The sequence below is a fragment of the Peromyscus maniculatus genome, chromosome 12 (assembly GCF_049852395.1).
Source record: "Peromyscus maniculatus bairdii isolate BWxNUB_F1_BW_parent chromosome 12, HU_Pman_BW_mat_3.1, whole genome shotgun sequence".
NCBI lineage: Eukaryota > Metazoa > Chordata > Mammalia > Rodentia > Cricetidae > Peromyscus > Peromyscus maniculatus.
The window spans coordinates 9339062-9465396 of NC_134863.1; the positions used below are offsets into that span (position 1 = coordinate 9339062).

The window sequence follows — 126335 nt, forward strand, 5'->3', positions numbered from 1 at the left end:
TCTCAGGAGAACTTTAAGACTGTTATTAGAACTAATTTTTCGCAAACTTCAGCAGTGAAACAGTTCTGAGTTCACCTACAGTGTTAAGTATGGTAACTCACGATTCACGTACTGTCTGGTTGGAAGAAAATGTAAATAGTTCTGTTAAGAGATCTCTTTTAGATATTTGCTAAAATTTGTAAAGTAGTCCTATAGAGAGTTTGCTTTTGGATGTAAGAATTGTAAATATGTGTAGTAATTGTCATACTAGTTGTAAATATGTATAGTAATATTCATAGTAGGATTATGTCAATCTGTTGATATTAATGAACCATGGTTTGTTGAAGCTAAGGAATTCTTTAAGTTTGATGCAGTTACATCAGGAGTTTATTGATTTATCTGATGCATTTGCATCAAGAGTTCATTGATTTAAAAAAGATCTTGGCACAGCTAAGGCTGTTATAGACATCTTAGACCCATTCAAAAAGGACATTCCACCTTGGTCATCCTCTACTCCTTTACTGGTGGGTGTGGCAGCCCTAGGGATTGCTGTGGTTGTTCCAACGACTTGCAAGCTCTTAGTAGGGACCTGAGTCAGAGTTGAGTTAAGCTCTGTACTTCCACCTGCCAGAGGCTGATAGTCAGGGATGGGCAATGTTCTTGCTAGCTTCCAACCTAATACAGAGTACACTTGGCGGAAAGTGTATCTCAAATATGGGTAAGGCTTGTCCAGCTGAAGGAGACGACCTAAGGCAGACACAGTCTATCTGAGGGGCCTTTTCATATATTAAGAAGGGGGAGCTGTGAAGGCCCACAGAAGGTTCCTAGTGAGATCTGGGCTTGCTTTACCCAGCTGGGCTGCATGGGGTAATGATTGGACCACAGGCGTGGTTACCAGGTGTTTAGAAGGGTCTGCACTTGGCTGTGTGGTGTGCTTTGATCTAGCAAGGGGGAGGCCTTTTGCCCCACCCCCTGGCATTGTTATGAAAAGTCCTTTTGAAGAGGCAGAGGGGCCGGTGGATTTTGATCCAGGTCCTCCCGAAGTTATCCTGTGTTTCTGTCTGTCTCTTCTCCACTATCTTTCTATCTACAAGTTTCTTATTCCTCTCTCCTCCTCATAGGAACCCTGTAAAAGGTGGGAGCTGGCCTCCCACAGATGGTGCTCCAGCATCCAGGATCCAGGAACCAAGAGAGCCAGTGCATCCGGATTGCGGGTCTTCAGGGTCCTCTCTTGGCCCCGCCTTGTAGGTGTGACAGTTACTGAAACCTCAATGGGGGTTGGAACTTCCAGATCAAAGCTGGAATGGCTACCCACTACAAATAGATTATGGATATTTGTCATTGTTTAGGGTAGTTGGTTAAAAGTTGTTATTGGTATATAATCAGGAAAAAAGCTAAACAAAGGAGATTAGATTCAGGATTCTTGTCTGGAAAAAAAAGAAGAAATACAGATATGACAGGGGAAAAAGGTAGATGATTGCATCTACTCTGGGAAAAAAAGATATTTGAGGGCTGGAGAGATGGCTCAGTGGCTAAGAGCACTGGCTGCTCTTCCAGAGGACCTGAGTTCAATTCCCAGCATCTACATGGAGGCTCAACCCTGTCTGTAGTTCTAGTTCCAGGAGTTCCTAGGCTTCTGGCTTCCTAGGGTACTGTGCTCATGCATGAGTGTACTCCCACATACATATGCTCATGTATGCATACTCCCACATAGATAACATACACATACACAAATTTAAAAAAAAAGTAAATCTTTTAAAAAAAGATATTGAAATGACAGGATAAAAAGGTAGATTATTGAATCTACTTTTTAAAAGCAACTACTAGTTTTAAATATTTTACATTGGATTGGACTTTTGCATATTGTATACAAAATTTTATATATTGACAAAAACTTGAGATTATTTTTGTTAGAACTTACTGTTTCTAATCTTGTTCAAGGTATTGTACCTATACAACTCATTTAACAATGTAATGCGAATTGCTAGTCCTTGAAAGTTATTATTAGAAACTATTTAGGATAAGTAAATGCAGGTTAGTAATTAGTCACCTATTACAATTGAACCTGTAGTCATATTAGGTATGTTTTCAAGGTCAAACAGAAATATATTTTAGACAGGTCATCTTTAAACACTTCAGAGATCTACAGAATATGGCATTTAAGATGTTTTAATAACATAGGTTCTTTTTTTTTTATGACAATAAAATATGTCTGCTCCTGGCAGCACCAATCTACTTCAGAGAAGATGGTGGGCATTGCAGAAACTTCATATGGAGTTTGCTTTCTTAGTTGCAAAAGTTGGCCATTGGGAAGAAAGTGCCCTTGCATTGACTGCTGACAGTATTCTGTCCAAATGGACAAGCAGGACACAAAAGAAAGGACTGCTGAACTTTGCCAAGACAAGTTAGGACAGCCTTTCAGAAAATCCTGCTTCACAGAAAGTCTGTCAGGGATGCTAGGCCTATAGGCTGAAGATGGATTCCCAACATTACAGAGGAATCTTGGGTGACTACCTAGGCAGCCAGCTGTTTCTGTCATTTCTCACATTTTTTGGAAGTTGCTTGTTTGCACTTCCTGTTTACTCAGTTAGTATTATTTCCCTATTGGGTCTCTGATGGAGTTGAAGACTAGATAGTTATAGTTTTCCTTGTTAACAAATTCTGAAAAGAAACTCAATAAAGAGGTATAAAGTGTATAAGGTGCCAGGCAGTGGTGGCTCAAGACTTTAATCCCAGCACTCAGGAGGCAGAGGTGGGTGGATCTCTGTCAGTTGGAGGCCAGCCTGGTCTACAAAGTGAGTTCCAGGATAGCCAGGACTGTTACACAGAGAAACCTTGTCTCAAAAAAAAGAAAGAAAGAAAGAAAGAAACAAAGAAAGAAAGAAAGAAAAAAGAAAGAAGAGATAGTTTTGGTAATGCAAATTGGAAAAGAAGGTGAATTAGGTACAACATTTTGGACTCACCAAGATAGAATAGATAATGGAGTATTTTCTCTGAATTTATCAAATGCAAATAGACTAGACATTGTTAATGTAATTCTTGACTATATATATTGTATATAGTTTTTCTTACATTAGTTATAACCTTCTTTTATTATTTTAGACAAAAAAGAGAAAATGTGGTGATATTTTGTTTGTATTCTAACAAATAAAATTTGCCTGAAGATCAGTGGACAGAGTCAGCCATTAGATTAAATATAGAGGCCAGGCAGTGGTAGCACATATCTTTAATCCTAGCATTTGGGAGGCAGAGATCTGTCTGGATCTCTGCGAGTCCAAAGCCACCCTGGACTAGATGAGATTAATCCAGTTTAAAAGAGAATAGGAGCCAGGCAGTGTTGGCACACACCTTTAATCACAGCACTTGAGATCTCATGGCTTTGCTCCCAGTATTTGGGAAGCACACACCCCTTTAATCCCAGCACTAGGAGTTTGAGACAGGAAGTGATATGACTGGGCAGAGAAAGGCATATAAGCGGGGAGGAGACAGGAACTCAGCCCCCTTTCCAGCTGAGGACTCAGGGGCATTCAGTCTGAGGATTCATGGAGACGGGATCTTCCCTTTCGCCTGAGGAGCTGGTGAGGTGAGAAGTGGCTGTGGCTTGTTTCCTCTGATCTTTCACAATCTACCCCAATATCTGGCTCTGGGTTTTTATTATAAGACCAATTAGGAATCATGCAACAAAAAACAACCACTGTTTTCCACAATCATTTCTTCAAGGTCTAAGTACTTCTAAAAAACAACTATTTCATTCTAATGTTTACCCTAGAAAGAATGACTCTACTAATTTTTCCTCTACACAATGCCACAATTTCTCCAAGCTCACACTCAAGAATATTCCACTAAGCAGTTACTTTTGGAATCATAAGCCACTGGAAATGCAGGTAAGATAATCTAGATGAACTGGAAACAGGTGAAAACCCGGTTGGAAGGCCCATTGGGAAAGTTCCTCCTGTAGTGTCTCAAAAGGAATGGACTTGACCTTCTCTGATTTCATTGCACTGTTTAGTCATGTCTCCTCACCTTTGAAAATTAAGCTCCAACTTAAAAAAACGTGAAAAATAAATTTTCTAATATAAAACTTGATATTCTAACCATTTTTAGCCTACAATTCAGTAGCATTAAGAACACTCATCTTGCTGGGCGGTGATGGCACATGCCTATAATCCCAGCACTTGGGAGTCAGATGTAGGTGGGTCTCTGTGAGTTCAAGGCTAGCCTGGTCTATGGATCGAGTTCCAGGACAGCCAGGGCTACATAGAGAAACACTGTCTGGGGAAACAAAAAACAAAAAACTAAAAAACCCACTCGTTTATTGTCAACCACCACCACGCATTGCTACAACACTATACTTGCCAAATTGAAACTCTAACCTGTTAAACAATAACTTCCTATTCTTCCTCCTGAGTCCTGGACAACCACCGCTGTGATTTTTGACTATTCTAAGTATCTCATATGAGGGAATCATACACTTTCCATCTTTCGTGCTGCTGTATTTCACTCTGCATAATGTCCTTAAGGCTGTTTATGGTGGAAGGTGTATCCCAATTATCTTCCTTTTAAAGGCTGAGTAATGGTCCATTGCATGCATACATATGTGTGCATACATATTGTATGGAGAGGTAGATATACACCCACAATTTGTCTATCTAGTTACCTGTCTGTTATCTGCTGAGTTGCTCGCATTCCCCACCCCCCAGAGAGGCATACTCTTTAGCCCAGGCTAGCTCCAAATTCAGGTGCTAGGATTACAGATATTTGCTTCCAAGCTCATTTGCTGCCATGTTTAACTCTTTTTGAATAATTCTGCTACGAACATCAATGTTCAGCATCTCTTTGATGGCCTTTTTGAGACAGGGTCTCTATGTAGTCTTGGTTGTCCTGGTTTGTGCTATGTAGACCAGGCTGGCTTCAAACTCACAGAGATTGTCCTGCCTCTGCCTCCCGAGTGCTTGGATTAAAGGTGCACTGGCCTATTCAGCCTAAATTATTAATTTATTTTATGTGTAGGGGCATTTTGACTGTGTAGGTATGGCCTGCTTGTAGGTCCATGTACCACATGTATGCAGTGTCCCAGAGGTTAGAAGATGATGTCTGATCCTGAGACTGAGCCTCCATGTGGGTGCTGGGAGTTGAACTCAGGTTCTCTCGAAGAACAGTCTTAACTCTTATCGGCTGAATCATCTCTCCAGCCCCTTAGTTCTTTTGCGTATATAATTAGTGTTAATGTTGTGAAATCTTGTGGAAAGCTTTGGCGGGTTTGAACCAAGGTGCCCTGTGGTGTGACGCTGTGGAAAGTCACTCACACAGCAGACATGACATCCACATGGAAAGTTTTATTAAAGGGAGATGAGAGAGAGAGAGAGAGAGAGAGAGAGAGAGAGAGAGGAGAGAGAGAGAGGTGGCAGGCTACCTTTGGTGAGGTGGGGGGGGCAAAGGGAGAGGAGTTTTTTCTTTTTCTTTTTTTGTTTTTTGAGACAGGTTTTCTCTGTGTAACTTTGGTACCTGTCCTGCTTCTCGCTCTGTAGACCAGGCTGGCCTCAAACTCGTAGAGATCCACCTGGCTCTGCCTCCCAAGTGCTGAAATTATAGGTGTGCTCCATTACTGCTGCCTAGCAGAAGAGATTTTTCTTAAAGGAGACTTTACTTAAGATGACATTCAGGGGGCTGGAGAGATGGCTCAGAGGTTAAGAGCACTGACTGCTCTTCCAGAGGTGCTGAGTTCAATTCCCAGCAACCACATGGTAGCTCACAACCATCTATAAGAGATCTGGTGCCCTCTTCTAGTGTGCAAGCATACACACAGAACACTGTATACATAGTAAATAAAATATTGAAAAAAAAAAAGATGACGTCTGGACACTGGGTGGGTCCCCAAGGGGTGTTTCAGAATACTAAAACTAAAAATGAAATTAGTGAGATAGATGGCAATCTTATTTTTAAATTTTTTTTGAGACTTTGTCTTGCTATGTAGACCAGGCTGGCCTTGAATTTGCAGCAATCTTCTTTCCTCCATTTCCTGAACGCTGGGATTTTAGGAAGAAGCCACCACACCCAGCTTGTTTTTGGCTTTCTGAAGAACTGCCAAATTCTTTTATACAATATCTGCAGCCTTTACCTTTGCAGCAACAGCACACTTGAGCACCAGCTTCTCTTCAACGTCACCAATACTTGTTATTTGTGGGCGGGGCCTTTCTTTTCTCTTTTTGAAACATGGCCCAGGTAGCTGTCAAGCACACACTCTTCCTGCTTTTGCTGGGGTTGTAGGTGTGCACCGCACCCCAGCTTTTGTGTCTTGAAACAGCTGCCATCTTAGAAAAGATGATAAATGGCGCTGTTTGCGGCACTGGATACTGCGTGGAAAGGTCACTGTCACGACAGAACCCAGTGTTAGTTTTCAGAGCTTTATTAGGAGGGAAAGGCGAGGGGGGCGGAGAGGATCTAGGCCTAGAATGTGAGGGGAGAGTAGAGCAGAGCAGAGGGCAGAGAGAGAGGATGGGGTCTGCGCCCGTCTTTTTAAGGCGCATACATAGTCACCAGCACACACTGATGACGCAAGACTCAAGACCGGGAACTGCGTATGTGCAGGAGTGAGGGCAGGATTCTAACATCCCAGAGTTTTTGCTTATTATAAAACAGTGAGTGAATAGGAATAGGGGTGTCTGACAGGATACTGGTGAGACAGAAAAAGCCTGAAGTAGATCTGATCTGTCCAGATGGATTTAAGCTGGTTTCTGGAGCTTGGGAAAATTTTTGAACATGTTAAGAAGCAGCCATGAGAAAATTAGTGACCATTGTAGTGTTTAGTACTCTGCTTGTATTGGTTAGTGTTAATGATAGAGACAGAGAGATTGGAACTTGTTTTTAAGCTTTTATCAGAGACAGATTGTTTAAGGCACCTGTTTCCTTTACTATTTTAGCATCCAGGAGACAGGTGACCAATTATTGAGAGCATTTAACAGTAATAAATGGTTATATTAAAGTCTGTTTATGCAGAGCCCAGACACTTTTGGGTCTGGGGGTGTAAACACCTTTTAGCTGTTAGTTTCTTACATGATGATCTCTGGACTCCAGTCCTGTGATGATCCTGTACGATCAGCTGAGCAGTTAATTAGAAGAGGTAACTGGGAAGAGAAAAGCTTGTGGTGCATGAGAACTTATTTCTGTGGAATTAGGGACAAGGCAGAGATCAGGGTCCTGTCTGTGTCCCTGTGCATGAGGAGGAGAAGTACAGGCAGGTGGGTCTGGCGTGAGGCACATGGAGGGAGCAATGAAATGAAAGCCCCTGCCTTAGCTGGAAAACCTTTTCCCATGAAGTAACCCTGAAAGGACAATTAAGTCTGGGGATGGGGGTAAGGCTGTCCTCCCTACCCCAACAATGGGGAAACGAGGAGAGGTGAGACTCCAAAACTCCCAGGACTGGGTTAGTGGCTCTGATGTCCAGAAAGAAAGAAATGGATCACTTCCATGCTGCATTTTGGGTTCCCTGCAAGCGAGCCTGTGGCTAAGCCTAGGTCTGCTGGAGGTCTTTTTCTGTCTGCCTGCCCCTTGGTGCCTGAGTGCAGTCAGCTGACTGATTGTCTTTCTAGGCAACACTTTGAACAAGGCCTGCTCCCCCGCCCCCCACTTAAAACAGGGACCCAGCAGCTTTCAGAGCCAGTGTGTGGCAGCACTTGGCAATTCTGTTCTCAGGCTTTTTTCATCTCTGCCCTGGTACACCTTAAATGCCACAGCTAAAACTTCTGCCTGTGGGGTCAGGAGACTTGCTCTCTAGATGCTTAAGTTTCAGCCCTATGTCAGGGAGGTCTGGGGGATAAAAGATGGATGTTTTTTAATGTCTGCTGGCTTGGGGATAACTTTAGGAAGACCTGCCAGGAGGCAGGCTAGAAACTGATCTCTGGCTAAAGAGCCATCCTGATTACTGTAAACTTATTTGCATGCATCCTAGCCTGCTTTCAGCTCCCTCTGTGCTTCTCAGGGCAGCTTGAGAATGAGTGGGAGGAGCTAAGCTGGGAGCCTGATACTGGAGAGCCTGCCCAATACCGGAGAGTGGAAAGCAGAGCACAGAGGGGTGAACAGAAAAGATAAGGTTCTTTAGAGTCAGAGACTCCTTAGGTTTAGAAATGCACGTGGTCAGGGGAAAGAGAGAGAGAGTCAGAAAGTGAGGGGCTTTAGAGCTTGGGTAAAAGTGTGGGGATAAGGTAACTGTTTTCATTTGCCCATTTGCTGGCAGAAGTTAGATAATTCCCGTGAAATGTCGGGGTTGAAACAGCCAAATTTACTGGTATCCACCCCATGTCCCATGGCTCCAGCGCTGAGAGAGAAAAATAAAAAAATTAAAATAACAAATGGGATCCCAGGCTCCTATTTGAAGCGTCTTTGAGAATAGGCAGTCTGTGGACCGGCATTAACAGTGGAAATTACCTGAACCGTTGTCATGATAAGGGTAAGGGCTGGGGCCTATGTACCAGAGGACCCCCAGGGGCCCAGACAGCATCCAATACTTCATCAAGATTGAATGTGTCGTGGTACACAGCCGAGGACTGCCCCCAGGGGTCTGGTGTGAGGAACATAGCTCAGGCTGCAGCCACGGGAAATGGCAGGGGTCGGAAAGGGGAAAAACTCACCAGTTTGGTTGGCAGGTGTGGTGTGCGGGTCCAGCGGCTGGGCAAATGAGAAAGCGGATCACGCAGTTGCAGGTCCTTGGTATAGGTTTCCAGCAATGCTCAGCCCCAGACGCTGAGTGAGCAGAATTTCTTATCTGAGTCACGGCACCAATGAAAGGATGATAAACGGCGCTCGTGGCAGGTGCTGGTTAGGTCACGGTTATGACAGAACCCAGTGTTAGTTTTCAGAGCTTTATTAGAAGGGAGAGGGGAGCCAGGCCTGGAGAGAGAAAAAGATGGTGGGGGGGGGGCGGGAGGGAGCAGAGCAGAGAGCAGAGAGAGGATGGGGTCTGGTCCCACTTTTTAAGGCGAGTAGTAGTCACCAGCGCACACTGATGACGCAAGACGCACGAACTGCGTATGTGCAGGAGTGAGCGCAGGGTCCTAGCAGTCTTGATGGGTGTTGTGGTTTCGATCTGCATTTCCTTGCTGAGTGGTGTACCTCTCACCACTGCAGTGCTGGTTCGGGACTCCCGACTCCCAGGGTACAGGCGGAATGAGGGAGATGTTGGTGTGAACGGGAATGGTGTAGGTGCTGATTGTGTGGAAGGTGTTTCTCCAAACTCTGCGTGGCTGTTCTGTCAAGCAGACTGGTAACTGCTCCCCGGGCGCCTCAGCCTGAAAGCTAATGGGGAAAGTGGCGCCCTCCCTGTACGGGCAGGGACCTTACAAAGGGGTGCCAGACCTGGGACTCCGGGCGTGTTACTACACAGAGAGCGAGCCAGGGAGGGGATGTAGTGGGAAAAGCACAGCTGTTTTACATTCCTGGGTCAAGGACAAGGGACCTGGGCTGAGGGTGAGGGTGGGGCTGAGGCGGATAGAAAATGAGCTGAGTCAGGGATTTGCCTTCAATTCTTTGTCCCAGGCCAAACTTTCCCATGTGTGTCTGCGAACCCAGCCCTGCCTGCTCTGCTCCAGCGACCTGAAACATTTTCAGCCTGACCACAAACCTCTACGCCTGCACCAAATGTCCCTGAACTATCTTGGTGATGTCATATTTCTTCTCTTCCCAGTATTACTAAGGTGCAGGTAGTTACAAATGATCGATAGAGGAAGTAACCAGGTAGTTATATATGGGATCTTAGGGAAGCGACTCGAGTCTTCAAATTAAAGGCATGCTTGCTATGTGCACATCTGTACTGCAGTTCTCTTCCCACACTGGTGCGTGCATAGGGAATTACGGGGCACTTGTGCTGGCAGTCTCCTTCTGTTAGCTTGCAGTATCCTTCGTTGCCTTTTCTATGATGTAAAAGAAAAATACCCTGGACTGCCTGGGAAGGTTCCCTCTTCTGTGACAGGAGACCCCACCCCCACCCCTGCCCTGGCTCTTCTCCCTTAGCATCTTGTGTGGTACATTTTGAGAGCACACAATGAAGAATTTCCTTTTCCTTAACGTCAGTCTATGCTCAGAATAACAGGGGTGGATTATTTTCTGGAAAGCAAAGAACACAGGGAAGGAGAGGAAGTCGCCGAGTTGTGGGGATTGGGGAAGCAGCTAGAAGGACCCCTAAGTAATTGTTAGGGTTCTAGGAAGAGGGTCCCCTCTTGAAGCAGTGGGTGCAGGATGAAGTAGAGAGCAGAGCGAGCCTCCATGGAGCCAGCCTTTTTCCATCTCCTCCCTTTACCCCCCCCCCTCCTCTGGGGACTCTTGAGGATGCTTAGCACAGCTTCACTTCTGTTGTGTGGTAAACACAAACACCCTTCCCAGAAGCAGCTTAGGAGACGAAAGGGCTTATGTGGCTCACAATTCCAGGATACAGTCCATTATTTCTGGCAAACTGAGGCAGGAGGAGGGAACCTAAAGCACCAGGTCCACAGTCAGGAGCAGAGGGAGACACTGTCGCTGCCTGCCTTCTCAATCAGCTTCCTTTATCATACTCAGCTCAGGGCCCAGCCCAGGAAATGGTTCTGTCCACATGCGTGATGGGTCCTTCTATATCAATTACCAGTGAAGACAGTTCTCCACAGATCCGCCCTTAGGCCAACACAATCCTGAACTAGACAATTCCCCAAGTGATGCCTTCTTCCCAGGTGACTCTAAATTGTGCCAGGTTGACAAGACTAACCAACACATCAGCCTTACAAGGCTGCACGCAACACACTGAGAGATACGGATGACAGGCAGCATTAGCTAACGTCCCAGCAAGCATGCTTGGCAGCTAGAGACTGTCCCAGTGGAACAATCCGAACTCTGATCTTACTGGGTGGCAATGTCACCTCCAAAAGTAACAGACAAATCAATCTGGAGAGCAGGCAGAACTGGTAGGTGTCTTAAAGGCATGGAGCAGCTGCCATGCTCTCAAGTGGCAGTTACTTTAACCCCTTTTCACTTTTGAAAATAAAGTGGGGGGGATATATTCTCTCATTTATTCACTTACTTATTCATTCGTGTGTATGTGGTGGGTTGGGATGTGTACCACAGCGTATGTGGGAAGAACAGAGGACAACTTGGATAAGTTGGTCCCTTCCTCCAGTGCAGGTGCTGGGAATTGAACTCAGGTTGTCAGGTTTGATAGCAAGTGCCTTTATCCCCTGAGCTGTCTTGTAGGCCCATGGGGGATTGTTGTTGTTGCTGCTTTTCGAGACAGGGTTACTCTGTGTAACAGTCCTGACTGTCCTAGAACTCACTCTGTAGACCAGGCGGGCCTCAAACTCATAGAGATCCACCAGCCTCTGCCTCCCCAGTGCTGGGATTAAAGGCGTGTGCTACCACTGCCCAGCTGTAGTCACTATTCTTGACCTGTGTGTGTGTGTGTGTGTGTGTGTGTGTGTGTGTGTGTGTTTCTGAGTGTGTATATGCAACCATGTGTGTGTGGAGGCCAGAAGTGAAAGACCTCCACAGTGAAAATTTCAAAACACTAAAGGAGGAACTAAAGAAGACACTAGAAGATGAAAAACTTCCCATGCTCATGATCAGAAGAATTAATTTTGTGAAAATGACTCTTACTAAAAGCAACCTTTAGCTTCCATACAATCTTCATAAAAGCTGGGCGGTGGTGATGCATGCCTTTAATCCCAGCACTTGGGAGTCAGAGGCAGGTGGATCTTTGGGAGTTCAAGGCCAGCCTGGTCTACAAAGCAAGTTCCAGGACAGCCAGGATTTAGATTTAGTTAACACAGAGACACTCTGTCTTGAAAAACAAAAACAAAACAAACAAACAAATAAACAAAAAATCTTCATAAAAATTCCAATGCCATTCATCATAGAAAAAAAAAAAAAAAGCCAGGCATGGTGACACTCAAATTTAATCCCAGTACTGGGGAATCAGAGGCAGGCAGATCTCTGAGTTTAAGGCCAGCCTGGTCTGCAGAGAGAGAGAGAGAGAGAGAGAGAGAGAGAGAGAGAGAGATCCAGGACAGCCAGAGCTACACAGAGAAACCCTGTTTCAAAAACACAAACAAACAAGAGAAACAGAAAAAAAACCTAAAAATTCACGTGGAAGCACAAAAGACCTAAACTAGCCAAAGCAATTCTAAGCAAAAGGAATCATTGCTGGAGATATCACTATACCCGATTTCAACTTATACAACAGGGCCCTAGTAACAGAAATGCAATATATAGGCACAAAAACACATAGACCAATCAAACAGAATAGAGGACCCACATATAATCCTGCAACTATAGTCATTTGATTTTTGACAGAGGCCAAAACTACAGATTGGTGAAAACAGCCTCTTCAAATGGTGTAGGAAAAACCGGATACGCACCCGCGCAATGGTGAAACTGATCCCCAGATCTCATACTGTACTGTTTCCGCTGTCAGATGAATGAATGATGGCGATAATGAGCTGACTCTTAAAAAAGAGGTTTTGTTTACTCGTCTTGTTTGGCTTTTTGAGACACAGTCTTATTGTGTAGCCCTGGCTGGCCAGGAACTCACTTAGTAGATGAACTCGACTCAAACTTGAGTGACCCTCTTGCCTCTGCACGAACCACAGGAGTCTATACCAGCTGAAAATCCCCAGCTCAAAATCAACCTCATTCCACAAAAAGGCCTTTCGTTACAAGGTTTAGCGGCACCACTTTAGTGCTTGTGGCTGGCAGGAGCGCAGAGCAGAGGATGGGTGAGGGTACATGAGGACTTTCAGGGCTTCGCAAGAGAGCGCTCCTGTCAACAAACAGGTCACTGTCAAGACGTTTCACATCCACGAATTAGGGTGCTGCCACCAGCCTCCTCTTCCCAACCCATCGACAAGTTCCATGGTTTGAGCTCCAGTCGTCCGTCACCTTTTCCCGATCCCGTTCTCCCAGCTGGATTCTTCTCTTTTATTCTGGCTCCTCCTCCAGTCTTCCAGACACAGACAAGCTTTCTAAACTTTAATTTTTCAGTCCCCAAATACTAATCAAGCTTTATTTTTATAACTTTAAGAAAGTTTTCAAGAGTTTTATTTTTATGTGTAGGGGTGTATGCCATGTGGATGCAGTGCCCTTGGTGGCCAGAAGAGGATGTCAGATCCCCAGAACTGGAGTTATAGACAGCTGTGAGGGACCCTGTTGGTTCTGGGAATCAAACTTGGTTCCTCTTGAAGAGAAGGCAGAGCTCTTTAATATTTATTTATTTACTCATTTACTCATTTACTTATTTATTTATTTATTATGTATACCGTGTTCTGCCTGCATGTTTGCCTACATGACAGAAGAGGGCGCCAGATCTCATTATAGATGGCTGTGAGCCACCATGTGGTTGCTGGGAATTGAACTCAGGACCTCTACAGCCAGTGCTCTTAACAGCTGAGCCATCTCTCCAGCCCCAAGGCAGAACTCCTAGCTGAGGAGCCATCTCCCCGCCCATACTTTATTATCATTTTACGCATACCCGTGTATGGGTGTGCACAGGCCATATCAGACCAGCGGAAGTCAACTCTGCGGAGTTGGTTCTCACCTTTCCATAGACATGAGATAGTTAATTCCAGCCCTCGGGCTTATATGGTGAGTGCCTTGATCTGTTGAGCCATCTTGCCTGCCCCACCGGCGGCCACCTTTGAAATGGTTGTCTTTCGTCATTGCACGGAGTTGTAGTGTAGTCTAACACACCACTGGGGCTTTGTTAGTTCTCTGCCTGTCTCCAAAGTCCCTGCCTTGCTAGCTCTCATTGTGTCTTGGAGGGAGCAGATACCTTTGTTCCTTTTTTTTTTTCAATTATTTATTTTTATGTTACGTGTTTGGATGTTTTGCTTGCATGTATGTCTGTGCACCATACATGCATGCAGTGCTCAAGAGTGCCAGAAGAGGGCATCAGATGCCCTGGAAAATGGAGATGCTATGTGGGTCCTTCTTCCTCTGGAAGAGCAGTCAGTGCTCTTAATGGCTGAGCCATCTCTCCAGCTCAAACAGGCCCAGATTTTTATGTAGGTACTAAGGATCTGAGCTCAGGTTCTCAAGCATTTTTTTTTTTTTTTTTTTTTTTTATGGACTGAAGAATCTCCATAGTCCCCATGTTTTTTTAAATTTTTATTTGATTTTATTTTTTAGAAAGGGTTTCACTAGGTAGCCTTGGATAGCCTGGAACTTGCGTATCTCTATGTAGACGAGACTGGCCTTGAACTCACAGATATCATCTACCTCTGCCTTCCAAGTGCTCAGGACTAAAGGCGTGCACCAGCATGTCTGTCCTCATACACAATTTTAAGAGAAAGGATAACCGATATATTTGAAGTATTTCAGGGAAATTTTAGGAGCTTTGCATTTCCTATGAAGGTAGGGGATTTGCAGCTTTTGTGTCCTACGGTATTTAAGGCATTTGTGGAGCTACGAGCATGCTTTAGTGAGATGAGTTCTCACTGGTATTTTAACCTTTGTTTGATTAGTGGGCCTGGGTGTCTTTTCAAATTTGAGTGACTATTGTCTTTGCTGTGAACTAGTTACGTTATTTTCCTTTTCTTATTTGGTCATAGAAATTTGCATTAAAATTTTCACTCACAAGGACACACACAGATCAGATGGTAGAGTGCTTGCCTATTACTCACTAAGCCCTGGGCTCAGTCCCAGCACTGTGTAAAATGAGTCATAATGGTACAGTCATAAACCACGAGATGTGGCCATCATCTGTAATTCCAGTAAGAGGCAGATAGAGACAGGAGGACCAAAAGGTCCTGGTTACCTTACCTACATAGCAAGTTCAGCCTCTGAGATCCCTGAGACCCTGCCTCAATAAAACAAAAAACAAACAAAAACCAGTTATAACTGTGGCTTATCTTTTCACTTAATAACATCATGTATATATCTTAATTTTAACCGTAAAAAAATGACCAGCTTTTTGTTATTGTGACAAATACCTGAGAAAATGTCAATTTAAAGGAGGAAATATTTATTTTGGCTCAGGTTTTAGTCCATGGTGGGCTGGTTTCATTACTGTGGGCTGGCACAAGGCTGATCATCTTGGAGGGATCATTTGAGACAGGAAGTGGACAGGGACAACATACCTCCCTCAAAGGCATGCCTACAGTGATCTGCTCCCTCTAACAAGGCTCCAAGTCCTAACATGTCACCAGCCCCAACAATGCCATGGAACTGTGGATCCATCAATAAAGTCAGAGTCCTCATGATCCCACTTCCTCAAAGCCCCCCTCTGAACACTACCTAGCATCATGAGCCTTTGGGGGGTACTTAGCATCCCTACACAATGCCCATCTCTATCTCTCCCTTTTGTTTATTTTAAGAGGTTCTCCCCTCTTCACAAGTTCATAAAGGTATTTCATGTTTTCTCCAAAAGTGTTAAAATTTAAAACTAATTTAAGGTTTTCTTCACATTTAGGTATTTGATCTGCCTGAAACCTGGTATTGAGCAGAATTTTTCTTCACTATGGGTAATCAGTCGCCCCAGTATTCACTTCCTCAGGGCTGGCATGGCAGAAGGTTGCCAGTATACCATGCTGTTTCTGCCTTACAATTTTATTTGTGTGTATATGTGTATATTTGTGTGAGTGCCCACCCACACCCGGAAGTTAGAGGACAGCTTTGGGTGTCCTGTTGGCTCACTCTCTGTCCTGTTCTCTTATGCCAGGCTCTCTCACTGAATGTGTCACCGGCCTGGTAGCTAGCAAGTCGAAGCAGTCCTCCTGCCTCTGCTCCACAGTCCTGGGGGCACAGTGACTGCCCGGCCACACTTGGCTTGTTCCGTGGGTGAGGAGGATTTGAACTGACATCTGCAAGCACTCTTACCACTGAGCCAGCTCCCCAGCTCCCAGGCTATTAATTCCCTAGAACTGGTCTATTATTCCTTCTGTGCGTCAAGTATACCCTGGCAATTACTCCAGCTTTATGACATCCTTAGCCTTTTTTTTTTTTTTTTTTTTTTTAAATTTCTCTTTTGGTTTTTCAAGACAGGTTTTCTCTGTTTAACAGTCTTGACTGTCCTGGAATATTTGCTTTGCTGGCCTCGAACTCACTGAGATCCGCCTGCCTCTGCCTCCCACATGCTGTGTGATTAAAGGCACACGCCACCACCAACAGGCTAAGTTTCTTAAATAGATAACCATAAACAAGCCCCAGGTACTTTAAAGGCAGGGAGGGACTCAACAGAGCAGTTTTTACATTAGGATTCTGAAATAGATAAAGAAGAAAAATAAAATGACACATGCCTCGGGGACCTCAATTTCATTTATAAGAACAGATCGATAGTTAGCATATCTACATCCCTTGTCACTTTGGAAATTGTGATCCTGGCATTTTATTACTTAGAAGCCAGGCAGCTGTGATGGACCGGTGAGAGAGGAGATCGAAAGATACCATCCATGTAGAATACAGTGGACTCATGCACCAGCAAATGTGGAATGATGAGTGACACCCCCGCTGATAGTTGCGGCTGGACAGAAGCAGGCTACAGTGACCTTCACGATGTTTTCTGGCACGTGGAACGGCCGCGGATATTTGGAAGTGCCTTACTTTGAATTTCCGGCTGCCCGGGACCACATCGCCACCGGCCTTCCTGAACTGCCCGCCCAGCCCCCGGTACTCAGGACTTCGGAGAAGATTCCAGACCGGGTATCAGAAGCCGCGGAGGGATGGGGGCAGCACGGGATGCGCACGGGGACGGTGCTAGCCTGCACCCCATCCCGGGCACCAGCGGTGCTTCTGGGAAACGTAGTCCTTTGCGGTATGCAGCGCCGGGGGCTGTCGGATAAGGGACTACGATTCCCTTCGGTCCTGCGCAAGCTTTGTGCAGCGCGCTTGCGCGGTGTGGGGGACGATGCCGCTATAGAGGCTTGTTTTGCTCTGGGTCCGATGTTGGCGAGCGTGCCCGGGCGGTCTGCTCTCCCTTGGGGAGGCTGGGGTGCAGGTAGGTGACGGCTCTCGCCTTCCCCACGCCGCGTCCGCGCTGTCACGGCCTCACTCCCTTGGGCTTCCCGGGGCGTGATGGGCGGTGGGAAGCCACGGGCCGGAGGAGCGGGGCCTGCGTCGCCCCGGTGTCGCGCGGTCCCCGGCTTGGGTGGCGACCTCGCGGGCTGTGCCGGGGGCCCCGGTGTTCGGAGGCGGGAGGGGAGGTCCGAGGGGCGGCCGCGGCCGGCTCTGCTCTCGGCGCGGCCACCAGGGGGAGCTGCGTTCGCTCTGGGTGGGTCGTGGCGCCTGTGCTCGCCAGGCCCGGGCTGGCGTGGGAACGCCCTAGGGCCAGGGTGGTGGAGCTGGGCAGAGAGGAGCCCCAACACCCCCCGGGACTGGAGGCCCGACTGCCAGCCACCTACGATGTAAGTCATTATCTTCGCTTCTTTCTTTTCTTTTTCTTTCTTGTTTTTTTGCGAACTGGAATGTGGATGTTCGTGACATCAGCACGCACCGCGGATCCGTGGCAGAGCCGGGATGGGAGCCCGGGTCTCCTGTCATCGGTGCCCTTTTCGCTGCTGGCACGCAGAGCTGTTAGTGGGTCTGTGCTGGTCACATCTGGGTCGTGCGTTTTCGCACAGATGTGGAGGTCTCGGTGCGGAGGGGCGCAGGGAGGATCGGGGAAGTTTTGAGTTCCGGAGGGAGAAATGGATAGGTTTCCCTGAGGGAGTGAACGGTGAGGGAGCTGGGAGGCACAGGTGGGTTCTGGGGGGGCGTGGTAAGTGTAGCTACTGGGCCTGAAGGAGCTTCCTGGGGCGCTGGAAACCTTCGGATGGATGTGGTGATAACAGGGCTTGGGAACACCAGCCTGGCTGGTTCCAGCTCTCCAGTCCTACGCAACGCCCCTCCCCCCTGCAGAATCGCCGCATCCTTATGCAGGGCCAATGGCTACCCCGTTATCACTGGGAAGGGAATTTTTAAAAGGCAGACCAGGTGACCCCAACCCTGTCAGTTTTGAGTTGGGGCACTGATGTGCGAGTCCCCGCTTCATTTATTCTCTTTTATCCCTTTATACAGCGCTGGCTTAGACTGAAACATACCGTAGGTCGGTTTTCCTAGTCCTCTGATACTTGGGGCCGTAGCTTTGGTTTTGACTTTGCTGGACACTGAACAGAACCTCTCTGGTTTATATGCTTTATCACTGAGCTCAAGTTAGCATTAATTTAAAAAAAAAAAAAAGACTTCCGGTCAACTGCAAGGGAAAAGTCAGAAAATGAGGAAGTGAAAAGTGTGTTAGGCCGGACGGGGAGCCTGGTGTAGCCATCCTTCCTTAGTTGCTTGCTTCATACCCAGGCCTCTCTTTCCCAGACCTGTCAGTCACCTTCCGACGGCGCCGCCGGCTCCCATGCCTCGTGCTTGTCAGATCCCAGACACACGGAAGATGGTGTCCTCCTTGTGTGACTTTACGGCTGCTCAGGTGTCTGCATACTCTCAGAGCGGTGTTTTTTTTGTTTTTTAAGTAAGGCAATGAAGTGTTCAAGATAACGGGGCACTGTTCCCCATACCCTTCGTTATAGAAACTGACTTTGGAAGGATAGGCGAGTCAGGATAGGTCACTACGGTCCCTGTTTTATCTCACCAACCACTCGGAAAACAGTCGTTTTTGTCACAACAGGGTCATTGCTACCACAGTCTTTGTATACACTCTGCAGGTTCTGCTTCATAATCTATGGCGGAGAAATCTGCCTCATATAGGTTCTCAGAGGTGGGAGACGCTTGGCCTGTTCTCCTTGGTGTGTTTGGTGTTGTGAATGGGTTCCCTTGGCCTCCTCCCTCTCCACCTCCCCTAACCCCTCCTGCCTATTTTTAAAGTGTCACTCATCTTCCTCTTCCAGATGCCAGGTCTGTTTATAGCTTAGCCTTCCTGAGGCCTCTGGGACACCGCCACTGTTTCTGCTTAGTAAACTGGTTTTGTTTATAGTGTATGTCGTCATTGACTAGGTGCTGTCCCCCGCCACCCCCAGACAGGGTTTCTCTGTGTAGCCCTGGCTGTCCTGAACTCCAGCTATAGACCGGGCTGACCTCGAACTCACAGAGATCCGCCTGCTCTGCCTCTCGAGTGCTGGGATTAAAGGCGTGCGCCACTATGCCTGGCTAGGTAATTCTTCTTGATGCTAGAATACTGTCCTTTTTCCTTTAAAAAGCGAAGTGATATTTAGAGTCACTTATGGCTGCAGTGGTAAGAAAGTGTCACTACTCTGTCCCTTCTTCCTGTTGTAAAGGACTTTGGCATCTGCTTAAGCATGATTAGGAAATCATGTCTGCTTTTGTAAATTTTTAATTTCAGAAATTCTGAAGTGAATGGAAGAGGCTGAGCTCTGGTACCCCACTTGGTGAAGATGAAGGATATTGACATGGGAAAGGAGTACATCATCCCCAGTCCTGGGTACAGAAGTGTCAGGGAGAGAAACAGTGGACCTGGACCACTCAGAGACCGCGAGGAATCCAGGTTCCAGAGATCAAGACCGGTTAGTGCCTCCCTCCCCACAGTCCGTTTCTTACCTGCCTGTTGGACCGTGTCTCCCTTTTTACATATGATACATATTTTATAATTTTATTTTTCTGAATTAGCTTGAGGCCAGTGTTCAAAATTTATGATTCCTTAGACCCGGAGTGTAGCTCAGTGGTAGAGGGTGTGCTTAGCATGCCTGAGGCCCTGGGTTCGGTCCCCAGCACCGTAAGAAAGGGCTGGTTCAGTTAACGGAATGAGAAGTTTGTCTCGTGCCACTCATCCGTCCGTTTCTTCCCGTGTGTGTGTGTGTGTGTGTGTGTGTGTGTGTGTGTGTGTGTGTGAAAGAGAGAAAGAGAGAGAGAGAGACAGACAGACAGACAGACAGGGTCACACTGTGCAGCCTGGCTAGCCTGGAACTCTCTATGTAGACCCTCTGTAGAGATCTGCCGTCTTCTGTATCACCATGCCTGCCTCCCCTCTTTTTCATTGACTCCATTTTCATACCTGTTGAAAATCCCTTGATTAAGAAGCGGCGTGGGGATGTAGCTCAGTGGTGGAGCTCTTGCCTTCGAGTAGAAATCCCTGGCTGGGTCCAGCCCCCATTACTGAAAGAAGGAAGAGACACATAGGTTGGTGTAGGGAGGGTAAAGCCGAGGACAGTGGGAATATGAGCCATCTCGCTGCTTTCGTGGGCTTCGGTTTGTTTCTCTTCCTGTTTTTGTGTTTTGTGCTTAAAATAGGATTGTTTTGGCCAGGCATGGCGTCGAATGCCTTCAATCCCAGCACTCGGAGGTAGAGCATGAGGCTCTCAGAAGTTTGAGACCAGCCTGGTCTACATGGCAAGTTTCAGGCCAGCCGGGGCTACAGGGAGAGAGATCCTGTGTCCTAGTTAGGGTGACTCTTGCTGGGATGAAACACCATGACCAAAGCAGGTTGGGGAGGAAACTGTGTTTTCTGGAGTTGCAGAAGCCAGGAGAGTGGAAGGTGTCTTGGTTTAGGAAGATTAGGTTTCTGTTCAGGCCTTTGCCAGGTGAACACTTGGGGCTGTGGCCTTTGGAGCTGACACTGGTGTCTCATTAGCCTGAAATGGTTTGGCTCTTCTGTGGATGAAGATGAAGACTGTTGTTTACTCATCAGTGTTTTCTTGCTGATGGGTCTTCTCTGTCCCCACTGTGGTATAGAATGCCTTATCATTCAGTACCAGTGTTTCTTGAGACCATTTTTTTTTTTTTTTTTGGTTTTTCGAGATAGGGTTTCTCTATGTAGTTTGGTGCTTGTCAGGAATCTTGCTCTGTAGACCAGGCTGGCCTCGAACTCATAGAGATCTGCCTGGCTCTGCCTCCCGAGTGCTGGGTTTAAAAGTGTGCGCCACCGCCGCCCGGCTCTTGATGCTAGTTTTATAACTGTGACCTTATTATCTACAGCAGTGGTTCTCAGCCTTCCTAATGCTGCGACCCTGTGATACAAGTTCCTCATGTGGTAGTGACCCCAACCATAAAATTATGTTTTTGGAGGTAGAGGTTTGCCCAAGGGCTCCAGGTCCACACATTGAGAATTGATCCAGGTCTTGTGTTAACAAAACATTTATGGAATGTATGTCTAGTACTTGATAGTCTAGTAGTTAAATGTGGAAAAGTTTTAAGGGTACATTGGAGCAGAGCTTTGAGAGATGATGGGGGTTAGGCAATAGAGAGAAAGGTCTGGAGGTGTAGGAAAAGGGCCTGGCACGTTGGACGGACTGTGAGTGACCTGCCTGTGTCATTGTCCCTTAGGTATAGTAGGGTTAAGTGAGGTAGTACACATGATACTTAGGAGTGGTCCCTGGTATGGTCAGTGCTCAATACAGAGTCTGCCCTTAGATTAGTTGTCTATGGTATGGGATGTATAAAGGCATGTGGTGGGGACATTTCTGTATGCCATACTAAGAAGTCTTTTCTTATGGGCATAAGGAAACCATTGCAAATTAATGAGATTTTAAAAGTCACTAATTTTGAGATCACTGAATTTATGTGCAATTATAAAAAGTAATAATGAATACCACTACACGATTGGTAATGAGCCCGTCCACTGATTTTATGAAAAGTTCAGCAGTTTGGGTTGGAGAGATGAGATGTCAATCCTGTTGTGGTACTGGACTACAGTTATGCAAGATGTTAGTGCCTGGGGAGCCCAAAAAAGCATGTCAAGGATTTTATGGTGTTGTTTTTCTGTAATTGCATGTAAATAAATGAATAAAGTAGAGAGAATAGAGGTCAAGACCCAAAGTTGACCTCTGGCTTTTATACCCTCAGGTACAGGTAAGTTCAGAGTGCGCCCACGCACACAAACACACACACACACACACACACACACACACACACACACACACACACACAAAACGTTGCTGTGCTCTCTCCCGGCATGGTGTATCACTGTATAGAAGCAGTCATCCTGTTTTTCCCATGTGTTTTTGATTTTTTGAGACAGGGTTTCTCTGTGTAGCTTTGGTCCCTTTCCAGGAACTCACTCTATAGCTTAGGTTTGAAACTCAGAGATCCGCCTGCCTCTGCCTCCCGAGTGCTGGGATTAAAGGCGTGCGCCACCACCGCCCGGCCTTTCCCAGCCTTTCCTTGTGTTCTTACCCATATTGGGGGTGGTGGTTGTTTTCATGGTGGCCAGTCTGATAGGCGCTTCTGATACCTCATTGTGGTTTTCATTTGCATTTCCCTAATGGCTACTGGCCTTGAACTAAAACAGAGATTTTAAAGCCTCATTTTGTTTTGACTCTAGCACTGAGGATTGACCGTAGTTTTCTTGTATGCCAGGCTGTTTCTTCAGCCTCCACTTGCTCTGTCGTTCAGGCAGACTTTGAACTTACCTCCCAGGGGTCTGGCCAGTGCTACCAGGCCTTATTGTCTTATCTGTCCACCTGACTGCATCCAACTTTTGATCTTCCTGCCTTAGCCTCCTGAAGAATGGAGTTAGAGGTGTGTGACACCACCTTGCTCTGACAGTTCACTTTTATTCTCCTTTTTGTTTTTTGAGAGAGGGTCTCATGTAGCCAAGGCCAGCCTTGAACTCACACTATAGCTGAGGCTGGTCTTTAAACTCCTGATACTCCTGCCTCTGTTTCCTTAGTGCTAGGAGTTCAGACGTGTGGCCAACACACCAGGCTGAAGAGAGATTTGGGCAGCGTGCATTTTCTGGGTACAACGTCATGTGCATCAGGTCTGCATCGGTCTTTTTTTTTTTTTTTTTTTTGGTTTTTCGAGACAGGGTTTCTCTGTGTAGCTTTGTGCTTTCCTGGAACTCACTTGGTAGCCCAGGCTGGCCTCGAACTCACAGAGATCCACCTGGCTCTGCCTCCCGAGTGCTGGGATTAAAGGCATGCGCCACCACCGCCCGGCTCTGCATCAGTCTTTAGAGAGCAGATCTGGGTATGAGCTCTTAGATGCTGGTCTGTCTGCACTCATCAGAAACGAGAAACAGTCTCTGCACAGCAAAAGACAGGTGGATTTTGTTTTCTTAATTTGAAAAGAAGGCATTATTGGCCACTGCTGACTTTCCATCTCCAGTTAATGTGTAATCATCCCACAGTGCTAAACATGTGTCAGAAGCAAAAGGACCTAAAACGTCCTTTCTAATATACTTTTGCACAGTTCTTGGTATTGTGTGTGATCAGATTTTTTTTTAATAGTCTGGGAAAATTATGTTAATTAGTTACATTTAAATATCTATAGTTTATTACAAATGCTTCGAGATTATGAGGGTAGAAATACCACATTTGTGCCCTTTAGAACTACAGAGGTAGTCCTGTTTGCCACCCACAACCTGAGGTTTAACAGACATCCTCTACTGTCAAGTGCCAGTGGTGTCTGCTGTGACTGTTAGCCCCTTGAGTCTAGAATGAGTGTTGTGGGCATCATTTGAGCTTAGCTGTAGACTTCTCTCTGGACCAATGCTTGAACGTTGTCACCAGGCTGAAGCTCGGTTCTTCCAGCACAACCTTTTTTTTTTTTTTGCCTTGTGTTCATATATGTATGTGGAGAGCAGTGTGAGTAAGTCCAGGAGCTCTGAAGAGTTGTGGTTTTGGTGGTGTTGGTGTTTGGCCTGTGGCACTGCACACATTAGGCAAGCACTCTACACCTCCTTCGTCCCGACTTTTAAATATTTTTTATTTTATCATGTGATGTTTTATTTAGCAAGCTTGGTGATTTGAACGAGAACGGCCCCCATAGGCTCATATATTTAATACTTGGTCTCCAGTTGGTGGAACTGTTTGGGAAGGATTGGAAGGTATTGTTGGAGGAGGTGTGTCCCTGGGGTGGGCCAGTTAGGGCTTTCTCATTCTGCCTGTGGTTGTTGTCTCAAGGTGTAAGCTCTCAGCAACTGCTCCAGCATCGTGCAGTCTGCTGCCATGGAGACAGAGGAGTTAGTTCCAAGTAGCCGCACCCAGGTCCTGGATATCATTGCACATTTGACCTGAGCGAGATGAAGCTTTGCTGAACTTTGGTTGTGTGGTGGCTCTTCTTGTGGTCACAGATTAAAGTTCTGTTGACTTGTTTTTCACAAGCTCATTGAACTTGGAAAGATAAGAATGGAAAATAACCACAAATCAGCTAGTGTCTGTATGCCATTATGATTGCACTGTCTTTTCTCATTGGTGGAACTGTCCGCCAAGCCAGAGTAGTCTACATTATCTAGGAAGGTAACAAAGTCAGGATTCTGAAAATCCAGGGCTCTTCATTTAGCACCAAGGCAGATCTTCACATTGGCTATAGTTTTCATAGTTAGCTGTTCAGGGTAATTTTGGTGAGTTCAAGTTGTATTTTAGGGACTGAGGATATAAATCTAATTTCTTATAAAAATTATTTTGACATATTATTAGGAAGGAAGTAGGGGCTCATTGTAGACATGTGTGAAGTGTGTAGGATTATCTATCTATCTATCTATCTATCTATCTATCTATCTATCTATCTATCTATCTATCTATCTATCTATCTATCTATCTATCTATCTCCTCTCTACCCAGAGACAATAGAAAAGGTTCATATATTACAGTTGTAGAGAATTTGACCCTGAAAGCTTTTACAGATGAAGGGCATATGATGTTGTTTCTGCTTTTGTGTTCTCAGAGTGGAGGACACTGCCTGTGAGTTAGCTCAGTTTAGGAAGGACAGCAGGATACATGTCTCTGCATTCTTTTTCTCTGATCTGGTCCTCTGGAACTTAGTGCACTTTCTAGAATGTGAGAACCTGCCCCTACCCTCTTTCCTCCCGGTAAGCTCTGTAAGGCTCAGGGCTTGCTGGGAATGAATGACGCAGTACCTGGCCTCTGCATCAGAGACCGCTGTCAGTGCTGGCCCCAGCCTCCCCAGGGCAGATGGCCACAGGGCTGCTGTTGCTGCTGCTGCTGGTGGTGAGGGCTGCTGCTGCTGCTGCTGGTGAGGGCTGCTGCTGCTGGTGAGGGCTGCTGCTGCTGCTGCTGTTGCTGCTGCTGGTGAGGCCCCTTGGGAGTTGGTTGTGTCTACAGCCACAGCTCACTGATTCCCACAGGAAAAGAAAACTGTTGGAAGGAGCTTGCTGTAGTTCTTGTTGTTTCTTTTCTCTTCCTTTTTTTAAGAACAGGGTCTCACTATGTAAGCCTAGATGGCCTGGAACTTGCTCTGTAGACCAGACTGCCCTTGACCTCGGGGAGAGGTGGCCTGTGCCTCCAGAGTGCTGGGAGTGAAAGGTGTGTGCCACCACACTGGCATAGCTTCCGTTTTGAAAGTAGTTTTAAGCGCCAGTGTCTACTAAGGTAACTTGGAAATTACAACTGGCCAGTGGACTTTTTCAATAAAGTCTTGGTTCTGTGTTAGGTAGCTGCTGCTGATGCAGCCTTCCGTTTGATCACAAATGAACAGGTCAGTTGTAAGATAAATGGTGTCTGGAAGTCTCTGCAGTGTCTGATGCTGTGGTTTTAAACACAGTGGCGTGCAGTTCTTTTGGTACACTGAAGTCCACTCATAGTAGAATTGGCCTTGTCTGACCCTTCCTTCCTCCCTTTTGAAAGACGGAGTTAGCTACTTAGCTGTTACCAGGCTTTCATTATTCAAGACTCTTTTTTGGCTGGGCATGGGCCTCTGATCCTCACACTTGGAAGGTTGAGGTAGAAGGATAATCCCAAATTTGAGGCCAGCCTGCACTGTGTAGTGAAAACATACTTCAAACACCAATTGTTTTCCGCATTTGTCATTCAAAGAATCAACTTGATCTTGGCAGAAATGATAGAAAAACCCGATTGCCTAAAGCAAGACTGATTTACAGATGTGTGTACTTTACAAGGTACACAGTGTAAAGGCCAGACTCCTTCCTGTGGGTGTGGCTCACCAGGATTTATCAGCAGACCTGAGGAGGGTGGTGTGGTCTTCTCCATGTTGTATTTCTGGAGTTGGATGATTCAGACCAGAGCTGTCAGCTTCTCTGACTTTAGTTTCACCTGCCTACTGTTTTGGTCCAGTGTGTGGGTCCTTTGAAGGAGCCTGGAACAGTCAGCCAAAGCCAACAGTATTGACCATGGTATGTAACCTTGGCCTTAAGATATGTTTGTTTCTGGAGCAAATATTGCAAAAGGGTTTGTATGCTGTTCTGTGTCAGAGACATACTTATATTTGGTTTTGATAAGTAGGTAGGCAATCTGGATGCCGATAAAAAGCTGAAGTCATGTGACCATTAAGAAGTCCATGAACTGGTGGCTGGGGCAATAGTTATTTGGGTAAAGTGCTTGCCCTGCAAGTGTCTCAGAACCCATGTGAAAAGTCAGGTGCATCAACAGCAAGGGAGACAGGTTGGGGGATCCCTGGAGCTGATTGTTAAATCCCAGATCCCAGTGAGAGACCCTATCTCAAAAAATAAAATAATGGGTCCTAAGGTACCTGGGATTGACCCCTGGCTTCTATATGAAGGAAGTTCTTTTTTAGTGTTGTTGCTGTTTTCCAAAGCCCAAAACTGAAAACTTGAGGGAGTTTTCATCAAGACCAACATTTACAAGTTTTAGTATCTCAGTCAGTAGTTTTCAAGTCAGCTACATATTAAAGTCACTTGCGTGTTCAAGTAATAGGGCCCTATTCTAGATACAGCAACCAGTCTCTGCAGCATGTGGGTGCTGGTGGAGTTTTAAAGCTTCCAGGTGTAGCCGCACTGGGAACCCCCAAACCTCATGGAGTAAATAAGGGCAGTTCTCCACCCTTATGTTATCATAAGGGTTATCAACCTGTAGGTTGTGACCCCTTTCACAGGGGTCGCATATCAGATATTATGTTATCATGAGCATTACAGTTCATAACAGGAGCAAAATTACAGTTGTGAAGTAGCAACGGAAATAATTTTGTGGTTGGCTGGGGGTCACCGCCACACGAGGAACTGTGTTAAAGGGCTGCGGCCTTTGAAGGTTGAGAGCGGCGGCCTTAAGCATTGAGCCCCAAGTGGTTCCTCATCCTGTGATTCATTTTCAGTTTAATCATTTGACACTTAATCATGGCATTAACGAAGTTAAACTCAGACCTCCTAGTGTGATAGGAACTTCAAATGAATTGCTTTGAATCAAGCTCATGCAACAACTTAAGTTCTTCCTCATTATGGGGTAATACTTGGTAACAGCCTGCAGAAAAATACCTATTTTACCACGTGGATCCCATGCTTCATCCTTGGGCTTCACGTATTCGCCCTTACTTATGACTTGCACTGATAGGGGAGCGTGGGGGTGTGAGCTGACGTGGTTTCGTTTGCCCAGTGTGGCGTGCCTGTCAGGAAAGTATTAGATTGTTCAAGGGGGGACCGATTTCTGGTCATTTGTAGGGCAAGCACATTGTTCCTCTGTCGGAAAATTGGCAGCCTAAAGTGAGATGGGCAGCCCAGATAAGCTGTGGCCGTGCACGTGATTGCATGTGATAGGCGCATGGATTATTACAAACCTAAGACGGCATTGATGCCCACACGGGGGAGACGTCTTCTGTGCCAGAGGCTCTGCGTGCGTGCTGTGGATCGACTGCTTCTCATTCTTTTCCATTCAGGCACAGGAGTACAGCTCTCTGACCTTTGGCGACATTTTGGCAGAATCCAGACTGAGACTCTTGTCCCTTTTTAGCACGACAGTGTCTCTACTCCCTCATCACCGTTGCCTCAGTAAAAGGATGTTCAGTGTATGCAAGTTGTAGAGCAGAAACAACCAGCAGCAGCCTCTCCTGGTCCAGTCTTAGGCACCTCCATGACGGAGCAGCACCTTGTCCCCTCTGGAGAAGTCACTGCTCCATTGCCTGCCCGTGCCGTTGGGCATCTGGCCACTGAGAACCAGGAAAAACCTTAAAAAGTTACTTTAGAAGCTGAAGATGTGTTCAGTTGCTAGACTGCTTATGTACGTGTGAAGTCCTGAGCTCTGTTCTCAGCACTGCATAAACCCAGGTGTGGTGGTCATGCTTTCAATCCTAGCACAGGAGGCAGACACAGGAGGATCAGAGGTCAAGGTCATACCTGGCTACATATAGTCAAGGCCATCCTTGGATACCTGAGACCCCATTTAAAAAAAATTATGCTGGGTGGTGGAGCACATACCTTTAATCCCAGCACTTGGGAGGCAGAGGCAGGTGGATCTCTGTGAGTTTGAGGCCAGCCTGGTCTACAGAGCAAGTTCCAGGACAGCCAGAGCTATGCAATGAAACCCTGTCATGAAAAACAAACACAAAACAAGACGAAACAAAAAAAAAATTACTTCTTTTTTTATTACTAAATTAAATTACTAAAGCATAGTTGTAGATGTAACAGTCTTATTAAATAAGAAACACAGAGCCAAATGTAGAGTTAAAAGTTCAAGAGGTCAGAGCAGTAGCTGAGAGCTGATACTAAAAACTCTATCTTACCCTTCCTGCCACTGTCGTCCTTCCCCTCAGAAAGAGACCTACTTCCTGTGTATCTGTCTTTTTATTGACTGTCTGTTCTGCCTTCTCATTGGTTGTAAACCTAACCACATGATTGCTTCATCACTGCCTGTCTATACAGACCTCCAGGTCTCTGTGGTTGGTAATGAGATTAAAGGCGTGTGTCTCCATGCTGGCTGTATCCTTGACCACACAGAAATCTGTCTGTCATGTGATCGGGATTAAAGGCGTGCGCCGCCGCCACCGCCGCCGCCGCCGCCGCCGCCGCCGCCACCACCACCACCACCACCACCCGGCTTCTGCTATGGCTTGCTATTAGCTCTGACCCCCAGACAACTTTATTTTTAACATACAAATAAAATCACATTTCAGCACAAATAAACTATCACCATACGTCGTGATACCTTCCCTTCAATCAGTGTGTGCTGTGGACTTGGCTAGTTGTGTAGCAATCCACAGTTACCTTAGTGCTGCTAGGAGTGTGGCCTGAGGAGTTTTTACCGTGGGGCCGCCCTGTGCAGCATAGGATGCCCATCAACTTCCCTGGCCCTCTGTCCAGTACAGCTAGCAGCACTCTTTACTGGTGACAGCTACCTATGTCTCCAAATATCCTCTGGCAAAACAAAACAAAAACCAATAAAACAAAACAACAGCAACAATCAAAACCAAACCTCCACCACAAAACACCCCCACTTGAGAACCGTTTTATTGCCCAGTGTAGTAGCCACTTGTCACTTGTGGCCTTTGAGCATTGGAAACATTTCCAGTCTAAGCTGAGCTATGCCCTGTGAATAAAATACCAAACTGAAACCACAAAACAGGAATACCTCATTAAAAAAATTCCTGATAATTTTTATAGTGATCCTATGTTAAAAAGATGATACTGTTCATGTTGTATTAAGTAAAACGTATTAAAATGTTACCTTTATTTTAAAGATGGTGAGAATTTTGAATTGCATGGGCATTTGCACACTGTGGCTTGGGTTGCGTCTGACGGCACTGAGCCTCAGTGATGGATGATGTGCTGCAAACTTAGCTGTTATTCTTGCATCACGTCCTTTAAACTGTTGGGTTAAGTGATTTTTTTTTTTCCTGGCTGGGTGTGGTGGTAGCATACGCCTTTAATCCCAGCACGCAGGAGGCAGAGGCAGGGGGATTTCCGTGAGTTCAGGGCCAGCCTGGTCTACAGAGTGAGTTCCAGGACAGCCAGGGCTACACAGAGGAACTCTGTTTGGGCAGGGTGGGCTTGCGGGTGGTGGCGGTTTCCTCTGGAAATGTTTCTCTATACAGTGAAATTGTGGAGACCTCCGGAAGATGCTAACTGTTTTCAATATTCTTCCAAAGGCATCGAACACTTACTTGTTCTCACAGTGTATTCTTGTTTATATCTCCCCCCTTCTGGTATTGGATCTCTTTCCCTTTATGAAGGCAGGTAGTAATATCTTACAGTTTGATTTAATGGTTCTTGATGTGACAGTGTGTCTGTTTCTTCTCCTGTACCTGAGTCCTAGGATGCTGCTTGTAGGTAGTAGGCCTCATTAGCCTCCTGAATGAGTAGATTAGAGAGTACTGATTTAGATATTATATTAGTTATCTACTTCTCTCTCTAACTTTATACTTAGTGCTTCCTTCCTTTAGTGCTAATGTTAATTTAATAAGATTTTCTTTTTATATCTAAGCCCATCCATCTTACCTTTGATAAGTTTTTGACTTTTGGTGTTCAGTGGAAGCTATTCCCGTCCAGCGTAAGCTGCTACTTAATTTTCTCCCATTTATCTAATCATTTAAATGTAACTTTTTGTGCTCAATTCCAAATGGATTAATGTCCTGTGTGAAACCTTTTAATTCACCCTCACTTGAGTGTTGACTGTCCCTGCAGAACTCACTGGCTCACACTTCACTACCCTGCCACGTTGTTTATGCTTTCATAGAGTAGGCACATTGCTTGAATTAGTGAGTCTTTTCTCTTGCTTCATTTCTGTTTCAGTCCATTCAACTTTAGACTGTAGAGAATTCACCACAGCTAACGAGTCTTCTTCTGTAGTAACAGTAGATACATGTCTAAATCTTTAGTTATGAAGTTGACAGATGTGTGTAGTGGAGAGCTGTTCTGTCTATGACCGTGAAGCTCTCCCCCTAGAGGGTGGGTAGCAGGTAACTGCTTCACCTGCCTATGACCTTGAAGTTCATGGCCCTGTGGTGTGGTCTCTTGGTAATCCTTAAGATTTGAGATGCTCCGGGTGGTGGTGGTGGTGCACGTCTTTAATCCCAGCACTCGGGAGGCAGAGCCAGGCAGATCTCTGTGAGTTCGAGGCCAGCCTGGTCTACAGAGCAGGATCCAGGACAGGCACTAAAACAACACAGAGAAACCCTGTCTCAACTCTCCCCTTCCCCCCAAAAAAGACTTGAGATGCACGTGGGCATCACTCTCTTTGCTCCCTCATGGAAATTGGAAGCGGGACTGATCCAGGTGGCCGGAACAGCATTCCAGAACCTGTGTTAATTCTGCTCTGTACAGTGAGTTTTTCCCCTTAATAAATTCTTTTGCCCATTAAACAGGCTCCATGGATTTCTCTTTACAGGTGTGTGAATGTTAGGGCTCCACTCCTTAGTCTGGCAGTCCTACTGATGGAGTGTATCCTATGTAATCAAGAAAGAGAAAAATGTATAATTGTTTATTACACTGTCTTCTTGGTTTGGGCTTCTATTGCCATGCTTCAAAAAGACCACCATGACCAAAATCAGCTTGGGGAGGAAAGGATTTATTTCACTTTGCCACTTGTAGTTGATCATCCAGGGAAGTCAGGGCAGGATGCAGAGGCCGTGACAGAGTGCTGCTGACAGGCTCGCTCAGCCTGCTTTCTTCGACCATCGAGGACCACCAGCCCAGCGGTGGCACCACCTGCTGTGGGCTGGGTCCACCACATCAGTCATCAGTCAAGAAAATGTTCCACAGGCTTACTCACAGCGCAGTCCGGTGGAGGCTTTTTCTCATTTGAAATGACTTCCAGAATGACTCTAGTCTGTGTCAAGTTGACATAAAAGCTAGCCAGCACAACCGTTGATCATAAGCAACACATTAAGAGGCTCTAAGCAGGTCTTGTTAGTAAACGTGAGTTTTGCAACTCTGTGGATTCGGTGTCCCGGGTTTCGGCACCAAAAATGTAGGTAAATTGCACATTTTACAACTCTGTGGGTTTGGTGTCCTGGGTTTCGGCACCAAAAATGTAAGTCAATTGGTTGCAAAACATGAGTGTTAACAACTCTGGGGAAAGGTGTCCTGACTACCTAGGGAGTCAGGCAACACCTTGAGCTGCTTAGGACAGCTGTGACAGCTGGAACTGCAAAAAAGCAGTACAGCCCTGGAGGGCGATGTATCCCCGACACCTCAAGCTGCTCAGAACAACAGCTCTGCCCTGAAGGTGTCCCGGACACCTGGAGCTGTGTAGCACAGCTCTGATGGCGAGCTGCAAGGAGACAGTTCAGCCCTGGAGGGCGAGGTATCCTGGACACCTTGAGGTGCTCAGAACAACAGCTCTACCCTGAAGGTGTCCTGGACACCTTATTAGCTCTCTCTCTCTCTGTCTCTCTGTCTCTCTCTCTCTCTTTCCACCCCACCACCACTGAGATCTCAGCAAAGATCTTCTGTTCAGCTTCTCCTTGCTCTGATGTTTCAGCTCTCCTTATTTTGTCCACTGGGGGACGTCTCAGCAAGGATCTTCTCTACACTAGTGAATGAAGATCTTCACACCCAAAAAACTTTTGAGAAAGAGATTTATTTGGGAAGGAGGAGTCCAGGAGAGTAGCTGCCTCTACCAGGGTGGAGAGAACAGCCCTTTTTTCTAACTGACTAGGCAGAGTGGTTTACACAGGAAGTCTTGGGGATAGAGTCAACCCTGGGCCCAGGGTTCTACTATCCTGCTCTGTGATTGGTTGTTTTCACAAGTCAGTTGGCCAGGGGCAGAGATAGCTCTGATCTGACTGAGCCAAATTGTGTTTCTTTCTACTCTGATCTGAGCCATCTTTCCATAGTTCTGGGCTCCAGAGTCAGGGTGGGTTTCTTTAGCTGGCCCCTTTTCCTTCTGTTCCCCCTTTTTTGTTTAGTAATAAGCAGCTGGGGGTAGGAAAGGGAAATAAGCAGCTGAGGTTTGAAAAGGGTAATAAGCAGCTGGGGATTGGAAAGGGGGTGAAGTTATTGTTAGACCGCTTCCTGCTGAATTAGGGCATCAAGGTTCTTGGGACAATCTTGATCTTCTTCCTCAGGATGTAACCAGGTTCTACAGATCTCTGGCTTTGTCGATAGGGGCTGGTAATCCTGTAATATTAACTGGTTCAGAGTTTGGTTAGACATATTTTGGATCTGTTGTTGAAGAAATCTAACCAAGAAGTTTATGGGGCAGGATGCAATTAGTAGGGCTAGGAAAAGAAAGAAAAGAGGGGATAAGGAAGGTAGCATGCAGAGATTCACAGCCAAGCCCCAGGTGGAACTCCAGGAGTCCAATCAGTGAGAGAGAGGAGGGATTATATGAGCAAGAGATATGGAGACCATGATTGGAAAAAGCACAGGGACATATAGCCAAACAAGTGGAAACACATGAACTGTGAACCAATAGCTGAGGAGCCCCCATGGAACTGGATCAGGCCCTCTGGATAAGTGAGACAGTTGATTAGCTTGGACTGTTTAGGAGGCCCCCAGGCAGTGGAACCGGGACCTGTCCTTGGTGTATGAGCTGGCTTTTTGGAACCTAGGGCCTATGCTAAGACACTTTGCTCAGCCTTGGTGTAGGGAAGAGGGGACTGGACCTGCCTCAACTGAATCCACCAGGCTGGGCTGACTCCCCAGGGGAGACCTTGCCTTGGAGGAGGTGGGATTCAGGGAGAAAGTTGAGGGGTGGGAGGAGGGAAGACAGGGAAATCCGTGGCTGACATGTAAAATTAAATTAATTATAAAATAAAAATATTTAAAAAAAAAAAAAGAAAAGTAGCATCCATTTCCATATCTGATTATTAGTGCTCTACTCTCTGGGAGCATTAAGCTGTTTCTGAGTTTGAAGATCCATTTGGAGTTGTTGGATCTTATCTTTCATTAACCCTGATTGATTGACATAAAAGCATTGCCATGTAGCATTGGATGATGACCATGCTGTTTGTGAGGCCACTTTTGACATTTCAATAACAGGTGCCAAATTCTGTGTGCCAACTCGAATATCCAGGTAGCCTTCCAGGCACTGTTACTAGAAGCGCCCTGTGTTACACATACGGTGGTGAAGGTAGTGTAGATGCAAAGGGTATTCTGGGTGATCGAGGGGCCAAAGGTGATAACCTAAAGGAAGGAGGAAATAGTTGAGGTAATGATTTGCTAAGTATTTTTATAACCTTAATTGCTTTCAACATTGTGCAATAGGTTCACATACAAGTAAACATGAGTACTGGAGCTCACACTGTAGCCAGTAATGTGCTGAGGGCTGGTGGCATAATCAGCATTCAGTCAATATCTATCTTCTAAAATGTGTTCAAAGTCTCTGCACTGTACTGTAACTTGAATCTTAAAAGGTCCTATAATAAAAAAAAAACAAAACAAACCCAGAGCTAGATGTTGGGATGGGAGCTGAAAGATCAGAGAAGCAGAACAGCCAGGCATTAACTTACCTCTACAAAATCCTCAGCCTCAAGAGAGCAAGTTCCTGATTCCTCATACCTTATATACCTTTCTGTGTCCTGCCATATGACTTCCTGGGATTAAAGGTGTGTGTCACCACTGCCTGCTTCTGTTTCTCTCATGTAGCCCAGTGTGGCCTTGAACTCACAGAGATCCAGACGGATCTCTGCCTCCTGAGAGATTAAAGGTGTGTGCCACTACTGCCTGACCTCTGTGTCTAATTTAGTGGCTGTCTCTGTCCTCTGATCCCCAGGTAAGCTTCATTGGGATACACAATGTATCACCACACTTTACCCTGGCCTCCAGTTATGGAAAAGTCCTTTAAATCCACAAAGGAAAATGGTTTATTATAGTAAGGAAACTCTATTCTCTGAATGTTTTGTTATTTTTCTTTTCTTTCTTTCTTTCTTTCTTTCTTTCTTTCTTTCTTTCTTTCTTTCTTTCTTTCTTTCTTTCTTTCTTTCTTTCTTTCCTTTCTTCCTTCCTTCCTTCCTTCCTTCCTTCCTTCCTTCCTTCCTTCCTTCCTTCCTCCCTCCCTCCCTCCCTCCCTCCCTCCCTCCCTCCCTCCCTCCCTCCCTCCCTCTCTCTCTCTCTCTCTCTCTCTCTCTCATGTTAGCATTCCAAAGTTCCTGCTAGAATCTAAACATCTGGTGCTTCTTGTTTGGAAATCTACCCCTAAATTCCAGGTGTCTGGTACAACAGGAGCGTGTGTCCTTCACAAGAGTGGATCTTGTACCACATTCTCAATCCCCAACACAGGCAGCGCGCAATAACCCAACAGGGCCGGCCCTTTGGAAACCTATTTATGAAAGAGTAGCAAATGGGGTAACAGCGGCAAATTTTGATTTTTAGATTAAAAAAATCTTTTGTATTCCTTTACTATGGGACTCCCTATTCATGTTTTGTTATTACATAGGATATTGAGGATCAGTGTCATCTCAGCCAGTGTATGGTGTCATGCCTTTGTCAGCACAGGGCTGTGTGGTGTGTACATTCTAAAATCCTAGCCATCTTCTCGGGACTCGTGCCATTATGACACTTAGAAAACCTGCAGGGACAGCCTTGCCTGCCAACTCTCACTTGAATTTTTCTAAGTTTCTTTGAGTTTAGTATCTGCCTGTACAGGAAATAACATATCTCTGGAAGAAATGGAACATCATCATTAAATGTGATCCAAGAAGCAAGGCCCATGCAATCAGCATTGTTTTTTAATTGTTGGGTCCTTTGATTTTCTATTAATAGGTTAAGAAGTTTTTTTTAGGCATTTACACTTAATCTTAATTTTTTTTTGAGATGAAGAAAATTAAATTAATGGGTTGTACGTATCAGAATTGTCATGTTTTCTTCCCATCATCTGGAACAGTCTCAAACATCAGAGATGCTCAGGAACTTGTAGTTACAAGAATGAGGTAAAAGATGCGGTGGCTCCAGTTTTTCCTTAGTACTGCTGGATGATATACTGTGCTAATAGTTTTATGTCAACAAGCTAGAGTCATTTTGGAAGAGGGAGCCTGAACTGAGAAAATGCCTCCACCAGATTGTTCTTTGGGCAAGCCTATGGACCATTTTCTCGATTAATGATGGATGTGGGAGTGCCCAGCTCACAGAGGGCAGTGCCCTGACTGTGTTGGTTGGTCCTGGGTGTTTACAAAAGCAGGCTGAGCAAATCATGAGGAGCAAGGCCGTAAGCAGCAGTTTTTGCCTCCAGGTTTCTGTCTTGAGTTCCTGTCATGACTTCCCTAGATGACAGACCACAAGCTTTGTGGTAGTTTGAATGAGGATGGCCCCATAGGCTTATACATTTGAATGTTTGGCTCCCAGTTGGTGGACTGTTTAGGAAAGATTAGAAGGTATGGCCTTATTAGAAGAGGTGTGTGGTGGTTTGAAAGAAAATGGTTTTGAGTGGGTGTGGTTTTGTTGGAGGAAGTTTGTCAGTGGGGGTGGGCTTTGAGGTCTCATGTGTTCAAACCAGGCCCAGGGGCTCTCTCTTCCTGCTGCCTGCGGATCTGGATATAGAACTCTGAGCTCCTTCTCCAGCACCATGCCTGTCTGCCTGTGTGCTACCATGCTTCACGCCATGTTGATAATGGACTAAACTTCTGAACTGTAAGCCAACCCCAATTAAATATATTCCCTTTTAAGAGTTGCCACTGTGGTCATGGTATTTCTTCACAGCAATAGAAATCCTGACTACGACAAGCTGTATCACTGTGGATGGACTTTGAGGTTTCAAAATCTCTACAGCCAGTTTCACTCTCTCTGCCTCCTGTCTGTGGATCAGGGTGTGAGTTCTCAGCTACTACCCCAGCGCCGTGTCTGCCTGCTGTCTGTGGATCAGGGTGTGAGTTCTCAGCTACTGCCCCAGCTCTGTGTCTGCCTGCTGTCTGTAGATCAGGGTGTGAGTTCTCAGCTACTACCCCAGCTCTGTGTCTGCCTGCTGTCTGTGGATCAGGGTGTGAGTTCTCAGCTACTGCCCCAGCGCCGTGTCTGCCTGCTTGCTGCCATGTTCTTTGTCATGATGATAATGGACTCACTCTTTGAACCTCTAAGCCATCCCCCAATTAAATGCTTTCTTTCATAAGCTGCCTTGGTCATGGTGTCTTTTCACAGCAGTAGAACAGTGACTGAGACAAGCTGTAAACTGAAATAAACCTGTTTCTCTCCAGCCTTCTTTTGATCAATATTATAACACAGCAATAGAAACCCTAAGTAAGACAGAATTTGGTACCAGAAATGGACTATTGCTGTGACGCACTGACCATATTGTTTTGGGGAAGGATTATGGAAGAACTTTGGAACTTCGGGCTGGGAAAGCCTTTGAGTGCTCAGAGCTCAGTGGGTTGTTCTGTGGAAGTTCGGAAGATAATGTTGAGAGCAATGCAGGCAATGGAGGTCTGGCTTGTGAAGCTTTAGAGGAACATTTGAGAATCCCTTAGAGACTCTGTTGAAGCCATAGTATGCTTTGAGTTTTCAGAGTCTGTGGTTCTGGTCAGCTGGGGCTAAAGAATCTGCTGTGATTAATGAGACCAAAACCATTAAAATGAAATTCTTGCTTTGCTGGGACAGTCAGTTCTGGTCAGCTGGAGCTGATAAATTAGTGGTGAATAGAAGAGCCCAGCATCATTGAGGTGAGATCTGGGATTCTTTCCTCAAGGTCAGTACACAGGAGGCGTGGTTCAGAGGGGGCCAAGGCTGCATCTTATGCTGGAAGCAAAATTTGGTAATATATAGAGTCACCTGGGTGGTCCTGGTTTCGAAGGCATGGAGGGGTCATGGAGAGCAGCTGATGCTTGGCACTGTGTGGCCCTAAAGAGAGTTTGGGAGAGGCAGTTGGTGAAGGTATGGCCTCAGTTGAGTAGAAGACCCAGGACTGAAAGGGTCGTGGAGACTTGGCACCATGTGACAGAGTCAGAGTCCCAGAGAACAGCCCAGAGAGGCCATTGGTGAAGGTGTTGCCCAGTCACATCAGGAGACCCCAGCAGTTTGGAGATGCCAGTACTGTGGGATGACCACCAAGGACATCAGCAGCTGAGGGGTGGAGCCCAGAAGATCATGAGACCCAGACGTCTGACCCTGAGCTTCACGGTGCTGGACTTGGGTTCTGCTTGGCTGTGGTTGTGACTGTTCCTGGCTCCTCCCTCTTGGAATAAGAAAACATGTACCTTACTTTTGATTTTAAAGCGGCTCACAGTTGCGAGACTTTAGCTATTTTAAAGAGACTGAATTTTTGGAGTGTTTGAATTTGTAAAGATTGGGACCTTTAAAGTTTGGAATATGTTTTATATTGTGATATTGATATTTATATGACGTCTTGGACAACAAGAAAAGAGCAGTTATGGTTTGACAGTGATGTGTATGTCAGATTGACAGGGGTCAGTTGTGCTGGCTAGTTTCATGTAAACTTGACATAAACTCGAGTCATTTGGGAAGAGGGAACCTCAACTGAGTAAATCCCCTTGGGGCAGGACTGTGGACAAGCTCATGGGTCACCCTATGGGGGCATTTCCTTGATTAATGGTTGATGTGGGAGGGCCCATATCACTGTGGGTGGTGCCAGGCCTGGGCTGGTGGTCCTGGATGCTATAAGAAAGCCAGCTGAGCAAGCTATGGGGAGCAAGCCAGTGATCGGCACCCTCCATGGCCTCTGCTTCAGTTCCTGTCCTGACTTCCCTGGATGATGGTCTACAAGCTGTAAGCTGAAATAGACCCTTTTCTCCTCAGTTTGCTTTTGGGTAGTGTTTAATCACAGCAACAGAAACCCTGACTAAGACACACAAAGTCTCCCTTTCTGATGCTGTACTGTCAAAGGATGTTTATAAAACTTACTGAGTCTGGCACTGAGTTTCCCAGCAAAGGCAAAAAAACAGAATAGCTAAAACTATTCTGAAAAAGTGAGAGCTGTTGCATTATCCAACCTGTATGTGTACATGCTTATGTGTGTCTGCACTTTTGGTGCAGGGTGCACAGGTGTACATGTGTAGCACGAATCCTAATTGGTCTTTATAATAAAAACCCTGAGCCAGATATCAGGGTAAAGGCTGAAAGATCAGAGGAAACAAGCCACAGCCACTTCTCACCTCGACAACTCCTCAACCAAAAGGGGGAAATCCTGTCTCCACGAATCCTCAGACTGAATGCCCCTGAGTCCTCAGCCAAAAGGGAGCCAAACTCCTGTCTCCTCCCACCTTATATTCCGTTCTCCACCCAGCTATACCACTTCTGTCTCAACCTTCCTAGTGCTGGGATTAAAGGCACATGACTCCCAAGTACTGGGATTAAAGGCCTGGCTCTGTTTCTCTTTCAGACTGGATTAATTTTATATAATCCAGGGTGGCCTTGAACTCACAGAGATCTGTCTGCCTCTGCCTCCCAAGTGCTAGGATCACAGGTGTGTGCCACCACTGCCTGGCCTGTATGGCTAACTCTGTGGCTGCCTCTGCCCTGTGATCTTCAGACAAGCTTTATTTGTTAGCGTATATACAAAATATCACCATATACATGTGTGTGTGTGGAGGCCAGGGATCAAAACTGACTGTCTTCCTTAGTTACTTTTCACTTTATGTCTTGAGACAGTCTTTCACTGGGACCTGGGGCTTGCTGATTTGCTGGTTGATTGCCCAGCAAGCTTCCAAGTATCTGCCCGTCTTTGCCTCCCCAGCCTGAGAACACAACACATCCATCACCAAACCTGAATGTTTATGTAGATGCAGGGGATCAGCCTCAGATGTTCCTGCTTTCATGGCTAGCATTTTACCAACTGAGCTACAGCCTCAATCTCTAAAATATCCATTTAACAGTTTCCAAATGGAAATGTGACTTGGATGACAAAGGGCAAATGTCAAGAGAAAAATGCAGCAGTTCTCCAACATCTTCTGAGATAGGAATGTGAAAAATTAAAATCACATACTCATAAATGGAAAGATACTTGAGAAAAAAGTCTCTAGCAGTAATAGTGATTTGTGATCAATTGCTAGAAAAGAGAAAACCTTTTAAAACTCCAGATAGGAGAAATGTGACTTTGCCATAAAGTGAACCAGTTTTTCTCATGAGTAGATGTGTGTTGCAAAGAACACGTGCCTGGCATGCTTGAGCGTTGGGCTCAGTCCCTAGCACCTCGTAAACCAGGCCCAGTGGATCGATCACTCCTGTAATCCCAGCACTGGGGAGGTGGAGGCAGGAGGATCAAAAGTTCAAGTCATGCTCAGCTATATAGAGGCTTCAAGGCCAACTTGGGATACACAAGACCTCATTTCAAAAGGAAAGAAAAAAATGCACAAAGCAGCAGAAGGAAAGAATACTGATATTATAACCCAAATTTTACCAGTCAACATTTTGTAGAAATTGGTTTTCTTTCATATGTAGAGATACCTACATAAGTGTCCTTGACTTTTGTCTCTTGGTTCCACAAAGTCTAAACTATTTTTTCTCTGGTTCTTTGCAGAAAATCAGCCCCTACCTTAGAACAAAGTCTTAGAGCAGTCCCAAGTCCAGTCCCAAGTCCAGTGTGTGCGATTCTTTAGCTGTAGCCCATACATTTGGATGTATTGCAAATCCTTATCATTTAGCTCAGAATGTTTTCAGTTTCCAGTTGATAATGTCTCACTTAACTCATTGTTTGGAGATGTGTCACTTCTGAGTGTGTGGGGATTTTCTTGTAGTCTTTGTTCAAACTCTAAATTACAATGTGATAAAGACTGATAGGAAAGGAGGTTCCTGGTCTTACTGCAAGTCGATATGCTGTGGCCGGCTGATGTGCATGGGAGGCCTGCCCTTTCCTGAAGAGAAAGGAGGAGGCGTGGATGTGGGGGGAGAGGCTTGGAAGAGAGGAGAGGGAGGGGAACTGTGATTGGGCTGGCAAAAATTAATTAATTAATTACTCAATAAAAAAAGACTGCACACACTGTATGATGCCAGACTTTAATAATGTTAAGGCTTGTTTTATGGACCATGTGACATTACTCAGTATGCCTGTGAAGTGCTGTTCTAATGCCCTTTGTCTCCTGCCGTGTCTCTGCCTGTGACTTTGTATCCCTCCTGTGCAGAGTCCCAGGCATGCCGGGAGTCCTAGAGTAGCTTTCTGCGTTCTGAACCTCTTAGCCTTTTGTGGTTTTTCCTTCCCTGTGGTTATATGCAGCTTGAAAGACCCTTTATCACACCTGCCTCCAGCCCTCCTCTTTCCATTGTCCCACATTTTTAGGCTCTGACCACTAAATTGTTTATGAAGATTTCATGTAAGATTGGACTGTTGACTCTTTTGCCGTTGTGTGCTATTATTTTCTTGAAATCTAGCCTACCTTCCCAGAACGTGTAGTTTCCTGATGCTGAACATTTAACCAACTGAAGTAGATAATTAGTCTATGAATTAAAGCTCTTAGATTTGATCAGCTCAGGCTTCCAAGTTACTCCTATGCACAAAACATTTTCAGTTCTAATATTTGAGCTGCCTCTGTGTTTTTCTGAAAAGAGGCGGCATACACTCAGAGACTGCTTTGTACGAGGCATGGTGTGCTAGGTTCTATACCACTTTGTCCTGATTGGGGATCTGTTATTTGTCGCTGTCTTATAATTGCTGGAGATACTCATGCTAGTGTAAGTTTCACCACTCAGAGAGAAAAAGAAAACAAGCTTCTACAAGGAAAGCGTAAACTCTGCCCAGTGGAGGAGTGAGAGCAGATGTGTCAGCTGATGTTTGTTGGTTAGCAGCTGTGCGTGAATCTACTGATATTCCAAGTATTGTCTGCTGCCCCACGGCCCCTCAGTCAGTGCCCTGCTGGTCACTCAGGCCATGGCCTGGCAAGGCTCCCAGTCCCACGGTCCCAGCTCTGCCACAGCCGCGATATGTAGGTTTAAATTAAGTCTCTATCATTCTACTTATCAATAAGACTCAGATGTCAAAGGCTGGGGTGAAAACCTGCTAGCTCAGAGAGGCTGAGTAGCAACCAGCTGACCTTGCTTTTGGGCCAGAAGATACCAGAACCAAGAGAGCTCAAACTCTAGTCCCCACCCTTTCCTTCCTGTGCGCCTTCTCTGGTCAGCTAATCACTGGCTCCGCCCCCTGATTCAAGGTATAACGTTATTGGGCAGCCTCAGGAGTGTCAGTGCAATCAAAATATCCCACAACATCAGCCTTTTGGTCCATCCTCCCTCCCTGTCACCGTCCCACCTTGAATGAAGCAAGCTTTTGTTAGTGTAATTAGCGAGCACATAGAAGCTGTGTAGTTGGTACGTGTGGCTATATCAGTTGGGTTTTTGTAAAGGAGCAGAACTGACAGAGAAAGAGAGAGAGAGAGAGAGAGAGAGAGAGAGAGAGAGAGAGAGAGAGAGAGAGAGAGAGAGAGAGAGAATGTAGAGAGAAAGTATGTATGTTAAAGGGGATTTATTGAGAGTGGCTTATAGCCTGTCATCTCCTTGGTCCAACAATGTCTGTCTCTCAATGGAAAGACCAAGGATCCAGTAGTTCAGGCCATCAGACTGGATGACTTAGCTGATCCTCAGTCTGCCTTAGGATGCTGAAGAAGTAGATTCTGATATCGGAAGGAAGGCCTCAGCAACAGGATGCTGAACTTAACAGTGAGAGTGAGAGCAAGCAGGCAAACAGCAGGCCTTTTATGAGGGCTGCCGCTAGAAGGTGTGGCCCAGGTTTAGGGTGGGTCTGCCCATCTTAAATGATCCAGTCAAGAAAATCCTTCGTGATGTGCCCAGATAATTGGGTTCATTTCAAATATAGTCAGGTTGACAGTCACATCCTCCCGAGTGCATTAGCCATCACAGTGACTGTATATTTAGGACTGAGACTATTGGAATTTCTTGGCTGGGCAACCAGCTGCACACCTATGCCGTGCTCTCCTGTTGCTGATGGGAGAGGGAAACAGGACATCCTGGCTCTTAGGCTTAATTGGGACAGACTTTGAAATTTTGGAGTAGAAAATTTGCAATACAATTTGCAGTTATTGATGAAAGGATTGACTCTCAGTGTATGTTGGTAAACATATCAAAGATTGGATTTTTAAAAATCATTTATTTTATGTGTGGTGTTAGGAAATTATTTGGGGCCTTTTGTGTTCTAGCCCCCCACACCCACCCCATGCTAGGGATCAAACCCAGGGTCTCATGTATTCTAGGGAAGCATTCTACCATGAACTACATCCCTAGCCCATGATAAGAGATATGAATGATAAAAATAGAAAATCTTCAGTGTATAAAAGAATGAACCAAATGTAACGTGGATTTCAGTTAATGTACCAGCGTCTGCTTGTCATTGGAACAATTGCACCATCTAATGGAAGATGTTGATACAGGAGGGGATGGAGGGGATGGGAGACACGTGCAATCTATACTTTGTGCTCACGTCTACAGACCTAAGAATACTCAAAAACTGTGCATGTGCCTGTGCGTGTGCGTGTGATTGAATGCTCTTTAATGAGTTCTTAGCATGCAGAGTTAGTTACTAACCCATGTTCTGGGGGTTTCCAGTGCTGATGGAGTGATTGGCTGCTGGTGTATTCTGAGCTGTCGTCAGCTGGATTTGCGTCCTTCTGTATATACTAATTTTCATTAACTGTTCTGCCCACCTACAGTTGGAATGCCAAGATGCCCTGGAAACAGCAGCCCGCGTTGAGGGCCTTTCTCTGGACGTCTCTGTGCATTCTCACCTCCGAATTCTGGACGAGGAGCATGCCAAGGGAAAATACCACCATGGCTTGAGTGCCCTGAAGCCCTTCCGGACCACTTCCAAGTAAGGCCTTGGTGACAAATGATCCATCCACAGAGCACTGAAAGCGGTTCTGAAATCGGGGGCTAACGTGAGGACAGCTGGGGAGGCCTAATATTTGTCAGGAGCTGTTTACCAAAGAATGTCTGTCACACATGCTCAGCCTCTCAGTATCTGCTGACACCTTGTGGTCGGATTTTTCTCTCTTTAGGCACCAGCACCCAGTGGACAATGCTGGACTTTTCTCCTACATGACTTTTTCCTGGCTCTCTCCTCTGGCCCGTGTGGTTCACAAGAAGGGGGAGCTATTAATGGAGGATGTGTGGTCTTTGTCCAAGTATGAGTCTTCTGATGTGAACTGCAGAAGGTAGGCGTCTCTGGTCCACCCTGTCTGCTGGATGCTAGGCCTGAGCTAGGTGGGTGGGCCAGCAAGTGGAGTCAAGCGCCATGCCCTTTAAGGCACCCAGCCAAGGGTGGGTAGCCTGTGGACTCTCTTCCCTTTGCCGTATCTCTGTTTCCCTCTAATTGTGCCTTAACCAAGGGCTTCCTCTCTCTCTCAGCCCCGCTTCTCCTCCTGAGCCTGCAGGGAGATTTTGTTGCTGCCTTGTGACAGAGTACATTTTTTGGTGGTAGTCTGATGAAAACCTAGTTCGTAGCATTGCATTTTATCCCAGGATCCTTCAGAAAGGGTTGGGATCCCTTGAAAGAGGAAGTTTCTATCCATGCACTTTATGCAGGGAGAGACCTTTGCGCAGTGGCGGGAAAGGCTCCTGCTCTCCTTGTTTCTATACTTCAGATCCTCCCTGTTGGGAGTGAATAGACACAGGCCAGGAGGGAGTTGTTCCTCTGCAAGATGGAGGCCATATGCATAACTGTAGAGAAGAGATTTGTGTATGCACCGACTGAGCCTGTGGTGGCAGGAGGGGGTCTGGGGTGTGTTCTTTCCCCCGGGGAGACGTGTAACACAGGACCTGTGCCCTTGTTAAGACTGGAGAGGCTGTGGCAAGAAGAGCTGAATGACGCTGGGCCGGAAGCCGCCTCCCTGCGCAGGGTTGTGTGGATCTTTTGTCGCACCAGGCTCATCCTGTCCATCATGTGCCTGATGATCACGCAGTTGGCTGGCTTCAGTGGACCAGTAAGTTCTAACTATTCTTTCTGAACCTCTCCAGGGGCCCGGCCATGGCCAGCGCTAACCCTGCTCTGTGGCAGAGGTTATGACTGTCTTGGGGCTAGTGAGCAGCCTTAGAGACACTTCTGGGGCTACTCTGAAGAGGGTCAGTGGATCTGGGAGTGAATGGTGGCCTGTCAGCTAGGAGGATGAGGACACAGTGCTGCAGGAGAAGAAACCACTGGCTTGTTTTCCTGGGGCTGGGTGAATCGGAGCTGGTCTGGTCCTGCACGGGACCTGCTTGTTGGTTCTGAGCTGACATGAAGCAACAGTCTCGGATAGGACAGAGATGTCTTGTCAGTGCTGTGGGTGAGCGAGTGAGCTGAGTGTTTTGTGGCATGGGCTAGCAAGTCTGTGTTGGTGACATGCCAGATGCCTGTGTTTAATGACTAATGGATGATCCTGAAGAAGCTAGGAACCTGTCGGGGGTTTTCAAAGTCAGTTCCGGTTTTGCATAGAGCATTGACTATGGCAAGCACCGGGTGGCAGCTGGGGTTTCCCTGGCCGATGTGGAGGCAGAGTAGTGGCGAGGGGGGCTTTGGACAGGAGTTTTCAGGGCACCGTTTCTTCAGTCTGCTGTACTGCCTGACACTTGAGATTCTGACTGAACTCATTCTCTGCATATTTGCCTTGAGGCATCGGAGCAGTAGTACTGTTTAGACTGTGCGTGCGTTTTCCGGGTGTGGGTAAGCTGGAGGTGCATGGTGGGGTAAGTATGTGTCTAAAAGGCATGGTGACTAGGTAAAACTAATTTACACTTTTGAGGTATTTTGTTCTTTTGTTGTTGTTCTTCTTCTTTTTTAATGTATGATCCTTTAAAAAATAAAAATGTTGGTATTAGGTTTGTTAATTGACCGACTAACACTGTATGTAAGTTTTAAACCAGAGAGACCATGTAACTGAAATGTCATGTTCTTAGTCAGATTGGCGAATGTTTCATAGAACTAGCGCCCCCCCAAGAAGAGCTTCTGTCATTGTCTCCCTACAGGGCTGGTGGCTGCTCTGACCCATCACAGAGTTCTCTCATCTAGGTAGAAGAGTATGCAGCATTTCTCAATAAAAATCATAATGGGCTTTCTGAATTCCCCTTTTCTTGAACAAATGCCATGGATTTCAGGGATTAAATTTTTACTCCAAAAAAAGTGATTACAGAATGCATGGTCACTGCCTCGAGCGTCTGTTAACATCTTCATCTCTCACTTCTGGTGCAGCACACTGGGGTGCTGACCTAGAGAACTCTTCTAGAAGGCCATGGAAAGCTGAATGCCTTTCATAATAGGAACACATGGACACCGCACTCAGCCCCTTTGGGAGGAGCCTCTGAAGGTCAATGGGCCTGAGAAGCTGTGGGCTTGTCCATTGTCTCTTTGTGTGAAAATGATGAAAAAGTGTAAACAATATAGACTTCATTTTTGGAACCCTAATTTTGATAAGTTCTTTTTTGACTGGAAATTGGAGGATCAGGCTGGTTTTGAACAATGGAATTCGTAGCAGTGGTGAGCAAACCTCCTGTAAGTGGACATGGGTCCTTTTGAGGAATAGCCCATGCTAGAGTTTTGCACATTTTCTCATTGAGCATGATTTTCAGATTGGCTTGTTCCCTCCTTACCAAAATCTTACCCTAAATTATAGGCTCCAAACATGGAACATCCTCTTAGGTCTCATTGAGCCTTGGTAGTCATATGCAGAACAAATGAAACACAATCAAGTTGTGTTTGTGTGTGTGTGTTTTGAAACCTGGTCAGTTGATGCTGACCTCAAAACAGCTCTGTGTAGGGTGCCTCAGGATGGTGATAATGTTAGCACACTACCAGACTTTCTAAGGGTACAGGCTTTACTAGAAATGAAGAACCAAATCACTACATTTACAGAGATCCTTCTTAGACTAAGATAGTTCTAAGAGGCCAGGCCTGACCTAGGGTTTGTGTCCAATGAGTTAGCACTCGCCCTAGACTTCTGAGAGAAGGCCGCCCTGTGCAGTCCATCTCTCAGTGCTAGTTCTGCTCCAGGCCTTGTGGGAGAGGTAAGTTCCCACCCTCCAGCCTCTCCAGCCGCAGCTCGCTCCACTCGATGCTGTCAGGGTCTGGCCTTGGGGGGCGTGTCTCTGTAGTGGGACCAGTGACAGAAGCTGTTCTTTAGAATTTTCAGGATGGCTGTATTCTGCGGTCAGAATGAGAGAGTCAAGCTGGGCGGAATCTCTCGCCAAGAGCTCAGGTAAGGTAATGTTTATTCACTGGGAATGCTTTCCACAGCAAGACAGCTATGCTGAGAATTTCCAGTTTCCTTCCAGTAAACTTAGACTTAAATGATAAACTTCCGACTATTTTAAAAACACTGAGTTTGTTTGGATTTCTCATCAGAGCCCGCTTTTCTTTCTCCCATAGAAGCTCATTTGAAATGCCATTGCTTTTTAAACCCTGTGTTGGACGTTTCTTTGCCCTTCTCTCTTCCCCTTGAAAGTTTTGCATAGTGTAAATATGCCTATGTCTTTCCACGTCCCCTTCCCTCTCCCTCCTGGGAGGGGCTGACTGCTTATCCAGTGCTGAAAAGGGGCACCTAAAGGTGTAGGGAGGGAGGAGTCCTTCCAGACCACACCCGCTGGCCTTCCCTGGAGACCTCCACACTGCCTCTGTGTGGGGGAAAGTCCTTCATGGCAGGCGCCCGCTGAGTTCCTTCACCAGAGGAGGAGGGGCTTTGGCCTTGTGACCCAGTTCCACATTTTGGATGCGTACTGGAAAAGAAGCCAATCTTCCTGCTATTAAATCTGTGCAGTGAGGACCAAACATTGAACCTCAGAGTTCTGAGGGAGGTAGAGGTGGATTACAGCAGTTCTCAGAACCTGAAACCCCCTTTCCGATCAGGTTGTTTATTTACTGGGGCTTGACATGAACCTAACTGTGGGGCTCTCCTAGGACCTAGTAGACCATTTGGTATTAAGTTACTTTCAGGAAAACTGAAAGGATGAACTCCCCCAGAATCTGGGTTCTGGAATTCAGTTTTAGGTACTTCAGGATGATATATCTGGCGTCTGTCCTGTGTCATTTAGTAGTTTACAGCCCAGCCAGGACTCCTTGCTGTAGGAACCGGGGTAGAGGGGTGCATGGGTTTAATTTCTTTCTTTCTTTCTTTTTTTTTTTCCTTTAGGGTGGGCATTGGTTTGTCTTTCTTTTGTTATAGTTTGGTTTGATTTTTGCCAACATCAGTTTTAGCTAGCGGGACTTGAAAAGACTCCGAAGGATGTCAACACCCCTGCCCCAGCCGACCTAGAATTTCGCGCTCCGTCTGGAGCAGCGGGGTGCCTCACAGCTTAGCATGCCAGCAGCACCTGCAGTTTTACGCAGGGTACCTCGCTAGGGAATTTTTAGTTGTGTGTTTTTTTCTTAATCTTCTTTCTTTAGCAGCAAGGTCTTTATTGCTAGAGAATCTACTTGATTGCAGCTTCAGGAGTCCCACCTGATGAACGCTGCCAGCCTGATGTACTCCTTCCGACTCTGGATGCACATGTGGCTCTGTTGTGTATTTCTACCGTGTATAGTCACAAGTTGGAGGCCAGGCGGCCCGCGTGACGGCTCTCCCTGTATGACTCTGTATGTTCCCACTCTGTGTTCCTCATGCCCCCACTACTGTACAGTGTTTGTGAGATGCTCTTTAAAGATGGTATCTTTATATATATATTTCATTTTCAATAAAAGTACGTTGCTTCCCACTTCTGGTATTTACTGCTGTTGCTGAATGTGCTTGTGTGAGTGTGTGCTCCGGCGTTGCAGGACCTCAGAGCTGGAGGTGGCACTCGTGGTTCTTGGGGGCTGGCTGTCTTCCCTCCCTGCAGGTGGTGTTAGACATGTGCTACCTGAGGTAACATGTTTTCGTTTTTGAGAGGAGGGTGTGGGCGTGGGGCGGGCTGGAGGGAGGGTCCTGGAGTTGGCTTTCTTTGCTCTCTTCTGTCCTATTAAACTGCCCATGTTTGTTTTCAGGGATGTTTTGCACTTCCCTCTCTTCCCCGTACGACTGTAGGTACACTGTTCCTTCTTACCAAATAAGCACGTGTGTAAGGATACAGAGAAAGGTCTTGAGTTCCTTTAAAGAAATGTAGCCATGTGTGAAGACTCTGGAGCAAGGTCAATATATACCTTTGGATGACCGTGTGTCTAGAATGAATTTCGGCTCATGAACAGGTTTATGTTACATTAGAAAGAGTAATGGTCACGAAGGCGCCTTCAGGAGAAAAGCAAACGGCCCCTCTGTCCTGCACCTGTGGCGGGTTGCCGGTGTCATCCGGTCCAAGAACACAGTTCTTTCCTGGCTTACACGCTGACCACTGTGCCGCCGCCGTGGATCAGCCTGCTCTTTCTAACCTAACATAGCACTGTGGCATCGTGTGAGGTCGCCGTGGGGGACGTTGACAGTGGCCTATGTTTCTCCCTGTAGGCCTTCATGGTGAAACAGCTCTTGGAGTACACCCAGGCAACAGAGTCTAACCTGCAGTACAGCTTGCTGTTAGTCCTAGGCCTCTTTCTGACAGAAGTTGTACGCTCCTGGTCCCTGGCGCTGACCTGGGCATTGAACTATCGAACTGGTGTCCGATTGCGCGGGGCTATCCTGACCATGGCATTCAAGAAGATCCTGAAGTTAAAGAACATTAAAGAAAAGTCCCTGGGTGAGGTGAGTTCAGAACCTGTGCCTTGTGCCCAGAGCAAGCTCTCAGCTGGAGATCTTTTCCTTGGTCCCCGCTCTGCCCTTGACCTTTCGCCTGGATACGGTGACCTGTGTCCTACAGGGTGCCTCACTGTTGGTCATCTCTTCCAGCTCATCAATATCTGCTCCAATGATGGGCAGAGGATGTTTGAGGCAGCCGCTGTGGGCAGCTTGCTGGCCGGAGGACCTGTTGTTGCCATCTTGGGCATGATTTATAACGTAATCATCCTAGGACCAACAGCCTTCCTGGGATCGGCTGTTTTTATCCTCTTTTACCCGGCGATGGTGAGTGAGCCTCTCTCACCTGGGACTTGGTCGCTTCCTCACGGGGGACAAAGTACTTGTACTGAGTTACAGAAAGCACATCCTCCGGGACTTTTCTCAGGGAAGGCACCACGTGGGAGAAGTCCCGTGCTCGATAGTGCTCAGTTCCTCTAGGCAGGATTTTGGCTGGAGAGGAAATAGGTGTCATTTACACAAAAGGCAGGCATTGTGTGCAAGCAGAGAGAGTTTAGGTGAAGCAGAAGGTTCCAGGTGAACCTGGCCTGTTCTTCGAATCTTAGATGATCTTTTAATAAAAAAAAACCCAGAGCCGGATATCAGGGGGAAAGCTGAAAGATCAGAGAAGCAGAGCAGCCGGCCACTAGTTCTTACCTCTATGACATCCTCAGCCTGAAGACAATGAGTTCGTTTCCTCACGCCTTATATACCTTTCTCTGCCCTGCCATATTTCTTCCTGGGATTAAAGGCGTGTGTGTTTCCCAAGCAAAGGCATGAGATCTCAAGTGTTAGGATTAAAGATGTGTACCACTATGTCTAATCTAGTGGCTGGCTCTGCCCTCTGGTCCTCAGGCAAGTTTATTAGGGTACACAATATATCACCATACTGGCTCTAGGTAACACAGGAGCCATCAAATTGATTTACTCCGGTCCAGCTGATGCTGACGTGACTGTCCTGACTCCACCACCGTGGCACTCGGTATCTGTGAGATCAGATTGTTAATTGCCTTCATCGCCCTACAAGGAGATGAGAATTAAATATTTTGTAACCCAGAAGTCCCTTTAATTAAAAAACAGCACAATTGTGTGAAATCTGGTCTTTCCCAGGAGCAGGATTATCTGCCTGTCAGCTTAGGCTGTGGTGAGGCAGAGCCAGCCTCTGCTTCAGGTGGGGCAGGTGCCGCCTGTTTGACAGATGCTGCTTTTCCTTCCAGATGTTTGTGTCACGGCTTACTGCGTATTTCAGGAGAAAGTGTGTAGCTGCCACAGACGACCGTGTCCAGAAGATGAACGAAGTTCTCACCTACATTAAATTTATTAAAATGTATGCCTGGGTCAAAGCATTTTCTCAGAGTGTTCAAAGTGAGTGTAAAGATCTCCTCGTGCATATAGTAGACGGGTTTTGGATTCTGTGGGTCTGCTCACTCATGTACTTTGAACTTCCTGAGCACATTAGAAACTAGACTTCTGATGTCTAGTATCTTCATGTAGAATCTTCTATGTTTAAAGAGATCTTAGGGATTTGAGCCTGGGAAACTGATCTTTGCCCAGGCTGCCGTGGCCAGCTAGGATACTAGGCACCAATCTAGCTGTAGTAATCCTTCTCTTACGCAGTTCTTGATGGTTGGCCTGGCTGAGAAGCTGATGCAGAGCCAGCGCCACGACGATTGCCCAGAGCCCTGCTCTTAAGGCTTCTCTGTTCTGTGGTGCAGAGGTGCCAGAGTTGTGTGACCCCGAGGGGTGACCTGGGCTTCAAGATGCCTGGGCTCTGTGCCTGCCGCTGTTACTTACTAGGGGCTTGTTTTGTTAGCTTTTTTTTTTTTTTTTTTTTTTTTTTTTTTTGGTTTTTCGAGACAGGGTCTCTCTGTGTAGCTTTGTGCCTTTCCTGGAACTCACTTGGTAGCCCAGGCTGGCCTCAAACTCACAGAGATCCGCTTGGCTCTGCCTCCCGAGTGCTGGGATTAAAGGCGTGCACCACCACCGCCCGGCTGTTTTGTTAGCTTTTAAAACGATTGATACAGTTACAAGGTTCTTGGTGCCAGCTCCACTCACATGTTTAAGTCCAGGACAGGCATGGCATGTGCAGGATGTGCACAGTACAAGCCTGTCGAGATAACTCGCATGACACTGGCATTCAAACACGTCTGCACACGAGTGGGAAGGCTGGGCCTTAGAAAGGGTGGTATTTAAGAAGAAGAAGAAGCTTAAAGTCACCTCAGACTTTAAAAAAAAAAGAACATATATAACTTTAATTTCAGTAAAAGAAAATAAAGGACTATTAATGGTCTTAATGACATAGTAACTGACTATAAGTACTGTAACCAGTTAATAGCTTTTTGTTGTTTGTTTGAGACAACGTTTCTCCATGTAGTTTTGGTGCCTGTCCTGGATCTCTCTCTGTAGACCAGGCTGGCCTCGAATTCACCGAGGTCCTCCTGACTCTGCCTCCCAAGTGCTGGGATTAAAGTCGAGAGTTAAGCTGGGCAGTGGTGGCGCACGCCTTTAATCCCAGCACTCAGGAGGCAGAGGCAGGTGGATCTCTGTGAGTTCGAGGCTAGCCTGGTCTCCAAAGTGAGTTCCAGGAGAGGTGGAAAGCTACACAGAGAAACCCTGTCTCAAAAAACATCAACAACAACAAAAGGCGCGTGTTACCGCCACCCAGCTCTAGTTAATAACATTTTAAGTAGAATAAAAAATAGCCTGTAACACCAAGGCAGCTGGTTTGGTTTCACTGATTAAACTTCCAGGAGCTTTTCTGGACTCTGATTTTGTAAGGTTGTTAAGCATCCCAGAGCAAATAGTCAGTAGTAACCAGGTAAGCCAAGAAAACTGCCGGTTGTAGATGCAAGTCAAGAGTTTGTTTCATGGAGACCCAGTGGGCTGAGATGACCAGAGGGCAGTGGACCAGTGTGCTAATGGAGCTGCTTTCCTTTAGACCCCTTCTGTGACTCAGTCCCTTCACCCCTCAGCTGTAGTGACGGAATGTACAGTCCACTGTTGGGGCTGTGCAGTGATCGCCTCACACATGTGGCCCTCGGTGAACCTACAGAGCTGACAAAAGAAGAATTATTATTTTTTCATCATAGGTATTAGAGGGTCACTTAAAAAGCTGCGTGTATCCTAGCATCATGGCCCTTGGGGGGCTGGGGAAGAAAGTCTTCATTTCAGGACAGCCTAGGCTACATAGCAAGACCCTGTCTTTAAAAAAAAAAATTGTAGTTGAAACCTGACTCTTGTTTGCTGGTGGAATAACAATACCCCCAAGTGTGTTTTGACTGGCTTTGAAGGTGGATTGCTTTTCCGTAGGAATCCGAGAGGAGGAGCGTCGGATATTGGAAAAAGCAGGGTACTTTCAGAGCATCACTGTTGGAGTGGCCCCCATTGTGGTGGTGATTGCCAGCGTGGTGACATTCTCGGTCCACATGAGCCTGGGCTTCCACCTGACAGCGGCGCAGGTGAGGAGACATGTGGACGGGTCTTCTGCTCCTCTTGCTACTTCAGTTGGGACTGCTACCAAGAATTATGCATTTTTCTTCATTCATGTCTTTAAGTTGAGAAGTGGAAGAATAAGGAGCTACCCCTTTTACAGAAATAATTTGGCTTATTTTCGGTTAGCCTGGGTTTGGGTTCAATTTTGGAACTACAGAAGAAACTGTATTTCATGTTTATTAAGACTTTTAGATAGAAGTCTCATTGAAAACAGACCAGAAACCCTAACCTTAAAATAAAAATGTGGGCTGAGAGATGGCTTAGAGGTTAAGAGCATATACAGAGGACTTTGGCAGAGGCCTGGAGTTCAGTTCCCAGCACCCACAATGGACTGTTTACAGTCCTCTGTGACTCCAGTTCCAGGAGCTCTGACACCTCTGGGCTCTGAAGACCCTGTTCATGTGCACATACTCATGCACATATACACATAATTAAAAAACAGAACTTTATTTGTTTTTGTTTTTTTTTTTTTTTTTTTTTTGGTTTTTCGAGACAGGGTTTCTCTGTGTAGCTTTGGTGCCTTTCCTGGAACTCACTTTGTAGACCAGGCTGGCCTTGAACTCACAAAGATCCGCCTGCCTCTGCCTCCCAAGTGCTGGGATTAAAGGCGTGCGCCACCACCGCCCGGCAAAAAACAGAACTTTAAAATATGCACTTGAGGCTGAGTAGACGGCTCAGTGGGTATAGGCACTTGCCACCAAGCCTAATGACCTGAGTCCAGTCCCTGGAACCCCACGGGGGAAGGAGAGAACCAGCTCCTGTAAGTTGTCCTCTGACCTCCACACACTCCACACGTGGATGCATCCACACAGAGCACAAATTACTTTAGTGTGACCGATTGCTCTAACATTTGACAGTTCCAGCCTTCCTGCCTCCCGGAAGGAGACTGGCGCCACCTTGTCTAGTGTCCAACCTCACGAGGCTCGCTCTCACCTCTTTTTGTATTTTAAGGCCTTCACAGTGGTGACTGTCTTCAATTCCATGACTTTTGCTTTAAAAGTCACACCATTCTCTGTGAAGTCCCTCTCTGAAGCGTCAGTTGCTGTTGACAGATTTAAGGTAAGTGGCTCCCGTCCCTCCCCCGTATCAGGAGCACAGTTCACTGCGTCCTGTATTCCAGGAGTCCACATAGGCCAGCTGCACTTAACCCTGGTTTGCCTTAGGAGCTGGTAGAGACAACTGAATTAAGGGATAAGAGTAATGCTCTTTAAAATTAATGTGAGTTTTTCTCTCTCCTGATTGGCCTGGTTCGGGGCGGTGCTCCCGTTCCAGAGGGAACCCTTCTGCCAGGTCCAACATGGATGTATATCGTCATTTACTCAGCCTTTAAGTGGCTTAACTGTCGACCAGCACAGCCGGGTGGCTGTCGGGTCCCCCCCACCCCTTCCTCCTTCCTGCTGCCACTTTGATTGGTTGCTATGCTGAGTCCTTTTGATATTTCTTTTTCCTACCCAGTGATTGCCACTACATGAGGGCAGGGAATGCAGTGACATGGAGATAGTCATAAAACTAGATCATATTGAGAAGTGCAGTTAAGTAAGTATCGGCTCTTTTCCTTGCGTGGTTAGTTGATCAGACCTTTTTGTGTTCTTTGTAACTTCCAAATAATGCAACTGTGTAACACCAGAGAATAATGCAACCTCTTAACCTAAGAGGGAGGGCGGAGGGAAGTAGGTATCGATTTGAAAGTGGTTAATACTTAACTCCTAAAAAAGGAGAAGCACTGTGTGGCTGGATTTCACGGACAGGACCTCACTCCTGATGATCTTCCTTGGCTAGTGAGGTGAGGCCCGGAGCATGGAACTCCGGGACTTGAAGAACTGGCTGTCACTACCATAAGAGGCTCAGGGAAAACAGCGGGCGTCCCTGTAAAGGGTGGAGAGTAGTCTGTTGCAATTCATTTCAGCTGCTTCCTCCTGCAGTTCATCAGGTGACTTTCATTCGGTCAAGAAAACTGTTCCTCTCAAGTGTCTCCCTTTCTCTGTATTCCTCCTCCCCCTTGGCTTCTCCAGACAAGAGCCAGGGGCATGTAAGATTGATCTCATGACAGTCAGGCTTTGATCCACTGAAGCCACAATGTCCAGTCAGGGAAGAAGGTGAATATTCTGACCATTTGTTTCTGTATCCCTGGTAGTAGATGGATTTTGTTGAGTTCTGGATAAAAAAATAAGGACAAAAAGTAGTTTCGTGCCCCTTTTGTTTTTGAAGTTTCTCCTCTTAAGTGAGAGCATGTCTTCTCAGGTGGCGTAGGCATGTTTGCACTGGAAAAGGGTTTTTTTTTGTGTGTAACAGTGTGTTGTCCCGTAGCCGGCAGCTCTGTGAGCACCACCCCACTGCGGCACCTTATGACGAGTCTTCTGATGAGCCCAGTGAGCGGGGTTTCCTCCTGGGTTTGTAGAGAGCTTTGTTTTGAGACAGGCTGGCCGCTCACTCACGGCACTCCAGCCTCAGCCTCCCAGGTGTTGAGGTGACTGGTGTACCCCTCACTGGGGGGCTAGGCAGCGGCGTCGGTGGTCAGCACCCTCGTGGAGAGTGAGGCTGGTAGTTTCTGTGCTCTGAGACTGCTGTGTCCACGTCAGCTGGTCCGCTTTCAGGTGTCGGGGCTCTTGTCAGACTCAGCACGTCAGGGCCGTGGGAAGCGGGATGGAAGGGCAGGGAAGGCCGTGTACACGAACAGGCACCAGCATCTCTCTCAGTCGTTTATAGAGGCCTGTCTTCATCCCTGGCTCTTCAGGGAAGGAAATGGTGGACATTCCATCCACATGTGGTTTTGCTCTGTGAAGGCGTCTGAATAGTTGATGTCATTGGCGGCCCAGTTTCTAGGAGGGCTCTGGATATGCGGATTCAACAGCTGTTCACAGACAGGGGCATCCCCTAAGCTCTGGCCACAGTGAAGGTTCTCTGGGAAATGTGGAAAGTTGGCAGTTGGGATGGTTAGGACACATGGAGGTTTACAGGAAGAGACTGTGATCCCAGCTCTCAAAGGTGGTGGCAGGAGGGTCAGGCTCCGGGTCATCCTCAGGTGCTTAGGGAGCTTGAGGCCAGCTTGGGCTACATGAGTGGACCCTTCCTTTTTTTTTTTTTTAAGGTTTATTTATTTTTAATTACTTTATTTTTAGATTATAATTACACAATTTCCCACATCCCCTCCCTTCTTCCAAACCCTCACATATATCTTTTGTTGCTCGCTTTCAAATTTATGGCCTGTTCTTTTCATTAATTGTTGTCATGTACATATATGTATATCTGTATGTATGTGTATGCATATATATGTTGCTATATACATAAGTACAACCTGCTCAGCCTGTATAATGTTACTTATGTGTGTTTTCAGAGCTGACCATTTGGTACTGGATAACCAGCTGGGATGCTCTTTCCTGGGGAAGACTTTTACTCATCTCTCAGAATTCTTAGTTGCCTGTAGTTCTTTGTGTAGGGTCGGGGCCTCATGGGCTCCACAACCCCTATCCATGTGAGCCTGTCTAATGCTGTCCTCGCTCAGTTCAGTGGGACCCTTGCTTCACCCTTCTCTTTAAAGGCAGATACTGGGATCAGGAGAAAGGGGAAAATTACATATTTCATTTCATAGTGCTTATAAAATTTAAGTTGGTGTTTTAGTGACTAAGCAGAGTCCTCATCCCGCAGGCCATCTTCTCTCTAAAGATCTTCCAATGTTTTAAATTAATTTTTAAAAACCATTTTGAAAATCCCTCTGTGATGGCGCTCTGTAACAATTCCCGGTTTAAGAGGGGTCCAAGTATAACTAAAGTCAGAATTTCAGATCTAGCTTCAGACATGCTTCCTTGTTAATGTTCCGTTTCCTTCCCTTTGAAATAACTTAGTAGGGGCAGCAAGAAAAGTCCTCTTCTCCTCCCACAGAGCGGTTCTCAGGGAGGCGCCCTCTCTTCCGCGCAGGCCCTTAGCCTAGGTCTTCTTGTCTAAGCCTAGAAGTTAAGCCGGTGCCAGTCTCGGTTCAGACTCTCTCCGTGCCAGGCCGTGGGTGAGGGCAGGATGCAGGCATGAGCTCCACACCAGCTGTCTGGAAGGACACTGGTGTTTAAAGGGTCAGCGTACCCCTTGGGTTTCCCAGCCGTTATTCAGGAACCTGTGAGGGATTGTATGAGGGACTCCATATCCCCACCAGTTATTAAATGTCCTTTGGTCCACACGAGGCTAGCAGAGAAGGCAGGGGTACCTGAGCGTGTGACTTAGCTTAGAGGGTTGGGTGAGTGGACGAGGCCCCGAGACCCCTTGTCCGTCCTGAGGTGAGGCTACACTAATGAGCTACCTTTTGCTCTTCAGCTTCCTTCCACTGTGTAGCCTGGTGTGTTTTGCTACGTGAGTGTGCGCCATAAGCTTGTCTCCCTGGTCCTGATCCAGTGTCTCATCTTTGCACCTCTCTCACAACTCCTATCAGAGTTTGTTTCTAATGGAAGAGGTTCACATGATAAAGAACAAACCGGCCAGTCCTCACATCAAGATAGAGATGAGAAATGCCACCTTGGCATGGGACTCCTCCCACTCCAGTATACAGAACTCGCCCGAGCTGACCCCCAAAATGAAAAAAGACAAGAGGGCTACCAGGGCCAAGAAAGAGAAGTCGAGGCAGCTGCAGCACACTGAGCACCAGGCGGTGCTGGCCGAGCAGAAAGGACACCTCCTGCTAGACAGTGACGAGCGGCCCAGTCCGGAAGAGGAAGAAGGCAAGCAAATCCACACAGGGAGCCCGCGTCTGCAGAGGACACTGTACAGCATTGACTTGGAGATCGAAGAGGTGAGCTACCTGTCCGTACCCACCCCCACTCTGCAGGACCCTCCCTGCCTGTGGGCCCCCGCCCCCCATCTCCTGCTTCGCCCCCCTCTTCAGGCTCCTCCTGCTAAGCAGAGTACTCTGACTGTGAATGGTTTTGCATCAAGAGCAGACAATGAGCAGCAGAATAGCTGATGGTCTCATGAGATGCTCGCTTTGCTAACGAGGAGCTGTGCGCTCAGGTAGATTTTCCGAGACCCTGCTCTCTGCTGGCTGCTGGCTGCTGGATGTGAGCTGTTCCCATTACAGCCACTGCTGTAGCCGTGGGTTCCTGGGACCGCCAGGTCGTGCATCACAGAGAATTTGGCAAATAAGGGAGTTCTCAGTGCGGCCTTTTTTTTTAAATTTTGCATGTTCGTTTGTAGGTGTGTATATGTGAGCACAGGAGCCAGTGGAGGCCAGAAGACAGTGCCAGTTTCCATGGAGCTAGAGTTACAACAACAGTGGTTGTGAGCCACGTGATGTGGGTGCCGAGGACTGGACTCAGGTCCTCTGGAAAAGCTGCAGATGCTCTTAACCACTGAGCCACATCTCCAGCCCCTCACTGTTGCTCTTGACAACTCTGTAGCTTGAATTTTTTCTGCCTCGCCCACAGTCAGGACAAACCTCTGTCACCCGCCAGTCCCACAGCCGCTCAGACCCAACCAAGTAAACACAGACACTTATATTGCTTGCAAACTGTATGGCCGTGGCAGGCCTCTTGCCAACTGTCCTTATCTTGCTAACTGTGCTTTTATCTTAAATTGATCCATTTCCATACATCTATACCTTGCCATGTGGCTGGTGGCTTACTGGCGTCTTCACATGCTGCTGGTCATGGCAGCGGCTGCAGTGTCTCTGGTCATGGCTGGCGGCGGCTGCAGCCTCTCTGGTCATTGCGGCGGCTGCAGCGTCTCCTTCTGCCTTTCTGTCCTTTTATCCTGCCTAGCCACGGCCGATCAGGCTTTATTCATTAACCAATCAGAGCAACTTGACATACAGACCATCCCCCAGCACAGCCAAGTGCAGACCATCTCAAACACCTGCACTCAGGCCCATGGTCCTAATCATCCTCTATACGGACCTGCTGGGTAACGCCACAAAGAACCTGAGAATGGGCTCCCACAGGACCTACAGAACATCCCACAGCACAACTCTATTGTGATTTTTTTTTAAATATAAGTGAAGGATAAAGTATATAGTAAAGCTCAGCTAGTACAGACCTGGACTCTCGGAGTATGACTGGAACATTGATTTCCGGTTGAGGGCTTAATGAAGATTGATCAGACTGTGACCGCAAACTAGCCGCATGTGTAGAGGACTCTATCATCGGGGGGGGGGGGGGGGGGGGGGGGGGGGGGCGATGGATGTTCATACATTCATCCAATAGCCTTTTTCTTTTAAGTGCCAACTTTACAAAGCTAAGTACTGTGGAAGGATTGAGAATGCAGCAGGAAAAGCTGCAGTCACAGCTCCCTCTCTGGAGTTTACATTCCAGTGAACAGATCAAGCCAGCAACTGAGGAGGCTGTGATAAGGACTGCAAAGGACGGGAGAGGGGCAGGCACAGGGACGGTTGGGCTTGCGTTTCCAACAGCTTTCCTAAGGAGGGACCCTAAAGGATGCTTTAGCTGGGCATGGCAGTACATGCCAGTAGTCCCAGCTTGGGACGCTGAGGTAGAATCACTATGTGTTGAGACCAGCCTGACACATGGTGATACCCTGTCTAAGAAGGTGATGGGAGTGGGCATAGCGGAAGCATGGAGGCCCCCCCATCTGGAGTGTGCTGGCCGCTGGAGCAGGAGGAGTCTGGGAGATCATAGCAGGCATGAAGATGGAGAACAGTAGGGCTGGAGCCTCCCATGACACTCTCACTTCTCCCTCAGAGCGTGACGGGAAGGTGGTGGAGGATTCGCAACAGTGGCTGTGACTTACACATGCCCTGCTGGGTTCAGAAGAGTGTGCAAAGAGACAAGGAGGGGAACGGGGAGAGCCCTAAGGGACTGCTCCTCTAGTGCAGGAGAAAGGTGCGAGGGTCTCCAGCAGAGGTGGAGACCTGCTGGTGAGAAATGCTGGAAGGAGGCCCTGACGCAGCGGACAGCATCATCGGCCGAGGCGCTCGGGCAGGGCCAGAGGAGGACTAAGGAGACGGCAGAACACTCCCTGCCCTTAGCAGGCATGAGCGAGACAGTCCTTGGTGGTCACCTGACACTGTCAGTGTAGTTTATCCCTTACAGGTCATTGTCGGTGTCTGTTTCACTCTTAGCAGCAAGCTTCTTATTTGATAAGTGTTACTGATTGCTGGGGCACTTCCACTGGGTACCAGTCAGCTCTTTTAGATAATGACTTCTCATACTCATCTGAAATTTACTCTTCCGTTTTGTAATGTAATACTCGAGTCAGTGAGTCACTAACCTTCCTCCAGTGCTTAGAGCCCAGCGAGGGACACAGAGACACAGTGTTGCTTTGGAACACTGGGACACACATTAGCAGTGTGGGTAGAGTTGACATTCTAGTCACATACCCCTCTCTCCTTCTCTTGGGGACTTGATCACCATCACACAGGACTGCCACACAAGGAGCTCTCGTTAAAAGTCAACTATTACTGGGCAGTGGTGGTGCATGCTTTAATCCCACACTCCAGAGACAGAGGCAGGCAGATCTCTGTGAGTTTGAAGCCAGCCTGGTCTACAGAACAGAATGGCAAGGTCTATAGAGATGGGCTCAGTGGTCCAGAGCACCAGCTGCTCTTTCAGAGGACCTGGGTTCAATGCCCAGCAACCACAGGTGGCTCACAACTGACTGTATGTAATTCCAGTTCCAGGGGATCTGACATCCTCTCCTGGTGTCTGCAGACACCAGGCACACAAGTGGTATATAGACATACATGAAGGCAAAACATACATTTAAAAATCAACTGTCTTTGAAAATTTATAACATTACTGATTGGGAACTTGTCATCTTACCTTCCTAAACAGTTGGCTCTCTATCTGTTGACTGCAAATCTATACATTCAAACCATCCACAGTTAGAAATATTTGGGAAACAGTTGTATATACTGAGCACATGCAACTTTTTTCTCGTCACTATTTCTTAAACAATATATATCAATTATTTCCATTGTATTATATATATCATATGTCATCTGGAGATGATTCAAAGGTGCTAGGAGGGTGTGTGCAAGCCATATGCATATAGGCACACAAGGGGTATCTAGACATGCAGACCTTGGGCATCTATAGACTGGGGTCCCTTGGGGTCTTGACACTGGTTGTCTGAGGACACTAAAGGAAACTACTTAGAAACTCACAGGCTGGTTGGGGATTTAGCTCAGTGGTAGAGCGCTTGCCTAGCAAGCACAAGGCCCTGGGTTCGATCCTCAGCCCCCCCCCCCCAAAAAAAAAGAAACCTACAGGCTTTGTTCTCTACTTTTATAGCATACATATTCCTCATGTTTTTAAAAATATTTTACAGACAAGCTTGATGTATAAAAATATTGTATTTTGAGCCAGGTGTGGGGGCTCATACCTTTAGTCCCAGCACTCAGGAGGCAGAGGCAGGTGAAGCTTTGAGTGTGAGGACAGCCTGGTCTACAGATTGAGTTCTAGGACAGCCAGAGCTACACAGAAACCCTGCCTTGAAAAAACAAAGCAAGGCTGGAGAGATGGCTCAGCAGTTAAGAGCACTGGCTGCTCTTCCAGAGGTCCTGAGTTCAATTCTCGGTAACCACATGGCGGCTCACAACCATCTATCATAAGATCAGATGCCCTTTGCCAGCAGGCAGAGCACTCATACATAAAAATATAAATAAAAAACTTAAAAAAATAAAACAAAGCAAAACCAACAAATAAAACAATAAATCAAAATTATATTTTAATGGGATATAATACATATAGTTCTTTACTGAACATAAATTATGGAGAATAATTACAATAAAATAATTTTAAAGAGTCCTGCCTTGGGAAAACAACAATTAAAAAAAAAAAAAAAAAAAAACTTCAGTTACTTAAAGTTGGTGAAAGGCTAATACTTTCTAAAGGTGACTGGTGTACCATGATGTGTGTGGCAGTTAATCTTCCCAAAGGCTTCGCTGTCCCGGGATTGACGGGCTGGTTGGCGGTTGTGGGACGAGTGGCTGGTAGTCTCTTGATGTCCCTCTCTCTGTGCTTTGTCCAGGGCAAACTGGTTGGAATCTGTGGCAGTGTGGGAAGTGGAAAAACTTCTCTCATTTCAGCCATCTTAGGCCAGGTAAGAGTTTTATTTCCTTGGTATTTTCTACTTCTTTCTTGGGCTCTGCTTGGCAGACATCTCAGGAAAAAGAAACGCAACTGCTGAAGAGTCAGTAGCAGTGGAAATAAAGAGATGGTGGTCTATGCTGTGCCCCTTAATTTAGCCACCTTTATCAGCCTTGTGTCTGGAAGGGCATAATAGATACCTGATGAGTGGCTAAGAGATGTGGCAGCTGGCATCCTTCGGTCCCTGTGCCTTTTACTATTGCAGAAGTAGCTGTTGGGTGCTGTGGGTGTGCTAGGGATGAAGCAGCAAAGAGGGGAGATGACCAGACCCCTCCCTCTGCAGCAGAGTGTGTAAGGGGGCTGCCAGGATTGGATTCAGAAGCCCACTCCCCCTTGATCCTCAGCCTGAACTCGGCCATTGTTACTCCTTCGGGGAGTTCGTGCATGTCCAGAGAGAGGCTCAGTCGTCTAGACACACAAGTACATCATGAGACAACCAGTGAAAAATGTAGAGGCCTTGCAGGTGCCCTGATCACTGAGGGAGGGGGAAAGGGTGAGCCTAGGTTCTCTGAGTGTGTGCAACCCAATAATCAGGGAAAACCAGGTACCTGCGTGCCTTTAAAGAAGATTTAACCAGCTTACTTCGATGCCATGAGTATAGGCATGCAGTTGTTACTACTACGTCCTGACAGGTGAGGTCTTCTGAAACAGTCATCTGTGTTGAAGACAGTGAGACCTCTATATTGGCGATAATTTCCTTGTCTTATGTGGTACCAGCCATCATATTGTGCTGTGGTCCTCCTAGAGCACGGGACTGTATTCTGCTTTTTCTGGTCCTTAGGCCCAGCTATGGGTCTTAGTATAAAAAAGAAAAAGCCTGATAGGTGGTTTCTCATAATCAGCCAGATGTGAGGACCTGTGATGAGGCTGGGTCTGTGGGAGTAGGAAAGGTCATTTTCAAAGAGCTACTTAACACTGGCAAGATGCTGCGTTTTCAGGGGCGGGGAGTGACTGGGCAGTGGATAAGCTTAAACCAAGTGGGTTTTGGCTTTTGTAGATCAAATCCTGGCAGCCTGTCTGATATGTAGGCTGGTAATGCCGGTCAGCCCCTCTGCCTACCCTTTCTTTATAGTTTAACTCTTAGCTGACAGCGTTGCTGCGAGCAGCCAGGAGAGCTAGATTTCCTAACATTTTTGTGCATAGCAGATTGCTTGTCAGTTAGTAGACAGGTATGCCTGCATACGCACACTACATGTGATGGTGTTCACCAGGAAAAGCTTATTGGTCAGATACTCCACACATGGATTAATGAGACAGCTTCACAGCTTCAGCATCCTTAACTCAAAAAGAAGTCTACTGTTGGTATCAAAAGGAACCATGATAAAACTGCTGAATCCATTCATATCCAGCTGTGATAGAAAACACATCAAAGCCATGGCTCATCATGTAGCCTCTTCATGTTGGAAGGAAGATTCATAATCATTATTTGGATGCTGTTCACATCAGTTGATATCTAACCTGGAATTCTCTTTCCTCTCTGGCCCTCACTTCACAGAAGGAGCTGGTCTAGTCAACATCTTGGATGAATCATATAGATAAGTTGGCCACCTTCACCTTGAGGTGGGCTCTAGCTGTAAATTTTTATGACACCCTCCCCAGGGAACTTCAAAAAAGGGCCTTCTTGCTTGTTGTATTAGTCAGGGTTCTCTAGAGGAACAGAACTGATAGAATGAATATGTATGTATATATATATTCATAATATATATGTATATATGTATGTATGAATATAAAAGAGATTTGTTAGAATGGCTGACAGGCTGTGTTCCTTCTGGCTAGTTCAACAATGGCTGTCTCCCAGTGGAAATAAAAATCTAGTTCTTCATTCCACCAGGCTGGATGTCTCAGTGGTCTTCGTGTACATTGGAATCCTGAAGTGGGTTTTAACACCAGCAAAGTGATGCCTCAGCAGCAGGATGAGTGAACTTGCTAACAGTGAGGGCAAGCAGGCAAAGTGTAAAAGTTTCCCTATTCCATGTCCTTTTACGTGGGCTACCCCCAGAAGGTGGAGGCCGGATCTAGGGTGGGTCTCCAGCCCTCAAGTGATTCAGATATAGAGTGAGTCTCTCCACATCAAATGATCCAGTCAAGAATCCCTTCCAGCTGCTTGGGTTCTGGTTGACTCCAGTGTAGTTGAGCTGACAACCAAGATTACCCCCTGCAAGTCTACCCCGTGTCAGCCCAACACAGGCACACCTCCTCATGTCATGCTTACTTGCCACAGAAAAACCAATAACTAGGTGGTAATTTTGATACCATGCTGTAACTATCCCATGGACAACCTCCAACTATAGATTTTAAAATAGGTGGCAATATCCTTTGAGGAATGCCTGGTCTAATGGTACCCATCCCAACCCACCTCCAGGGGTGCAGTGCTGATTTTGGGTCACTGTTCCAGGCAGAGGCAACTCCAGTATGTTCCGTGTGACCTTCCCAGCCAGAATAGCTGTCACTCCGTTGGTCATAGAAAATTATGGGGATTCTGTCACTTTCTAATGGTACCCATCCCAACCACACATTGTGGGACTGGGAAATAACTACAAGATGAGTTTGGGGATCCACTAGTCCAACTGTAACCCGGATACTAGCCAAGACTCCATCAGTCCCCAACCTCCAAAGCCCTTACTTCAACTGGATGGCCACAATGTTTCTTGTGGTCTTTCAGAATCAGTTTCAGTCAGAACCAGTATCCAATACACCTGCAAAGTCTGACTATTTCTTTTTCCTCCAGTGTATGGTTTGCCTTGGAAAAGGCCACAGGTTCCCTCTGGGGAAAGATGGGAGAAAGTCTGACAGGAAAACTCTTGGGTATTTCCTCAAGGATCTTGACCAATGAAAGACCTGACTGTTCTTCATTCTCAGGGTCCTGGGTTTGCAAACTGGCTCAAGTGTGGACCATGGAAATTGGTCCATGGACTGAGATTCCCTATTGCTATAATCAAATGTAGGCTTTATTTGTTTGGGGGATTTTTCTGCTTATGCAGATCAGACAAAAACATAATAATATTTATGTCTTTCTTGGAGACTGAAGAATCCATATGAATAGTGCCACCATAAACGTCACTTTGCCTGTGCTGCCCATTACAGGTCAGGCTATTCTGCACATTGCTTTGCTTGGGCCGCCATTATGGTAACTACAGTCACCTTACCTGGTGATTCAGTGTTTCCAGGTGGCCCCTGTTACTCCTGGCCCAATCAGCCCATTGCATTCATCTCATCCATTTGAACTGCAGCCTCTCCTAAAGTGTGCCACAAAGAAACCAGTGGTCAGAAAGCTCTTCAAGTGTGCAGATGCCCCCATAAGCAGGGGCACCGTGAGCTGACTGAACTAGACCGCTTCGTGGGTAGAAAGAAAGGCTTTATTGGGAACCAAACTGCCAACGCTGTGGGGGTGGGTGACAGAGAGAAGGGCAAAATGCCTGAAAAGCAGATTTTCTATGACAGTCAGCAGGGTGGGAGTCTTTTTGCTGATACAGGCTGTCAGGTTGACATGACCTTGAGCTAGATGCTCTCGTCTGAGGTAGCTGACCTTGGAGGACAGATTAAGGAAGGCTCCTGTTGATTTAAGGGAAATTCCTCTGTTTACCTGGCCAAAGTCTGCTGGACATTGTCACCTGTCACCAGCAGTGCCGTGGGTGCACTTTGGACCTAACACCCCTCTCATTTTGTATCTATAGCATTAGTGCTGGGCATGCCTTCTGGGCCTTCCCATTGTGGAGGATTAGCTTTTACACAGCATAGAACTCTAGCATTGCAATTTCCTGGGCCTTCACATTCCCTTCATCAACAGTAAGTGAAGGGATGTCAGGCATCTCTGCATCTCTAGCCTCAGACAACCAATTGAATGAACTTTTGGCACCCTTTTTAAACTCCCTTATCAAACCTAGAATCTCCGTCAGTCAGTCCATATTGAAAAACTCTACCTGATCTAGTTTTATGTTCCACCATTATCCCACACCCTTAAAAATCCATCCCCACATGTATTCCCCAGACTTCTGAATGAATGAATGAACAAATTCATCAAACTCTTCAGTAGTGTAGTGCACCTCCTCATGGAGTACGTTTTCTATCTCCTCTACAATTCCCGGATACCTCCTTCAGTGAAGGGCATTGGGCATTCTGCAGACAATGAAGGATTAATTCCTCAGGCAGAGGTGGGAAGTACAGTACTGCAGGGGTAGAGGTGCGGATGCATCCTCTGCTGAGGATGGAGAGACTGCTTCCTCAGGTGAGACACATCCTTCAGAACCTGAGGGTTCAAAGTTCTCAGCCTCAGTAGGGTCCCTCTACACATCTCTATCCAAGCTACAGGATCCCATTCCTTACCAGTCAGTGCCCTTTAACTATGGGTAGCCTCCAAGTCTGAGGCTTAGATTTCATTGTAATTTAGTCAGTCTTATAATAAAGGTTGTGGCTTGATTTCCCACAACTCTGTGGCTTCTGATTCTCTTTCAGGGTACACTTAGAAACCTTTAGACTGTTCGAATCTGGAGCCAGTTGGTTGTTTGACTGAGTTCATTCTTTTCCTTTGCACCACATCTTGAGATGCTACGAGTTGGTTAATTCTATCCTTTTTCAGTTTACCCAGAGATGCTAGAAGCATCATTATTTTCCTAACTTCCCCCACAAGTTATCAAAAGGGTTACTTATATATTGTTTCACTGAATTCCTTGCTCCTTACAGTAGGTGAATTGGGATAACCAGATGTATTTATCTTGATAAACTCTTAAAGTAGTTCACGCCGTAGATCGTTAGTGTTTTCTATACTTCTAGGGGAGGCTTCAACAACTGGAGTGGTTGGAAAACCTACTCCCGGTACTTAAAAATTCATCCTTACAGTTCTGTTTCTCTAAAATCATTCATGGTACCACAGTCTATATCAGTTTTGGTTCTCTAGAAGAACAGAACTGATAGAATAAATGTATATACAACAGAGAGTAAACAAGTATATATACAACAGATAACCAGGTACCATTTAATGATTGATTTGTTCACATAGTGACATTTCTCAGGTGTGTATACCAGTGACATGTACACACACATACACACATGGGGTTTATTAGAGTAGTTTACAGACTGAGATCTCACTACTTCAACAATGATTGTCCCCAAAGAAAGGCCAAGAATCTGGTGGTTGTTCAGTCTAGAAGGCTGGATGTCCTAGCTCGTTTTCTGTCTGTTTTAGAATCTCAGAGAAATAGGTCCTAATACCAGTGAAGGAGTGTCTCAGCAATGGGAGATACAGACTTCCCAACAAGAGTGCAGGCAAAAAGTCAAAGCTGCTTTCTTCATGTCTGTTCATGTGGGCTGCCCCGCTTGAGTGCCCAGCATGGGGTGGGTCCTCCCGTAGCAAATGTTCCAATCAAGAAAATCCCTCACAGGTGTGCCCAGCTGTTTGCGTGTTAGGTATTCCAGATGTGGTCAAGTTGACAACCAAGATTAGCCATTGCGGTTGTACTTTCGTAGTGAATAACTTAGAGTATGAAGCAGCCGTGGGTTGCTGTCTCACATAAGTAAGGATAATTTTTTCTTTGTTGCTGTAGCTTTCTTTAGAACAGGGTGGTCTTGGAGGTAAGTTGAAAGAAATCCTAGAAGTGGCCAAAGCTTTAGAATCTTTTAGTCACCACTGAGAGTGTGAAGTATTGTCCAGTGGCTTCGGGCAGTGTTTGGACTCACTACTGGATGCTGTCTGTCTCCCTAGATGACACTTCTGGAGGGCAGCATTGCAATCAGTGGGACCTTTGCTTATGTGGCCCAGCAGGCTTGGATTCTCAATGCCACTCTGAGAGACAACATTCTCTTTGGCAAGGAATTTGATGAAGAAAGGTAAGACAGACACGTTTGGTTTCCGTCATCTTTCCTTTGGCCGTATGTGAGAGAAAGCAGTCCCCATCCGTGGGCTTTGTCTGTCACCACGTCCCTGATTCTCTGTCACTTTGTGTCCTTCAGGTACAACTCAGTGTTGAATAGCTGCTGCCTGCGGCCTGACTTGGCCATTCTCCCGAACAGCGACCTGACTGAGGTACAAGCCTTCTGCCCCTGACAGGCCACCGTAGCAGGGAGGGGCTTTGGAGAACTTTGCAAGGACATGCCAGAATCCCTTCCTGGGAGGGTATCTCCCAGGAAAGAACCACACAGAGAGTTTTGCTTTCATGAACCTATGTTAGTAATGCATTTGTTGATCAGCACAAGAATATCAATACTGCCTGTTCTAGGTATTTACATACCTAAATACTAGTGAATATACCTAGATACATGCAGATCTTAAGCATATCCCATTCACATTCCAAATAGTTTTGTTTTTACTCTGTTTAAATATTTTTTAGCAGGGCATGATGGTACATGCCTTTAATGTTAGAACTTGGGAAGCAGAGGCAGGTAGAAGTCAGCCTACATAGCAAGTTCCAAGATTGTATTGTGAGATCCTGTAGATGTAACAGTCTTATTAAATAAGAAACACAGAGCCAAATGCAGAGTTAAAAGCCCAAGAGGTCAGAGCAGCAGCTGAGAGCTGAGACTAAAAACCGCCTTCTTACCCTTCCTGCCGCTGCCATCCTTCCCCTCCAAAAGAGACCTACTTCCTGTGTATCTGTCTTTTTATTGGCTTTCTGTTCTGCCTTCTCATTGGTTGTAAACCCAACCACATGACCTCCTCGTCACTTCCCATCTATACAGACCTCCAGGTCTTCTATGGTTGGTATTGAGATTAAAGGTGTATGTTTCCATGCTGGCTGTATCCTTGAACACACAGAGATCTGTCTGTCGTGTGATTAAGGGCGTGTGCTACCACTGCCAGACTTCTGCTATGACTTGCTATTAGCTCTGACCCCCAGGCAACTTTATTTATTAACACACAAAATCACATTTCAGCACAAATAGAACATCACCATAAGACCCCTTTGAGAGGCAGGGTGGTGGAAAGACTTGAGTAAATATTTTTTAAACTGCAAGTCAAACAAGTGCATGTGGAGCTTCTTTCCCACGGTCCATCTGCCTTCCACTAGATAAGGAGAGCCTTCGAATAAATCTCTCTCCTCTGTCCTGAGCAGGCTCTGTGTCTGCTTCTTTGGTGAGCTGACTTCAGTTAAACCCTCATACCAGATTTGGTAATGATTTAATTAATTCCTAAGTTTTCAAATCTTGGTCTCCAGATCAGGGGCATCAGCATCACTTGGAAGCTTGTTAGAAATGCGCATTGTTATGTTATATTCCTGAACAATTTGTTTTTCTGTTTTAATAAGCTCTGCAGATAATTCTGGTACATACCAAGTTTGAGAACCTCTGATTGATAGCATGTTTTGCTTTTGGTTTTTTTTTTTTCCCTAAAAATGACATTTAAAAACCAATAGAAAATCAAGTGCCATTTGATGATTAGATTATTCATTTGTTCACATAGCAGCATTTGTCAGGTGTAGATGGACATTTCTGTCCCACCAGCAACTCCCAAATACCTGGCAGCCACTTCCCAAATTACCACATAGAGGCTTATATTAATTATAAATGCTCGGCCAATACCTCAGGCTTATTACTAGCTAACTCTTACACTTAAATTAACCCATAATTCTTATCTATGTTTAGTCACCTTTTCTCAGTATGGCATTCTCATCTTGCTTCTCTTGCAACTCCTATGACTCTGCCCTTCCTCATCCCATCATACTTAGTTTGACTTTCCCTCCTAACTGTATCCTGTTCAGCTATTGGCCAGGCAGCTTGTTTATTAAACCAGTCACAGTGACATATATTCATACAGTGTAAAGGAATATTCCACAGCATTTTCCTCTTTTTTGTCTAAATAAAAAACAGGCAGTTTTAACTTTAACATAGTAAGATTATATACAACAAAAACATTTATCAAGTAAGAATTATAGTTACAATATCTAGTCTATTTGTGTTTGGCAAAATTAGAGAAAATACTCCATTTTCTCTCCTATCCTGGTGAGTCCAAAGTGTTAATACCTAATTCACTTTCTATCCTAACTTATATTACCAACCCAAAACTATCCTTTTATGTCTCTCAACCTTATATACTTTACACCTCTTTTGTGAGTGACTTTTCTGAATTTGGCAACAAGGAAAACTTAATCTTCAACTCCATCAGAGATGTGAGAAGGATATAATATCCTGAGTAAACAGGAAGTGCAGAGCAAATAACTTCCAAAACTAAGAAATGACAGAAATAGCTGGCTGCCTGGACAGTCACTCAAAGTTCCTCTGTAATGCTGGGGCATCCATCCCTGGCCTATAGGCTGAGAATACCTGACAGACTTATCTGTGAAGCAGCATTTTTGAAGGACTGCTCTACCCCATCTTGGCAAAACTTGGTAGTCACTTTTTTGTGTGTCCTGCTGGTCCAGTTTGAACAGTAACTGTCAGTAGTTGAGGCAAGGGCAGTTTTTTTACCCACATGGCTAGCTTTTGCCATAAAGAAAGCAAACTCCATATGGAGTTTCTTCAATGCCCATCTTCTTTCCTGGAGTGCATTGGTGATACCAGGAGCAGACGTGTCTCACTGCCATGAAAAGACTAAGTTATTAAAACACTTTAAATGCCATATTCTGTAGGTCTTTGAAGTGTTTGAAGATTACCTACCTATCTGAAATATATCTTTGTATACCTAGAAAATCTAATATGACTATAAGTTTGACTATTAATCTGTATTTCTTAATTATACATTATATTTTTAAATGAACTGTTAAGCACAATACTCCAAACAAGAGTAGAAACATAGATACAGTAGATTTTAACAAACATAACCTCAAATTTGTATCAATATATAAAAATTCATACCAATGTAAAATATTTAGACTAGTAGTTGCTTTTTTGGTTTAAAAGTATATTCAATAATCTACCCTTTTATCTTATAATTTCTATATCATACCTCCCCCTCCACTCTTTTTAGAAAGAGATTTTTGAATCTTATCTCCTTTGTTCAGGTTTTTTCTGACCATTACCAGCAATAACTTGTAACCAACCCCCCTTAAATGATAATAAACATCCATAATCCATCTTTTAGGGATAAAAGTTCTCTAGAGTTGCTGATTGGGGTGCTGGTGATCTTTGGGGGACCCTGAGAAAGTTTAGATCAAATCCTGACTGGAGTATTCTGTGAGGCTGGATATCTCAGCCAGCAGCCTTGAAGTTGTTGTGGATGCAGAATTCTGAGGAGACTGTAACAGGCACTCTGAGATGCTGGATCACTAGGCCATCTGTTCTCATTGGTGTCTGGTCCCCTTGCTCTGAAAATACATAAAGTTTTAAAGGTAACATACATATCTGTATTAATACAAGTATAAACTGTACATTGTACGTAAATCAGCCAAAGATGATTTTTTTTTGTTTTGTTTTATGTTTGAGCAGGTAAAATATACATCACGTGTCTTGTAGTTCTTTTTTGTTTATATTTTATGCCTGTAGTCAGGATTTCAGGGGGTCTTCCTTGATCAAACCTGATTTTCTTTAACTTTTAACAAATCCACAGCCTTTTATTTTTAATGTAAATAAAAGCAGAACCTCTTTTCCAAAGTAACATGTCTTTTGACTTCCATTTTGAAGTCAAGACATTTTCAAAAATATATAGGTTGGTTTAATGCAGCAGCATGTATAATCAAATGTCTCTTAGCAGCTATTGCTTCTTCCTCAGCAGTCAAAAAATTCAAAGACAACACAATAACATACAGTATCCAGATATACAGTATCCAGATACAGTATCCAAAATACACAGTATCTGTGTATTTTCCATCTTTAGGTGGCTTTTTTATTTAATGTTATTTTACTCCCCCTTTAAGGACATTATTATTTTAAAACTGTAGTTTTATTTATTTTTTTATTTTATAATTTAATTTAATTTTACATATCAGCCACGGATTCTCTTGTTCTCCCTCTCCCTTTCCCCACCTTCCCCCCAGCCTACCCCCCAAAACTGTAGTTTTAAATCTATAACTGTATATGCTGTTTCTTTTCTTTCTCCCAAGCCTGTGTATATTTTTAAGCACACTAAACCATTTAGATTTTTTTTTGTCTGAATTGGTGGTTACTGCATATCTTTATCTTTTGCTGACCACATGAGTCTTTAAACTGCTAAGTGGCGTGGCCAGGACCAAAGCAGTGGCTTTGGCGGCTGGCTCTACCCAACTCCTTGGTCTGTGAGCGCTTATCTTCATGGCAGAGGTACTGGCAAGAGCCACACTTGCCACCCTAACTCGAGGACTTTCTGGGTTCACACTGCCACCGAGTAGTGTGCCACTGACTACTCATAAACTCCATTTAAGAGTTTGGTAGCAGGACTTCCCAAAGGAACCATCTGTGCCACCAGCACAAGCCAGGAAGTCATGGCTTAAAGGAGCCATGCCTCTGTTCACTGCCAGCAAACAGAGCCCACCCAAGAAAATGCTACTACTAAGGAGCCATGCTTGACTCTGTTCTTTTGTGTGTTTAGAACCCTTTTTTAAAAAAGCTTTCTCAGGTTTTATGTGGAATTTTTTTGTCAAACGTTTGGATGCTACACATAGATAAATGTTTCTGTCCTGCCAGCAACTCCCAAAGACCCAACAGCTGCTTCCCCAATTACCACACAGAGGCTTATATTAATTATAAATACTTGGCCAATACCCTAGGCTTATTACTAGTTAACTCTTACACTTAAATTAACCCATAATTCTTATCTATGTTTAGCTATGTGGCTTGGTATCTTTTCTCAGTATGGCATTCTTATCTCTCAGGTGTGTGCCAGTAGTTGCCTGGTATTGGGACTGTAAAGGAACAGGACAGTATTTTGTAAATAGAAGAAGTTATAGTTAAGGGGATAAGAGACCCAGATAAATTGGCACAAAATTAAACGAGCCCCCTTCTGTGGGTATGAGTCAGAGGAGGTTGGAGGAGTTTCCCAGAAGAGATGGTACCACTGTCAAGCAGGCACAGTGCAGAAAAACGATGTTATGTAGGTTCATAATGTACACGTTGTTTCAAATCTCAGGGTATGGGGGGTTGTATTTGACTATTTAGATTCTTTCAGGGTTCTTGAAGAGTTTTAGGCAGGGATGAAGAATGGTCAACTTCTTGTTTTAGAAAACTCTTTCTGTGGGCAGTATCAAAGCCACATGTAGGTCAGATTGGTACTTAGATGGTTGTGGGCTGAGACCCCCCAGTTCCTAGGAAGATCACACTGGCACTTTATATAGGCCAGGAGTTTAAGAGTCAGTTCGGTTAAGGAAGAGAAAAGATGACTGGGATGACTATTAAGCACTGTTCTGGATTTAAGATAGAGGCTTCCCTTTGCTTTGGGGTTCATAGATTGGAGAGCGAGGAGCCAACCTGAGTGGTGGACAGCGCCAGAGGATCAGCCTTGCCCGCGCCTTGTATAGTGACAGGAGCATCTATATCCTGGATGACCCCCTCAGTGCCTTGGATGCCCACGTGGGCAACCACATCTTCAACAGTGCCATCCGGAAGCACCTCAAGTCTAAGACGGTTCTGTTTGTTACACACCAGTTACAGGTACGGCACATCCTCTCCTAGGCCGCTCACGTACGCTTGGTACAGGGGTGGGCGTGGGCCAGGTATCTCTGAGACAATTAGCAGTTCCTAGGGTTTGCCGTTTTCATCTCCTGGGCAAAGAGCCTTCTGACCAAATACCAGCACTCCAGTTGGCCATCCGACCCGGGGGTCCTTGAAAATTGCTGGTTTTGCATGCAGACCAGCAAGTAGAAGGGCTGAGAAGAGCATCTGGTGTAGAGTTTGGGTCGCGTTAGTCTGGAAGAAAGCATCGTGGTGGCATCGGTGGGTGACAAGCACAGCCCTCTGTGAAGGCAGTCATCGCAGAGTCCTGCTCCACACGGTTGCTGTCTGAGCAGTCAAGTTCAGTCTGGGGCCCAGGTTCCCCTTCTGCTTCAGAAAACCCGTAAATTCTGTGTCCTTCCGCATGTAGTGAAAGGATTTGAATTGATTGTTAGTTTATATGAGACAGAGTCTCACGGTCTACCCCTGACCTGGCTTTCGATTTGTAGACCAGGCTGGCCTCAGCCATCTCTTCCTCCTGGCATAAAGGCCTGTGCCACCATGCTCAGCCAGGATTTGAAATTTAATGGGATTTTGTGCAGCTCCATCCTCAGAACACATAAGAACTACTATCTGGCCTGTGTACAGGATGCAGTAAACTAAAGCAGAGGCTGTCGGCCTTGAGACTGTTCACACTGAGGACTGGCGACTCTGTGTGGTGGGGGTCGGGGCGGGGGATATAGGGGGGTCTGCTCCGTGCAGTCAGGTCTTGGTCCACTCTATGCCAGGAGTATCTCTCCCCCTCATTTTGACAATCTGAAATATCCTGGAGTTGTCAAGTGGCAGCCAAACCATCTCTGGTTAAGACATATCCAGTGAAGATTGGGTGTTGGAATGTATTCGCATAAATATCAGCAATTCCATGTTGTCCTGGCCCTTGTCTCCAGTACCTCGTTGATTGTGATGAAGTGATCTTCATGAGAGAGGGCTGTATCACAGAAAGAGGCACCCATGAGGAGCTGATGAACCTGAATGGAGATTATGCCACTATTTTTAATAACCTGTTGCTGGGAGAGACACCCCCTGTTGAGGTAAGGTTTGCTGGGTTTATACGTCTCGTTTCTACCCAGGGAGGGAGACATGACACCTACTCTGGAAGAGCTCAGTTGAACTCTGTGTGCCGTGGTGTCCTAGGACCAGACTTCTGTGCTGTGTTCACCTGCGGGAGAGCAGGAGGAGGGGTGAGAATTAGAGACTGTGTGCTAGTGTGTGGTCTCAGCTCGGCTCCTTAAACCTCGACTAGAGCAGTGTGAGACTCTCTCTGCATGTACCAGTGTTCAAGGTGTCGGGAAGGGAATGAAATGCTGCATACATTTGGATGTGACCCATGGTATCTTGGATCCTGATTTGACACTTAGGTGCTCTGGTTACTGGGCTAAGTCCTTTAGATACCATTCATTCCATTAGATGTTTTATTTGAATGGTGCGGCCAGGCATGTTTTTCTCTCCCTTGGAGAGGAGGAAGCTGAGGCCCAGCTGAGTTGAGCAGCTTGCTGATAAGGATGGTTTGATCCCAGGTTTCTTGGTATTTGTGCCCACCCACCCCCTGTGCAGCACCCAGAGGCCAGCTTTCCATGCCTTCACGCAGGCTCCAAGCTAGGGCACACGGCACGTGTAGAGCAGTCCCAGAGGCCATGCTTCCTTCCTGACAGCGTCCCAGTTTTCTGGGGTCCTGAGAGTGACTCAGGCTGGGGTTCAAACTGTCTTGTTGCTTGCCAGGTTATTTTGAGACTGACGCAGAATGAAAGGATGTTCCTGGGACCCTCGCATGGCTTACCTCAGCGTTTCACTTTTATGATTTCACGTGCAGCGCAGCCAACTGTCCATAACTGATTTGTTAGGCCGTTTGGTAAACTTCTAGCCATCCTGGGATCACCAGTGACATCTATAGAGACACTCTGATCCAGATTTAAGTTTTATGATCTGCTATGACTTCTGGGAAGCTTTGGACTCCCCAGATGTTGCCTCCTCACTGTAGAGTTGGAGGGGGAAATCAGACGGAGAGAAACTAATTGTCCAAGGAGCAAGAGATAGATACTGAACAGCTAGGACGTTAGCTGGGAAGCATGCTTCCTGACTGTCATTTAAGAGGCCAGCAGGATGGCAGTGGATAATGGAACTGGATTCGTAAGCCTGGCCACCTGAGTTCAATTCCCAGAAGCCACCAAGTTGTCCCCTGACCTCCACATGTGCCCATGGTACGTGGACCCTGACACACAGTTACTTATAGTTGTTGTGTTGATTACTATGTAATCTGCTTCCCCCAGGAAGTGATCCACAGATGCTAATATCTTTTTAAACATGCCATGCAGTGAATATATTCAGAGCCCTGTCTGCTTATCCAGATACAGCTCTAGCTAGATTTCATATTTTTAAATTTTCACTGTGTGTTTAGAAAGTCTAACTGGTAAACCTGCTGAGGATATGACATATCATGTAAAATTGAATTCAGTGACGTGTATGGAGGAAATTTTCTGAAGATGCAGCAGGAACTTGGCAAGGGGCATTAAATAGGGTTTTTTGTTGGTGATGTTTTTGTTTTCTGCCTCAGATTCAGTTTGATGACTGCTGATTTATTAACTCTGTGCCCTGCTCTGGGTAGTTATGGCAGTAGGTGCTGAGTAGAGTCACCCTGTGTGGGACTCGTCTTGTCTTGGAAGGACGTCAGTTAGATACTGTAGGGCAGGCCGGTCGGTGCTTTGGTGCTCTCACAGGTAATTCTAACCAGGTACTGTAGCGTGCTGCAGGAGTGCTGAGGGAGCTGAGCTTTATTGCAGAGAGTGTAAATTGCCTTCAAAAGGTGTAATATTTAAACCCATCTGAATAGGGACGCCTGTGACTGAGATTGGAACAAGGAGGGGACTTAGCTTGGACAGGGGTTGAGGAATGGTGTGAGGTCGGTCAAGTGGGGCCGGAGAGTAGGAGCCATGGGAAGTAGTGAAATGAGAGAGGAATCGACAGCCGTGGGTCGGGGCCACAACGCAGAGATCCCGCACAAGCGAGCGGAGAAGTTTGGGGTTCTTCTGTGGTGGCAGAGGGAAATGGGGGTATCTCTGGATCTGAGTGAGTATGTGGCAGGTCACAGGTAGGAATGGAAGTGTCTTCAGTGCTACTTAATCACTGGGGCAAATTGAAGAATAATCTAGTACGCCTGCCTGGGTTTGCAGGCTAGGTCCTGAACGGCTTAGTGGAGAAGTCAGTGGACTAACAGGGTAGGAACCTGAATCCCAAAAGAGTGAAGGGGTTGAGTTAGTACGAGAAATTCGTGTAGATTATTGTAGGTGGCTTTCTTAAGAACGTAGGTGTGCCAGGCATGGTGTCTGGCCTGGGATCCTGAGTAGACCAGGGTCAGTGTGGGCTAGACACAGAAACCTGGTGTCAAAAGGAAGTAAGAACTTGGTTGTGTCTTTTATTTGTATTACTAGCTCAATGAAGGGTCCTCTAGTAGATCTCCTGTAGACATTGATCTGAAGGAACATTGTGTGACTGGAGATTTTTTTTTTTAATGTTATTAGATTAATTCAAAAAAGGAAGCTAGTGGTTCACAGAAGAAATCCCAAGACAAGGGCCCCAAACCAGGCTCAGTGAAGAAGGAGAAGGCAGTGAAGACAGAGGAAGGTAAGCACATTTGTGAGAGTTCTGTTGGTCATTTATCAGGAATAATGCCGTGTGGAGATGGATGGTGTTTGATGCCATTGTGTGTCACACTTCTAAAATAACGAAGTTCCAAGGTCATATTACGTGAGGGCCCTGGGTGTGCCCCAGCAAGGGAAGTCAGATAACCTTTGGTCCTTTGCCTTTTCTGCAGGCAAAGGGTGGAGTCAGTTGTGGGTAATTACAGCTGAGTCATCCTGAGTGAGCCTGCCTTCCTTCCAGTCACCTCTGGCCTTGAATTGAAATCCCAGTTGTAGCTGGGTGTCCAGCGTGCCTCATCCCCAGTCTGCGCCAGCCCAGGAAGCTTGCTGCCTGGTCCTGGTGCTGTTTGCAGAGCTCTAGAGGACTCACAGGCGGCAGTTCTTCTGCTGGGACTTCCTCTCCTGGGTCTCAGGAGTCTCAGAAGCTATTTGAAGGCATTTCAAATAGCTATGTGAGTCTCAGAAGGCATTTTCACGTTTGTGAATTTGAAGCATGTGTCTCCTTTGAGATCAGAAGGACAGGCAGTTTATCCAGTGATCTCTTTGTTGAGTCACCTCCCACCTAGTAACTGGAATCTTTTAGGACAAAAGCCTGGGTTCTGGTAGCCCCAGTAAACTGTTCAGCCCCCAGTTCTGAGTACACCAAGTCACGACGAAAACAAAGAAAGGACATTTATTCAGATGGCTACCTTGAAAAGAGGCACTGAGCTGTGGGAGGCCAGCTGGGAGACCAGTTCCCACATTTTACCCCAGGGTACTCTTGAGGAGAGAGGGATAAGAGATTTAGATAGAAGGATAGGGGGAGGGAAACAGACAGAAACACAAGATATCCTCGGGAGGGCCTGGATCCTTATCCACCAGTCCCTTCTGTCTCTTCTATAGGGCCTTTTATAGGAATGCCAAGGTGTGGAGCAAAAGACCTCCCCCAAGCACAGCCAAGTGCAGACCCTTCCAGTCACCTGGTAACCACACACGTGGTCAAGCAATCCTCTAATGCAGCCCTGCTGGCTGAGCTCAGATCTCATCAAGTCACAAAGAGTGAGCTCAGATCTCAATAGGAAACCTTTATGGCCCCCACACTGAGTGATGCCAAGTTCACCCCCAGAGTCCTGACATCAGCTTTCAGGTTAAACAGAGGGAGAATGGAACAAGTGGTCTGCAATTCCAGTCAGTGGTTCTTGCCCATCCTTGTCCTGGTTCTTGGGGGGAGCTGTCTGGTTTTTACAAGATGGTCATTTCTATTCCGTGGCGTAGCCCTGCTTGTACGGATAATTACCCTCCTGGGTGGAGAACTGTCTTTCTTGTGAGGTTTTGTTCTTCCTGGACAAAGGTCTAGGGTCATTCAGAGCTTCACCAGTCTGACCAAGAATAATCTTAACAAAGAGGCTTTTTATTTAGATACTAGATGGCTAGGGCTGCTCCTGGGACTCAGAATTCCTGGGATGTAGCATCAAGTCACAACGAGTCAGGGGTTTATACGGCAAAGAAACATGAGGTTTCATTACATCCATGTGCAGGCCTACATCCTGCAATCGGAAGGTTATATTTTGTTTAAGTGAAGTCACAAGCCCTTAGCAAACATATGTCTTGCAGGTGTCCTGGTTCTCTTGAATAAGCAGCTTTGTTTACAGAAGCAGAGCAGTGGTTAACATTGTGACTGTTTTCCTATATAAACTATCTTTCATAAACAACGGTTCCATTAAAATTGTACAAGACAGGATGGCCCTTAACAGTCTTTAACATTCTAGGAAGCATCTGTCCTTGGCCCAGTGAGGCTTTTATATTAGAGGTAATTTTGTTTTATAGACTTGTTGAGCACAGTAATTTAAACTTAAATCATAATGTTAGCCATCAGTGAAGGTTTAGGCCAGTGGCCTAATCTTTTCAGCCTTGAGGGGTTATGAAATTGGCTCTGCCATTGCATTTAGTACATGTTTCTCTGTTTCATCAGGCTCTCCCTCAGACTGTGACACTGTCCTCAGTGAGGTTCTGAAAGGCAGGGACCTCTGTAGCCTCATCTTGTAGATGGTGCTGAAGAAATGTTCAATAAATGGGTGTTAGGATAGAGAGGGGGTAATTATTTTTTTTGAAACGGGGTTTCTCTGTGTGGTCATGGCTGTCGCTCTGTAGCCCAGTCTGGCCTCGAACTCACAGAGATCCGCCTGGCTCTGCCTCCCGAGTGCTGGGATTAAAGGCATGCACCACCACATCCAGCCAGAGAGGAGGTAATTCTGATCTTTGAGGCTATAGGTTCTGTTATTCTGCTGCTGTATACATGGCTTAGTTCTATGCAAAGGGAAATGCCCCAGAGGAGAGGAAGGAAGAGTTCAACCGGGGAAAACCAAGATTCACGGAGTAGACAGTTCCAAACCCCAGGGTCTGAAAACGCCTGCCGACAGTGTGCTCCGGCATGTATGGAAAGAAGTTTCGAGTAGAAGCAATGGAATTGGCTGTAGCTTACCAGTTACCTCATTATTTGGCTATAGCTTAGCTAGTTAGCTTATGTACAGGCCAATTAGGTCTTCCTGCTGCGCACCAAAGCTGGTTTCTATGACTAAACTCTGATGGATGGGTTGTTTGGGTGAGTGCAGCACCTCCCCACAGACGACACAGCACCTCCCCACAGACACAGCACCTCCCCACAGACGACACAGCACCTCCCCACAGACACAGCACTTCCCACAGAGTTTTACTCCCTTCTTTTTTTGTTTTGTTTTGTTTGTTTTTTCGAGACAGGGTTTCTCTGTATAGTTTTGGTGCCTGTCCTGGATCTCACTCTGTAGACCAGGCTGGCCTCGAACTCACAGAGATCCGCCTGGCTCTGCCTCCTGAGTGCTGGGATTAAAGGCGTGCGCCGCCGGGGGGGGGGGGGGGGGCCTTCTAAGATCATATTTCTTTTCCTCTTCCCAGGGCAGCTCGTGCAGGTGGAGGAGAAAGGGCAGGGCTCCGTGCCTTGGTCGGTCTATGGCGTCTACATCCAAGCAGCAGGGGGGCCCTTGGCTTTCCTGGTCATCATGGTCCTCTTCATGCTGAACGTGGGCAGCACTGCCTTCAGCACCTGGTGGCTGAGCTACTGGATCAAGCAAGGAAGTGGGGTGAGATGTCCGTTCCTGGGAGTTCCGTGTCTGATAATGTGGCCCTGCCTCCCCCGTCCCTGACTGCTCCGAGGGAACTCTGTGCTTGCCTCTAAAAAGAAGCATCAGAAACGCCATGAGATAGCCCAGCAAAGTGCGTAGCTTTGTTTTGCATATCAGTTAAGAGATAATTTAAGGGAGAGACGGCAGTGAGCAGGGACGCTCCCGGATGAGGATGCGTGATGTAGTCTGACAGAATGGAAAAGTCCCTGGCCACCCCAGGGGCTGTCAAGCCAGTCAGCACGTAGAACCGTGGTGTACAGTAAGTCCGTTCTTTGTGTTCCCCCACTCGTAAGAAGAGAAGTGGGCAGCAAGGTTGCCTTGTGTTGGCCATGACCGGGACTGAGGTCATTCCCCGAGTTTCTGTCCTGGAGCCGAAAGTGACCTAGGTGTCTCAGGACTCTCACCCTGTGGCGCCTTCCCTCCAAACAGAACACCACGGTATTTCAAGGGAACAGGAGCTCCGTGAGTGACAGCATGAGGGACAACCCCTTCATGCAGTACTACGCCAGCATCTACGCCCTCTCCATGGCCGTCATGCTGCTCTTGAAAGCCATTCGGGGAGTTGTCTTTGTCAAGGTACACCAGTGGGCGGGCTGTGGGCGGGCTGTGGGCGGGCCGTGGGCGGGCTGTGGGCGGGCTGTGGTGCATCCCTCCCAGATCATGGGAAAGGCTTGGTGGGGCACATGTGTGCAGTGGGCGGGCTGTGGTGTACCCCTCCCCAGATCATGGGAACGCTTGGTGTGGCACATGTGTGCAGTGGGCGGGCTGTGGTGTACCTCTCCCTAGATCATGGGAAAGGCTTGGTGGGGCACATGTGTGCAGTGGCGGGCTGTGGTGCACCCCCTCCCCAGATCACGGGAAGACTTGGTATGGCACATGTGTGCAGTGGGCGGGCTGATGAAATGACTTGGATCTCGTTGGTCTCAGGCTTCCCCTGTTAGTCGCCTGTGTCTTCTGACCGTTTGTACTTACCCCAGCACTGGGAATGGATGTCCTGCAGGGGGGTCACCTGCAGGAGTAGGAATTGACCCTTCCTTGAGTAACCAGGTCTCTGTGCCCTGATCATTTTGTCTCTGCTCCCCAGGGCACACTGAGAGCATCCTCCCGGCTCCATGACGAGCTTTTCCGAAGGATCCTTAGGAGCCCCATGAAGTTTTTTGACACTACCCCAACAGGAAGGATTCTGAACAGATTTTCCAAAGACATGGATGAAGGTATCCCTCACTGGTCCTTTCTTTCATGCTCTGGAGTCCAACCAGTGCTAACTGCCTCTAGCCTTTCCGGGTACCACCCCACACCCATCCCACTCCCCACCCCCCAAAATAAACGTACAGCTTTGTCTCTCCTGAGACTGAGAACAGAGTCTGGCATTTGCATCAAGAATATTTTGAGCCAGGCGGTGGTGGCGCATGCCTTTAATCCCAGCAGTTGGGAGGCAGAGCCAGGTGAATCTCTGTGAGTTCGAGGTCAGCCTGGTCTACAGAGTGAGATCTAGGAATGGCACCAAAACTACACAGAGAAACCCTGTCTCAAAAAAAGACTATTTTGAATTCTCATTCTGCCTATCTGACCTGAAGGTAAAGTCAGAGGGTCAAGCTGTGTGTTGCACCAGAACTCCAAGTTCTCCGTCATCCAGAATATAGTATCACCTCCTGGCCTTTGCTGAGAATGCTAGTGCGGCATTTTATGTGCCTTGTCTTTGTCCACACAATAGCTGTTGATTTTCCTGTCCAGTCAGCAGTGGGTGTTTTATGTGCCTTGTCTTCGTCCACACGACAGCTGTTGATTTACCTGTTCAGTACCCAGGAAGGTTATATCCAGAAAGACTGAGTGATTTGCCCAGGATCAAAAAGCTATTGGATGACCAAGTGGGGAAATGCACTCAGATCTTTTCACTTTAAAGTTACTGTTTTATCTACCACATGGTGGTCAACTCCACAGAAGGAGCTTTGGTAGGCCAGTGGAAGGAAGGCCGTGGCCAGAAGTAAAAGGACCTGTAAGCAGACTCAGTACCAGAACTGGTGCATAATACGTTTCTACTTCTGCACACATGTGGGCACACTGTGTACATTTGCACAGACACATGTACACCTGTACAAACACACACATGAGCACATACATGTACATACATGCACCGATGCACAGACACACACACACACACACACAAACACACACAGAAGAGCTACAGCTTTCGGTTCCGTCCTTGACTGGAGTCTGTGGCAAAAGGGTTTTGAGTCTGAGGCTCCCTTGGCTGTATGCTAAGATCCTTTCTCAGAAGGAAGGGAAGAAAAGCAGCAGTGCTCCTGACAGAGCAGTGTCCTCACGAAAGAACTCAGCCCAAAGAACGGGGTGCAGGGGAGTAGCCAGAGAGACCTGCAGTGTTGCTGTTGAAGGTTCTGCACAGGTCTGATGCTTACATATGTCTAAGCTTTCCTTGTGTTGGCAAGAACATAGATGACCTGGTTTTCCTCTCGGCATGTTTGTCTTCCCAGTATTTTACATACGCATCTGATCCTTTGTAGAGGGAGAGTTTAGCAGGAATAGGAAAAGCTGGGCCGGAGCAGGACGATGGAGGAGAAGACCACTCAAACACGAGCAACGGCTACTCAGTTTATTCTTCTTAGCTAAAGCTGTTAAAGTTTCTCACAGACCTCGGGGATTTCATGGAGCCTTATTATCTATTTCTAAAACTATTTAGCTCCGTTTTCTGTGTTTGTGGGTCCCAAGCGTCTGAAACTTGTTCTCTCGTGGTCTCCTCAGTGGACGTGCGCCTGCCGTTCCAGGCCGAGATGTTCATCCAGAATGTGATCCTGGTGTTCTTCTGCGTCGGAATGATCGCAGGGGTCTTCCCGTGGTTCCTGGTAGCAGTGGGGCCTCTTCTCATCCTCTTCTCAGTCCTCCACATCGTCTCCAGGTAAAGAGGACGCATGCACCGCCAGAGACGAGGCCATCGCTGCCAGTCTCCTCCGGTGACACAGAACCCACTCTCCCCCAGGGTCCTGATTCGGGAGCTGAAGCGCCTGGACAACATCACCCAGTCTCCTTTCCTCTCGCACATCACGTCCAGCATCCAGGGCCTCGCCACCATCCATGCCTACAACAAAGGGCAGGAGTTTCTACACAGGTGAGTGTTGTGGGGTCCCCAGGCTTTGGAGGGGAGCTGGCTGGCGTCTCAGCCGTCACAGTTGCTGTTAGAGGCCATTCCAGGCCAGAGCTTGGGGTCAGAAAGCTCATCCCAAAAGGTATTATTGATGCATCCAAACTGTCTCTGATTTAAACTCAGCCACTTGGTAAGACCTTTTCTGAGAAAATGAGACAACAGAAACACAGCCCAGAGCAAGTGTGGATCTATGACACGCTGCCCTTTGAGAATGTGTGTGCACATTTAGATATCTCTGAAAGGATATGGAAGGAATAGGAATTTGGAAGAAGGAACTGGGGACCCAGAGATTGGTAAGGAAAAGACTGGCTTTTCTGTAGTGAGCCTTTTAAAACTTGTATAGCACTTGTTATACAAGGGTGCAGAGATCCCCTGAACCCCTGTAATTGCCAGATGAGCATGGCATGGCAGCCACCTGGAATGTGAGCCTTAAAAGGCTAAGACAGAAGATCCCAGAGTAAGCTGCTAAGGCAGACTAGCCATGTCTGAATGTTCCAGGTTTGATTGAGAGAGCCTGCCTCAGTAAATAAGGTGAAAGAATGATCAAGGAAGATTCCTCAAGCCTCCACAGGCTCACATGTTCACACATGTGCCCTCACACATACCCTCTGTACACAGACAGACACATGAAAAAAACTTAAAATCCCTGCCCCCCTCTTTCTCGTGTGTGTGTGTGTGTGTGTGTGTGTGTGTGTGTGTATGTGTGTGTGAGTGTGTGTGTGTGTATGTGTGTGAGTGTGTGTGTGTGTGTGAGTGTGTGTGTGTATGTATGTGTGTGTGTGTGTGAGTGTGTGTGTGTATGTGTGAGCATGCATGCACGCACATGTGTATATTGCCTATTAAAGTAAAAATTAAGTCATTTCTCATAAAAATGGTAGAGGAAAACAGGTTAGAAAAAATTACTGTAAAGGACTCAGAAAGAGCCGTCCTGACTGAAGATAATGTCCTGTACAGTGTTTTCTTGGGAGGAGTGGTACAATGTTAACGTCTGAGATTCTACATTTTCTTCATCTTTTTTTTCTCATTGTATTTTTTCTGAAGATTTTACATTTTACTATAAGGAGGAAAGTTGTTTTTGTTTTTTAAGCAAAACACATGTGCCGAGCAGAACTTCCTGTGTGGAGCTCTTTCCCGGTGGTGCTGAGCCTCCTCATGATTGCAGCGACATGTGTCCTCGACATGTGTCCTCGGCGGACGCTGCCTGCCTCTCTCCGGCTGAACTTCAGCCACTGCTTCTGGCTCTGTAGCCTTGGGAAGCAATTTCCCTCTGCAGGTGTGTGTCCACACACTCAGCACTGACCCTGCAGTCGCTCTGAGGGTTTCTTTTTCCCGGTCTTGGACTATGTCTGCTGCTCACCTTTAAAGCCTCGTGCTTTGAGGAAATGATCCCTGACCTGAACTTTCTCTAAAGTTCAGCACAAGCCTTTGGATTCGGCCTCTTTCCCGAATGTTTCTTGTGGTAGATGTTTCTCCCTCAAGTCTTCAGGTTTTTGTTTTTGTTTTTAATGTTATTTGTGTGTGTGTGTGTGTGTGTGTGTGTGTGTGTGTGTGTGTGTGTGTGTGTGTGTGTGTGTTTGAATGAGTTGATGTATACCCTATGCATAGCAGGAATCCCAGGAGGCCAGGGAGGGCATCGGGTCTTCTGGAACTGTGTGTAGTTACACATTGTTGTGAGCTGCCTTGTGGGTATTGAGAACCAAACCCAGTTCCTCTGCGAGAACAGCTGCTGAGCCATCTCTCCAGGCCCTCGGTTTTTACTTTTTTAAAGTCACGGTCTTGCTGTGTTTGCTGGTCTGGAACTCCCTGTTTAGACCAGGCCGACCGCAAACTCCCAGATCCACCTGCTTCCACTTTTCTAAGTGCTGGGATTAGAGGCAGCACCCCCCACCGCCCTCCCTAACATCTCTAGTGTGGGTTTCAGTGCTTCTCAGAGGGTAACTCACATGAGAACACCCGTGCCCTCTCGTGTGAGCCCTGTCTGCCCTGCACTCTGGTCCACGGCGGGTTTGACGTTAGCCCGTGAGTCGGATCGTATGGTCTTCACTCACCATTGCCGTTCTCTTCCTCACAGGTATCAGGAGCTACTGGATGACAACCAGGCTCCTTTTTTCTTGTTCACTTGTGCGATGAGGTGGCTGGCTGTGCGGCTGGACCTCATCAGCATCGCCCTGATCACCACTACCGGGCTGATGATTGTCCTCATGCATGGGCAGATCCCCTCGGCCTACGCGGGCCTCGCCATCTCCTATGCTGTGCAGGTCAGTGTCCGGCCTGGAGGCCTTTGACACTGGGGAAGGGTGTGGGGACGAGTGCTATCTATCGATAGACTCCAAAATTAAAATAATCTGCTGTGTATAGTAAAGAAATACATGCATTTGTTTGTTTGTTTTGAGACAGGGTTTCTTGGTGTAATCCTGGCTGTCCTGGAACTCAGTATGCAGACTGAGCAGGCCTTGAACTCAGAGATCAGCCTGCCTCAGTTTCTTGAGTTCTGGGTTAAAGGTGTGTGCCACCATATCTGGCAGAAATATACGCCTTCGACCCCAGCAGTTGGTAGGCAGAGACAACTGGATCTCTATGATTTTAGGCCAGCCTGGTCTACATAGCAAGTTCCAGGACAGCCAAGTAGGACCCTGTCTAAAAAAAGGCAGGGCGGGGGGGAGCAGGAGATACATGTTATCTTCATAAAGAAACATTTAAAAGTGATTTTGTAATTACCGATGTTTTTACCGCCCTTTCATCTCTGGCATCTGCTAGTTTTCGGAGTGTTATACCATTCCCCATTTGCTGCTTGCATCTACTTTCTGTTTTGGACTTTTGCTTTTCCCAATATTATATGCATAAGCTTTCTCAACCCTAGGGATGATTAACGCTCAAATAGCTCAAGATAAATTTAAGAATTTGACCACTGACTACTTAAAGATGTTTTGACGTCAGTCCACACAAGTAATTTCTATTAAAGTTTAAAAGTAAAAAGTTTAAAAGTGGTATTGGAGTTGGGTTTTTTTGTGTTTTTAATTTTTATGTACATTGGTGTTTTGCCTGAATGTGTTTCCGTACGCAGGTGTTGGATCCCCAAGAATAGGAGTTAGAGACAGTTGTGAGCTGTCATGTGGGTGCTGGGAATCAAACCCGGGTCCTCTGGAAGAGCAGCCAGCACTCTTAACCACTGAGTCATCTCTCCAGCCCTGGAGTTGTACTTTTTAGTCTATCATGGTAGAATGTTGGGGCTCTGCTTCCTCGTACTGTGGGGGTGGAACTGGGAGGAGTCACTGTGCATGAAGCAATGGTGACCATAAATGGATAATGTATTAAGACGGAGTTTCGGCACAGAGGTGTTTATCGCACTACTGTACTCTTGGCTTCTTTTTCATATTGTAAAGATAAAAATAAGGCAGCAGATGAGCTCCAGAGTGCTGGGTCTCCCCGGATGCCCCAGTGTCTGCCTAGGCCTGCTAGCTGCCAGTGGCCATGTAGTCAGCTGTCTGAGGTGCTTGGGGCTGTGCATTTTCTTTCTTCACGGTGTTGTCTCTTATGGCACTTTCCGGAAGCATTTTCAATAGTTGCTCACAGGTTGGAATCTCCATTTGTTCTGGTTGCCACAAACTGAGGTAAAGTAGGTGGTTCAGAAGTTACACAAAGTAGCTGGCTAGAAGGCCTTTGGGTCCAAGAATACAGTGACCCAAGAGTATGGTGCGCCTGTTTGCACTAAGTACTGTGTTTGTTGAGGTGCTGGGTGTGGTGTTAAGTGGAAGAAAACCCCTGGGCCCTGAGACCTCGTGCTGCATGTACGAGCTCTGGAGGTTGGTGTGTTGGCCCTGCAGGGGTCGGGAGTTCCCTCTCGCTGCCTGCCCTGTGCTGATACACAGTCTCTTGGTTTTTGTTTCCCATTTTCAGTTAACTGGACTGTTCCAGTTTACAGTTAGACTGGCATCTGAGACAGAAGCCCGATTCACTTCCGTGGAAAGGATCAACCACTACATAAAGGTGAGGCTGCTGCAGCCTTTCTGGTCATGGATGGCGGTCATGGAGGGCGGGTGAGGCAGAGCCTTGCCTCCTCCTCCTGTCTCATCTCCACTTTAGAGCATCAGCGTCTCAACGGTGTGTTTGGAATAGAACAGGGAATACCCTAAAAGTTTCCAAATAGACTGATAAATTCTGTTTAGTTGGAAAACTCATGTTCCCTGGCTGATTTCTATAGTTAACAGGGACACATTCAGAAATCTTGTATGGTTTTAAACAGTGTAAAGAAATGTTATGTTAGCTGAACTGAAAGACAAGATGATAATGATGATGATGATGATGATGATGATGATGATGATGATGATGATGATAATGGGCAGTGGTGGTGCACAACTTCAAGCCCAGCACTCAGGAGGCAGATGCAGGTGGATCTCTGAGTTCAAGGCCAGTCTGGTCTACAGAGAGAATTCTAGGCCAGCCAGGGTTACACAGAGAAACCCTGTCTCCAAAACTCAAAGGAAAAAGTACACCATTTTTCATATTTATTTTTGAGATTGTATTTTAGTTACAGCATTTCTCCCTTCCCTTTCCTCCCTCCCTATTCTCCCCCCATACACCCCTCCCACTCTCCCTCAAGTTCATGGTATCTTTTTTCATCAGTTGTAATTGCATGCACATATGTATTTGTATGTACATATATATTCCCAAATAGAACCTGTTGGGTTCATATAATGTTAGTTGTGTGTGTGTTTTTAGGACTGACTGTTGGGCACTGGAAACCCAGTTGGTGTGTTCTTCCCTAGGGAGGGCCACCTCGAACTACCAGCTTCCCTCCATGGCCTGTAGTCCTTGGTGGAGGGCTGAGGCCTCCTGGGCTTTCCCTGTGCAGTTAGGCATGTTCTTGGTGTCGTCCTTGTTCAGCTCACGTTTGGGGTGTCATATCGGTGAGACTTCATGGCATAGCTTTCTGGATGTTTCTAGAGACACAGCCTCATAGCAAAGCCTCCAATCCTCTCTGGCTCTCAGTTTCTGCCTCCTCCTCCACAGTGTTCCCCAGGGCTTAGGTGTGGGCATGTTTTGTAGATGTGCCCACTGGGACTGGTCCTCAGGGAAGGGGCATTCAGGACAGTTTCAGCTCTGGGGCCTCTGGGCCCTGTTTCTGAAGTGCAAACCAAATATCATTTTACTTAGTCTGGTCTCGTTGTCCTTCACCAAGGTGGAGGGTCCCTTGCCAAGAGATTAGCATGGGTCTCATCACTGGAGGTGAATGTCATTGGTCTGAGGTCGGGGCTGGGCTCTATAGTGTTAAAGCTGCATGGAGAATTCTAATCTGTATTCATAGGTTAGAAGCTAGGTTTGGCTGTTACTGAGAATGTAGGCCCTTCCCACCCTCCCTCAGGAGTCTCTCAGTTTTGCCGTGAGACTGTGTCTGGTTGGTGTCCTCGCTGAACTCTAAGTGTGATTTTATGTAGAAAGCAGCATTGCAGGTGGCAGTGAAGATTTCCAGGGTTGCTCGTTTCTCAAGATCTCCTGTTTTGTAAACCACAGCATTTACACCATTGCTCATAGTGCAGGAAACATTTCACATTCCAAATAACTGATATTCAGGCAGTTTTGAAGAACTCTTCTGCTTGAAAACTTCATGTTCCAACAGAGATGTGTGTCTTCACTGATTTGAAAATGAGCTGTGTTAGTTATCAGAAGATACTGTTTCTTTACTATTCTTTCGATACAGGGTCTTTCTGTGTAGCTCAGGCTAGTCCGGAAGTCATGATGCTCCTGCCTCAGCCTCCCCAGTGTGGGCTTTACAGGCTTACACCACCATATCTGGCTTACTTATGAGATTTTTTTTAACATTTATTTATTTAGTCATTCATATATCTATTTATTTGTGTTTGTATATGTGTGTGTGGGTACACATGCCACAGTGTACATGTAGAGGTCAGAGGGTAACCTGTGGGAATTGGTTCTCTCTATTATACGGGTTCCAGGGATCCGATTCAGATTGTCAAGCTTGGCAGCAAGCACCTCTACCTGCCAGCCATCTTGCCAGCCACTATCAGACATTTCACCTTTTTCTGTTATTTTCGCTATTTATTTATTGAGACATGTATTAATTTATTCACATATGTATGTATGTATTTATTGAGACAGAGTTTTTCTCTGTGTAGCTCTGGTTGTCCTGGAGCTCTGTAGACGAGGCTTGAACTCATAGATCTGCCTGCCTCTGCCTCCAAGTGCTAGGATTAAAGGCGTGGGCCACCACCACCCAGCTTTAGCAGGTGTTTCTCAAAGGTAACAAATGAGTGTTCTCATACAGAGTTCAGATAGCTGTGTGCTGTGTCTGGTAAGAGCTGTTCTTTATGCTTGGCTGGTGCTTTGTCCAGTGCTGTGGTCTACGGAGAGCATCTGTGTATAGCGTAGCATTGAGTAAATATTGCTCTTGGTGAGTCCTTTGCTGGAGAGAACAGGATGATAGACAGCGGTGGGCAGTGAGCCCTGCTCAAACCAGTGATGGTTTTGGATTGTCTTCCTGATGCTACTCCGTAACACAGCCCAGATACCTGCCCCCACACAGCAGCGCTGTCCTTCCAGCCATCACCCGCCCCCATCCTTCCCCCGCAACAAGCACACGCACACACCCCAAATACTGATTTGGTGCTCTTCACCTTAAAGGTATAAAACCAATGAGTACTTGCCCGAGAAGTTTTTAAAACATGAGTGATGACCGCTAGGACAGCATCACACAGAAGTTAGAACACAGCTTTTGAAGCAGGAATGGGCTTCCAGGGCCAAACCAGTTCTGCACAGTGTGAAAGTGAGGGACAGAGAGGTGACATGGCCTATATAGGTCATCCTGTGTGGTTGGCATCTCTAGGTCACCCTGCTGTGGGTGGCAAGCTGGAACCGCAGTCTGTATTTCTTGGATTGGCCAGTATATTAAGATGTTCAATAAATGTTAATTACCTTACTTCACTTTGAATGCAGGCTAGTGGTATTCAGTTCATGGAATTCTGTTTCAAGTGGAATATTTTCAGTTAATTCCCGTGAAAATGTGTCAGGAAGCGGGAAGGCCTCACGTTCCACCCTTTGGTTTTCCCTTGGTCCGTGCAGTGTTGTGCAAGCAGACACTTGGAGACCACGGCTTAGTAGCCGTGTGCTGTGTCTCCATCTTGGTTGTTGGGGTGTGAGCGTTTACTGTCAACATTCTTCCAGACAAGGTCTTTCAGACACGGTGGCGGCTGCCTTGGCTGCTGCTTGCCCTGTTTTCCCCTCTGGTCAGCTTCGCCGCTCCACAGGAATCTGAAGCTCTCATTCTTTCCTCAGACCCTGTCTTTGGAAGCACCTGCCAGAATCAAGAACAAGGCTCCTCCCCCTGACTGGCCTCAGGAGGGAGAAGTCACCTTCGAGAACGCAGAGATGAGATACCGGGAAAATCTTCCTCTGGTCCTCAAGAAAGTGTCCTTCACCATCAAGCCCAAGGAGAAGATTGGCATTGTGGGCCGGACAGGGTCAGGTAAGGACCGCACTGGTCTCTGAAGGAGTGTTTGAAGTGATCCAGATTTAATCTCTGGTCAGCACATAGCAGTTGTGGAAGATCACTTTCATCGTTACAAACCAAACCCCGGAGACACAAGTCATTACTGTCTTAGGCCCCTCTGAGACCAGGGTTCGAAGTTTGCTTTTAGCCTTGCTCTTGGGACGGACAGTGCTTTCTCAGAACAGACTACTTGGAGCGCGTGGCACAGTACAGTGGAAGAAAGCTCCGTGAACCAGTTACCACAGATAGCACTGATGACATGTGGTGGGTCCAGGGTTAGGGATTTCCTATTACCACATGTATAAGTGTGGTCATTTTGTACACTGGTTTTGTGGCTTTTATTTATTTATTTTATTTTATTAAGACCCATCAGTGTCTTGCCTTGTTACTTAATGGTTGTTATGTAGCATAACACCCCATTCTATTTAATGGAGGGACCATAATTTACATTTAACCATCCCAAATTTGTAGCGAATTGAACCATTTCTGATTGTTCTTGAGTAGTACTGCAGTCAAAACATGCAAAGAGTCCTCAGGCCTTTGTAAGACGTCACTGTGGCTCCCATTTGTCAGAAGCATGGGCGACTGTAGACAAGGGGCTTGTGTTCCCTTCAAGGCAGAAATGGTTTTCTCGATTTGGAACCAAGCCTGGTGGCACATATCTAAAATCTTAGCACTAAGGAACCTGAGGCAGGAGGATCACTGCAAGTTCAAACCAGGCTTGGGCTGTATAGACCCTGTCTCAACAGAAGCAAAATAAATTGGCTTTCTTGTTTAGCATTTTACATCCCTTTTATTCTTAGACATGTGTTACTTTGTGTTATGGCAGCATTTCCTCTTAATACCAAGGCCAGGGGAGTGTAAGCAGGTCTTCTGGTTGTAGCAGTCATTCGGTTCTAGACCTGTCTTTCCACCTTGGCCAGGTTCTCCAGCTGTTTCAGGAGATAACCGTGAAGAGTGCTGCATTAGGTTTCTAGTAAAGACTGAAGTAATGCCAGGCCCAAGTGCAGGTCTGTGTTTCCAGTTACTAGGGAGATCAGGAAGAGGGACTTTGAATTCAAGGTCAGTCCAGATAAGGGCTAGCTCAAAGTAAAGCATTTTTGAAAGGGCTGGAGCTGCAGTTTAGTTTATTTACATGCAGTTTATGCCATGTAAATAAGAGGCATAAATTCAGCACCCAGTTCCCTCTACCCTACAGACAAGCTGAAGTAATTCTCTATTACTTTTCCTTTCAAATGAAGATAGTCTTCTCTAACCTGTTTATTTCCAGGCTCCATGCTCCCTGGCTTCAAACCATGTCTGGGATGATCTTAACTCTGAGAGTAAAGTCAATCTAGAATTACAGTGTCTGCCTGTCACTCAGCATTGAACTTACCATTTCATCCACCATCCTGCTGCTCTGCCTTAGTTTCTTTCTTTCTTTTTTTTACGTTTTATAAAATCTTTATTGACAAATAATTCACATAGTATACAATTTGCCTGTTTGCACAATTTGATAGACTTTAGTCCAGCATCCTCATAGGCCCATGACACCATCACCACTTTCTATTTTGGAACATTGCTGAGACGTGAGCCAAACTACTAATCACTTCGCCTCCATAAACTCCTACTTTAGCTGGTGGACCAAAATATTTCTTGTTGTCTTCTGGAATCCGTGTCAGTTTGAACCAGTATCTAATAGACCCCAAAAAGTTCGTTTCCTTTCCCACAATGTACAGTTACCATTGTAAAAGGCTGTAGGTCTCTCTGGGTAAGGATGGGAGAAAGGCTGACAGTCAGACTCTAGACCCTTCCTCAGATGGACCTGGCCGTCCCTTCATTCATTGGGTTCTGGGTCTTCAAACTGACTCACGTCTGGATTGGTTCACAGGCTGAGATTCCTTATTGCTGTGATGCAGTATAGCTTTTCTTCCATTTGTTCAAGACTTTGCTGCTTCTACAGATCAAACAAAAATGCAGTAGACTTCTTATCTATTTCATGTTTTGAAACACCATGATTGGTCAGCCAAAGGTCCATACAAATCATGCCATGGTAAAAATCACTTTGCTTGTGCTGCCCATTACTGGGCCAGGCCATAATGGACTGGCTTTGTCTGTGCCGCCTATTACGATAACTGCACTGCCCTTGTCTCTGGCAATCTGTGCTGCCACCTAGCCTCTGTTATTCGGGGCCCGTTAAACCCATGGGACTTAGTTCATCCAGTTCAGTAGCCCCATCTCCAACCCTGAGGTCTCCTACAGGGAAAGAAGAATGAGGAAGTCTTTAGATGTACAGGTGGTTAGATTGGGGCTGATGAGGTGACATGAATGTCTTAGTCAGGGTTTCTGTTGCTTCGATGAAACACCGTGACCATAAGCAAGTTGTGGAGGAAAGGGTTTATTTGGCTTAGACTTCTACATTACTGTTCACCACTGAAGGAAGTCAGGACAGGAACTCAAACAGGACAGGAGCTGTTGTAGAGGCCATGGGGGGTGGCGGGAGCTGCTTACTGGCTTACTTTCCCTGGCTTGCTCAGTTTGCTTTCTTACAGAACCTAGGACCACCGGCCCAGGGATAGCACCACCCACCATGGGCTGGGCCCTCCCCCATTGATCACTAACTGAGAAAATGCCTCACAGCTGGGTCTCATGGAGGCATTTCCTCAACCGAGGCTCCTTTTTCCGCTGATGACTGTAGCTTGTGTCAAGTTGACACACAAAACCAGCCTGTGCACAGGAAGATAAAAGGAGACCGGCCTCTACAGAAGCACCTTATCATTTGTCAGACGGTCTCTTGGCAGGCGTGGAGATCGTGTGCCCAGATGTGGAGGACTTGGTGTTCCATAGGCAGAAAAGGGAAGTTTGGGGGTGGAAGATTCCCTCTGCAGCTGTTTTCCTCGGTCTCAATGCTGTCAATACCAATGGAAGTATTTGATGATCTCATCAGAAACTTCCTCTATCCTCAACTGCCTGTAGATGTTATCATCTGCACACAGCTTTCTGGAGTCTCTTGGCTCACCTAAGGTTTCTGGGTTATTAGCCCTTTATTCCAGACCCAGAGGGTGTCAAAGGGAAAGGGGGTGCTGTGTTTATTTTCTGTTTCCTGCTGAGTGGGGACGGAATTGGGTTGTGGGGGTCTGTCTTCAAGATCTGTGCAGGGATAGGTTGGGTAGCAGGAGGAGAGTTTCAGCTTGTTGGCTGTGGTGGCCTATGCAGTTGCCCTCATTCCCCCCCCCCCCCCCCCCCCGCCCCCAGAGAAACCTTTGGAAATAGTCAATTAGACAAGGGGCTGAGATACGAGAGTAAAATGAGATCAGAGTTAGAGGACCCTGTGGGGGACCTAGCCAGCATCCTAATGTGGAACTAGTAATGTCAACGATTTTATCCTGGAGGAACTTCATTAAAAAGTTTAAACAGCAGGGCAAAATGTTATATATGAGGATAATAAGGAAGGAAGGAGCGATGAAGGGAAGGAGCCAGAGTGAGAGGGAACTAAAAGCCCATCCATAGGAGGAGGCTCATACTGAATCTTGTCTGGTCCCTAGGTCTTTGGACCCCATCTGGAAGCAGTTTGGATTTGTGGGTACAGAAACATCATTGTTTCTGGAGGAGGGCCCAGATCCCATCCTTAGCAATAGTCAGATCTAGTCCTCTTTAATTTTAGAGTATGGTAGCAGCCAAAGAATCAAGTTGATCCTGAAGGATGTTAAGCGGATCTGGAATGAGCTAGTGAGACAGAAAGTTAATTGATGAAAGAAGCCCTTAGTCCAGCTGTTTTTAGTTGTGAATCATTGAATTAGTTTTCAGTGGTTGTTCAGTCCACGAGGCCGGATGTCTCAGCTGGTCTTCAGTATATGCTGTAATCCCAAAGAAGTAGGCTCCAATGCCAGTGAAGGAATGGACTTGCTAGCAAGGCAAAAGACGGCTTCCTTCTTCCACGTCATTATATACTATATAATATATAGGGTTCCGGCGGAAGGTATGGCCTAGACTAGATCTGGATTAAAGGTGTGTCTCCCTACCTCAAAGATCCAGATTAGAAGTGGATCTTCTGACTTTAAGTAAAAATCCATCACAGGTATACCCTCCAATTTTGGATTTTAGTTAATTCCAGATGTAGTCAAGCTGACAACCAGGTTTAGCCATCACAGTCCCAGAAAAATGCCCAGAGTGGCAAGAAGAGGGATGAGTTGGATGGTTCATTAGTCCACTTTCAGAGGCCATTAGACTGCTGTTAAGGGTTTGGAGGCTGAAACCATTCTCTCTTGTGGTTGGCAAAAAGGGTGATGTAGAAGGGACAACAGTTGGAGAGTCTCAGAGGAAGGTTGATCTGAGGAGCCATGATAAAACATAACAGATGGCCAAGATCCAGAACACAGACAGCCATGTGATGGCAGTATGCATCCTTGGAGTGTGTATTGTGAGTGAGGTAGCTAGATTTGGAATTGGGTTGTTCTTGTTTTTCTACCTTTTTGAGTTGCATCATTAAGCCATTTATTTGTGTAGTTTCTGATTTTTTTAATGTAGGCACTTAGAGCTGTAAATTTCCCTTGTAGTATGTCCCAGAAGTTTTATTGTGTTGTATTTTCTTTACATTTAGTTTCAGGAATTTTATTTCTTCCATGACTTCTTTGGCCTTCTAAGTATTGAAATCACTAATTCTATTAATGGACAGTGTCTCTTTAAATCCAGTAGTAGATTTTTTTCCTAATGAAATTGAGTGCCCCAGTGTTTGGTGCATGTTTAGGATATTGATGTCATCTTGGTTAAATTTTCCATGATTAGAATGAATTGTTCCTTTGTCCTCTTCTGATTAGTTTTAGTTTGAAGTCTATTTTGTCAGATATTAAGATAGCAATGACAGCTGGGCAGTGGCGACACATGCCTTTATTCCCAGCACTGGGGAGGCAGAGACAGGTGAATCTCTGAGTTCAAGGACAGCCTGGTCTGCAGAGTTGAGTTCCTGTACAGCCAGGACTCCACAAAGAAACCCTGTCTCCAAACACAAACAAACAAACAAACAAACAAAAAAAAAATAGGGATGCCTTCTTGCTTCCTGGTCCCATTTGATTGGAGTACTTTTGTTCATCCTTTTACTCTAAGGCAGTGCCTCTCTTTAAAGCTAAGATGTGTTTCTTTTTTTTTTTTTTTTGGTTTTTCGAGACAGGGTTTCTCTGTGTAGCTTTGCGCCTTTCCTGGAACTCACTTGGTAGCCCAGGCTGGCCTCGAACTCACAGAGATCCGCCTGGCTCTGCCTCCCGAGTGCTGGGATTAAAGGCGTGCGCCACCACCGCCCGGCTAAGATGTGTTTCTAATAGGCTGCAAATAGATGGATTTTGTTCCTTCAGGGTATGTTAGGGTCCTAGAGAAGTCCCACAAAAGACCACCATTCATGTATGCAATCAACAAGAGCGTTTATTATTCCAGCATGCTGGGGCCAATCATTCCTACACAAAGGCAAAATGGTGACAACCCTAGAAGAGGCTCTCAGACTCCTTTTAAAAGCAGCTAAGGGGAGTTCCTAGGGCAGTTAGGTCATTTCAGATATGATTGACTTAAGCAAGTGGCAGTCATACTAGTATGTTCTAATTGGCTAGGGCTAGTCAGGGGCTGGTTAAGGCTACAGTTTTTCCACTTGGGGACAGGCCTGGACCAGTTGCAGGCTTTGTCCTTACTTGGTTATTACCTTGAGCTGTTGTGGAGGCTGGCTCAGGCCTGGTATTTGCTGTCTCCCTTGTCCCTGCTGTTGGGGGCATTGAAGTTTGATTGTCCTTGGTTTATGGCTTCCTCAGTAACTGCTTGCTCAGTCTCAGAAAAGTGAAACTGAGGCCTGATCTCTGACAGAAGATTGGGCAGCCTCTTACGGCATCTTCTTGGTCCTCTTAGGGAACAGATCCATTATTTGGTCTAGATCCTCTATTTTATCTTTGAGAACTGATATTCTGTCTTCTGCCTGACTCATTCTATTTGTAAGGGTTTCCTTTGCATTTTCCAGTTGGGCTTTTGGGACTTTCAGTTCCATCCTTGTTGTGGTATGGGTCCTCTTCAGTGTTTCCATTTCCTAATTGATTTCCATTCTCTAGTTTTAAATTGTCTCCATCATTTACAGCAGCCCTTTTTGTGTTTCTTTGGTCTTCACTCGGGCATTTATCAAGCCCTTTCCCCTTGATTCCGTTCTCCGACGAGGTTATGATGGCTCCTGTGAGTCTGTGTCCTGTAGTTCACTGGGAATTCTCACTGGCAAGCATTTCTGCAGAACTGGTACGTTTTGGAGAAAAGACACAGACTTGATTTTTTCATATCATTGGTGTTCCTGTGGTGAGATCTGGCCACATGAACATCCTTTATTATTTTGGTAGTTCTGAATTTGTTGCAGATGACACAGGCTTGGGGAGAAGAGATGATGTGGAGCTGGGTTGGATCTGGAGGTTGGAAATAGCTGGGGTGGGGTGAAATCAGGTAGGCAGAGGAGACTGGCCTTGACACAGGACATGCTTCCCGTCCCCAGCCAGGAGTGTGGGGTGGGAAGTGTGTGTGGAAAGGTTGACTGTGACGTGGGAGAGTCCTGTAGTTTGGGGGATAGGGAAGGAGGATCCTGCCCTCAGACTAGGCTGCTGCACTGGTTGTGGGACCCAGGCTAGATCTGCAGGGTTGCAGAAAAGATGTGGCTGAGGTGGTCAGGGGAGCTCACCAGGCTAGACCCTGGAGGAGGATGTGGGAGGTCTGTGTGTAGAGTTGGGTAGTGGGGGTGGTGTATTTAAATAGCTCACACTGTGGACTTCTAGCTCCATTCTTCTAGGAGAGCCTTCAGTAACTGTAGGTATTGGCAAATTGCATAGTCTATTCAGATACTTAAAAAATACATCCTTGGGGCTGGAGATGGCTCAGTGGTTAAGAGCACCGGCTGCTCTTCCAATGGACCTGGGTTCGATTCCCAGCACCCACATAGCAACTCATAACTCACCTTCACATAGACAGACATACATGTAGGCAAAACATGAATGCACATGAAATAAAAATAATGAATAAATTATTAGAAGAAATCCATCTTTATGATTCTGTTTCTCTAGAGCCACTCCTGATACCACACCCTGTGTTAGCCAGGGTTCTCTAGCGGAATAGAGTTGGTAGAATGGGCATCTGTGTACACGAGGTTTGTGAAGGGCGGTATTAGCTGTGGTCTGGCTGGTGCAACAATGGCTGCCATCCAGGAAGGCCAAGAATCTGGGAGTTCTTCTGTCCGCAAGGCTCAGATGGCTGTCTGTCTACATGGAACGCCCTAAAAAGTAGGCTCTGACACAGGCGAAGGGGTGTCTTAGCTGCTGGATAGATGAACTTGCCGTCGAGAGGGAAGGCAAGAAGCAAAAGCTTCCTTCTTCCATGTCCTTTCATGTGGGCTGCCTCCAGAGGGTGTTGCCCAGATTTAGGGTGGGTCTCCCCTCAAAGGATCCAATCCAGAAAACCCCTCATGTAGGTGCCCAGCTGTTTAGGTTCTAGTTGACTCCAGATGTTCTTGACATTAGCCATCACACTGAGCTAGTTCTGTCTTCCAGAAGTTACTCACAGAGCTGCTGTTTGCTTGTTCTGACTCACCAGGGAAGTCCTCTCTGGGGATGGCCCTCTTCCGGCTGGTGGAGTTATCCGGAGGCTGCATCAAGATCGATGGAGTGCGAATCAGTGACATCGGCCTGGCCGACCTCCGAAGCAAACTCTCCATCATCCCTCAGGAGCCAGTCCTGTTCAGTGGCACTGTCAGGTGAGAACCTGACCTCTGGGAGGACTGGAGGATCCAGAGCCATCACCCGGATGGAAACCCCATTCCTTGGGTCCAGTGTTTCTCACGATTCTAGGGTTTCTATTGCAGTGACTGACGAACCAGCTTCTGCTGTGCGTGCTGCTTAATTAACTGCCCCAGCAAGGCTCTGCCCCAGGGGGTCCAGAGGTCAGAGAGACTGACTCAGGTTTCTGTCCCATGGACTTTTAACTTAAGCCTGTTTTCTCGCCCCTGAAATGGGGATACTTTGAAGGCCTGTCGTGGTGCCGATTGGATAAATTCCTAAGCACACTGTGAGTTCCAAGCCTGGTCAGAGACACGAGCTCAGATGGTATCCCATCGTGGTTCTCCGTGTTCCGCGGTCATGCCACCTCTGCTCTGCGGGCTGAGAACTGCCAGTCTAGTGGTGCCTTCCGGTGCTACCACTCATCACCCATCCGCTCTTTCGTTTTCAACTAACTTTATTTATTTATTTTTTTCCTTCTTTCTGGTGCCGGGGAACTGAACCTAACACCAGTGAGAGTGATAGGGAGGAAATGTCACTGGTGGACCAGAGCCAGGACAGCTCCTGAAAGGCTTTGGTCCCGAGTCCAGTGTGCATGCTCACTTTATGTGCTGTAACCTCAGGGTGAGGCCAGCAGGCTGGCAAACAGAAGCTGGCATGGTGGTTAGCTGCAGGGCGGTTGGTTTCCAAAGGCGTCTGTTAGAGTTGACAGGGGTAAGCTTTTGTGGTCAGGTTCCGAGGGCAGCGACCCGTGGTTTCAGCTGTTTCTCCGGGTCATTCTGTCCAGGTAGCAGGTGAAGCCATGCTTGGCAGTGGGCAGTACAAGCGGTGCTTCAAGTGAGTCAGTCAGTGAGCCCGTATCTGAGAGTTGATCTTGTCCGTCTCATGCTGCTCAAGCCAGGACTGTGCAAGGCTGCCAGTCCGCCTGGGAGCCATGCTTCTCTTCCTCATTCTTCCCTTGGCAGGCACAGAGTCTGATGTATTTGAGATTTTTCCATCTTTGATGCTTAGTCTCAAATTACCTTCTTTCTGAAATTAGGAAGAAAATCATCTTTTCTATCTTTATCCTTAAACTGCTGCCTAAAATTTAGGGATTCCCATGATTTGTGTCCACTTCTAATCAAATTGCCTTTCTTTGGAAATAAAAACTATATAGAAGAGCCTAGATGGTGCTCCTTATTTTACAATCATCCAAAAGTAATGTTGAATTTCCTATTTAAAAAAAAAAGGTATCAACCTAATTTTGGACTTGCCTTTGAAACTAGATGTCTTGTTCTTCAGAACAGCATTTGAACTCATTCAAGGTGTGCCTTGTACCTTGAATGAAGGTATGCAGATCATACCTTCATCTGATCAGGCTGCTGTAATAAAATACCACATCCCGGGAAGCTTGATTCACGGAAATTTCTCACAGTTCTGGCGTCTGAGAAGTCTGAGATTGGTGTGTCATAAGGGTCTTCTTCCTTGTCCTGTCCTGTCTTCCCGTGGACTTGATGCCACATGCAGGAGAGCCGTGTGAGTCTTCTCTTAAAAGGACGCTAATCCTGTCATCAAAGCCCCATCCTCATGACCTAATCTTCCTCTCCTTCCTTCCTTCCTTCCTTCCTTCCTTCCTTCCTTCCTTCCTTCCTTTCTTTCTTTCTTTCTTTCTTTCTCTTTTCTTTTTTCAAAAGACAGCAGCTCACTTTGAAGTGTTGACTGTCCTGGAACTGGTTTTGTAAATTGGGCTATCCTCCAACTCAGAGATAAGATGCGTGCCACCATGCCTCGTACTTAATGAAAATCCTCATCAATTCCTGTAGGTCACTTTACATTGAAGGTGTGATAGATTAAACAAAATCTGTAGGCATGCAGACATTTACTGTAGGCGATAAATAAGTTGAATTCTCAACACTATTCTAAGGGCGCTTATTTTAGCATTTTCTCCTACTGAATTTGGATGTCATGTCCTGGAGCTCTTGATTATACTGAATCAACTTGGGTACCTGATAACAAGTTCATATAAGTGACAACAAAGGAGAATGAAGGTTGTCTTACTTCACTGCCGGGTGTTGGAGTTTGGGGCTTAGGTCTTTTTCAGGACTAGGTATTTTATTGGGGGCTAGTTTTAGAGACTTCTGCCCATCACCGTGGAATCATCACAAATGCTTTAACTCAGCTATCACCTATAGGTCTTTGCAGATGTCCCTTGAAGAAAAATTCCCTGAAGATTCAGCGGGTTCTCAGCCAAAATGTGGAGCAAGAAGTATGCTATTCGGGTGTCTCTAGGGTTTGTACACACGTCACAGTGGGTCCTTCTGAGGATGTAGAACAGGGAATGAGTGCGGCCCTGACTCTGGTCTTTGCTGCTGCTGCTGCTGCTGCTTCCCTGCAGCTCTGTGAGATCAAACCATACAGTGTTCATTTTGAATAGTCTGTGAGCATGAGTTCTGTGATGTAGGTGGCTTTTAATAAAGTTTTTTTAACACAACATGTTCTGATCAATTTCCACTCCCTCATCTCCTGCCAAATCCTCCCACCTCCTTACTCTTCCAACTTCACACCTTGTTTTTCCCTCTCTCAAGAAAACAAATGGACAATAAAAAGATAAGAATAAACAAAACAAACTAATAAAGAAGGGAAAAAGCATACATATGCAGACACACACACATGCACAAAACCCATAAAAATACATAATTGGAAACTATAATATACAGGCAAAAGACCTGTAAGATTTAAAAAAAACAAAACACACACACACACAAAAAAAAACCAAAGTACTATGTGACAAAAAAATATCCAGAAGTACCTTTGAGTTCATTCTGCGTTGGCCACCGACTGCTGGGCATGGAGCCTGCCTTTGAGTGTGGTTTATGTGCCGGTTGAGATTCCCTTGGAGAAGCTTTCTCAATTGGAGATAGCTTCTTGCTTGGGGATGGGAGTGTATGTCTATTTCCCCATCTCAGCAATAGGACCCCATCTGGCCTGAACCTTTACAGGCCCTGTGCATGCTGCCACTCACAGAGACAGTGGCAGAAGGATGGATCCTGTTTTCTGATTCATTCTGTTAGTCTATTTCTTTTATTAGTGAATTGATACCATTAATATTGAGAGTTATTAATGATAGTGTTCATTAATTTCTGTTATTTTGTTGTGGTGTGGGTCCCCCTGTTTTGATTAATGGTCTGGGATTGTCTATTATTTGTGTTTTCTTGGGTATGGTTAACCTAGTAGGGTTGAAGTTTTCCTTCTAGTGCCTTCTGTAGATCTGGGTTGATAGATACTGCTTGAACCTGGCTTTATCGTGGGATGTTTTTCTTCATTCTTTCCTCATCTTGTGATTAATAGTATTGCGGCTGGCATCTGTGCTCTTTTAGAGTTTAGAACATCCATTCAGGCCCTTCCAGCTTTTAGAGTCTCCATTGAGAAGTTGGGTGTTATTCTATTGGGTCTGTGTTTATATGTTGTTTTTTTCCCCCCTTACAGCTTTTAATACTCTTTATTCTCTATGTTTAATGTTTGATTAGTATGTGTCGTGGGGACTTTCTTGTCTGGTCCTGTCTATTTGGTGGTCTGTATGTTCCTTAGACTTTTAAAGGTGCCTCCTTCCTTAGGTTAGGGGAAGGAATTTTGTTCTATGATTTTGTTGAAAATATTTTTGTTCCTCTGACCTGGGTTTTCTCTCCTCCCTCTATTCCTGTTATTTATAGTTTAGTGTTTTCATTGTCCCGGATTTTGAATTTTCTTGTTCTGTACTTGCATTCAGCGTTATCTTTCTATCATGTCTTCAATGCCTGAGAGTCATCTCTTGTGCTCTGGGGTGAGGCTTGCCTCTGAAGTTTTTGTTTGACTTCCTAAATTTCTAGTTTTATCCCATTGTGGGCTTTCTTTAATTAGTCTATTTCTTTGTTAAATTCTACTTTCATGTCTTGAATTGTTTTCATTGTCCCATTCAAGCATTTGTGTCTGCACAGACTTCATTGAGGGATTTATTCATATCCTCTCTAAGGTCCTTGAGCATATTCACAGTTACTGTTTTGAAGACTTTGTCTTGGGCTTCAGCTGTATTGCATATCTAGGGACTTAGTGTGTTAGGGTCACACATTCTGGTGGAGACGTACTGTCCTGGCTGTTAATGGCCGAGTTTTGTGCTGGTGTGTAGGCATCTGGGGTTGGGATAATTAAGGTGAAATTAGATGTTGATATCTGGTCTTGTCTTTGTTGGGTGTTCCTGTTCTTGGTTTCTGTTGCCATCTCTGGATCATAGGAAAGTGTAATGGCTGTGGGTTGCCTGGTGCAGAGTGTTTCTTCAGGTCAGTGGGTGTCAGCGAGGACTGGCTTGAGCCAAGAGGGCCTCGGGAAAGAGCTGGATGGTTCTTTTTCATCTTTCCTCAAGGAGTTGGGGGTGTGGAGAGGGGAAGTGGGCACAGAATGGCTGTTCTCAGCTAAGGAGCCCCTGGGAGACCACGCTCCAGTGGAGGCTGTACCTGTAAGAGTATGTAGGCAACACCGATTGTACCTGATGACTTAAAGGACGCAAGTGGCTGGGTTGTGAATGGGGCATGGACCTGGGAGGAGCTGGGGTGAAGAGGTGAATATGATCAAACAAAATACTAAATTATATGAAATTCTCAAAGAACTAATAAAAAGTGAGGGGAAAAGAAGGCATTTTTCCACATTTGTACATAAAGACATATCTGAAGGATATCATGTTTCTAGGTGTCATTGGAGGTTTTATACCATCATCATACTGGTGTTTCTTTGTGTTTTCATATCTTTATTTATACATTCTTTTACAGCTAACTTATACTCTTTGCATAGTAAAGTTTATAGAGCAGGGAGCCCAGTCTCAGGTTGTCCTGTGACCTGTGGAGTTGGAATCCAGTTTTCTGTGCGCGTTTGTTTAGCCACAGACAGCCATTGGAATGTGGTTTGTTAAGCACTGGCCTCTGAGCAGTTTCTCTTGTCCTTCTCCCTAGATCAAATCTGGACCCCTTCAACCAGTACACGGAAGACCAGATCTGGGATGCTCTAGAGAGGACACACATGAAGGAATGTGTAAGTGGAACTGGGGGAGGACTGTGCTGGAGTCTCAGGGCTGGCTGTGGGAACACTGCTCACTCTTTTCTGCTCCCACTTCTCCAGCAGCCATCCCAATCCCACTCCAGGAGGTCTGGAGAAAAGTACTTCCAAGCAGGAGTCTGCAGGCATTCCACGTGCATCCCAAAGTCAGTGTCTCATCCTCAGAGCTGCTTAGCTGGTGGAGGTGCATGCCACCAAACCTAACCTTTGAGTTCAAGGTCAAGGATCCATGGGGAGGAAGAAGAGAACCAACTCCCTCCACACTTGCAGAATACCACACACACACACACACACACACACACACACAAAGTTGGTCTCTCGGCCCCACCTCTCACATTGCTCATGGCCATATGGGCCCTACACTCTCCATTGACTAAGAATGTATTAATGTTAGCTAGTCAGAACTTAATTTCTATCAATTATAATAGTATAACATCTGCTGGGTGTGGTGGCGCACACCTTTGATCCCAGCACTGGAGAGGCAGAGGCAGGAGAATCTCTGAATTCCAGGACAGCCTGGTCCACATAGTGAGTTCCAGGACAGCCAAGGCTACACAGAGAAACCCTATCTCAAAAAAATGAAAAAACCCAACCAAACAAAAATAGTATAACATCCATATATACACAAAAGACCTGTAATTTATTGCTGATTCTGTAACATGCAATGTACCATACATAGATCATAGGTCATGGAGCAACCCAGCAGACCCTTGCCAGCAGCCAGTCTGCAGATGGGCACCACTGATCTTGAGTGGGGCAGTAGCCTGAGTTCAGTGCCCACTGCCCCGATCAGTTAGATGAGCCTTGCTTCCATCCTCCATCAAGTAGCCTCAGTTTCATATGAAGAGTAGATTCCAAGATGTTTAGAAAAAGAAAAGGCTTTGGACTTCAGGAGTGGGACCCCATCTCCTGCAAAACTATTTTTAGAACCAAACATAAGGGCCCACCATCCAACAGCATCTTAAATTTCTGGGATAGTTTCATGGAATGAAACTAACAGAATCATATATTGCAAAATGAACTGCCTTAGAAAATACAGGTCCTGGTGCATGTGTGACCACGTGGATCTTTCAGATGACCAAAGTCATTCTTTTTCATCTCCTTCAGAATAAGTTCTTTCCTAGTAAGGGTGGGACTGTTTAAGATAGGGTCTCACCATGTAGTCTATGCTGGCTTGAACTTACACTCTTCCTGCTCCCAAGTGCTAGGTCATAGGTGTGAGCCACCACCCCTGGCTAGTTACCCTGGATTTCCCAGTGGTGTGGTTTGTAGCTTCACACGTCTAACCTCTGTCTCTTTCTAGATTGCCCAGCTACCTCTGAAACTTGAATCGGAAGTGATGGAGAATGGGGACAACTTCTCAGTTGGGGAGCGGCAGCTGCTGTGCATAGCCAGGGCCCTGCTGCGTCACTGTAAGGTGAGGTGCGCAGCAGCTGGCCTGAGGTGCTGGAGAGCTGGAGCCCCGGGGCGCAGCCCTGCCTCGGGGCACTGACCCTGAGCCCAGCGGTGCTTCCTGACCGCAGTGTCTAAGTGACTCTTAACACCGCTTGGCTGACTGGTTTGAGGGATCATCTTCAAGCTTTTGCGTGTGTGCGTGCGTGCGTGCGTGCGTGCGTGCGTGCGTGGGTGTGGGTGTGTATTGTATTGTATGTTGAGCACATTCTTCATCACGGCCCCTTTGTGTATTTTTCGACTTCCCCCAAGCCTTTGGAATTGAAGGACAACTTTGTTTCTGCCTAATGAATACACACAGAACTACAGACCCAGCAGAATAAAGGCTGCAGGAGACGTTACCAGGTGGAACCCCTCCTGGACCCTCATTTTACAAACAGGACAGGATGTCTAGAAAAGCTGACCTACACATGAAGGCCACAGAGAAAGTGGGAGTGTTTGATCAGACCCTGTCACACGTGTCTGTTCTGTTTGTAGAAACTGAGCAAAACCTGGGTTCTGTAAATTCTAAGCAAAGGGCATTTTCACAAATATGTGTGAACCTACCAGTTAATAATAGTACGTAGTCTGGGATTTAAATACCGAAATGCACTTTAGGAAACTGAGATTAACAACAGTGCTTAAGGAAGTCATTGGATCCGTTTGTCCTCTGCTTCCCTGGCAGATTCTGATTTTGGACGAAGCCACAGCTGCTATGGACACAGAGACGGATTTACTGATTCAAGAGACCATCCGGGAAGCGTTTGCAGACTGCACCATGCTGACCATTGCCCATCGCCTGCACACAGTTCTGGGCTCCGATAGGATTATGGTGCTGGCCCAGGGACAGGTAGTAGGCTCCTCAGGAGCTTCAGTTTGATGTGGGGCCTTGTCTGGGAAGAAAAGAGGCTCCTGTCATGGAGGGGCCGCCTGTCATCATCATGTGTCTGGGCATTCAGTTAGCAGCCATAGAACTTCATTCTGGCTCTTGCTGATCAGACAGGTGCCTCCTGCCTCAGGTGATGCTTTTGTGACTTACTGTCCTGTGGCTTGTAAGAGTAACATAGGCCAGAGAGCACATGCACTTTAGTGACTCAGTCACACGCACAGGGATTTCTCAGAGCCCCCGAAAACAGCCAACAACCTTGGTTTGCTTTTTGCTACCATGTGGTGGTGCCAAATTTCTCCAGTTCCTCCACTTTCCCATGGTCTGGTCCCAGCCCAGCCTTCTTCACGTCACACTCGGATGCCATTGCCTGTGTATCCTGTGTGGTTTCCTCTTCGTCTTTACACAGACTGTTCCATCTGCCAGCTTAAAACCTGCCTGTCCCTAGAGAGGACATGACTTAAATGTCAAAGCTTCCACAAACCCCCTGGGGCCTTACCCGTCTGTCCATTGTAGACCTTTCACCCCATTTGTATGGTACTCGGCAGACCCCCTACAAGCTCTCCAAGGCAGGGACTCGGTCTCACTCATCTGCGGGTCCCCGTTAGTGCTCACTGTTGTAGTTCCTTGCACAACAGCTAGTTGCCAAGTACAGTTATGTGGATGAATACCTCTTTTGTGTTTGTGAGAAATAAGCCACGTGTGGTGGGTGACTTGGCTTCTTACATAATAATATTACATATTATAATATAGACATATTATAAAATACAGTAATAATGGCACCACAATATCTGCTTTTACTGAGTGTTTATTTAGTCTGTGACATGCTCAGTGCTCGGTGAGTTGTGTCTCATCTTCAGTGGTCAGTTCTTCCTCACAATGAGAAGGAGCAGAGAGAATTCTCTCACTGTGTGTTAGAGAAGTCCAAGGCTGCACCGAACTCAGACCAGTGACTCCCTCTGATGCCACACTGTCCTGTGGTTTGTGGGACATCTCAAGAGAACCATTGATAGAGCAGGCCCTGCCTAATCTTGAGAGCTGAGTTGAGAAAGTTTAAAGTTAAATTATTTTTTCCTTATATCGAAGTCATTTTAACATTAATATTCTGTGGTTATCTGTCTTAGTTAAGGTTACTATTGCTGTAATGAAGCACCATGACCAAAAGCAAGTTGGAGAGGAAAGGATTTATTTGGGTTAGACTTCTACATCACTGTTCATCACTGGAGGAAGTCAGGACAGGAACTCACACCGGGCAGGAACCTGAGGCAGGAGCTGATACAGAGGCCACGGAGGGGAGCTGCTTACTGGCTTGCTCCACATGGCTTGCTCAGCCTGCCTTCTTATAGAACCCAGGACCACCAGTCAGGGATGGCACCACCCACAATGCTGGGCCCATCAATCACTAATTAAGAAAATGCCGTACAGGCTTGCCTACAGACTGATCTTATGGAGGCTTCTTCTCAACTGAGGTTTCCTCCTCCCAGATGACTCTAGCCTACGTCATCAAACTACCCAGGACACTCCTTGTTTGAGTTATTCTTATACCGAGATTCCCCATACATTTGATATGAAGGGCTATCACTGTGTGTGTGGACATTAAATAGAACACACCTTTTTTAAAAGGTAGACAAGAAAACCTGGGAAATTCCATTTTAAAAACTCTGATCCAGACTGTTTTGTCTCTAGGAGAAGCTTGTTACTATTTTAGAGTTTGTTTTGTTCTGTTTTTAAGGCCTTAGTTGGCCCTGGAACTCACTCTGTAGACCAGGCTAGTTTAAACTCACGGAGATTCCTGCCTCTGCCTCAAGAGTGCTGGGATTAAAGTGAGTGCCACCATGTCTGGTCCTAGAGTGATTGGTTGGCTTTTGGTTTTGGTTTTTCAAGACTGGGTTTCTCTGTGTAGCAGCCCTGGCTGTCCTAGAACTCAGTTTGTAGCCCAGGCTAGCCTCACCTGCCTCTGCCTCCCGAGTGCTGGGATTAAAGGCCTGCACTACCACCGCCGGGCAAGTGATTGGTTCTTTAAGAGAGACTCTGGGCCAGGAAGGCATGGCAGTTGGTGTTGGCCCAGCATTCACAAGCGTGTGAGTTTGCTGAATAAAGCGGGCATGTTGGCACAGACCCCGGAACTTCGGAGGCAGAAAGAAGAGGTAGAAGTTCAGGTTCGGCTACACATCGGATCTGACTAAACTGCCTGGACTAAGAGAGACTCTGTCTCAAAAAATCAAAGGAAGTCTATCCTTCACTTCCCTGGATCATTTCCTCTGACCCTACAGAGGTCAAGTTCCTGAGCTTTGGTCTCCTTGCTGGAAAGCAGTCAGGTCTTTTCGTCTTAAGCATTGAGCCCAGACTGAGCAGTGAGATGTGGACACTAATCCTTGTACCCAGACATTCAGCAAAAGCAGGTACTGTGTGCCATTCACATAATACGTGGGTTCTTCCTTCTGTCAAATGATGCATTTTAAGAGTATGCAAGTGTAAAGGCAAAACCAAGATTGCAGGTCACTGATACACCTTTGCCCCCGCGGCCCGCAGCACCCCCGAGAAGACCAGCACTGTGACACATTGTCTGTCCCAGCGGTTTTCTCACACATTCACACAGACTCCCAACAGGTGATGCTTCTGCCCTAGACGTAGACATACCCAGGAGAGGAGGAGTTCCTCGGTGTCGGGCTGGTGGGTGCACGGCCAGCCTGCGGCTCAGGCATGCCAGGCTCTGCAGTCGCCCGCAGCCAGTGCTTGTTTTTTGTCTTCAGGAACAGGATGCCATCTCTGTACCCAGCCCACACCTCAGCACCATGTCTAAATGATAGACCCCTTCTCCTGATGCTCCTCCCCATTAACTTGCTGGCCTCGGCTAGGGGCCCTGGCAGGGATCCCCCGCCACCTCTCAGGCCATGGCTGTGTCCCGTGCCTTCGTTCCAGGCAGAGGAGACGGGCAAAGCTAACTCAGGTTTATAGCTGCCGTAACTAGAGGCGGGCCCTGCGGGTGATGGCCTCGTTCACGTGAAGTAGACCTCTGCCGTCCAAGGTCCGCCATAGGAGTGGACACGGGACATGTGGACCCCCTGCTTCCTTTTTCTCTCCGCCACCTACGTATCCTGGGTTCTTCCTCTCTGACGGGAGTCAGATCCACTTGCCTCAACTTGAGCTGTGGTCCCCAACCCCCGGTACTTTATATTATAGAACCATAGAGCCATCCTGATGGATTTCTTTATTCCCACAGAGGAGAGAATCGGGTTGTTGGTGAGGAAGCCTACACCATTCTCTCCGCCCTCCCCTCACTCCCGGGTACTGCAGGCCAGCTCAGGGGTTCTCTGCTCCGCCCCAGGGCTTTGAGGCCTGCCGCCATTGCTCAGAGTCCACGGGACCTTCCCACGGCCACACCCTGACATGTCTCCTCTTTGCAGGTGGTGGAGTTTGACACCCCATCGGTCCTCCTGTCCAACGACAGTTCGAGGTTCTACGCTATGTTCGCCGCGGCAGAGAACAAGGTGGCTGTCAAGGGTTAACTCCTCCCTCGGTGAAGTCTCCTCCTCTGAGCATCGCCATTCTCCTCCTGGTTTGGACCCCTCATCCTGCCCTGCTGAAACTTTGCCTTTCCCAGTTTTATCTCTCACACAACAGTTCAGGACTAGCTGTGTGTTTCACTTTTAGGGAAAATCATATTTTGATTATTGTATTTATTCCCTATTCACGTAAATGAAATTTAGTTTTTGTTCTTAATTGCACTCTTAAGAGGTTCAGGGAACCATTACTATAAATGTATCAGTGGCCTATAATGAAGCTTTATATGTGTAGCTATGTCTATATATAATTCTGTACATAGCCTATATTTACAGTAAAAATGTAAGCGGTTTATTTTCTATTAAAAGCGAGCACTGTCTAACAGCAGTGCCCATTCATTTCTATCGTTTTGTACAGCCGACTGCACTAGAGGTCCCGTTTGCTCCTAGCTGTGGGAAAGGCAGCGTCTCCTTCTCCTGCTGGTCGTTTCACGGGGCTGGGCTTTCGAGGTGTCCGGAGGACACGAGGCAGCAGTGGTCCCTCCAGGCCTGCTCCTCGGGCTCTGCAGTGGGAACCCAGTGCAGCTGGGCCGAGGGAGGCCTTGCAGAGCACCGTGAATTCTCAGGGCTCCTGCTTTCCTGTCCTGGTGTCTCTTATGTTTATGTTAGAGCAGTGGGGCCAAGCCCACCCTTTTCCCTCTCAGGAATGAGGACCCCGGCATTCCTCGGAGAGGAGAGTTTCTTTCTGCCTTCCTCCTCCTGCTGTTGTTTCTAAACCAGATCCAGACTGTTCCAGTGTCCCGTGCTTCAGGTTCCTAACGCTGGCCACCACAGAGCTCCGGCTCTTCGGCCAGTTGGTTCCCAGCCCTGGGGTCCACTGCTGCTGTTGTAGGTGGCATTTTCTTTTGCCTGATCCCACACCTCCAGAGTTCAGTGACGGGGCTCAGGGTTGTGGGGTCCGTCCGTCCTCGTGTCAGTCTCCCCTGCAGAGTCTGCGGCCCTCAGCAGCTCTTGCTAGCCAGTGGCTTCACTGGTGTAGAAGTCTTTCGTACTGTAAAGAGACCTACCTCAGGTTGCTGATTGCTGTGTGGTTTGGTGTGCTCCCGCAGACCCCCTGCGCTCTGGGGCCGTAGCTTGGGTGGGTGTGGTTGCCTCTATCCTCAGTCCAGTGGTCAGCGTCGCATGTCGTGACCCACTCGACACCCAGTCGCCTTAGCATGTTTGCTAAACACTTATGAGAGCAAAGATCTGGAAAAGTGAATAAAATTATTTTGGATTTGTAAGACTCTGGTTGTATAAAACAGTTCTCTGGGAAGGGAGTGAGGTGCTTCTGAAGGGCTCTGTGGTACTAGAGCCCTGGGTCCCAGCACCCGATGATGAAGTTACATCTGCAAAGGGTTGTTGGCAAGGGGCCGTGGGACCCAGATACGCCCAGCCATGTGTGAGGGGCCTTGAGTCTCTCTGTAGCCTGCCTTCCTCGGTGTGGCCACCAAGGGGGGCACTCCCGCTGCTGGGAGAGGTCAGCGCGGGAAGAGGGAGCGGGCGGGGAGATGTGTGTTTAAAATCAAGTAACTGTTGAGGGCGTGCGTGCAGCAGCTGAAGCGAGGTGACTGCCTTTTCATCCACTTCATTCAGACCAACCCAACGAGAATCGTCTTCCTTTCAGAAGGATACTCATCCTAAAGCTTTCGTATTGTATTGAATACAGTAAAAAAAAAAAAAAAAACCTTAAATTGTTAGTTTAATATTGATTCTGCCACCAACCAATAGAAATTATCTCTTAGGCCTAGCCCAATTGCTTTTTAAAATAAGTTACTATTGGGAAAGTGTGGTGGCGCACACCTTTGATCCCAGCACTTGGGAGGCAGAGGCAGGTCGAGCTCTGAGTTTGAGACCATGGTCTACATAGCCTGGTCTACATAGTGAATGCCATGCTGGCCAAGGCTACATAGTGAGACCCTGCACTGAGTCTTTCTTTGTCCCACAGACAGCTCTGAAATTTATTATTCAGAGATTTATTATTATTTATGAAAGCTCGGCCTTAGCTTAGCTTTGTTTCTAACTAGCTCTTATCACTTAAATTCACCCATTCTATTAACTTATATGCTGTACCGAGGCTCATTTCCCTCATCTACGTACTGTCACCCTGATTTCCTGCTTCTTCCTTGTCTCCCATGACTCTGCCCTTCTTCCCAGCATCCTCTGTGCCTGCCTAGCTATTGGCCATTCAGCTTTTTATTAAACCAATCTGAGTGATATATCTTTATACATTGTAATCAAATATCTCACATTTCCCCCTTTTTGTCTAAATAAAAAGGAAAGAGTTTTAACTCTAACATAGAAAAACTATATACAAAGAACAATTATCAAGTAAGGACCACATTTACAATATCCAGTCCATTTGTATTTGGCAGATTCAAAGAAAATACTCCATTATTTATCCTATCTTGGTGAATCCAAAGTTTTGTACCTAATTTACTTATATCATAACTAATGAAAAGTATAACTATAACTATCTAGTCTTCAACCTCATCAAAGACCCCAGAAGGATATAATATTACCTGAGCAAGCCACTTCCAAATCTATAGAAACAACAGACATCTGGCTGCCTGGACAGTCACCCAAGGTTCTTTTGCAGCATTGGAGCATCCATCTTCTGCCTACAGGCCTAGAATATCTGGCAGACTTTTCTTTTTCTTTATTTTTAGGTTTTTTGAGACAGGGTTTCTTTGTGTAGCTTTGGAGCCTGTCCTGGATCTTGCTCTATAGACCAGGCTGGCCTTGAACTCACAGAGATCCACCTGCCTCTTCCTCCCGAGTGCTGGGATTAAAGGTATGCACTACTACCACCCGGCTGGCAGACTTTTCTATGAAGCAGGAGTTTTGAAGGACTGTCTCACCTTGATTTGGCCAAGTTTAGTCTTTTTCCTTTCTGTCCTGCTTGTCTAGTTTGTACAGCACACTGTCAACAGTCAAGGCAAGAACAGTTTCTTTGTCCAGTGGCTAACATTGCCACAGTGAAAGCAAACTCCATGTGGAGTTTCTTTGATGCCCATCATCTTCTCTGAAATAAATTGGTGCTGTGAGGAGCAGATGTGTTTCACTGTCATGAAATGCCTCAGGGTGTTAAACATCTTAAACGCCATATTCTATAGGTCTTTGAAGTGTCTGAAGACCATCTATCTATCTCAAATATATCTGTTTAACTTTGAAAGCATACCTAATATGACTGCAAGTTTGATTATTATAGGTGACTACTAATCTGCATTTCTTTTTTTTTTTTTTTTTTTTTTTTTTTTGGTTTTTCGAGACAGGGTTTCTCTGTGTAGCTTTGCGCCTTTCCTGGAACTCACTTGGTAGCCCAGGCTGGCCTCGAACTCACAAAGATCCGCCTGCCTCTGCCTCCCGAGTGCTGGGATTAAAGGCGTGCGCCACCAACGCCCGGCTAATCTGCATTTCTTAATTATATATTACATTTTTAAATGAGCTGCATAAGCCCAAATGAGTAGAAACATACACTCAGTATAACAAAAATTAATTTAAATTTGTATCAATATACCAAAATCCATACCAATGTAAAATATTTGAGGTTAATAGTTGTCTTTTTATCCTATATTATATTTCTGTATCTCCCCTAAACAATGACAAACATCCATAACCCATTGAATAACCAAAAACCATTCACCCCATCTTTTGGGATTGTAGGTGTTGTGTTCTCTAGACTGCTTCCTACTGTCTGGGGGTGCTGGCATCTTTGGAGGACCCTGAGAAAGTTAAGATAATGGTCAAGTATTGGCTAGAATAGTCTGTGAGGCTGGACCATCTCAGCCAGCAAGACCCTGTCTTCTAAAAACAATAAAACAAATAAATAAAAAATAAATATCCCATGGGGGCTCTGCTGAACCTCTCAGCCCACCCAGTTTTGCTCCTTCCTATGGACATGTTCACTCACCACCACTACCCCTTATAGCGCATACCCATTTCAGCTGACACAAATCAGCTCCAGTACCTGGAGGTGCACTCACTGCCTGCGAACCCCGCTGGCCATACCAGCCTGGAAATCAGGTAGACGGTCTTCACTCTCCTTCCTGTGCTCAGTCTCAACTCCAGCCCTGTAACAGACCGCTTGCTGGGATTTATCCTCCCTCTCTGCCTCCACTCCCTGGGGACTCCACCATACTTCTCAGTGGACCCAGCTTTCCTTCTGTGGACCCTCTCAGCACCTCCTTTGAGTCAACTGTCAAAGCTAGAAACACTGTCTACCTGGGAACCTAGTGGCCACACCAGGATAGACATTAGGTAGGTGACCTTTACTCTCTTTCCTGTTCTCCATTGCGGATTCCCCAGTCTCATCCCTCGCCTTGTAGCAGACCACTGTCAGGGGCCTGCCCTCCCTCCCTGATTTCACTCCCTGGGGACTCCACCAAACCTTCAGTGGACCCACCTTTCCTCCTTCCTGAGCACCTTTCAGTCCCCCCCCCCCATCTAGTCCATCCCCATTCCTTTGTGTCAGCCCCTAATACCTAGAAACACATTCTACCCAGGACCCCAGGTGGCCAGACATGGTGGGGACTCAGAAGCAACCCACAGCCACAATCTTTACTGAGATCCAAAAAGCGCAGCAGAAACCAAGGAATGGAATACCCACCCAACAAAGACAAAAACAGATATCAACACTTAGAATCACAGTCATCCAAAACTCAGATGCTGAGACACCCGCAGAAAAACACCATCATTAGCACCCAAGACAATGTGGCTCCACCAGACCTAGCAAGCGTACTACAGTAGTCCATGAGAAATTCAATATAACTGAACCATAAGACAAAGACTTCACAAGAGCTATTATGAATATGTTCATGGACCTTAAAAAGATGTGAACAAATACCTTAATGAAGTCTGTGAATGAAATGAAGAGTTCAAGACATGAAAGTAACAATAAAATCACTAAACTGAGATTATCATGAACTTAGATAACACTATTAATGACAAATCTGGAATGTCAAACAAAAACCTCAGAGGCAAGCCTCAACAACAGAACATCAGATATGGAAGAGAGAGTCTCAGGCATTGAAGACAAGATAGAAGAAATGGATATGACAGTCAAAAAATGTTGAACCAAAAAAAATCCAGGAAATCGGGGACACTGTGAAAGACCAAATCTATGAATAATAGTAATAGGGGGAAAAGTCAGAGGCACAGAAAATACTTTCAACAAAATCAAAGAAGAAAATTTCCCTAACCTAAAGAAGGGAGGAGGTGCCAATCAGAGTACAGGAAGCATACAGAACACCAAATAGACAGAACCAGACAAGAAATTCTCCCCTACACATAATCATCAAATACTAAACATGCAGAGCAAACAACATTAAACACTGCAAGGTGGAAAAACAAATAGCATAAAAAGGCCGACCCCTTAGAATAACACCTGACTCCTCAATGGAGACTAAGAGCCAAGAGACCTGGACAGGTGTTCTGCAAACTAATCAGAGACCACGGATGCCGGCCCAGACTACTCCACCAACAAAGTTTTCAATCCCAGTAGGTAATGAAGAACGTTCTATGATAAACCCAAATTTAATCAGTATTTATCTACCAATCCACTGTACATATGGTGCTAGAAGGAAAAATTCAACCTGAAGAGATTAACCACACCCAAGAAAACACAACAGAAAAAGTAACTAATCCCAGACCAGCAAATAAAAAGGACGAAAACCACCACCACAAACAGAATAACAGAATCAACAAACTCAGTGATGATTCTCAACCTCAGTGGTCTCAATTCCCCAATAAAAAGACACAGACTAACAGACTGGATTAGAAAACAGGATCCATCCTTCTGCTACATACAAGAAATACTAATTTCTATTAAAGATAGACATCAGGGGAACAGGATGGGAAAAGATGTTCCAAGTAAATGGACCTAAGAAACAGGCAGGTGTAGCTACTTTAATATCTGATAAAATACTCTTCAAAGCAAAACTAATCAGAAGAGCTGGGGAAGGACACTACACACTCATCAAAGGGAAAGTCGACCATTAGGATGTTGTAATTCTAACATCTATGCACCAAACACAAGGATGTCCCAGTTCATAAAAGAAACACATTGACCATTATATAGTGATAGTGGGAAATTTCAATACCCCATTCTCTACAATAGGTAGGTCATCCAGTAAAAACCAAACAGAGAAATGCTGTAGTTAAAATGACATAAATCAAATGCACCTAGCAGATATTTACAGAACATTTCACCCAAACATAAAAGAATGTATCTTCTCAGTAGTTCATTGAACTTTTCCCAAAATTGACCACATACTTGGATACAAATCAGGCTTACGAACTCATGGAAACTGAACAACTCACTGTTGAATGAAAAATTAGTCTAGACAGAAATTAAGAAATTAAAAACTTTTAGAATTGAAAGAAAATGAACACAACATACCCAAACCTATGGGACACAATGAAATCAGTTCTAAAAGGCAAGTTCATATAGCACTAAGTTCCTACATAAAAGAAATTGGAGCCAGGTGGTGGTGGCACATTCTTTTAATCCCAGACAGAGGCAGGTGGATCTCTGAGGTTGAGGTCAGCCTGGTCTACAGAGCAAGTTCCAGGACAGCTTATAAGGACATACTTCAAAAAAATCTGTGGTCCACCAAATCGGAAAACCTGAAAGAAATGGATAAATTTATTGATGCATACCATCTGACAATATTAAATCAATATCAGATAAACAATTTAAATAGACCATTAACCTCTAGTGAAATAGAAGCAGTAATTAAGTTTCCCAACCACAAAGAGCCCAGGTCCAGATAGATTTAGCACAGAATTCTACCAGACGTTTAAAGGAGTATTCATGCCTTTAAACTACTCAAAATGTCTGCATAACAGAAACACAAGCTGGGTGTGGTGGCTCACAATGTTAATCCCAGCACTCGGGAGGCAGAGGCAGGGGGATGTCTGAGTTGGAGGCCAGCCTGGTATAGTTGAACTTTTTGGTTGGGACCATCAGCTCCCCAAAAATGACAAGTAGACTTATTAAATATGAAAGCTTGGCCAACAGCTTAGGTTTGATTCTAACTAGCTCCTATAACTTAAATTATCCCATATTTTTTCATCTACACTCTTTTTCATATTTTTTCATCTACACTCTTTTCCGTGGCTCGGTTACCTTTACTCTGTACTGTTCATGCTGTTTCTTCTGTGTCTCCACCCTCTTCCCAGCATTCTCTCTGCCTGGAAAGCCTGCCTAGCTACTGGCCGTTCAGCTTTTTATTAAACCAATCAGAGTGATACATCTTCACAGTGTACAAAAAGATTATTCCACAACAACCTGGTTTACAGAGTGAGTTCCAGGCCTGCCATGGCTACACAGAGAAACACTGTCTCAAAAAACAAAAAAAGAAACAGAAGGAGCATTGGCTACCTCATTTTACAAGGCTAGTTACCCTGATACCCACCAAACAAAGACCCAAACCTTCAAAGAAAAAAAAATACCATCCAGTTTCCTTTGTGAACACAGATGAAAAATTTCTCAATAAAATAATTGGAAACTGAATATAAGAACACATCAAAAGCTGGGCGGTAGTGGTGCACACCTTTAATCTCAGCACTTGAGAGGCAGAGGCAGGCAGATCTCTTGAGTTTGAGGCTAGCCTGGACTACAGAGCTAGTTCCAGGACAGCCAGGGCTACCCAGAGAAACCCTGTCCTCGGAGGGAGGGAGGGTCATCCACCATGATCAAATGGGCTTCATTCCAGAGATGCAAGGATGGTTCAACCTACATAAATTGATAAATGTAATCCACCATGTAAATAGACTGAAAGACAAAAATCCACATGATCATTTCATTAGATGCAGAAAAGGCCTCTGACAAAAATCCAACACCATTTCATGATAAATGTTGTGGAGAGTCTGGGGATCCAAGGGACGTACCTCAACATAATAAAAGCAGTTTACAGCAAGCCCACAGGCAACATCAACCTAAATGGAGAGAAAGTCAAAGCATTTCCCGAAGGATGTACACTCTCTCTGTATCTACTCAATATAGTACCTGAAGTGTTAGCTAGAACATACGACAACTGGAGGTGATCCAGGGATTACACACAGGAGAGTCAAAGCATCTTTATTTGCAAATGGTAGGGTTTTATACATAAAATTCCACCAGGAAACTCCTACAGCTGATTCACACTTTCAGAAAGAATACAAAATTAACTCACAAAAATCAGTAACCTCGGGCTGGAGAGATGGCCCAGAAGTTAAGAGCACTGACTGCTCTTCCAGAGGTCCTGAGTTCAATTCCCAGCAACCACATGGTGGCTCACAACCATCTGTAATGAGATCTGGTGCCCTCTTCTGGTGCCTGCAGTCATACATGCTGTATACATAATAAATAAATAAATCTTTAAAAAAAAAAAAATCAGTAACCTCCTATACACGAATGGCAAACAGATGAGAAAAAAAAATCAGAGAAGCAATACCTTTCACAATAGCCTCAATATGTTTGTGTGTTTGTATGTATGTATGTATGTATGTATATACATGTATGTGTGAATAACTTTAACCAAGCAAGTGAAAGATTTGTGTAATCAAATCTTTAAGACACTGAAGAAAGAAATTGAAGAAGATAACAGAAGATGGAAAGATCTCCCATGTTCATGGATTGGATTGTAAAAATGACCATCCTACCAAAAGCAATCTACAGATTCAGGGTAATTCCTATCAGAATTACAATTACAGAAATTCAAAGGACAATTTTCACCTTCATATGGAAATACACACACACACACACACACACACACACACACACACACACACTCACAAACAAGATAGCTAAACTATCCTGAATAATAAAATTACTGCTGGAGGCATCACCACCCTCAATCTCAAATTGTACTAGAGTTCTATAGTAATAAAAACAGCATAGTGTTGCTACAAAAACATACACATTGATCAATAGAATATAATCAAAGCCCCAGACATAAATTCACACACCTATGGGCACTTGATTATTTACAAAGAAGCCAGAAATACACACCAGGAAAAAAAACCAGCATCTTCAACAAATGGCGCTGGCCAAACTGGATGGCTACATGTAGAAGACAAGTAGATCCATATTTATCACTCTGCACAAAACTCAACTTCAGATGGATGAAGGCCCTCAGCATAAGGCCAGATACCCAGACTCTGATAGACGAGAAGTCGAGTTGATACCTACTAGATCCTTCATCCCTACTGACTAGTGTTCATGGTCCTGGAAGACACGTTGTATGTTATCAGAGAACAAAGGTAAACACCAACCCAGCTACAAAACCTTTGACCTACAATGGCGACCTGCCTGAATGATAAACTGGTGAAATATTGGTACAATGTTGTAAGGTTAACGATCCACCATCTAATTGGATTTAAAGCCCACTCCATGAGATGGAACCTATCCCTGGCACTGTTTGGGTGACCAAGAACCTGAGACTAGATAGCCTAGGGATCTAGGGGGAAGCCAAATGTGTTGCTAAGGGAACGTAGCAGTAAAATGCCTCCTAATGACATTCCGCTAGACTCAGATCTGTGTCTCATTCGGCCATCATCAGAGAACCTTCCTCCTGTAGTAGAAGGGAAAAGATACAGGGGCCGACAACCCCCGGCCCCCGTCACTTACCAGAGGCTATCTCTAGTTGACATCTGCTCACAAAGGAATTATTAGCTTTCTCTAACAGAGGATCCCTGGGTACACAAAACACCTCTGTGCCCATCCTTCCCCACGTGAGTGGAGAATGTAGGGCTGGGTCAGCCATGTACCATTTATACTTAGCTAGGCAAAGCAATGTTTGGCTGAAATAAAGGACACCTTGCCAAGTGGTTGGTAGCACACGCCTTTAACCCCAGCACTCGGGAGCAGAGGCAGCTGAATCTGAGTTTGAGGCCAGCCTGGTCTATAGAGTGAGTTACAGGACAGCCAGGGCTACACAGAGAAACCTTGTTTTGAGAGAGAGGAGAGAGAGAGAGAGAGAGAGAGAGAGAGAGAGAGAGAGAGAGAGAGAGAGAGAGAGAGAGAGAGAGAGAAGAGAAATGATACCTTGGAAAGATGTACACCATCCCCCATTCCTACATGATGTCATCCTATGCCGAGACCACCACACCTAGTCCAATCCATTTTCAGAATCTGATTCCAGACCAGAAGAGAGTTTCATATCCCCTAGAGCCAGAGTTAGGGGCAGTTGTGAGCTGCCCAATATGGGTGCTGGGAATTGAACTCAGATCCGCTGGGAAAGTGCTGTAACTGCTGAGCCATCTCTCTAGCCCCCAAGCCCAGAATTCTTCAACAGCAGAAAGCACTGTGGGTAGGATTGGCCATTGTTAAGGAGGGTGCTGGTGACTCCTCTCCACACCTTCAGACATGAATTTTGTTTTGAGCCCTGAGCTCATATACTTTGGAGAATTGCCTGATGGAGAAGCCTTTTGTTGTTTTGGGTCCCTTTTTTCAATAGTGAGTTTGAAATTCCACTGAAACACTCTGTAGAGTCTCAGCACCGAATTCACGGCAGGCTGACAGGCTTCACGGCGTGTTCCCAAACTCTTCACTCGGTGTTGGTGTGGTAGTGTTTATGAGTGTGTTTGAGACGCAAAGAAAGCACTGGAAATAAAGTCCACAGACCAGTATTGGTCTGAGTTTGTCCTTTCCTAAGTTAGGAGTCCATAGGTCTCCAAACTTCCAGAAATGGCTTCTCTCCTCTGGAGACTTCACGTCATAGCCAGAGGAGTCAGGCCCCTTGGATTTGTTCTCAGAACTCAGGGGCACAGGGGTGCGTTATACAAATGAAGCCCAAAGAAGGAATAACTCCTCTTTGTGTGTGTGAAGGCCAGTATAGGGATCTCTGCCTACCTTCTGCTTTGTACCACCTCTGTTGATTCCCTTCCCGCTTGGTGGGGGGCGCGGCTTGGGGGTCTCTATGGTGAGAGACAGTCTGTAGAGGGAAGAGACTCTGTTGCCATGGTTGAGGCTGTAATCTTCCATGTCCACTGTTATCTAGTGCCATGGAAAGGACCCTTGGTGGACTGAGTCTGTAGGCAGAGAGGAAGGAGTGGTCATCCCCAGGACCCTGCACCTCCCGGCACTGGACGGGAGATTCTGGATGCGGCTGCTCACAGGAGGGTTGTCTGGTGGCAGCAGCCTGGGAGAGTCTTCTATGGCTGGATCAGAACCCACAAGCATGGTAGGCTCTTGGCTCCTCTGCGTCATCAGGCGTTCGCTTTACCAGTGCTGGTTCAGGGCCTCCTCTGCCCCAGCTGGAGGCAGCCTTGAAGAGAGAACACTGAATTAGAGACAGAAGACCTGGGTTTGAATCCCAGCCTTCCCTCCTCTTGCAAGTGGCATCACCTCGCTGAGTTTAAGTAGACGTGAAACATCCTTCCCAGTACTTCAGGCAGAAATAGTTTGGAAATATCCGTGGATGCCTCAAAAAGGGCTCTTGTTTCACTGCAAGTTTTTAGAGTAACGGCATGGGAGGAAGTCTGAGTTTTGTCCATTCTTGTTGCAGAAGTCTAAAAAGAAAATAGCCCCACGGCCTGGGTAGCAATGGCAGCTAAGAGTCCACCAAGGCTTGGTAGAACTTGCTGGCAGCTGTAGCTACGTCAGACCTCTGCTACATGGGGAATCTTTTAAAAGAGAACCTTGTGGCCACTGCTTAGTCACTGAGGCTGAGTAATAAAGGTTTTTGTTCCTGGGGCCTTCATGTCCTTGTTGCCTGCCATCTCCGGAATATGGAGGCCCAGCGTGCTGGGTGTGTCTCTGTTTTAGAAACTGAGTCCAGCCCTCAGCAGCCAGAATGCTGTGACCTTTGGACAAGGGGAAGAGGAAGCCTGCCACAGGTCAACATGCTAATTAGGGACGGTTGGCCAGACTTTGTTTCCCAGCATCCAGAACACTGTATCCCTTGGGCGAGGGAGGGAGGGAGGAAGCCTGCCATAGGTCAACACACTTGGGAGGGTTGGGCAGACTTGTTTCCCAATGGGCAGAACACTGTAACCTTTGGCTAGAGAGGGAGGAAGCCTGCCACAGGTCAACACACTTGGGAGGGTTGGGCCGACTTTCCCAGTAGGGTGATAGGTTTTCCACCTTCAAAGAAAAGCCTTTAAAGGCTGTATCTGATTTGAGAAGGCTCTGAGAAACATGCCTGCTCCATGTAGCTGGACACATGGTGCCCAGGTGGAACATGCAGGCACATGGCAGAGCCGTCTGTGTATCTCGCCTCTATCCTCAGAGCCAGTCATCGCCTCAGCGGCAGCACGGACACCCTCATTACACCAAAGCTTCTGAGGAAACTCTGATGTCCTTCCACAGGACCCCTCGTGACACCCCCAGACTGCCAGCATAAAAGTTCAGTTGAATGCTGGCATTGTGTCCTGGGCCGTGACAAGATACTACAGTTGAGAACAAGTCTCAGGCTCAAGGAGTTGTCATTGCGGTAGGGACAGGAGGAGGCTGTCACATGAGAGGACTGTCGTGTTCTCATGTAGAACAGTACCCAGAGAGCCAGGGACGCAGACTACCAAGTCGTCCTTCAGTAAGTGTATCACCCGATGACTTAAAACTAAGCCACCTCTGACACGATCCCAAAGAAAAGGAAACTTGATGCTATCCATCCCTTGAGCTGGCCACGCTGTAAAAAACTGGGGTGGACAGGCAAGGCTGACAGAGCCTGAGATTAACCCTGAATGAGGCCAGGGGCGCTGTGGGAGACATACAGTGTAAGGAAGTGGTGGGTAACCATTGGTGAAATCCACCCGGGAAGGCCTCAGAGGGAAGTCTCTGCCTGGTTTTGGTTTTAGAAAGGGGGTGCAGTATGTAGCTCAGGGTAGCCTCCAGTTCACAATCTTCCTGCCTCAGCCTCCCAAATGTGCCAGGTTAGCCAGTGAAGACCTGTACTGTAGTCTCTCGAGAAACCTTTCCTGGAAGGGAAGGACTTGTTGGCAGAAGGTAGCTCAGTCCATGAAGTCAGAGTGTTTACTGTTTAACAGTGTTTCCACACCTCACCGTCCCAGCTCAGCTCCCAGTAGACAGCGAATTGAACATTGTTCTCCATCCAGTCGAGAACCTGGAGCCAGAGCCCCTGGAGGTGGAGATGCCAGGGAAGTCCTGGGCACAAGAAGTTGCATGGTTTGTCTATAAGTCTGCCCATGTATAGGACTCCAGCTTCCTCCCAGTTTGGCCTCCTGACCTTTTGAAAATTGTAATACAAAGCCTGCCATGCCTGCACTGCCTGCAATTCCAGCACTCGGGAGGTAGAAACAAGCAGATCAGGAGTTCAAGGCCCGCTTCAACTATTTAGAGTTTGAGAGCAGCCTAGGCTACATACATTGTCTCAAAAAGGAAAAAAAATGTAGCAAAAGCTGGACACACACACTTGCAATTCCAGCCCGTGTGTGGTGGAACTAGGAGGCTCATCATCTATGTAGCAAATCTGAGGGCAGCCCGGGCTACCTGAGATTCCTTCTCAAAACCAAACCAAACCACATTAATCAGAGAAGCTTCTCCCCCCACCCCCAACCCCCACCCCTGGGGCAGCAGCTGATGCAAAGGCTGGTGACTGGCCAAAGGGCTAAGAACAAGGGACTGGTGGGTACCCAACCCTAAGCGGGACATCTGTATCAGCCCCTTACCCTCAAGGCCCAGGGAACAGCGCGGAAGAGAAGGTGGAAAGATTTTAAGAGCCGCTGTGAACTGCTGTCTTCTAGGTATGCGTGGCTACTGCAGTCATGACCTCACCACAGCTGTGGCGACCTGCGCAATCCGGCCATTCCAGCATGAATGCCGGCCAGGCTCAGGAAGGCTCACTTCTGGTTGAGGAATTATTGGCAGCTGCTGGCTGCTGGGGGAAGGAGAATCGTTTCTTTGGGAGTGTGACCACTGTCCGGTTACCTATGCACCAGTCTGTCACACATCCACACACACACGAGCATCACTAACTGGACACAGTGGGTTAATCAAAAAGATCATTTTTCAAAGGACATGAAGTTGTTTGGAGGTGCCAGGAGAAGTTGGAAGGTGAGAGCAGGGGTAGGTATGCGTTTTTTAAAAAGAAGTAGGTATGTATGACATTCTCAAGAAAAGTGTAAAGTAATACTAGAAATGTAGTAAAACACTATGCATACCATAAATCTTAGCACGCTTAAATGTGTGATTCAGCTGAGCAGTGGTGGTGCACACCTTTAATCCCAGCACTTGGAAGGCAGAGGCAGGCAGATCTCTATGAGTTCAAGGCCAGCCTGGGCTACAGAGTGAGTTCCTGAAAGGCACAAAGCTACACAGAGAAACCCTGTCTCAAAAAATAAAAAACAAACAAACAAAAAAAAAGTATGATTCAGTGGTGGTAAGTGCTTTTATATCATTGTGTGTCCACCACCACAGTCCATCTTCAGGGCTCTGCCATCTTCTGAGACTGAGGCCTAGAGTGGCAGGGACTCCCACTGTGGCTAACCTTTTATCTGGATGTCTTACCCATCCATGCTCCATTGCCAATAGTCTCTTGACTAAGAGATCCTGAGTTTTCCCAATTGGAGCGTGGCATTGTTCTGTTGCTGGGCTCTGGTGTAACAGTTCTGAGAGGGAGTTAGCTAACGCTAGTGTACATCTCCAGTCCACATGAGAAACTGAGGCAAAGGACCCCAGAAGTCCACTCCCAGGATAGTCAAAAATAAACAAAAGGCTCTGGACCCTGACTTCTGACAGACGTAGGGATCCAGGACAGGTGAAGGACCATGCTGGGCAGAGGACAGAACGGGTGGAGACAGGCAGGATGGAGAGATTCAGAAGCTGCTGTGCCCCGGGTGGAAAGCAGGCGTGAGAGCCCAGCTTTAGTCACATCCCGATGGAGCGGTTTCTCCCTAGAGGAGACGCTGCCATTCGTAGTTACTGCCTCCGTCCTTTTGGCTAACAGTCCACAGACCTTGGGGGCAGAGGCTGAGTGGAGCCTCCCCAAGACGGAGCCATGTGGGACATCGGCAAGGCTGGTTGCAACTTGTCCCCTGCTGAGTGGCATGACTCCTGTGTGAGTAGTGTGACCGAGTGGATTTGCTCACCGGTGTGCCTCCCGTCACCAAGCAGCCTGAGAGCATAAAAGCCAGGGCAGACAGCAGTAAGGGGGCCTGATCTGTGAGTGGGGGGCAAAGGGAAGGAGAAGAGGCACAGGGCCGCAGACATGTTCTCCCTGTTCAGTGGGTTGGCTTTCCTGGCTGGCTCCTTCCTGCTCCTGAAGCTTGCCGCCTTCTGCTGGAAAAGGAGCCACCTTCCTCCTGGCCCTTTCCCTTTGCCCCTCCTTGGGAATTTATGGCAACTAAACTTTCAGCTGCACCCAGAGACACTGTTGCAGGTATGGAGCAGGACCACAAGCATGAGGCCCTAAAGGGACGGACAGAAGAACGTCATCTTCTCAGCCTAGGGACATTGGAGGTAGAAGCAAGATTTAGGGCCAGATGTGGGGATGCGGAGATCCTGGTTTTGTCACTTGTCAGCTCTGAAGCTGTGAGCCTCAGTTTCTTCACCTGCCTAATGCAGGGGCATACAGAGGTTGTAAAATGGAGTCTAAGGACCGCAGGAAGTGGGTGGGAGAATGGGGGGGTTCCGGCAGTATAGCTGTTTATATCACAGACAATACTAGAACACACCCATTCCCAGGACTGATGGGGTATGAGCGCTGAGCCCCAACTCCAGGGAGTCTGTGCCCCTGGGCTGGTTCCTGAGGAGTGGGTAAGTGCTCTGAGGGGGTACACCGGAAGTTGAGGGTTGGGTGCAGGAAGGAAGGGATTCATGCCAAGAGGGTGATCCCAGCAAGTGAGGCCAGGAGGCTTCATGTACAACCATGGGCCGCCTGGTCTCTCCACAGCTGGCTCAGACTCACGGCAACGTGTTCACTGTGTGGCTGGGTTCCACACCCATTGTGGTGCTCAGCGGCTTCCAGGCCGTGAAGGAGGCACTGGTCTCCAACTCAGAACAGTTCTCAGGGAGGCCCCTCACCCCATTCTTCCGAGACCTGTTTGGAGAGAAAGGTGAGTGCCCTTCCTATGGGGAGGGAAGGGCAGATCTTCGAGGCTATACATCACTGCATCCAAGAGGGCAAGGATTGTTGAGAACTGTGAACAGATAGGGCTGTTACCAGGAAGACGTACTCAAACCCTCCATGTGAGGGGAGATGTGAAGAAGACCTGCATCCAAGCCCAGCCTAGCCCTTCCCTGGCCTCATGGCCTTGAGCGAGTCAGTTTCATGCTCTGACCCTCAATGTGCTCGTCTTTAGTTAGGAAACTGCTCTCACTTCCCCGGGTGTTGGAGAATGAGCCGTCTAGAAAACCTGTGAAAACCCACGACTGTGCCATCTCAGAAAGTGCCAGGCCCTCCTGCCCTCCCCTTAGGCCTCTCTGTCTCTTTCCTCCTTCACTTCTGTGGGCACTTGGGGCAGAATCAGACTGGAGAGCTGGGGACACACATACCTGAGCCCACCCTGAGAACCCTAGGCTCACTGACCACCACCCCACAATGCCCCTCTTCTCTTGGTCGGAGCAGCAGCCCCGCGCAGGTTATTTGAAAGTCTGCTTTCTAGGCCGGGTGGAGTTGCCTGAGGTGGCGGTTGGCGGGGCGGGGGAGGGTGGCCACCCTCTCTCCCTCCTTGGGCCCAGGTGTTATCTGCAGCAATGGGCACACGTGGCGGCAGCAGAGACGCTTCTGTCTGATGACTCTTCGGGAGCTGGGCCTTGGCAAGCAGGCGCTGGAACTGCAGCTGCAGCGTGAGGCAGCAGAGCTGGTCAAGGTGTTCCGCCAGGAGCAGGGTGAGAGGAAGTGGGCCAGGGCAAGCCTGCCCTACCCCTGCGCCCCTCCGCGCTCATGCATATCCCTGTAGAGGTGCGTGTGTGCGTGTGTGCGTGTGTGCGTGTGTGCGTGTGTGCGTGTGTGCGTGTGTGCGTGTGTGCGTGTGTGCGTGTGTGTGTGTGTGTGTGTGTGTGTGTGTGTGTGTGTGTGTGTGTGTGTGTGTATTGTGTCCCTGAAACCTAAGAATATTACTAATGGTTTTGACTTTGAGTTTCCCCAAGGTTGATTTCCCTTCTGGACTT

General features: G+C 46.5%; 1 protein-coding gene across 14 annotated transcripts; it reads left to right on the forward strand.

Moving 5' to 3' along the window:
* The first annotated feature begins 16491 nt into the window (after positions 1–16491).
* Positions 16492–110523, forward strand: Abcc5 (ATP binding cassette subfamily C member 5). Of its 14 annotated transcripts, none has more exons than XM_042259073.2 (30): positions 16492–16629; positions 19253–19433; positions 43048–43205; positions 43393–43548; positions 44169–44316; positions 48778–49011; positions 49156–49329; positions 50259–50406; positions 52351–52499; positions 53485–53592; positions 56951–57307; positions 61498–61569; positions 67315–67439; positions 67563–67635; positions 72903–73106; positions 74054–74197; positions 76682–76784; positions 79712–79896; positions 80368–80514; positions 81023–81152; positions 82699–82852; positions 82934–83062; positions 85170–85356; positions 86996–87085; positions 90389–90578; positions 98178–98337; positions 103318–103396; positions 104724–104837; positions 105537–105701; positions 109145–110523. In XM_042259073.2, exons 2-30 carry the CDS (start codon positions 19305–19307, stop codon positions 109244–109246), a joined length of 4314 nt encoding a protein of 1437 aa, XP_042115007.1. In that variant the 5' UTR covers positions 16492–16629; positions 19253–19304; the 3' UTR covers positions 109247–110523. The 14 variants fall into 14 exon arrangements, with proteins under 14 accessions (XP_042115007.1, XP_076404689.1, XP_006987831.1 ...); XM_006987769.4 differs by lacking the exon at positions 16492–16629 and adding an exon at positions 16789–16924; XM_006987770.4 differs by lacking the exon at positions 16492–16629 and adding an exon at positions 17192–17330.
* Positions 110524–126335: the final 15812 nt, after the last annotated feature.

Coding starts and splice junctions, on each gene's coding strand:
- Abcc5 (XM_042259073.2), top strand. CDS start 19,305: ATGAAGGATATTGACATGGGAAAGGAGTACATCATCCCCAGTCCTGGG. Junction 43,206..43,392: donor CCCTTCCGGACCACTTCCAA/GTAAGGCCTTGG, acceptor TTCTCTCTTTAG/GCACCAGCACCCAGTGGACA. Junction 74,198..76,681: donor GAGAGACACCCCCTGTTGAG/GTAAGGTTTGCT, acceptor TAATGTTATTAG/ATTAATTCAAAAAAGGAAGC.